The sequence below is a fragment of the Onychostoma macrolepis genome, chromosome 21, assembly GCF_012432095.1.
Source record: "Onychostoma macrolepis isolate SWU-2019 chromosome 21, ASM1243209v1, whole genome shotgun sequence".
NCBI lineage: Eukaryota > Metazoa > Chordata > Actinopteri > Cypriniformes > Cyprinidae > Onychostoma > Onychostoma macrolepis.
Window position 1 is genome coordinate 11,704,702 of NC_081175.1, and position 118,445 is coordinate 11,823,146.

The 118,445-nt window shown below is 36.2% G+C and overlaps 12 protein-coding genes and 1 pseudogene across 20 annotated transcripts; 5 read left to right on the plus strand and 8 right to left on the minus strand.

Annotated features, from left to right (window-relative positions):
• Positions 1 to 411: 411 nt before the first annotated feature.
• Positions 412 to 7,310, minus strand: snx12 (sorting nexin 12). Its single transcript, XM_058758701.1, is given in 6 exon segments — positions 412 to 1,855; positions 3,610 to 5,221; positions 5,343 to 5,467; positions 6,332 to 6,427; positions 6,917 to 7,002; positions 7,005 to 7,310. Coding segments are annotated over 5 exon segments (486 nt in total). The 5' UTR covers positions 7,081 to 7,310; the 3' UTR covers positions 412 to 1,855; positions 3,610 to 5,118.
• Positions 7,311 to 8,391: 1,081 nt separating this feature from the next.
• afap1l1b (actin filament associated protein 1-like 1b) lies at positions 8,392 to 35,126 on the plus strand. The gene is made up of 19 exons (XM_058759232.1): positions 8,392 to 8,837; positions 21,009 to 21,134; positions 21,438 to 21,521; positions 21,751 to 21,839; positions 23,525 to 23,636; positions 23,717 to 23,815; positions 23,896 to 24,107; positions 24,197 to 24,376; positions 25,382 to 25,474; positions 25,613 to 25,691; positions 29,230 to 29,385; positions 29,482 to 29,693; positions 30,822 to 30,967; positions 31,075 to 31,147; positions 32,424 to 32,523; positions 32,674 to 32,841; positions 32,992 to 33,167; positions 33,255 to 33,383; positions 34,313 to 35,126. Exons 1-19 carry the CDS (start codon positions 8,816 to 8,818, stop codon positions 34,337 to 34,339), a joined length of 2,283 nt encoding a protein of 760 aa, XP_058615215.1. The 5' UTR covers positions 8,392 to 8,815; the 3' UTR covers positions 34,340 to 35,126.
• Positions 35,127 to 35,759: 633 nt separating this feature from the next.
• On the plus strand, positions 35,760 to 40,047 carry grpel2 (GrpE-like 2, mitochondrial). The gene is made up of 4 exons (XM_058759017.1): positions 35,760 to 35,917; positions 37,753 to 37,912; positions 38,805 to 38,886; positions 38,976 to 40,047. The coding sequence occupies exons 1-4, from the start codon at positions 35,841 to 35,843 to the stop codon at positions 39,287 to 39,289; spliced, it is 633 nt and encodes a 210-aa protein (XP_058615000.1). The 5' UTR covers positions 35,760 to 35,840; the 3' UTR covers positions 39,290 to 40,047.
• Positions 40,048 to 40,285: 238 nt separating this feature from the next.
• Positions 40,286 to 41,686, plus strand: nhp2 (NHP2 ribonucleoprotein homolog (yeast)). Its single transcript, XM_058759018.1, has 4 exons — positions 40,286 to 40,565; positions 40,706 to 40,775; positions 40,859 to 40,964; positions 41,054 to 41,686. Exons 1-4 carry the CDS (start codon positions 40,415 to 40,417, stop codon positions 41,177 to 41,179), a joined length of 453 nt encoding a protein of 150 aa, XP_058615001.1. The 5' UTR covers positions 40,286 to 40,414; the 3' UTR covers positions 41,180 to 41,686.
• A 19,433-nt stretch (positions 41,687 to 61,119) lies between these two features.
• foxi3a (forkhead box I3a) lies at positions 61,120 to 62,832 on the minus strand. The gene is made up of 2 exons (XM_058758544.1): positions 62,196 to 62,832; positions 61,120 to 62,091 (listed from the first exon to the last, which is right to left on the minus strand). The coding sequence occupies exons 1-2, from the start codon at positions 62,746 to 62,748 to the stop codon at positions 61,565 to 61,567; spliced, it is 1,080 nt and encodes a 359-aa protein (XP_058614527.1). The 5' UTR covers positions 62,749 to 62,832; the 3' UTR covers positions 61,120 to 61,564.
• A 1,725-nt stretch (positions 62,833 to 64,557) lies between these two features.
• On the minus strand, positions 64,558 to 73,870 carry lcp2a (lymphocyte cytosolic protein 2a). Its single transcript, XM_058757174.1, is given in 21 exon segments — positions 64,558 to 65,094; positions 65,178 to 65,327; positions 65,456 to 65,530; positions 66,523 to 66,584; positions 66,672 to 66,712; positions 66,798 to 66,891; positions 67,018 to 67,030; positions 67,166 to 67,187; positions 67,278 to 67,391; positions 67,625 to 67,644; positions 68,343 to 68,371; positions 68,553 to 68,618; positions 68,698 to 68,749; positions 68,849 to 68,946; positions 69,024 to 69,207; positions 69,283 to 69,323; positions 69,410 to 69,444; positions 70,309 to 70,383; positions 71,105 to 71,151; positions 73,112 to 73,174; positions 73,463 to 73,870. Coding segments are annotated over 21 exon segments (1,542 nt in total). The 5' UTR covers positions 73,598 to 73,870; the 3' UTR covers positions 64,558 to 64,968.
• A 3,637-nt stretch (positions 73,871 to 77,507) lies between these two features.
• On the minus strand, positions 77,508 to 81,536 carry zmat2 (zinc finger, matrin-type 2). Its single transcript, XM_058758347.1, is given in 7 exon segments — positions 77,508 to 78,187; positions 79,288 to 79,433; positions 80,133 to 80,206; positions 80,638 to 80,761; positions 80,992 to 81,027; positions 81,030 to 81,081; positions 81,504 to 81,536. Coding segments are annotated over 7 exon segments (594 nt in total). The 5' UTR covers positions 81,522 to 81,536; the 3' UTR covers positions 77,508 to 78,043.
• Positions 81,537 to 82,102: 566 nt separating this feature from the next.
• Positions 82,103 to 84,496, plus strand: slbp2 (stem-loop binding protein 2). Its single transcript, XM_058758346.1, has 8 exons — positions 82,103 to 82,236; positions 82,315 to 82,443; positions 82,522 to 82,590; positions 82,726 to 82,809; positions 83,131 to 83,277; positions 83,408 to 83,575; positions 83,644 to 83,800; positions 83,932 to 84,496. Exons 1-8 carry the CDS (start codon positions 82,160 to 82,162, stop codon positions 84,106 to 84,108), a joined length of 1,008 nt encoding a protein of 335 aa, XP_058614329.1. The 5' UTR covers positions 82,103 to 82,159; the 3' UTR covers positions 84,109 to 84,496.
• A 344-nt stretch (positions 84,497 to 84,840) lies between these two features.
• On the plus strand, positions 84,841 to 95,234 carry fam53c (family with sequence similarity 53 member C). The gene is made up of 5 exons (XM_058758345.1): positions 84,841 to 85,328; positions 88,725 to 88,938; positions 89,032 to 89,089; positions 90,592 to 91,436; positions 94,048 to 95,234. The coding sequence occupies exons 3-5, from the start codon at positions 89,083 to 89,085 to the stop codon at positions 94,318 to 94,320; spliced, it is 1,125 nt and encodes a 374-aa protein (XP_058614328.1). The 5' UTR covers positions 84,841 to 85,328; positions 88,725 to 88,938; positions 89,032 to 89,082; the 3' UTR covers positions 94,321 to 95,234.
• Positions 95,235 to 97,046: 1,812 nt separating this feature from the next.
• LOC131529046 (serine/threonine-protein kinase pim-2-like) lies at positions 97,047 to 99,645 on the minus strand (annotated as a pseudogene).
• A 2,232-nt stretch (positions 99,646 to 101,877) lies between these two features.
• On the minus strand, positions 101,878 to 105,506 carry timd4 (T cell immunoglobulin and mucin domain containing 4). The gene is given in 8 exon segments (XM_058758626.1): positions 101,878 to 102,271; positions 102,368 to 102,401; positions 102,518 to 102,629; positions 103,466 to 103,557; positions 104,216 to 104,281; positions 104,367 to 104,411; positions 104,414 to 104,704; positions 105,346 to 105,506. Coding segments are annotated over 8 exon segments (780 nt in total). The 5' UTR covers positions 105,404 to 105,506; the 3' UTR covers positions 101,878 to 102,189.
• Positions 105,507 to 106,517: 1,011 nt separating this feature from the next.
• On the minus strand, positions 106,518 to 110,567 carry havcr1 (hepatitis A virus cellular receptor 1). 8 transcript variants are annotated; one of them, XM_058758356.1, is made up of 9 exons: positions 110,392 to 110,566; positions 109,779 to 110,120; positions 109,326 to 109,418; positions 108,970 to 109,056; positions 108,645 to 108,740; positions 108,493 to 108,542; positions 108,322 to 108,397; positions 108,185 to 108,221; positions 106,518 to 107,444 (listed from the first exon to the last, which is right to left on the minus strand). In XM_058758356.1, exons 1-9 carry the CDS (start codon positions 110,444 to 110,446, stop codon positions 107,315 to 107,317), a joined length of 966 nt encoding a protein of 321 aa, XP_058614339.1. In that variant the 5' UTR covers positions 110,447 to 110,566; the 3' UTR covers positions 106,518 to 107,314. The 8 variants fall into 8 exon arrangements, with proteins under 8 accessions (XP_058614339.1, XP_058614338.1, XP_058614344.1 ...); XM_058758355.1 differs by having other exon boundaries at positions 108,645 to 108,743; positions 110,392 to 110,565; XM_058758361.1 differs by lacking the exon at positions 109,326 to 109,418 and having other exon boundaries at positions 110,392 to 110,567.
• A 145-nt stretch (positions 110,568 to 110,712) lies between these two features.
• On the minus strand, positions 110,713 to 114,610 carry havcr2 (hepatitis A virus cellular receptor 2). 2 transcript variants are annotated; one of them, XM_058758823.1, is made up of 7 exons: positions 114,561 to 114,610; positions 113,336 to 113,674; positions 113,186 to 113,254; positions 112,251 to 112,319; positions 112,098 to 112,147; positions 111,841 to 111,925; positions 110,713 to 111,239 (listed from the first exon to the last, which is right to left on the minus strand). In XM_058758823.1, the coding sequence occupies exons 1-7, from the start codon at positions 114,604 to 114,606 to the stop codon at positions 111,196 to 111,198; spliced, it is 702 nt and encodes a 233-aa protein (XP_058614806.1). In that variant the 5' UTR covers positions 114,607 to 114,610; the 3' UTR covers positions 110,713 to 111,195. The 2 variants fall into 2 exon arrangements, with proteins under 2 accessions (XP_058614806.1, XP_058614807.1); XM_058758824.1 differs by lacking the exon at positions 112,251 to 112,319.
• Positions 114,611 to 118,445: the final 3,835 nt, after the last annotated feature.

A 118,445-nucleotide genomic window follows, 5' to 3' on the forward strand; every position in this document is an offset into this window, starting at 1 on the left:
TAACTTGCAAGTTTCTTTGCATGAAATGAAGAACAGTTTCTGCAGCGCTGCCACCTCGTGGCTACATTCAAGAATTAAACAGCCTTCTTTGTCAGAGATACTCAAATCTGGCTCGCGAGATCCACTTTCCTGCAGAGTTTAGATCGAACCTAAATCAAACACACCTGAGCATGCCAATCAGTGTCTTCAGGATCATTAGAAAATCACAGGTAGGTGAGTTTGATCAGGGTTGGAGCTAAACTCTGCAGGAAAGTGGATCTCGCGAGCCAGATTTGAGTATCACTGAATTACATAGATTAATAAAATGGAAAATTGTTGACGTGTGGACACGTTATTCCAAACAATATGATTCGCTGTTTGAACTATGAATTATGTAATGTATGGTCTCATATAACAAAATGAGAAAATACATCGAAGGAGACAGAGAGGGTTTATTCATGGGTAGAAAGGATGGCTATCTGTTTAAAAATCAACGAGTGCCCTTTTCTTTACACACAGTCCTGAAAATAACCAGAATAGAAAGAGCCAGAAAAGAACATAACTCAGTTTAAGAGATGGCATATGGAAACATAACAGCAAATGTGACACATTTTGTCATAATGGAATTCAGTTTTTCACAGTGATTGAATATGTACATTCCCGAAGCTTTACTTACACACGGACACTAAACAAACGAAAATACATTTAAACATGGTTGCAAAAGCCTTGTTTTAACATGTTTAGTCAAATAGATACAAATGAAATATGGAATGTAAAGGAAGACGTTGTCGAGAGGCAATCCTAGTTTTAGCTTCTGAAGTGCTACATTTGGTGAGTCGGTGTCATCTTGATAAAAACTGTTCTCTGGTTTTGGATTGTGACTTCATTCATTTTTGAGACGATATCGCTTTTCTTGACCCAAGTAAAATGTATTTACTTCATACTAAGTATAGTTCAAATCTATGAACATATTTACTGACACGCCGTTTAAGACTTACCGATATAAAAATTGTAATTAAACTTTATTTTACTGCTAGTGCACAACACACATTTCATAATGTTAAGCCGAAAATGTGTTTTGTTGTCACTATTGATGTGGATTGTATGATCTTTGAATAATATCCTTCTTTAAATCCGAGATATAGTGTAGCCTATATTTATATAGGCTACACTATATTGTATACTTTAGCCTACCTAAAGTATACTTGCTATAGTTCTACTTGAGCACAATCAAATATAGGCCTACTTCAGTATATCTTCAGAACTACTTCCACACAGTTAAAGTGCATTAGCACAAAATTAGTTGTTCCAATTTAGCAGACTTTATTATACTAAAGGTGCAAATGCAGGGTATTTTTATTACCTTTATAAATATGTAAATGTATTTGTAGTATACTTGGCATGAAATAAATGTATTTCAAATACATTAAATTATATTTATTTTTTCACTAGGGGAAGCATGTTGCTTTAAATCTAATTAAAGACTTAAACTTTAAATCAAGAATACACTGAGGAATGTCATGTGGCCTGATCAAATTCTCTTTATAATATACATATTGGAGGAAAATCTGTGTGTCGCTTGAAAGGTTTTATGCCAGGAGTTTTAATCAGAATAAACACAAAAAGCACTGTTTTTAGAGAAATGAATATTCGCTTAAAGAAAAGAATGTGTCTTTCCACAAAAAGAGTGCATGAGGTATAAATACAGCATTAAGATGAGTTCATCCTCAGGGTGAAATAGGTGTTGTAGTTCTATTAGAGAATAGAAATATATACAGAATATCATGGACAGCAGCTGTGAAAGGCTTTGACTGATGTGCAGAAAAGAGCTGGTAGAGCAGATGGGTCCAGGACAAGGAGGGGGTTTTACCAAAACCTTTGGATCACAGGCCAGGAGACATGAAACAAAACGGTTAAAGATCTTGACAGTACTAATGCACTCAGGGCAAACTATGCTGCCACCATTATTACATTTTAGTTTAGGGGGGAAAAACTTGATTGGATATTGATAATAACAATCTGAGTATCATGTGAAATTAACTATTCCATTAATCGAGTTCACCCAAAAAAAAAAAAACAAGTGCTGAAATGTACTCACCCACAGGCCACCCAAGATGTAGATGAGTTTATTTCTTAATTGTAACAGATTTGAAGAAATTTAGCATCACTTGCTCACCAATGGATCCTCTGCAGTGAATGGGTGCCGTCAGAATGAGAGTCCGAACAGCTGATAAAAACATCACAATGATCCACAAGTAATCCGCATGACTCCAGTCCATCAATGAACATCTTGCGAAGTGAAAAGCAGTGTGTGTGAATAATCCATCATTAAGGTGGTTTAGCTTAAAATCATTGCTTCTGGCCAATACAAGTCCATAATCGCACTTAAAAGGTTACTCCACCTCAAAATGAAAATGTTGTCATTAATCATGTCGTTCCAAACTTGTAAAAGCTTTGTTCGTCTTCGGAACAAAATTTAAGATATTTTGGATGAAAACCGGGAGGCTTGCGACGGTCCCATTGACTGCATAGTAAATAACACTGTCAAGGTACAGAAAAGTATTAAAGACATCGTCAAAATATTCCGTCTGCCATCAGTGGTTCAATCTGAATTTTATGAAGCGACGAGAATACGTTTTGTATGCAAAGAAAAAAAATGTAACGACTTTATTCTACAATTCATCTCCTCAGCGTCACCGTAGCACCATTTTGGAGAATATCCTCTGGACACAAACGGTGTACGCATGTGGTTTTCATCCAAAATATCTTAATTTGTGTTCCAAAGACAAATGAAACGACATGGGGGTAAGTGATTAATGACAAAAGTGTCACTTTTGGGGTGGAGTAACCCTTTAATCCAGTGAAAAAGTCCATCCTCTGTTGTCCTCGCACATCAAAACCCACCGACGTATTTGTTTAGGGCTATTTTGCCTTGTGAACAGTGCTTGATATGTGCATTTCTCTCTAATGGTTCAGACAAGATGACTTTTTCACTGGAGCAAGCAATATTATGCATAAAGAACTTCAGCCGGAAGCAATGGTTTGAAGTTAAAAACGTCTTCATGCTAGATTTGTTTCTTACAAACATGCAACTTTTTGCTTCTCAAGACATTAACCGATGGACTGGAGTCATGTTGATTACTTGTGGAGTATTATGATGTTTTTAAACAGCTGTTTGGACTCTGATTCTGACGGCACCCATTCACTGCAGAGGATCCGTTGGTGAGCTAGTGATGTAATGCTAAGTTTCTCCAAATCTTTTCAGATGAAGAAACAAACTCATCTACATTTTAGATGGCCGGAGGGAGAGTGCATTTTCAGCAAAATTTTCATTTTTGGGTGAACTATTCCTTTAAAAAAAATAGAAGATACAACATGAAGCATGCAAATCAAGACATGCAGCCGGCAGTAATCTTACAAGTACACGTTGACTGTAAGGGACATGACAAGCAGATGCAAAATAAAAATTAGCAAAGCAACAGGATGTAAGACATTATTAAAATGAGTTTTGTAAGTATGACCATGAGACGGCATTTCCCCCCATATAATTGATTTGAATTATTAGCATTCATGCAGACATTGTTTCCCCACATCAGTTACAACATACTGAGAGTAAAAAACAAAACTTACTTCATTCACACCTAAAATGGAAGAGAGAATAAACAGAATAAGAAAAAAAGTTCTGATATTATAAAATCTCCAGCCGGTGCTCTATTTTGTTTTACTTTATTTACAGACAAACGTCACAGGCACAAATCGATGAACACAGGAGATAACATAAATATAGAGTCATTCTGAGGAAAATGACTGAACTTTGGCAGGACAACCTTTACACAGTTGGCACATATTTTGTCCTCCTAGGGAGCGGTTTTTTTTTTTTTTTCATCTTTCGCACGGTCGACTCGAGTTTAACTTGGACTCACATACAACACAGGTCTTGCGCACTTATTTCATATCAAAAATAGGTATATTTGTTTATTAATTACTTTGGAAAACTCCATAGCGGTTGACAAAAGGGCATTACAGCACTTCAACCCTAATATCAGTTTTTAGAACATACCTTCCAACTACTCAATGCCTATTATTGGGTTATACATACTAAACAGGCCTGATATATACTTTATTTTTGAAAGCTGTTTGTTTGCTAACACAGATTAGCATGAATCTTCAAACATAATCTCAGAACCATATCTCTTCGCATAAAATTGGAACTAAAAGGCTCTAATCTCTTCATAATCCAATATATGCGTTTATCAGATTGAAATGCAATATTCATATTTTTGTAAGATGATACTTTTAAATTTTATTCAAACGATGTTTTGGACAGTTGAGTATGGGAAGCTTGTTTCTACCAGGAAAAAATAAAATAAAAAAAAATACAGGTAACAAAATCTTGCAATTTCAACTTTGAGAGTTTACAAAAAAAAGAAAGAAAAAAAAAAAAAGGTAATTGGGACCCCCCAATATTTTGAAGGAAACAAGCTTCAGTAGTTAACGGCGCAAAAGGCAACATTACATACAAGTTGAGTTTGTGATTATGAATACTGGCTAGAATTTTACGGTCTTGCCGATGGTCACATGAAAACCGAGTACATTTTCCAAATATATATGCCTGAAACACAGCCCAGAACATTCTTCAGCTTGCTTCTTTGTTAAACAGTGTAATGCTTAACATTTAGGAGCATTTTTATAATCTGCTGAAAATCCAGCTCTTCATTGCTCACCAAGTGTTTTGTTAAGCATTTGCACTGTTTGGAATGACATGCAATACACCTCAACTCTTGAACTCGTAAAGCACATGTTCTTTCAACAGACGCCAGAGAGGACAAAGATATGAGCCAACCCTCTTTGCTTTACAGTGCTACAGCTTAATGTATAGTTATAATACACACACACGCACACTAACAAGTACATTGTATCGATAATAAAGAAATACAATGTGTGTGTAAAGAGTAACTCTCAGACACATGTACAAAACATGATCTGTTAAATAAAACCAAGTCCTGCGCGGTTCATCAAGTATCTAGATTTTGCTCGGTGTAAAAATAAATGTTACTCTGCACTTTGTGTGCAGATGAATGGGAATAGAAGCTGACAACCGAAGAAAGAAGACCCTCCCTTGTCCCAGTTTGGAAAACCCTACTGCCGTACTTTTCCGGGAATGTAGTTCCGGTCAATACTTTCATCCTGCAGGAACATGTGAAGACAGCGTTCATTCTGGGCCAAAGGATGACCTGCAATTCTGTAAAGGAATATGAAAAACATATGTATGAAATCTGGACAAACTCAGGTATTTTTGATAGTAAATGTTGAAAGTTCACAATATATTTGTGTAATCATCAGGTATCAATTCGATGGCTAACCTGTTGATGAACTGTTCAAGCCCAGCTCGTCTCTCCTCAATGAAGGACTCCTCAAAAATGCCCTCATCTCCACGGAAGGGAAGCTGTCTCTTCAATGCCTTTCCAGGCAATGGAGGCACAACAATCTAGGAAATATTTTCACACATTTTAAAAACTTTTTTAACCCTATAAAGCATACTGCATCATATTTGATAGATGCATTTCTAAGGCTTCTAAATGATCAACATGATAACTAGAAAAACCTGTTGAGCACAATCTACTACATGCCTGCTGTCATCTGACTGATAGATTATACTTTCTCAGTACGTTTATTAGTACATTTCTAAAGATGAAAATAATAAAAAAAATAAAGCATCAGGCTTTTGAGAAGTTTATTTGTCAATCTCTCAATCATCTTTCCATTGCATTTGATTATAATCCCCCCACCCCACGATAAAAACTACAAAACTTATCTCTTAAAACTAAGCATTTAAAGTCACATTACTGGGATATATAGACTGACAACTGATATTTATATGCATTTCATGTACATCTGCTATAATATTGCTATAAAAATCTCAATGATTTACATAAAAATACATTACTATAGAATCTTAAACTTATTTTGTTCCATATAAATACTAATAGCTGCACTAAATTACATATTTTTCTGGTGTTTTTTCTTCTCTTTTAGTCTGAGCACCATATTCTCACTATATCAGACCATATAGACCAAAAAAAAAGCCTGATGCATCAAATATGATACAAAAGATAAAACATGCATTTTAATATTTTTAAAAATATATTTTAGATAAAGGTTCAACAAGCGGTCCCGTTGCTAAAAAAACAACAACTATTAGTTCATATGTCAGGCTTCGCTGAGTTTCGTACAACCGTTTTAAACAAGTAAACATTTTTCTGCAAGGACATGTAAAGACAACCATATATATGTTCAATACAAGTGTTTTATGACACAAGATGTTTCCTGCAAGGTCTCCAGGATGTGATACCTTGCTGTCTCTTTCCAGCTCATTCTTCAGCCACTCGAAGTCGCTGTATCTTCGTCTAACACACGACTCCTTCAGTTTAAAAATGGGAAGATTTGTCTAGATTTCAACGGAGAAAGCAGAATAAGTCACGTGATTATTAAATAATGTCTACATATCTTAGCTATGTGCAGGATGCAGAATGTTCTCGAATTCATCAAACACAAATTGACAAATATTATTAAACCTACAAAATGATACATTTGGAACAGTAACGCATCCAAATGTTTATCTTAATAGTTTAGGTGCAACTCGCTAGAGGTTGTTGATGGTTGACAGAGTAACAACAACAGCTGAATTAGCTCAATCTCTCTCCGCCAAAACTGCTTAAATCCAACTTGCTCACATAGAAAACCGATTTTAGACTAAAACCTAGCAGTTCGTGCTATAAAGTCTCGTTTTTAGAAGTCTTACGAAGGATGAGATTCTTTCTCGTCGAGTGAGGTGTTAGTTAGCATTAGCGCGCAGGCTAACGTTAGCTAGGCCGAACCGAGCCGCAGCCTCTCTGACACAAACACACAATCACATTCATTCACTGGGCCAGCCTACCCTCATCCGGACTTCGTAAGTGGTGAAGCGATTGCGGCCGACTCCTATAGTCTGCGGGTCGTACACATCGATTTCCAGAAAGTTGCTGGAGGGCCGTAGGCGTCCGTCAGGTCCTGCGGTTTAGAGTTTAACCGGCGAGTATCGGCCACTGTGGCTTCGGACATCTTTGATGACTTACTTCAGACTAACTACGGCGAGGTGTAGTCTAGGGCACGTACAGATGAGAAGGTTTTGATTAAGACATTAAATCGACGGAGGTTAAAATGAGCTAGGTACTTCTGCGAATCTAAAACTCGGATGTGTCCAGTTCAGCAACACCACAGGAAATCCTGCGCTTCCCGCACCCCCGATGCAATGATATGTGTGCAGCAGTTTGGAGACGTATTTTATGAACCACCTATTTTTTTTTCTTTTTTACCTAGGTAGCCAATAGGCGTTCTGTTTTATGATGACTGACAGGTAATTTGACCTATAAGATTTTAGAAGACCGCGAAGGGGGTGGGCTCTTCAGGGTTCCATTAAATTTCTTAACTGGAGGAGAGATTGGAAGGACCAGAAATGTCTTTTTTTATTTTTTATTTTAAATATATTTTCTCAGATTGTCATTTTATAAAAAATGTTTAGTAATTATATGGCTATTAAACCAAAGTCCCTTTGATTAAACGACCTGCTTTAAAACATGCAAACTTACCAAAATAATGCACAGAAGGACATAAACCAGTGTTATTTTATAGTTTACTATAGCTTGTATTAGCCTACTCTTTTGAATTAGTTTTATTTTTACTTTTTGTTTCTGTATTGTTTTTATTTTAGTTAACGTTTTAGTCATTGTGTTGTATGTTTTGACATTTTAATAGCTCATTTATTTGTATTACTTTTATTTATTTTTATTAGTTGTATTTGTTGTCTATATAGTTTTAGTTTTAGCTTTGCTTTAGTTATAAATGTTATAAATATAAATGTTTCCTTGAAAACTAGCTGAAATAAAATATGTTTAAGGTTTGGTTTATTTTATTTGATTATTTTATGTAAGTAACAAACATGTTTTGTGGTTGTAATTTTAGTTTTAATTGACTATTAAAACCATGCCATAAACTTGTTATGTGGCACATTTTGGGTTATGATCAATCACACAAAAAAAGAATTAAAGCCAAAAGCATTTTTTTTTTTTTTACAAAACTTTCCATTATAAATGAGATAGGCCTAATATTAGATAGATAGATAGATTGATAGATTGATAGATAGATAGATAGATAGATAGATAGATAGATAGATAGATAGATAGATAGATAGATCTGTGCTGCATTTTTCTTTTTATGAAAAGATAATTCAAATATTTTTTTTCTCGTGTATATTTAGTGGCAATTACATGACTTGATATTTCATAACTGTATAAAGACCTTGCCATTCCTCTGCCTCTGGAGGGTGCCAAACTTTAGCATCAAACCATCTTGAATGATTACCTTTGACCCCGACCCATAAGTGTGACTGCCTCACTGATTTGTGGACTATATATATTCTTTATGCCTGTGTTTTTTTTGGGTTTTTTTAATGACCCAGGATAAATTCAAATGCAAATGCTAATACGCCATGTAGGCCTATTTACTGCAGCCTTGCAGTGGACAGATGAGTAACTCTACCCAAATACACTGTTTTGGAATAAATGATAATTCACGCATCAGAAGGTTAAACAGACGAGATATTGGAACAGCTCTAGGAACTTCTACTACCTGACGAGCACTAGGACCCGGATGAGCAGAGAAGTGGAGTGGTCTGCACGCGCCCCTGTCAAAAGTGTAGTGTTGGCCACACGCGCGCTGCACAAGATGCTGGTGTACATTACAGTGAGGGACTGCTGAAGTCTGTTACGGAGTACTCAAGAAAACTACTCTCTTCGACATGGAGATCACCGATTCCACTTGTAAGTATGATTTGTGTTTTATACGAAACCTTACAGTTATCGTCTTCGAAATAAGTCAAATGCGTTATTTTAGCTTTTTATCATTACTATAGTAAGCCAGTCGCACCTTTACTGTGTACCTGTGCTAAAAGGTGAATCTGCTGTTATTACACAATAATGTTTCTGGGATAAAAAGGAAACCTTATCAATACACAGTTGCACAGTTCTGTTAGTGATGCAATAGATGGTTAATATCTTAATGGATGAATGAAAACATGTCATCTGTGTCGTCAGACTAGGGTAATTTCACGAAAAGGATGTCTTTTTGTTTCCCTTATGAACATAAGTGTAAATAATTATTTCATTAATTACTATGCCTTATAAGCATTTACAATTATAACCATTTTTATATAGTTTAGTATATATATATATATATGTGTGTGTGTATGTATGTATGTATGTGTGTGTATGTATATATATATATATATATATGCCAATTTTGTTAGCATCATAACACTCCTTATGGAAAAGATGTACAATAAAAAATGTACTTAAAAAAACATAATGACATCATAATGACATCATCACCCTTTCAGCACCCTTCAAGTAGGGGACAGTCTTGAATAGTCAACCCTGTTGTCACGATTTTCTACAGTAAATAAAATCTAATATTTATGAATTCTAAAATGTATTTGATCTAAAATGCATACTTTAAATCTATCATGTATAAAAGCTTTAATAAATAGACTTAAAATTCACCTTTTTTAAAATCAAAAGGCTGAATATTGATTACATATTGTTCTTCTCATTTCTTTTGTTTACCTCAAAATTTGTTAAAGGCCCAAATGAATATGTCTAATGTAAGGATAGCAGGGAAACTGTTTATCAAAAATAATAACAGTAAACTCCTGTTATATTAATACACCTCCTCATTATATTGAAAAAAGCAAGACCTTTCTCAACCATGCTGGCAAATTGTGCGTTACTGCTATAAAATATACTAAAATATATCTCATCCTCTCATCCTGTATTCTCCATGTCCCTCACTTTCCACTGAGCCAGCTATCAGCTCCTTCATCCTGCTATTCTGAGCTGGTTGAAGGCCAGTTCAGCATTATGGCTATTCATGATCTGAAAGAAGACTTCCTTGCCCCTCATGCAGGAAATCCGCTTAAGAATGTGTTCAACTCTGAGTTTGTTTGCATGGATGCCAGGAAAAAACAGCCCATCAGCTACTTGTTGCTGTTTTTAGTTATGGGGGGATTTTGGAAATGCCTGTTTAAGTTAGTTTTAGCATTAGTGGTGAACCTTACACCTTTAAACTTTATGAAAACTGTAGGGTCTGTGTGCTCTAACCCTATGAATTATTATAGGTCATTTGTTATATGCCACTGTTCAAAAGTTTGGGCTTGGTAATTTTTACGTTTTAAATAACATTTTTTTATTTGTTTAAATTTTATTAATATTATTATTATTTTTTATTGAAGTGTCGTGTACTACAAGGCTGCATTTAATTGATCAGAAATACAGTAAAAACTGTAGTATTGTGAATTATTATTATTACAATTTACAAAAGCTTTTGTATTTTAATATAATTCAATGTGTAATTTATTCCTGTGATGCAAAGCTGAAATTTCAGAATCGTCTTCAGGGTCACATGATCCTTCAGAAATCATTCTAATAGGCTCATTTGCTTCTCAAGAAACATTTGTTGAAAGTGGTTGTGTTGATTGATGTTTTTATGGAAACATTACTTTTGAATGGTCTTGTGAGATCATGCCATTTTCATTAAATTAATGCCCCCCCCCCAATTGATATTTAATTCACTGATTAATTGATTAACAGCAACTCTAGACATGACAATATGCTTAATCCCTTTGATGCAAGACTTCATGCAGCCATGATTTCATGAAAGGTGGGAGTGGGGGGGTCTGAATTGCACTGATTCCTCCAGCTCCTTATGCACATGGCTTACATCTATAAATACCCATGGCCAAAGAGACAAAGACTTCTCTCTTCTGCAGCTTGTGAGCCTGATGGGTCCGCACAGGCCTGACACTGTCTCTCACTCCAGCATTCCTGGGCCCAAGCGCAGCCGTCAGGGTTTTGCTCTTGTCTGTAGAGAAATCACAGAGATTTATTACGATACACAGGGGCCGGAAAGGTCCTTGTGTGCGACCCTGTAGGCCCTTCCACACTCATGTCCTCAAAGAGTGGAAATCAAAGGCAGTCATCACAGGGGCTTGCTGTGGATGACCAAAGTATTAACCCCTTAATGAAAGAAGGTCAGATGGAAGATGGAAGAACTTTTCCTAATCAACCTTCCTCAATCCCATTAGTCATGCAAAGTAGCAGCCAAGATATGGGCAGGAGCAGCAATTATAACTGAATGATTCGAATTTCAAGAAAGATTTGCATATATGTTTTAGCTTTTAACAACTGTTTTTGTTTATACATTGAAAGTCCAAAACAACATCAGACTCCACTGACTTTGATTGTGTGGACATAAAAACACTTTTTCAGAATGACTTCTTGTGTGTTCCACAGCATAAAGAAAGTCATACAGATTTGGAGCAACATAATGGACAGAAATGATGACAGTATATACATATTTGGGTGAACTGTCCCTTTAAGAAAAAAAGTCATCATCAGTGATTGAAGGATACTTTCAAACTGTCCAATCTTCCACCTGCTAGATCACTAAAACTATTCAAATTTGAAATAAAGCTGAAAAATAAAAATTAGATGGAAAAACCTTAACTGAGAAAATTACATTATTACATTAAATTATTTTGCACAGGCAATATTTAAATAAATAAGTTTATATGTAATAAATAAATATGTTAAATAACTATTATATTTAACATAAAATATATGTTAAATAAATAAATATTTATTTATATGTAATTAGTAAATAAGTTACTAGACCTAAAACTGAATTAAAAATAACTTAAAGCTAAATAGAAAAATGCCAAAAGCACATAACAAAATTACTAACACTGAAATGAAAATAAAAGATTTTACAATGTTATTGTGTATAATGTACAAATGCAACTCTCATGACTGCGTGCCTGAAGTCTTATGACTGCAAACAGATGGGAAAAGATATAGTAAAAAGCTCTGCTCCTTCACTATAAATCCCACTTGATGATTAGCTGACACTTCTCTGGTTTTGGCATTGTCGTATTAGTTTTGATGTACTTTGTGCTGATGAGCAGGTTAGTGTTAGGTGTCTCTTAACTGCCGTTTATTTTCTGATTGGTTACAAACTATCATAGTGCAACTGCATAATACTTGGTTGCAAATCTCGAAGAGACTCTCAATGTTTTATGTGAGAAAAAGTGTGAGTGTGAATGTCAATGAATAAAACTGTCATCCCTGTGGTTTACAGAATCTGAAATGTTAGCATTATCCTCCAACCAGAAAACATCTCTTGGGGTGGAAAGACATTTAGGACTTTAAATGAAACATATCAAATTTCAGTGGTTGCACAGTGCATGAAGTAAACAATCATAAAACTTATCTATCTATCTATCTATCTATCTATCTATCTATCTATCTATCTATCTATCTATCTATCTATCTATCTATCTATCTATCTATCTATCTATCTATCTATCTATCTATCTATCTATCTATCTATCTATCTATCTATCTATCTCTCTCTGTCTGTCTGTCTATCTATCTGTCTGTCTACCTACCTACCTACCTACCTACCTGTCTGTCTGTCTGTCTGTTGGTCGGTCGGTCTGTCTGTCTTTTTCTATCTATCTCTCTGTCTGTCTGTCTGTCTATCTGTCTATCTATCTCTGTCTGTCTGTCTGTCTGTCTGTTTGTCCGTCTGTCTATCTGTCTCTCTGTCTGTCTGTCTGTCTGTCTGTCTATCTATCTATCTATCTATCTATCTATCTATCTATCTATCTATCTATCTATCTATCTATCTATCTATCTATCTATCTATCTATCTATCTATCTATATTTGTCTGTCTGTCTGTCTGTCTGTCTGTCTATCTGTCTATCTGTCTATCTATCTATCTCTGTCTGTCTGTCTGTCTGTCTGTCTGTCTGTCTGTCTGTCTGTCTGTCTGTCTATCTATCTACCTATCTATCTATCTATATTTGTCTGTCTGTCTGTCTGTCTGTTGGTCGGTCGGTCTGTCTGTCTTTTCTGACTGTCTGTCTGTCTGTCTGTCTGTCTGTCTGTCTGTCTGTCTGTCTATCTATCTATCTATCTATCTATCTATCTATCTATCTATCTATCTATCTATCTATCTATCTATCTATCTATCTATCTATCTATATCGGTCTGTCTGTCTGTCTTATCTTTCTGTCTCTCTGTCTGTCTGTCTATCTAAATTCAAATTCAAATGAGCTTTATTGGCATGACTTGCACAGTATTGCCTAAGCACTGTCCATTACATGAATAAGGAACAAACAATTATATAATACATAGAACAAGAATAGATCTGTAAAATAATTAAGTAAATATGTACATGTATACTTTTTTTTCCCCCACAAACAAGAAAAATATTTAAGACATTATTATTATTATTATTTTTTTTTTTTTAACAAAGTATTATTTAAAATATTCTACTTGATCTGTCAATTCAGCATACTGATGTTTGTCTTGTTTTTGAAATAACGAAGGTGATTAATGGGCTCATATTCCTTAAAAATCTCATGTTGGAATATTCAAGGACTTAGGTCCTCCATTTTTGGTGTTAAGAGCCAACATTCAGATTTCAAAGAAACTGTATCTATCTATCTATCTATCTATCTATCTATCTATCTATCTATCTATCTATCTATCTATCTATCTATCTATCTATCTATCTATCTATCTATCTATCTATCTATCTATCTATCTATCTATCTATCTATCTATCTATCTATCTATCTATCTATCATCTAGATGTATGTCTGTCTCTCTGTCTGTTTGTCTCTCTCTCTCTGTCTTTTTAACATTACGTGATTCTCTCTCTTCATAACATAACAACACTTCTCAACAAACATTGTTTTCTGGTTAAAAACTGCAGTTGATAAATTTCTTTGAATTGGAATTTAATTCTAAATGGTACACGACCTCATTCAGCATGTGTTCAGACAACCGCAATGTACTGCAACTTGTTGCAGAAGGATTTTTTCCCAAGCTCATTAAGCCATCAATAACCATGTTGTCATCCTCAAAGCCTTCATCCCTTTCCTTTCAATTATGTGGCCTGTTGTTCCTCTGTAATTGACCCCACCCAGCGAGCTGTCATCCACTAAAATACTGAGCATTAAATTATAGCCATCTCGCACTTATGTGGCCTCCATGTGACCTTGACTGGTGCTCATCAAAGCTGCTTTTATGTATCAGCTCTGATGGTGTGTCCTGTATAGCGATGGCACGTGACATCCACCCACCCTGAATCAGACAGCTGATAAGCTTTTTTAAGGATCGTGTGGTCGCGGTATTCTGCATATGAAGCTTGTAGGATCTGAACCCTCATTCCTCACTGATACAGGAGAAACCCAGCATGGTCTGTGGATATGACCACTAAACAGGCACAGATGGTGTGTGTTGTAGATATGATGTGTTCTATGATTTTTGTAGTGTTTTGTTGGAAGCGGTCCAGATGGGAGGGTCTGGAGCTGAGAGAGAGCGTGCTAGTTAACGGAGGACTGATGGTATGTCATTTTTGGGGGTGTGTGGAGGAGAGGAATAGGAAGCAGAAGGTTAGGGATGATAGAAACTGCTGTCGTCAGCCCAGACAGGAAGCTACAGCTGCAGGACATATCCCCTTACCCACAATGCCCTTGCCTCAAGACCGCACAGCTGCTTTCCCTAGAATTTGTTTTGTAAGTGTTAGTGTATTTGCGATTGTGTTCAGTGATGTATTTCGGTGAATGAATGTTTGCACTGCATTTCTGAATGCTATGTGCTGCATTGTCCTCTTTTCCTCAAAGGTGATGTCATCGTGTAATTTTGGACCTCACAATGCCACATTGTCTAGCTACTTTGCCGAGCCACTCAATGAAAGTTCAGTTGGAATGTGCCCAGTCTATACAAAGCAAGTTTTTTTTCAAATTTTTGTTTGAATGTAAATTGCTGTATTGTGGATTCCCAAGATAAAAAAGCCACTTGGTTGTTTGATCTGTAGGTTGACAGATACTGTTTTTTTTGAGGATTCTGATTATAATATTACAATTATAATTGAATTGAAACCGTAACACAAATTATTAAAACATTTAAATTTACTACCATAAATGAAATAAGAGTATATTTAAATAATCATATGTGTATGCATTTGTTTCATCTATTTTAATCATTTTACATTTTTCAATTAAAATTTTTTCATATTAATAGTAATTATATAACATGAATTACAAAAGATGATAAATAAAAATGTAATAATAATAATTAGTAATATTATTAATATATATATATATATGGGTCATATTTATGTATGTATATATGCACACACACACACGTTTATATATAGCCTAACTGTTTATGTATAATTAATAGTTATATAGTTAATAGTTCGTTCTAGTTCATTCTAAATAATCTAATAATTAATAATAAGCTTAACGTTTCTTACCTGATAAAGTAAAAAGTTATTTATACATAATTATTATGAATTTATGTGAAAGACATTTGTATATGAATCTGAATGCGTAGTTGTGTAATGGCAGTGTTGGGTTTTATAACAAATTACTGATTAGAAAAGTTTTTATCTGTAGAAACTGCTCAAGCTAATTATCTCTAGTTGGATCACTTAATCTTCTTCATTACATGCGTATATGACTTATAAAAGTGTTGATGAGAGAAATCTTTATTTTCAGCTCGTCTGTCTTTTGTCACTTTTAACTTAAAATACAATGTGTCTTTGGTTTGTGAGAGCCTGCAGACAGCACAGACGCATTAAAAGAGCCACTGAAGCAGTTAGATGGGGTTCAACAAGCTCACATTCCCACACATTACACACGAGATGCACGGCAGCAAAAACAGGCGAGCCTTCAGAATAGCTGTAACCGAGCTGACTGTGCTTAGTTCCACAAACTTGACCCAGTTTCCAGAGAGAAATGTGGCCAGCAGAAGACACAGAGGCACAGAGGGTGTTGTGTGGGAACTTGAGTTGCTCGGAAAAGGGACGGGTCGCTCCCTCGCCCATGTCAGCGAGTGCACACCCAGACAATGGCCCTCTGGAGAGCTGCGGCCCTGGAGTTGTGATTGCGCCGCTCTCAGTAATAACAGAGTCATCCTACTCTCTGCTCTCTGAGTTTCCGCCTCCTACTCTTCTTCCGCCCCTCTCTTTTTCTTGTTTCCCCTACCGGACACACACATTCACGTTTCCTGCTCTCTGAGAGAGAGGAAAACTCTTAAGAGGAGTTTACTGGCCATTAAGCAAACTCAGTGAAAGACAACTGAAAGATAGCTTATCATTGGCTGTGTGAGTGATGCCTTTTGGAGATCTTGCACTCTTTAAAAGTGATTTGAAAGTGAACTTTAGTTTGTTTTGGATTTGAGGAAGAAGGATCACAAATTTACAACTGTTTAATAGGGGTGGGCGATATGACCAAAATCTTAAATCATGATACTGCTGTCACTTAAAGAGCTGCCTGGATCCAATATACTGTTAAAAGTTTTCTTTCTCAGCTGTTTGCTTTCACTTAAGACCTAAATTACTGTGTTTACAAGGATACTTGCAAAGACAGGCATTTTGACACATATGAGTGTGTGTGTATTTAACCGTTTAAGGCCTAATGAGTGGCAAATATATCTTGCTCTTCACATGCGTGCACCTCTTTGACAACACCCGAAACAGTCTCTCAGACAACGTGTGCATATAGTGAAATAAGCTTTCTTTTGCTCCTGATTGTGCTTCAATGACTTAAAATCACTTGTTTTTAAACAGCAATGCTTACAAAAGTGTGCAATACGTTTTCGTGACCACGTAGCACAGCAACATCATGTGAGCATGTAACCGCAATAGAGACAATAGTCCTAAATCTCTATCATTTGACAAATTTCTACCAGTTAATCATGTCTACCGGTATATAGCCCACCCCTACGTTTAATATGGAAGTTAATTACTCCGAAAAAGTTCCCATTGTAGCTTAAACTGTAAAAAAAACAAAAATAATTTGTGAATTGTAAAAAGTATTTAAATTATTTCTATTTTTAAAATGTACATTTTTAATACATTTTTCTTAGCTATAGAGAGAGTAATGTGGTGGACGGAGAAGAGAGAAAATGAGAGTGAGTAGGAGAGGGTTGATCCAGTGCAGACGTCCCCACAGGAATCACACCAATCAGGATGAACTGAGAGAGTAAAGAGCTCACAAAAATCCTCCTCAGCACATCTCAGCTCAGTTTGGTTTTGTCTGAAAATGGTGGGGTTCTCATCTCGTTCAGCCGTTGAGACCGGTGAGCACTTAATTGGTTTGCTTTCTTTACCTCTGTCAGCTCTGTGTTTGTGTTATGCTGACAGAACTGCAAAGGCTTTGGAAATCTGCATTGTGAATTATATGGTTTCTCCTTTGTTAACAAACAACCAGGAAGGTTCCAGTCCTAGAGTAATATTATATTTCACTGATTGAGCCACTTAATCTTTTGGAAGGCATGTTTTAAATAATATACACTTAGATGTTTATTTGGCAATATATATTTTAATTTATTCTAGAATTATCAGATTTGTGGACTTTCCTTGTTGTTGTTGTTTTAAAAGTGATTAGACTTACTATGATTAGAATATGTATAGACGCACTATACACTATGCACTTATTCTATGTACTTATTATATAAGATTATTTTATCATCAGAGTCTTCCACACTTTTTTCAGGTACTTAGTTGATCTGGGCATTTGAAATGCACTTTTTCTTGCTGAAATTTTCAGTGCAAATACATTATTCACACTAAAAACGGCATAGAATTGTGCATAAGTATGCAAATTGGGATGCAACTTTTGTTTCTTCATCAGAACAGATTTGGAGAATTTTAGCATTACATCACTTGCTCACCAGTGGATCCTCTGCAGTGAATGGGTGCCGTCAGAATGAGAGTCCAAACAGCTGATAAAAACATCACAATAATCCACAATCAATTAAATAAATTAAAGTAAAAAATAAATCCATCATTTAATTCAGAGGATCCATTGGTGTACTCCAGATGAAGAAACAAACTCATCTACATCTTGGATGAGTGAGAGTCAGTTTTCAGCAAATTGTCATTTTTGGGTGAAATATAGTATTCCTTAAAAATGGCACAACACAATGTCACCTAGTAATAGAAATCAGTGGTGTTGTTTTCAGTTTTATTTCAGCTACTGAAGTGTTTACATTTGTGGCCTCATTCCACTGTTTATCTTGCATCATCTTACACAGGATAGTTTTTTTTGTTAAAGAGCACATTTTTACAGCCCTCTAAGTAAATAAGCTGACACAAGTTCTCTTACATTCTTCACTGTTTCATTGATCCTCACTGTACAATTTATAAGTAACGAGTAATGCTAAATTGTAATATTTAATGTAGACCATATAGTTTAATATTTAGCCTAATTATAACTAAGCAGCTTTTATTTTCAGTTACTATTTATATTATCATTAATATGTTTGACATGGTTACATGTACTGTAGGTCGCACATTGGCATACCAAGAAATATTAAATGAACAGGATGATCCTCAAAATAGAAGCGCAAGCTCAGAAAAGATCCTTTATTTTGAATTCCCCCTGTTTGCTTAGCGGTTTGCGACCTCTGCTTCAAAACAGTGTTTGTTTTCGGAGCGGTGTGGGTCCAGAAAAGAAACATCATGAGCTATGCAACAGGTTTTTGATCTGGTCCAGACAGACAGAAAAAAACGCTGTCAGGGCAAATGCAAAAGGAAGGTCACATATTGCAGTAATTACTTGTGGCCAAGAATAATAATTCCTAGATCAGTGAAGCTAAATGTGTGGCAGGTAGCCTTGAAAAGGGGCTTTTCCTTTCCCATCCCTCTCTCTTGAGCAGAGTCCGGGTGTGGTGTGAAGTGCTTACATGTGTTTCTGTATGAAAGAAACGAGTTGTCAGGTACTTACCCCTGCTTTTTATTCCCTAGCATGAAAGATGTGTGACTCTGATCTCTTTAATCTGTTTCCCAGCTTACAGGGAACGTTCTTAGAACTTTGGCTAATGTTCTGACAAAGTTTTCTTAAAGTTATGAACAAATTTCTTCCAGTTATGTTAATAGAACCTTTGTTCAAAGTTATCTGGTCTTTAATAACGTTCTCAGAACGTTAACTCAAAAAAAAAAACTTTTTTTGAACATTCTAGTTGGATGATAATCTAATGTTTTTTTTTAAATATTACTACTTATTCGTTTCAGAAGGTTCAGTGAACATTCAAAAAGTAACATTAGGACGATTAAAAAGATGCATTCATCATTCTCAAAGTGCAATTAAATAGAATCAGTGTCATATGATTATAATAGAGTGAGTCTCGTGTATATCACAGTTTACTGAAATTGCTTCAGGTGACTTCGATTGAACTGGGTTTCCCAGAATGCAACTGGCAAGAGAAGACTGAGAATGAGCAGATGTATCATGAGTATAAAAACTGAAATTGACTGCCAACAAGCAGTGAACGATTATTTACTCACTTTGAAAATAAAAATGTATTGTAAATTTAGTAAAGTCATAAATAAATAAAGTCATTTTAAAATGAGCACAGAAATAGCAAATCTTAGAAAAATACAGGTTATATCTGGCTAAGATAACTGCCAAGAGTAAACTTATAATGTAACTATTTAAAATAGTTTAATTATTTCAATATTTTATTTTTTAAAACAGTATATAAGTTTACTCTTGGCAATAAGTTTACACTAAAATCAACCTTAGTGCTTTGAGTGTTTTTTTTTTTTTTTTTTGGAATTGTTATTGCATATTATCAAGCTGAAATTTTATTTATAATCAGTTCTCATAACATTATAAGCCCTGAATGTCAGCGGAGACCAGGACAGCTAGATGAGCCCCAGTGACAGATCCCCAGTGAAGACCTCATCACCTAGACGGCCATCGGGACAAGACCACGGGAACCAGATGAGTCCTCTGCACAATCTGACTTTGCTGCAGCATGGAACACACTGCTGGTTTCATCTGGCCAGAGGAGAACTGGCCCCCTGACTGAGCCTGGTTTCTCCCAAGGTTTTTTTCTCCATTCTGTCACTGATGGAGTTTTGGTTCCTTGCCGCTGTCGCCTCTGGCTTGCATAGTTGGGGACACCTAATTTCCAGCGATATTGTCAACTTGATTGCACAGATACTATTTAAACTGAACTGAGCTGGATGTCGACATCACTGAATTCAATGATGAACTGCCTTTATATGAAAATTGAGTGTTTACTATTGTCCTTTTGAATAATTGACACACTATTTTCCTGTTTGATACTGTAAAGCTGCTTTGACACAATCTGTATTGTTAAAAGTGCAATATAAATAAAGGTGACTTGACTTGACTATAAAAATTATGTTTTTCAGAGTTTCTTAGACCCCAAAGAGAACATAAGTATTAAATCACCAGTAAATGTCAATCAGCATTTTAAAACCAGCATCTAACTATGTTTTTCAGGGTCAGAAACTCAAGCTACTTTTCCTCGGGTTTCCTTCCTAAAATGAATAATGAGATATGTCCGCACCTACAGACAGCCATTATAAATGTTGGTGCATTGTTGACTAGCTCTATATACGTGAATGCTTATTCCAGGACTTTCTAAAAATGTTGTTTCTCTTTTGGGGGTTTCTTGTTTCCTGTGTTTGTTAGGCCATTCATAACAGTGCAGCTATTGTTCACCATGCACAGATTTGGAAGAGCACTACCATAAGAAATCAATTCAGGTCATACCCCTATCTTTGCTTGTTTATTGCATTAAACCTTCGGGATATCATGTTTGGCATTTTGGCAAGGTTTCCTCAACAAACAGCCAAATAAATCAGATGTCCAACAGCTGAGGCTTGCCTCATGACGGATTTTAAAAAGGTCAAATGCGCTGAATGGAAATGCCCAGTCACTAGTTACACGATTAAAAAATAAATAAAAGTTAATATAAAAGTTGCTTAAGTATTTAGATCATCTGATGTGTATAAATGCAATAGTCTAGTGATTTTCTCATGCAATCTTCTGCAAACATGTTTCTGATCACTGATCCTATCCTTGTCTTGAATCTCTGTGCAGGTATGGAGCATCTGGTGAAGGAGCTGAGTTTGCTTCTCAAGCTGCTGGAGAACGAGAGTGTGAGTTCAGCCACGGCAGAGAAGATGAGCGTGGTCAGAAACTTGGTCAAACAGCTGCAGCCATCCGGTGAGATTGAGCAGCAAATACATAACAGCTGAGCAGAAACGCTTGGCCAAGGCCCCGCTAAAGAGATGCACACATTAATAATTATAGCAACGTCAAAGTATTTCAGACAGCACAGTTACTCTGAGCAAAAGGACTAATAAAAAAAATGAGTGCCTAAAAATGTTACTCCAAAAAAATTATAGGAATAAAGTGTATGTTACGATTGACATTCTGTGTTGTATTTCATGTAAAAATGTATGTATGAAGGGTGAATCACACTTTTAATATTGCAAATTAATTAAATTATGTTTATTTATTTCGTAGTGAATGGATCTGACTTTATATACATGAACACATCTCTCTATGGAAATGGTACCAGCTTTGTTGAATCATTGTTTGAAGAATTTGGTGAGTTTATTGCTGTGTTTACTCAAAGTTCGTTAGTGCAAATAATTCTCTTTTTTCTGAATTTAGTTTTGCAAAACAGTGCCTACAACTTTGTAATACATAAATACTTGCAGTAGGTGCTGCTAAAAATAGGAGAAAGAATGGTAGCTTTGTTTGTTATAATCATATTTCCAGGATGTCATATGAATTGCATGTGTTGTAATTGTTCAGGTTTGATGTTTGTTCTCAGACTGTGACCTGCAGGATCTCAGGGACTCGCCTGAAGAGATGAAAGATGTGGAGCAAGAGGAGGCATCCAAGCACCAACCCACAAATTCGGTACAAGAATATATATGAAATACATTACATAAAAACAAGAAATAGTAATTTTATTCAGCGAGGATGCATTCAATTGATCAAAAGTGACAGTAAAGACATTTGTAATTTTACAAAAGATTTCTATTTCAAATAAATGCTGTTTTTTTAATTGTTCTGATCATCAAAGAATCCTGAAAAAATATATCACTGTTGCCACAAAGATATTAAGCAGTGATCAGAAATGTTTCTTGAGCATCAAATGATGATTTCTGAAGGCTCATGTGACACTGAAGACTATAGTCATGGCTTGCTGGGATAAATGACATTTTAAAATATATATTTAAAAAAAAGTATATATTTCACAACTCTTGTTACTGTATTTTTGATCAAACAAATGCAATCTTTAAAATGCAAATGTTAAAAAATCTTACTGACCAAAACTTTTGAGCAGTAGTCTACATTGCTTCTTTTACGGCAGCTAAAATAAATATAAAAATAAATTCACTTTTCACAGTCAGTGTATGCAAATGGGAATAATTAAAATTATAATAGTCTTTTAGACAGAAAAATCATTTTATTTTATTTTAAAGCATGCAAATTTGAATTTAATAATAATTGTTTTTGTTTAGAGTCCCACAGACACCTCCTCCCTTCCTACCACACCTCCTCCTGATGATTACTATGAAGAAGCCGTCCCGCTCGGACCGGGCACAGCGCCCCAGTATATAACTACTCGCAGTAAGTGCAAACACATTCAAGCCTAAGAAGGCACAATAACAGCCATTTATGAAACCTAACACAGTGTGCTTATTTATCAGGTAACTCCAGCCCTCCAAACTCAATAGAGGATGCTTATTATGAAGATGCTGACAACAATTACCCAATAACTCGTCTGAACGGGCCAGCAAAACTCGTGTAAGGAACCTGTGCTGTTTGTTATAATCATATTTCCAGGATGTCATATGAATTGCATGTGTTGTAATTGTTCAGGTTTGATGTTTGTTCTCAGACTGTGACCTGCAGGATCTCAGGGACTCGCCTGAAGAGATGAAAGATGTGGAGCAAGAGGAGGCATCCAAGCACCAACCCACAAATTCGGTACAAGAATATATATGAAATACATTACATAAAAACAAGAAATAGTAATTTTATTCAGCGAGGATGCATTCAATTGATCAAAAGTGACAGTAAAGACATTTGTAATTTTACAAAAGATTTCTATTTCAAATAAATGCTGTTTTTTTAATTGTTCTGATCATCAAAGAATCCTGAAAAAATATATCACTGTTGCCACAAAGATATTAAGCAGTGATCAGAAATGTTTCTTGAGCATCAAATGATGATTTCTGAAGGCTCATGTGACACTGAAGACTATAGTCATGGCTTGCTGGGATAAATTACATTTTAAAATATATATTTAAAAAAAAGTATATATTTCACAACTCTTGTTACTGTATTTTTGATCAAACAAATGCAATCTTTAAAATGCAAATGTTAAAAAATCTTACTGACCAAAACTTTTGAGCAGTAGTCTACATTGCTTCTTTTACGGCAGCTAAAATAAATATAAAAATAAATTCACTTTTCACAGTCAGTGTATGCAAATGAGAATAATTAAAATTATAATAGTCTTTTAGACAGAAAAATCATTTTATTTTATTTTAAAGCATGCAAATTTGAATTTAATAATAATTGTTTTTGTTTAGAGTCCCACAGACACACCTCCTCCCCTTCCTACCACACCTCCTCCTGATGATTACTATGAAGAAGCCGTCCCGCTCGGACCGGGCACAGCGCCCCAGTATATAACTACTCGCAGTAAGTGCAAACACATTCAAGCCTAAGAAGGCACAATAACAGCCATTTATGAAACCTAACACAGTGTGCTTATTTATCAGGTAACTCCAGCCCTCCAAACTCAATAGAGGATGCTTATTATGAAGATGCTGACAACAATTACCCAATAACTCGTCTGAACGGGGCCAGCAAAAACTCGTGTAAGGAACCTGTGCTGTTTGTTATGCTTGTGCCTATCAAAATGTACTACATTAGTTTTAATATCAGTTGATGTCAACAGACAATGATTCAGATGCACTCAGCAGTTCTTATGAGTCCTACGATGAAGAGGATGAGGAAGCTAAAGGCAGAGAGAGGACGCACCAGTGGCCTTCAGAGGAGAGTCCAGATGGTCAAATGAAAGACTGCCGCAAATGCGCTTTCCTGCTTCGCAAGAAACGCTTCGGTCAATGGGCTAAGCAGCTAACAATCATTCGCGAGAACAGACTTCAGGTGAAATGCACTGGAACTGTTAAAAAAGGGAGACAATCTAACATCTGATCCATTCGGCAAGCTCTAAACATAGAATTTGTTCTCCACAGTGCTTCAAGAATCCCAAAGATCGTTCTCCACACGTTGATCTCCCCCTGAATCTCTGCAATGTCATCTATGTGCCTAAAGATGGACGCCGCAAGAAGCACGAGCTTCGTTTCTCCATGCCGGGAGGAGAGGCGCTAGTGCTGGCTGTACAGAGCAAAGAACAGGCCGAGAGCTGGCTCAAGGTGCTTCATCGCAATACATGACATAATATAATTCCTATTTGCAAACTAAATTAATGAGTTTAAATTGTTTTATGTGAGAAGAAAGAGTTGAAAGTCATGTACAGTTATGTATGAAATCAAGGGTTCCCATGGTTGTGGAAAACTTGGAAATATCAGAAATTTAAAAATAGTGATTTCCAATGCCTAAAAAAGTCATTGAAATTAATACAATCTTAAAAGCCATGGAAATTTTATAGTGAATTTTATAGCTCAACAGTGTTATTTTAGTATTGTTTATATACTGTTATAGTATTTATTAATATTTTATTTTAGCTTTAATTATATATTTTCAACTTTCATTTTAAGTTTAGTTTACATTTTAGTAATTTTGTTGATTTGTCATTTTTATTTGTTTATATATATACTATATATATATATATATATATATATATATATATATATATATAAATTTACCTTTAATTTATTTATATTTTAGCTTTAATTTTTAGTTATTTTAATACTTAAATTTCAGTTAGTTGTCAACTTCTAGCCACCCATTTTTCAGTTAGTTGGCCACATTTCTAAGTTTAATATTTAAATTTTATTTTATTTTAGCTTTATGTCAATTAATGAAAAATATTTTATTAGGTTTAGTTTTGGTTAGCAATTACAACTCTGAAATATTTATTTGTCTAAAAATTTATCTTTGACAGTATATTATCTATGAAATGATTAAAAAACAACTTTTTATTAGTAAGTTGACTATCAAAAATGACAGAAAAGTGGAAATTGATTAGTGGAAAACTGTAGGAACTCTAGAAGTAAGTTTCCTCTGACAATTATACAGCGTTTAGGGCTCGTTATGCAAAACCAATCAGGATCAAGGATTAATCACACTAAAACTGATCACAGTCATTCTTGTAAAATTCAGATTTACTAGTGTCATGGTATCAGAATAATTCTGGTTCTGACAGATTTTCTTTTCTTTTATTAGCTGTATGACTCTCCTCTGTTAACACTATGTAGGTCATTCAGGAAGTAAGCAACCTGGCAAACAGCATTAATGGAAAAGAGAGTTCATCCTCTCCGATGATACTGCGAAAACTAGAGCTGGATAAGGTAAGGCTGAACAGATTTCTAGCATGCTGTAGCCCAGAGTACACTAAATGGCTAACCTATACTGATTACAATGTTGACATGAACATAACCAGTGTGGTGATCCCTATATTTGCTCTGTCTGTTTCTTGGTCATTGCAGATGATGTCAGCAGATAAACATACTTCTGATTCTGACAGTGCAGCCAATGGAGACGTCACCCGTGAGATCTGTGAGAACGGTATGGACACAATCGATCAGCTTCTTTGCTTAGCGAATGCTTTTGGGGTCAGAGTCGGTTTTCCAGGTGTAGAGCGTTTCCTCTTGTTAGTTCTGTGATGTCACGCTGAAACAATGGCATTAGGAACTCAGGAAGGATGTAGCTGCTCTGTGCAGTACTTCCTGTGTCTTTGATGAGGTTAAAGTTTGTCCCTTTTGTAATGTCACATCCTTCTTTTCTTTTTTTTTAGGTTTTGTATTGGCATACACATTATATTGGTAATTTTATGTAATATCAGCCAATGTTAGAAATTATTTTTATTTATCATAATTAGACAAATATTGAAAATGTATCTGTGCATGTTCTGTCATCGAAAACTCACTTAAAGGGATACTCCACCCCAAAATGAAAATTTTGTCATTAATCACTTACCCCATGTTGTTCCAAACCCGTAAAAGCTTTGTTCGTCTTCCATAAAAGTATGAAAGATGTCGTCAAAGCAGTCCATCTGCCATCAGATATGCAATCTGAATTTTATGATGCGACGAGAACACTTTTTGCGCCAAAAAATCGAAATATCGACTTTATTCAACTTTTTCTGCTCCTCCGTGACACTTCCTGTAAGCGCGTTCATGAGTTCACTAGCAGAGCATGACGCAAGCACGCTGTTTACGGTATACGTTTACGTTTATGTGCTGCATCATCTGAGGCGTGCTTGCATCGTACTTTTATACTTTTACAGCGCAATTTACTATGCAGTCAATGGGACAGTCACAAGCCTCCCGGTTTTCTTCTAAAATATCCTGAACGAACGAAGCTTTTACGGGTTTGGGACGACATGGGGGTAAGTGATTTAATGACAAAATTTTCATTTTGGGGTGGAGTATCCCTTTAAAGTTAATAACATTAGTAAATCATTAAAAATGTTAAATGTAATTTTTTTTTAGCAAATCTAAAAATGATTATACATTTTTTATACTGTACATTATAATGTTGTGATGCCTAAATTCAGTTGCATTTAAATAAATTGATTTTAGTTTTTTATATTTTATTTTTATTTCTACAAAATAGTATAAAACAAAAATTAGTATCAGCCATTTACTAGTTTTCGCCTAAAACATGAAAATAGTTATCAGTTTATTGATATCATCTAGATTTTTAATAATATGCACCCCTAGTTTTGTCCAGTTTAAAAAATGAAATGAATAAAAAACATTTTTATTAGTAACTTAGTATTTGTAAATAATAGAAAAAGTCATGGAAACTAAGTGCAAATAGCAATGGATTTTATTTACACTAAGTGAAAATAGCAGTATTTTTTAACGATATGCTATTTACACTAAGTGAAAATAGCTATAGATTCTATTTACACTGTTAAAATAGCAAGATTTTCTGCTATTTATACTACTTATTGCAAATAGTGGCAATTATCTGCACCTCAGTATTGTAGTACATTATAAAACAGAACGCAATAATAACGTATTGAGTGTAAATTATAGTTTTAATTCAAATTAGACTATTAAATGGATGCCACCTTATTGGGACAACAAAGCCCTCCCTACACCTACCCTAACCCTACCCGATACTTTATTTTCAACTTTTTGATTATTTCCTTCATTTTTATTGAAAATAAATGCTTTTCCAATGCGATATGAGATTTGAAAAGGGTGAAAAAAAAGTTCGGCAAAAGGTAGGTTCGAACTCGGGTCGATTGTGTCAAAAAGCACGTGCCTTATCATCTACGCCACTGAAACTGATGAACAGCAAGCGTCTTTTTGCAGTGTTGACTACTGATTGGTGGGCGGACCCTGCTAAAAAAAACAATAGAAGCCCAATAGAAACCATCACAGAAATTCTAATGGTTTCCATTAAAATACCATTATAAACTATTAGCTTTTTCCAGTAAAACCATTACAAAATTCCTTTTTGTAGTGTGTTTTGGGCATTTTTCCAATAGGATTTAACATCCCACCAATAGAATCCATCACATACCAGTAGACACCATTATAGTTTCCATTAAAACCAATACAATTCCCATTATAACCATTAAAACCATTACATTTTCTATTGTGTTTTAGGGTTCTATTGGTTTTTTCAGCAAGGGTTAGTTGTTGTAGAATGTTTTAACGTTTAATAATGACGTATTTGGACAAATAGTATAGAATTAACCATTCAGCCATTTATCGGTTATCAGCCAACACATTCAAATAATTATTGGCTTATTGGTATCATCCAAAGGTTTTTAAATTATTTAATTTTAAAACTAAGGATGGGCGATTTTACAATTCTGGATTTCAATAGCGCACATCCACAGTAGCGTGTTTAGGCACCACGCACTCCACGCAATTGCGTGGGGCCCCTGCGGAACGTGATTTCTTCCGATGGGAATCGAGAACCGGTATTTTTTTGGACTGGTGCGTAATTGGGTCAAATGGCTTTAAATCACCACATCGCATCTGTACTATAAGCGAACTGCACACTGCACGGTTGACACAGGAATTATCACAATTTACATGCATTGTCACTAAAGTTTACAATTTGCATTTCTTTTTACGTTTGGCCAGTATTTAAACCATTAAGCACTCGTGCACTCTCCAGAGACGGTGTGCTCATGCACACTAAACAACTGTCCCATTGTAAAGACGAAAATACACAGCATGATCAAACATTTAATTAGGCCTACATATTTAAAAAAAATACAAATAAATTCACCCCATTTTCAAAAATGAAATTCAGGCCCTGAAAGAATGTCTGTAAAAATTCAGATTTGAGTATCACAATAAATAATTCTACATGTTGAAAAGAAGCCTTTTTTTAATCATATAGATAAAAACAGAGATTAAAAAGTCCCTCTATAACAGAGAGGGACACTCTCTATTAGGAGAAATCATGCCTGCTCCCTGAGAAAGTCAATATGTTAATTTTCTGAAATAAAAATCGCTAGAGATGCCAGAATTCTCTTACATTCTGTTGTGTTCCTATGCACATGATGTTCAAATATGTTGTGCTATGGTATGCTATGGTTATGCTATGGTAAATCTCTCTCTCTCTTTGAAGACCCTTATTATTTAAAAAATGTGCTTTATGTGCCGTTTTCTGTTTGCTTAGAGGCAGTTGTAAGCTGTTTTTACATTTATTTTTACATTAAATTATAGAGAGTAGTTTAACGGTATCGATAAGCCGTATCGTATCGGTATCAATAATGTAAATGATACCCATCCCTACCCCGGAATCGATAGTAAAATCCACCGAAGGGGGCACCCCGGGGACCACTTGCTGAGGGCCCCCAAAACACTAAACACGCCCCTGCACATCCATAGTTTCGTCAAGTTCACTTTTCAAGTGTTACAGATGGATCTTGATTTAAACTATGCATAAAAACACTTGAAAACTCATTGCCGCAAGAATCAGCTAGACTTAAGTATGCTGTTTTTTCCTCAACGTTGCAAACAAAGGAAGTCAAAGGCATCCTTGTTAATAGAATCCAAACATTTGTTTCGTGTCTTGTCCTTGCACTTTATGCATCCTCTTATGATGCTTCCTGTGCTTCTTCCTGTAGGGAAGGGCAAAAAAGGGACATTCTCTGAGCTGACTGGATCTATGAGTCGAGCCGCTGGCAAAAAAATCAACCGCATCATCAGTTTCTCCAAGAAGAAGCCGCCTCTGCCGGGCGAAACCAACACGCTTTCCCACCTGGATGACAATCCCCGTTGTGGTGAGGGGACATAAATCCACTTTCCCTTCGTGATCAGCTGTTGATCTTTTTCATCTTTTGAGACGTTCCATCAAGTCTCTGATTGTTTCTTGCCAGGTTACTTGAATGTCCTGGTCAACCAGTGTTGGAAGGAGCGCTGGTGTTGTGTGAGAAATGGGACTCTGTATCTCCATAAGGACAGAGGGGACATTCACACCCACGTTAGTGCGTTAGCCCTCAATGGTGTAGACGTCTTACCTGGTCTTGGACCCAAACATCCTTTTGCCTTCCGCATCATGCGAGCGAGCACAGAAATAGCCGCCCTGGAGGTAATAAAATGGATCTTTGTTACATTGTAAGATCTTTCATTTCATTTCATTAAAGGGTGTATTTGGTGTAATGCAATGTGTTTACACGGTTTGAGGTTCAAAAAACACATTATTTTCCACATGCTGTACATTATTGTTGCTCCTCTATGCTCCGCCTTTCTGAAACGCGGCGATTTTACAAAGCTCATCGTTCTGAGAAGCGAGGTGTGCTCTGATTGGCCAGCTGTCCAGTGCGTTGTGATTGGCCGAATACCTCAAGTGTGTGACGGAAATGTTACGCCCCTTACAATGTTGTGATGCCGTGTCCCGGCGCGAAGAGACTAAAACAATAAAACCCATTACAATCGAGGCATTTGTTGCATCCAGTGAGGACATAATTACTGATTATAATGTCTCATACGGTCTTTTTACGTGTTGCGTTGCACTGCGCCGAGTAAACATAACACCATGTCTGCATTTGTGATCGTAGAAACGCCAAACAAGCACTACTCTACACTGCTCAAAACTCATGTTACTTACAGGCTGTGAGTCAGAAGCACCAGACTGTCCTAGCGGCGTTGGAATTGCCCCACTTTATAGTGTTCACAGCCATTCATAGTGTTCACATTGTAGGCTACTCTCCCAGGTTCAGGAAACAGACCTCTCCGTAAAATGCGTTGCACACACTCGAATATTTGCATTGTACTGTTCTGGAACAGTGTTGTAAATATAACTTAACCACTGATTTCTAGTTGTGTACTCATTTGGAAGGCCAAATAAAGTAGTTTCGCTTTCACAACGAAACACACAGTGTCTCCACGACATGGCGGCGGCAACAACAATACTACAGCGAGAAAAAAAGTTGCCCCTTCTTTCACTGCGTACACGTTTGGGCGGTGTTATGCAAATCTTCCCACACTGTGACGTAGACATGTGGGGGCGTGTTTGAATGGGTCGTTTTAGGAAGGCGTGGCAGTCTTAACTTTTATAAAGAATATCTATTTGGGTTTGAGACTTTAATCTTTGCAACTTTACAGATCTTATATATACACAAACAGCTTGTAACACTCCAAAGAGAAAGGAAAACATGAAATCGCATCATATGACCCCTTTAAAAAAAGTGTAATGTTGTAATATCATCAACCTCAGGCGAGCTGTTCTGTGGAGATGGGCCGCTGGCTGGGGGTCTTGTTGGCTGAAGCGGGAAGCGCTACCACCCCTGAGGCATTGCATTATGACTATGTGGATGTGGACACCATCAGCAGCATCCAGAACGCAGCACGACACTCTTTTCTGTGAGTAGGGATGAGGATATTTAGCTTGTTCCAGTTGGGATGTGTAAAGAAGTTCACTCAGATTTGTAGTATTTTCATACTAATTCTTGTTTTATTAAATTCCATAGGTGGGCGACCTCCTCTAGCAGCGCCTCCACAGATCCACGGACTTATGACGAAGTTCCTTATGAAAGTGTGTTGGTAAGGTGTTAACTTAAAAATACATCAAATGAATTAAAATTTGTTAACACTTTAGTATAGGGACCAATTCTCACTATTAACTATGTTAATGCTTATTAGCATGCCTATTATTAACATATTAGCTGTTTATTAATATTTATAAAGCACATATTCTGCATGACCATATTCTACATCCCTAATCCTACCCAATACCTAAATTTAACAACCACCTTAGTAACTACTAATAAACAGCAAATTATTGAGGCAAAAGTCATAGTTAATGTTTTGTTAATAGCGAGAACTGGACCTACAAATAAAGTGTGACCATAAAATAAATTTTATTTTATTTTTTTTTTGTAAAAATGATTTTGTGGTGTTTTGTAAAATCATACCCCTCAGCAAAAGTAAAGACTATTCTATTTCAAATAGATGCTGTATATTTGAGATTTTTCTTAATATAAAAATCCTGAAAAAAATATAACTTTTTACAAAATTAAGCTGCAGCATTGATAATAATAAGAATTGTTTTTGAGCACCAAATCAGCATATTAGAATGATTTTTGAAGGATCATATTATACTGAAGACGAGTAAAATGTCTGCTGAAAATTCAGCGTTGCCATTACAACAAATTACATTTTAAAATATATTCAGATAGATAAGTTATTTGCAATAAGATTTCACAATATTGTTGTTTTAACTGTATTTTTTCAAATAAATGCCTTGATGAGCATAAGAGACTTCATTTAAAAATATTTTAAAATTTTATTAACCCCAAACATTTGAACGGTGGTGTACATTCTTGGCATTCATGATCTAAGAGTATAATAAAAACATTATATGACATTATATGACATTTGAAAAGAATGAAATTTCAGCCCATTTGGCTGTTGTTTCTAGACTTCAGCATGATTAACCACAGTCCTCTCAGAGTTTTAGTTCATTTTTGAATTATCCTGAAAGTTAGAAACAAACATGTCTTGCCGTTTTATTCTCTGCTTTACTTCCTAAAATATTTTTGTAGCACCATTACTTTCTTTGTTGGGAGGTTAAGTTGTGCAACTGTCTTATATGTCTAGTCAGCTACAAATGTTCTGTCATTGCAAGCATATTCCTTTATAAAAAAGGAACTTTTCAGGAAATCCTTAAATAAGCACATTGTGTAATGCTGAAGTAAATACTATCATGCTGGAAGGCAAGAATTTTGGATGTTTACAGAAAGCATTGTGTTTGTGTTTCCACACAAACTGTAATTACTCCTCATTTTTTCCCTCTACTCTGTCTCTCTTCCACCTGCAGGTAGATGAAAATCAGTCTAAACTGAAGCGTTATTCCTCTATGTCCAGTGTGGACACAGCCAAGGGTGACACACAGATCACAGTGAAGCGACACGGTTCCTGTAAGTTGTTTCCACTGGAAAGTCAATCTATATTTATATATATATATATATATATGTGTGTGTTTGTGTGTGTGTGTCATAGCTTTACTGATTAAATTCTTATAAGTTGCCATGATTTATGACCAATTCTATCTTATTTTTGTGTTGTAGCTGTGAATCACTACGGTAAATATGGAAAGACGAGGGCAGAAGAAGACGCACGACGGTATCTCAATGAAAAAGAGCAGCTTGAGAATGAAAAAGAAGTAATCAGGAAGAGTCTGCTGTCACTGCGCTCAGAAAAGAGGGTGGTGAAAGAAGAGCTGAAAAAGGCGACTGGTGAGAGAATTGACTTGTTTAAGCGCTAATTAATAACAGGCAAGGTGGTTTGTCACAATTTTTGCAGTATTTGGCGCCACCTGCTGACAATATCCTCAGTTATGGGAGCTCTTCATTTAATGTGATATGTTTTTTACATGTGTGCATCAGATAAACAGCAGAAAGCCATGGAGCAGCATCTGGCTCAGCTGGAGGAAAGCTGCCGTCAGAAGGAAGCCGAGCGAGTGGACCTGGAGCTGCGACTCACAGAGGTGAAGGAGAAACTGAAGAAGTCTCTGACTGGAGGAATACTGGGGGCGCCTGTGGAGAGCAAACCCACCATTAAGGTACCTGCATTCTTGACTCTTAATATGCTTTTCCCTCAGATGAACCTGATTTTACAATGAAATTCATTCATATCTTTATACCTGTAGGTTCCACGCAAAAAAAAGGAAGATATTTACAGTGGTGCCACTGTGCCGGTCAATTGTGCATCTGAAATGAAGAAACGCCCCCCGTCGATATATGCATCCTCCAAAGGAAATGTCATGCAGAAAGCCAAGGTATACGGTTGCATAAATATTCAATTTAAAATTCAAAACCAGTGTTTGGTGTAACGCGAGTTATGTAATCAGATTACTTTTTTCAAGTAACTAGTGAAGTAATGCATTTACAAAAAGATAGCCGAGTTACTTTTTCAAATAAGTAACACCGTTTACTTTGTTTTCCCATTTATTGACTGACAGCTCTCATGTCCCCATGTTTTGAGAAATCAGGAGTAAGTGCAGAGCCGTGTTTAAAATGTGAACATGCATTTTCTCATCTCACTTGCGCAAAAACAGATTTGGTATTTCTAAAAATGAATAAAATCAGTGAAATGCAATCTCAGAATATGATGTGAACCTACACTAATTAAATAAGTTAAATGACAAATATGTATTTAATCCCATTTTATTAACCAGTATATTTGCTACTGACCTTATATGATGTAAATCAACCATACTAATAAGCAAAAATGACTTTAGAAAATCATTGTTTCATTGTTTCCATTTTTTTAATTGCTGAAGAGTGTTGCACTTTCTTCTCCTGCATCCTGTTCTTCATGCAATTCAGAATAGCAGCCCTCTACTTACAGATGTGAATTTACATTTCGTTCAGCCTGAGGCCTATTCATTTCACTTTTAGTGTGAAAGGGATTTTGCATTTGCCAAAAATATAACCCTTTTTATTAAAAACAAACTAGTAGGCCCAGCCCAGATGAGAAAATGTTAGTAACGTAGTGCATTACTTTCCATAAAAAGTAACTAAGTTTCACAGTTCGTTTTAGGAAGTAATGCATTACTTTTAAAAGTAACTTTCCCCAACAAACACTGTTCAAAATGTATGGTGATGATTGAGATTTATAAATGTGATAATATCTGTTGTATTCTGTTCTTATGTGTTATTTTAATCTTTTTTTTATTCTGTTCTTTCTGTTTTATTTTTTTATTAGGAATGGGAGTCAAAGAAAGTGAAGTAATTATAAGATTGTCATCAGAAGAGTCTGAGGATCTGTGGCTTTGGCTGGAGTGTTAAAGGAATAGTTCACCCAAAAATAAGAATATGCTAAACTTTACTCTCAGACCATCCAAGATGTAGATGAGTTTGTTTCTTGATCATAACAAATTTGAGGAAATTTAGCTTTACATCACTTGCTCACCAATGGATCCTTTGCTGTGAATGGGTGCCGTCAGATTGAGAGTTTAAACAGCTGATAAAAACATCACGATAATCCACAAGTAATCTTCTTCTAAAAGAAGAGATTGCATCTGTGATCATCCTGTCTGTCCACTACACTGCACTTATGCACGGGACAGCTGACCGTATTTGAAGGTAGTCTGTAAATAAAAATTCATGTTAAATAAGAAATTGCATGAAGATGGCAAGGATAAGGGAATGTTCAGGAAACAAAAGTGTTTTATAAACATCTATTTGTTTAATACAAGAGTTAAAATAGGTGCCTGAATTATATAAAAATTGTGTTATGTTATGTCTTTTCACATCTTACTGTATAATGCCACAGGATACTTACGTGGCCTTCCTGCTGATTTCTTTGTGCTGTTTTGAGATACAGTGTTAATGTCTCTCTCTTTTACATGTTTTGTGAAACTGAACTGAATTCAAAGGATTTTCCCTTTTGTTAACACTAGGGCACTTATTTTACCAGATTTATTTATTTCTATTTTGTACATAAAACCAGTCTAAAGAAAATAATCATTGTTTTTTCCTTTGCAACATTAGGTAATTGTTCGTAATAAAAAGTGTGTTCAGAATGACTTTGTTGGAGTTCTGTTTATTTAAGCAAATGTTTTTTTCAATTTAATTGAGGATTACACTGTAATAATGTCAACTAAAATTCTAAAAACTGTGAACTGGGAAAAAAGACATTGAGTATTAATTAACCAGCATTAATTAATATATAATCATCAATAATATACCAAGCGTATCTAGGGTATTCAACAGGGGGTCCATAGACCCCTGTGGGTTCATGCATGGGGGAGTTTTCATTAAAAATATAAAAATAATTCACATACTTATTTCTCAACATGAATAATGTTAAGTATTGTTTTCTTTCTTTTTTGTTAATGTTAGTAATTCTTTTTATACAAATAAAATTAACCTTTATATTAGGGGGTCTTTAAGCAGGCTGGGAGTCTAGGTGGGTGGTCCTTGCCTAAGGCACAAATGGTTTACAGCCCCCTGAAGCAGATTCCTGTTTTATAAAACAATCAAATACAGTACAGAAGAACAAAAAACCCCGTCTGAACTTACGGTTTTATAATGAAAAATATATTCTTCTTCTTTCGTTTATTGGCGAAAAATACATTTGCAGTATATGCAGGATTTTAATTCTTTGCAGAAACAGGAAGTCAAGATTCAGAGTCGTTTTAGTGAATCGACTCAGTGATTCTAAACAGTGGCTCATAGAGCAGGTCACGCGCACCCGACCACACACACGCATACAACAAGCTACTGAGGAGATGGCTCTGCGTTTTCTGTCCGTAACGAGAAGATATCCCGTCGATTTGTGCAGGTTAAAACCAAGTGCAGTCAACAGGTAAAGCCTGATTTATGGCGTTATGGGGAAAATAAGGGGTTATGTTAACTTTATCGCCATTTTAACCGTTTGAAGTGTTGTGGGGTTAGCGTCGCTGCTAACTGCCTAACGTTAACGAGTGCGTTAACGGTTTAGCGGGACTCAAACCTTAATCTAAACTATAAATGCAACCCAGACGAGTTTAAATTTGTTCAGAAACGACGAACACGTCGACCGTGGGTCGTTTGGTAGGTTACATTGTGTTTTAAAGTTGTTCAGCAAGATTGTCCATCAATCACATCTGTCAGCTTTAATATCACATCCGTGTCTAGCTTTAACGTTTCGTCTTTTCTTAGCTACGGGCTATTAAATGTAACAATACCAATACACCCTGTATTAAAACAGTATCAGATATCGTAGTAAGAACATTGGCAAGCCCTCTGGTGGATTTTCTTCTACTTGAGGGGTTGTTTAGTGTTTTCAAAACTTTACTTTCCGTTGTGTACTCTTCAATCGTACGGCTCATTTACTTTCACAACTATGTTACATGTTAAACGGACCAAACGTGTAATAATTCGTGATGATGAATGGTTTTTATTGCATTCTTGTGGATTCTCTTTGTTCGCGGCACATACCGATGTAAACGGGTTAAATGAACCCTCCTATTGTCCCAAGAAACTGTAGCCATCTGTGACCATTTGGGTCAAATTTATCCCACATTGAAAATCAAATTTAAGAGTTCTTGTTTAGGATATTGTGGGTAACCCAAATAGTTTTTATTACTTATCAAATTATTTATCTATTTAATCATAACCACAACTTGCATAAAACAAGGGAATTAATTAGCACAAAATGGTCACAATTTATCTAAAACAAGCAAACCAATGACTAAATCATTGGATTGATTAATTTGTGGCCATATCTTGTCATGTGCGACCAGACACACATTTAATTTTACACGAAAGTGTTAAAATATTGAACTAAACTGAGGCTGCAAATTATTACATGCTGAACAATTTGTGGTGGCATTACAAGTACTGTTTTAAGGGGGGAAAAATGATCCAAGTGGCTTTTTGGCTTGATCAGCCTTTATATCTATTGAATCCTACCATAAAGAACAGCAAATGTGAAGGACTAAAGCTCTGAAAATATATTTTGGGATCAAATCAGGTTTTTTTTTTTTGTACTGGTTTCATGTAGTATTAATTTGTCAATCAGATCTTTTTATGCAGAAAATGTTATAAAGAAACGTGTTACATGAGCATTGTAGCATTATGCTCAGCACAAAGCTAAATACCACAATCCTGTAAATAGTTAATCTAAATAATTAAATAAAAGTTGCTCACCTTCAGGCCATCTAGATCTAGATGAGTTTGTTTCTTCATTAGAATAGATTTGGATTTTAGTTTACCACTAGCTCACCAATAGATCCTGTGGAGTGAATGGGTGCCGTCAGAATGAGGGTCCAGACAGCTGATAAAACATAATTAAAAAACATAATAATCCACATGACTCCTGTTCATCAGGTGTGAAGCAAAAAGCTACACACAAAAAAACAATTAATCTAGAATCCACCTTTTTAACTCAACCCTTGGTTCTGGCAAAGAATCAGTCAAATATCCATAATATTGCTTTCTCCAATGTCGTCTCCTCTGAATCAGGAGTGAAATATGCACAGATTAAGCACTGTTTACATGTAAAAACAGTTTATTGGTGGATTTTGATGTGAGAGGACAAAAGGGGGTGAACTTTCATTGGAGAATGCATTTATTATGGATTATAGACTTGCATTTTGGCCAGAAGGTTTAAAGGTAAAATTAGAATTTGACAGTAGTTTTTGTTTTTCTTTCCTCCAGGTCCGTCGCAGGCCTCTTCAGCACTGCAGCAGAACATCGTAGTTCTGGTGATGACTGCCATGGTGACGATGGAGATGACAACCAAAGTCAATCTGTGACAAATGTCAGGTCCTTAAAGACGAGAGCTAGAAAACTGGAAGAGCAGGTTCACGACCTCACAGTAAGTTCACATTTGGTATCGTTTTACCCCTTGTCCGTTACCAACATGGTTCCACTGTGGGTTTCCAGCCTGTATCTGTTCTCAAACCACTTCCACTTTGCATTTCCACTGCAAAAAGGGGGGTTCTGGGCTAGAAAGATCAGTTCAACTCAAGACCTAAAAATTTGCTGGTGGGTGGAGAAATGCTGATACTGCCCATGGCATTCTTGTTGAGCAATGCAATAATGATGCACTATTTCACTCAGAGCAAATGAATGAATACCTTTTGGATTCAAATTATCTTCAAAAAGAACAGATAAGAGTACCAGCAGTTTATGCAATCTGCCAGTATGCTAGAATCACTGTGAACACCAAGTGCTGAACTGCCTGCACAAACAGCAGGACAAGTTTGTTTTTTGACTGGTTGTAGTCAGGTAAACAACACGTACCAGCATTGCATCATCATTCATTCCTCAAGCTAAGAACAGACTCTGGCTTCAGATCGTGAACCGTTCTGGTGGAAAACGGGTATTTGTAAGCTATTGTAGCTTTGTAAGAAACAAAACATTCATTGAAAACAATACAACTACACTCATTTAGAGTTTAAATATATATTTAAATGGTGTTCTGGAGTAAATGCAACATTAATAAGGGATAATTATCAACTGCTACATTGACCCGGTCAATATTTGGTCATTTTGAGAGCATTTTCAATGATCAGCTTCATTGATTTGTTGATAATGCACCATTTTTAGTGATCAAGTATACATCGTGTACACACACTTTGTAATTACAGTTTTAATTACTTTAATTGCTAAAATTAAATTATAATGGCCATTAGTTTTAATCAGTGTTTTATTTGTAACTTGGTTGTTTTTTCGTTTTTCTTATGGTAATTATTAACTTTTCGCAGGAGAGATACAAACGAGCCATAGCTGACTCGGACAATGTCAGAAAAAGAACACAGAAATTTGTTGAGGACGCCAAACTATTCGGTAACCTACTTTAATTTAGCTACACATTATAGCTGTTCACATTGCATTATTAAAGCAGCATTACATTAAACATTACGCTCCTCCTATAGGGATTCAGAGTTTCTGCCGTGACATTGTAGAGGTGGCAGACCTGTTGGAGAAGGTTGAGGAGGGAGATGGAGTGCAGCAGCTGACACGCATACAGGGACGGCTGCAGAACATCTTCACCAAGCATGGACTGAAGAAGATGAGCCCTGTGGGATCCACCTACGACCCATATCAGCATGAAATAGTCTGTCATACTCCAGCAAAGGGAGTGGAGCCCGGCACCATAGCTGTGGTGAAGCAAGATGGTTACATGCTGCATGGACGGACCATTCGCCATGCACATGTGGGTATAGCTGTGAAGATGCAGGAGCAGTGACGGTCCTCTCCTGCTTAGGTTTTTTTTTACACTCTCTCTGTTAGCATGTACGATACCATTGTTCTTACATCTCTAGACAACTACATGTTTGACTTACTCTTTGAAGTAATGTTTATTTATATGTATTTATAAATGTTTTTTTTTTCCTAACGTGTAATCTACAGATTAATCAGGCTTTTTTTGTTTTGTTTTGTTTTGAACCCCTGCTTTACAGAATGTTCAATGCCCATTTAATGTTTGGAAAGATACATTATTGTCTATTGTGTGTTAGAGACATGACATTTGTAGTGTAATAAGATTCTGCACTTTACACCCTTGTCATGGTGGTTTATGTAAGTGATTAGTAGTTTTGGAGCTTAAGGGATAAAGCAGTAATGACTTATATAAGAAAGTAACACTTTATAATAAGATTCTATATGTTTAACACTAGTTAATGAAGTAGGTATCATGAATTAACAATGAATAGCCATGTTTTCAGCATTCATCTTGATTAATGTTAATTTAAGAATATACTGTTCATTTTACTTCATATTATTTTTAACGTTAAACTAATGTTAATGCATATAATGTTATTTTAACGTTACCAGAAAGTCTGTCTGTTGTGAAATGTGCCAAGTAAGTGTTATAGGCCACCAGCACCCAAAATAAATGCTAAAAGATGTCTCTTTTTGAGGGGAGAAATGCACATAAGATATACATGTATCCAAAGTGGAATTGAACAATGTTATTTGGGAGATAAAATGAACATACAAAAAGTATTTTTGTTTGTAATAGTTTGCCTTGATTTTTTTTTTTTTTTGTAGCTGAGAAGAAAAACTGTAAGCTATTTTCCTTTAAACTAAGGTTTTTGCAGATGTATTCTTTGTAAATGTTGCAGACGATTAGTTTTGAGTGTATGTGTGCGAATCAGATGTTTTGACAATAAAATCTCATCATTTGTTCATTCTGTGCACTAGGGGTCAGTGTTTACAAATGTTACTCTCAGTACGTGCCGCGAAATACTGCAGTGTGTGTGAAAAAAAACACCGGAAGAACGCTCAGAGTCGCTGCACGTGTGTTGTCCAGCAACAGAAAAATCACCCTTAAGTTAAACTCTCAAGTTTGTTTCACATATTGCAGCGAAACATGACAAAGGTAAAGAAGGAGAAGACCGTCGAAGAGGAGACCGGGGGAACAGAGAAATCCTATCAGGAATTAATAGCTAATGTAAACCCAATCGCAAACCCGCTTGCGTCGCGTAAACTTAGCAAAAAGCTCTACAAGTGCGTCAAAAAAGGTACAAATGTTAAACTTTTTTCTTTACGCTATAGCACTTTTGAATCTGAATAAACTGTATTAAATATGGCTGTGTATAGTTTATCGTTAAAGAGACAGCCACGTGGTAACGTTATTCATGTCCTTCATTATTTTCCATAGCGGCTAAAATCAAACAAATCCGACGAGGAGTGAAAGAGGTACAAAAGTTTATCAACAAAGGAGAGAAGGGGTAAGGCGAGGTTTCTTTTCCTCGTGTTTCAGTATCATTCACTCCACAGTTATCTTTATTTTAACAAATTTTCTATCATGTAGTATTGTGGTGTTTGCTGGAGACACTCTTCCCATCGAAGTGTATTGCCACTTACCAATCATGTGTGAAGACAGAAACCTGCCCTATGCTTATGTGCCATCTAAAGTTGTAAGTTCATCAGAACGCTGTACGATATTTCTAAATCAAATACAGTACAGAGTTACAATACTCATGTGTTTGTTTTCCTCTCTTTGCAGGATTTGGGCTCATCAGCTGGATCGAAGCGTCCCACCTGTGTTATCATGGTCAAACCACATGATGAATATAAAGAAGCCTATGATGAGTGTCTGGAGGAAGTCACTTCTCTGCCCAAACCAATTTGAGGACACTTGAATGTTTTTATTTTTTAATTATCAGATCAAAATAGAATGGAGTGACTTTGCTTGGTGTTCATGTTCACCAGTGCATCCGTCATTTAGAGACTGAAACCAGTTCTGGATTCTTTGCGGACTTCATTTGCAGAAAGAAGTACAAATGTATGATAGCAGTTAATGTGATTTGTGTAAAGTTCATGTCACTGGACAGTGGATGGAGCTGTTGTTTAGTCTGTTGTGTTTCTCAATGCTTGACACTCTTGGTCTCTGTTATGCTTGGTGTATTGATTGGTTTGCTTTTTTTGTTTTTCGTAACTGCTTTGGAGCAGTAGACCCCAGAGAGCTCCAAGAGATGTCAAAATAAACTTTTTCTCTTTTTTGTGCTATCTCACATTATCTGGTTTCTTTGGTCTTGATTTAACTGGTTTTGCCATTTCTGTTTATAAAATCTGGCATGTTTAATTTGAAAAAGCAGTGCTATGAATTTGGAAAAATAAAAAAATCATCAAAATAGAATGCCATGCATATGCGTTCTGAGAGTTACTGGCCTTATACGTACATTAAAAGTCACATTAAAATGTGTATGTGTGCATATATTTATAGAGAGAGACAGATTTGATATGAAAAAATATAGAAAATAAAACAAGATATGGAAACATTAAGATGCATTAAAAAATTGCAAACTGGTAGACTAATGTGTAACAGTAATGCTTTGTTTTGGATGACATGGCACTAATGCATATTTCATCTATTTATCCTAAATGTACATATTATGGCTACTTTGTATTGTAGAGGCATTGTTTTCCTCTTATAAAAACTAGAATAATCTGCCCATAAAGTAGTACATAAAGTTGGCTGTATGATGGATTGAAACAAAGTTTGGCAAACAAATGTAAAAGAAGCTCTACATAACAGTGGTTTTACCAACAGTCCACATGGTGGCAGTATTGTCCTTCCAGAAACTCCTTCCATTCGAGGTTACTTCTAGTAACCCCCAACCCCTTTACACACTCATCACTGAAGTTCATTGTTTGTATGCTCTATATTGTATCGAGACATGATAGATATCCCTCATCATGCTCATACAGGTGCATCTCAATAAATTAGAATGTCATGGAAAAGTTCATTTATTTCAGTAATTCAACTCAAATTGTGAAACTCGTGTATTAAATAAATTCAATGCATACAGACTGAAGTAGTTTAAGTCTTTGGTTCTTTTAATTGTGATGATTTTGGCTCACATTTAACAAAAACCCACCAATTCACTATCTCAACAAATTAGAATACTTCATAAAACCAATAAAAAAAAATTGTTGGCCTTCTAGAAAGTATGTTCATTTACTGTATATGTACTCAATACTTGGTAGGGGCTCCTTTTGCTTTAATTACTGCCTCAATTCGGCGTGGCATGGAGGTGATCAGTTTGTGGCACTGCTGAGGTGGAATGGAAGCCCAGGTTTCTTTGACAGTGGCCTTCAGCTCATCTGCATTTTTTGGTCTCTTGTTTCTCATTTTCCTCTTGACAATACCCCATAGATTCTCTATGGGGTTCAGGTCTGGTGAGTTTGCTGGCCAATCAAGCACACCAACACCATGGTCATTTAACCAACTATTGGTGCTTTTGGCAGTGTGGGCAGGTGCCAAATCCTGCTGGAAAATGAAATCAGCATCATCAGCAGAAGGAAGCATGAAGTGCTCCAAAATTTCTTGGTAAACGGGTGCAGTGACTGGTTTTCAAAAAACACAATGGACCAACACCAGCAGATGACATTGCACCCCAAATCATCACAGACTGTGGAAACTTAACACTGGACTTCAAGCATCTTGGGCTATGAGCTTCTCCACCCTTCCTCCAGACTCTAGGACCTTGGTTTCTAAATGAAATACAAAACTTGCTCTCATCTGAAAAGAGGACTTTGGACCACTGGGCAACAGTCCAGTTCTTCTTCTCCTTAGCCCAGGTAAGACGCCTCTGACGTTGTCTGTGGTTCAGGAGTGGCTTAACAAGAGGAATACGACAACTGTAGCCAAATTCCTTGACACGTCTGTGTGTGGTGGTTCTTGATGCCTTGACCCCAGCCTCAGTCCATTCCTTGTGAAGTTCACCCAAATTCTTGAATCGATTTTGCTTGACAATCCTCATAAGGCTGCGGTTCTCTCGGTTGGTTGTGCATCTTTTTCTTCCACACTTTTTCCTTCCACTCAACTTTCTGTTAACATGCTTGGATACAGCACTCTGTGAACAGCCAGATTCTTTGGCAATGAATGTTTATGGCTTACCCTCCTTGTGAAGGGTGTCAATGATTGTCTTCTGGACAACTGTCAGATCAGCAGTCTTCCCCATGATTGTGTAGCCTAGTGAACCAAACTGAGAGACCATTTTGAAGGCTCAGGAAACCTTTGCAGGTGTTTTGAGTTGATTAGCTGATTGGCATGTCACCATATTCTAATTTGTTGAGATAGTGAATTGGTGGGTTTTTGTTAAATGTGAGCCAAAATCAACACAATTAAAAGAACCAAAGACTTAAACTACTTCAGTCTGTGTGCATTGAATTTATTTAATACACGAGTTGAATTACTGAAATAAATGAACTTTTCCACGACATTCTAATTTATTGAGATGCACCTGTATATTTACTTAAAGCTCCTGACTGTAATAGAATATGAACATAAGTAGAGTAGGGCGTCTTTGTTTGGTGAAGCAACACAGTGTGTGTTAGGTGTTGAAACTGATAAACAGACTTGTCTCTCGTCTCTCTAGGCCCAGATTCCTGGTGCTCGTTCAGGTTGTGTTGACATCTTAAATATTTAATACTGAAATGCTCTTAGTCCCATGATGTTTGTTGTTTTTTGGCACATATTACTCCCAAATCATGTATAAAAGCACAAGAGAGGGGTTTTAGTCCCTCAGTTTGTCAAAACCTGAGAACTGGATGGTGCTTCAGACTACTGCCACTGCTTCCATGATAAAGACATATAAAAACACCAAGCATGGAAGACATGGATAATACAGCTTCTTCTGCTTCACATTTCGTCATTGTATTGGATTATACATGTTTTTCTTGTCTTTTGAGCGACCAGGAGCACAGTTAGTCCACCAGGTCTGAGGAGGTACTTGGAGGAACGTATGTGCTGGAAGAACAACAATGATGAACAATTCAGATTTTTGTCTTTCAAAGCCATTGTAGAAAATGCAAATGAATTCTGATTGGATTTTTAGAAATGTTTGGTGTTTTGGTGCCTGAGATACACACTGATGTTTATCAAAATTGTGTAATCGGACACAGGCATTGGCTACTGAACTGCATATTCGTTCTTAATGGATAAAGATCTTGGCGGCAAAGAAACTGCATTAATGCATAGAGAAAAAATATGACAAGGACATGCATATGTCCTTCCTGTGTGCCACATTCCAGGCCACGTGTTTGCCTATTTACTCCCAACAGCGGGACTGGGTCTGACGTAAGTCACCTGTGTCCAGGGGGATGGTGACACAGCCAGTGCCATGAGTTTACCAAACAAGCTTTAAAGTTCAGCCATGTTTTAGTATACACACTTCAAAGTGTGGCCAGTGTTTAATATGGGCGCTGGAGGATAAACAACCCAAAGGAATGGAAAAATAAATTTGAGTAATTAATTCTTTTAGTTACAGAGATGTGATATTGTTTGCCTGCATTGTAACACCACCAGTTAGGGGTTCTTGCTAAGGTAAGCATCACTATTGCTGTCTGAACAAACCCTAAGGCATAAGTATTCAACTTCAGCACAAAACTCATTGTATAACGGGCACAAATGATTCCTCAAGTCATGTGAGGAGAGGTGAGCTGTTTCATTTCTATGTGATCATATTTACAATTTTCATGCAGTGGACAGTTTTTTTTTTTTTGAATTTGAGCCATATCTAAGCAGAATATCATTGAGACTTTAGATTTATAACACATAGCTGAAAAACAAAACAAAACAAAAAACTGAATGCCACTGAAACTTTAAAACAAACAAAAATGTCATTGAGATTATAGATTTGTAGCACAATCAGAATCAGGTTAAATCAGGGTATCTTCCGTTCATTCGTTTTTTAATTTAATATTAAAAACAGAAAAATAAGAAAACGGTTCCTTTTTTTTTGTTTTTCAATTTTTCAAAAAAACTAAAAAACATGAATTATGCTTGATTTTCTGTTTTTCTGTTCAGGACTAGAAAATGAATAAACAGCTTGAATTGTTTATCTCTCGGAATAAAACGGCCCTTTCCGATGATTGGTCAACTAAACATTAAACCGTGCTGTCATTAGTTCTTCCGCAGTTCTGCGCAGCAGAAAACAGTCCTGCTGCTACAGTTGTATAATTTGTAACACGTTTAATGCAACTTTCATCACTTTCTCATCAAACAACCAGACTAACAAATGGCTAACGGCTAACATTACTCCTAAAATATAACAATGAAAACCAATTAAAATAAAAATAGAATAATAAACCGTATACTACACTGATATGAAATAATGTCATATCTTTACATATCTATATCATTTCAACTTCATCTCTTGTCCAAGGCCGCACCAGCTCCAGAGTCCAGCCCAAATACGACGGCCACTCCGCAGTCTAGCCCGCCGGCCTCTCCAAAGTCAAGTTCGCTGGCCACCGCTCGCTCAAGCCTGCCGGCCTCTTTGATGTCAAGCCCGCCGGCTGCTCCTGAGTCAAGTTCACCGGCCGCCCCGAAGTCAAGCCTGGCAGTCATTTCCCTTCTCCTCAGCCCAAAAGAGGAGATTGCGGAGGAAGAGACTGTCGGCTCCAGCCCCAGAGCCCACTCCTCCCGAGCGCCCTCAAGCGCCCTGGAGGCCTCCCGTGTCTCCGTCTTGGACCAGACTCCAGGGTGCCCACCGGGGGGAGGTAATGTCAGGGAGTCTATGTCACCAGTCACCAGCTCTGCACTCCATGTCCCAGAATCCTCCCCGGCCCACACCTGTTCTCAGTCACAATCACCATCAACTTCTAATCACCCGCACCTGCTGTCTTCAATCAAGTCACCTATTTGAGCACGTTCCTTTCAGTCACTGTCACCGTTCACATCCCTGAACTCTAACCAGACTCTCTACGTGTACTTGCCTGTGTTTACTCACCTCAGATGCTCCTGTTCTCCACCGATCCCGTTCCTCCACGATCCTCCTACGGCGAAACAAGGATCAAGTTACCGCAAGCTAAGCCGTTCAGAAACTGTCTCAGTGTCATACTCTCCTCTCGACTGCTCCTGCTTCTTCCCGGCTCATCAGTCAACAAATACCCCTGTTTGATCACTTACTGTATCTCTGTGTCCCTTGTCTGTGTCTTGACAAAAACAAACAAACAAAGAACAGAATATCATTGAGACTTTAAAAGTGGAACACCCCGCTGGAAGAACGAAACAAGACTAAACAAAAAACAAAACATCATTAAGATTTTAGATTTGGAGCACTCTGCTGGAAAACAAAACAAAACAAAAATAAAAACTGTTTTAATTGATCTTCATTAACTGGTTTTAGAGGAATTTTAGGCACTCGTCAGCTGGACAGGTTGAAAGACCAGCTTAAACCACATAGCAACCAAACAAAACACCCTAGCAACCACATGGTAATGTGCTAAAACCCACTACGAACAACTTAGCAAGCCATAGCAGCAGCCTTGCAACTTCCCACAACACAACAGCATTGTATAGGTACATTTTGCACAATGGAAATTCAGTTATACATAAAGATGTTCGCACCATTATGTATTTAGTTCTAGATTTTTAGGTTAATTTAACACTTGTTCTAATGTCAAGCTATTACACAGCACAGAAAAAAGGCACTGTGATTTTAGGCCTCGTATGAGACAGCAATAACTGAAAGACGGAGAAAACCAAAGTACAGTTGGTTTTCTTCCATACCCTTGTCTATCATTTCTTTTTGTCTTTATCTCCCAAATCTCCTCACATATTCTTTTTCTTTTTTTTTTCTTCTATCCTTTCTCTGTTGACATGTTTAACGTACGAAGTTGGCTGTTTGAGATGGAAATGCAGGAGGATGCAGGTCCCGGCTCATCTACTTTTCTCAGTATCTTAGAAATGTCTTTTCCAGGGCTTGGCACTGTCCTTGCACATGTTTAGGGTATCAACAATGCACCTGCCGCCTGCCGTCCCCTCTCGAACACCAGCACGCGCCGCCATGACACCCCCCCACCTCTCACCCAGTTCACCCTGCTTCACCCTGCCAGCTATAACCGGTTCACATCTTATATCATTTTTATAAATCAACACATCGGACTCATGCTGTGTGTACAACTGTAGCATTACTGGAAATCTAGTTCAGCGCATGTTCTTGTGTGGCCCATCTTTCCTTCCCCTCTCTCTAAAGTCTGGGACAGTTTCTATTCCAGACAGGTGCTGGTGATAAAGCAGGTGTAGCAGGAGATTTACTGATTTCATCGTATTCTGTTGAGCAATAATTCTGAGCCTGGGGCATGAGGCAGGTAAACCCTCCGACTGTCTGCACCCGCTGACTCCTTCCACCGAGGAGAGACAGACAAGAGTAATGCCCCACCGCAGAGAGAGAGGAGAAACTTCATACATTTTCCTGTCTTGGGATAGAAATTCCATTTCCAATTCCATTTCCTTTCAATTATGTTGAATATTTAGTTTCCAAATGAAATTCTATTTACACTACCTTTCAAAATTTTGGGATTGTTAAGATTTGTCTCTGACACTGCTTAAAGTTGCATTCATTTATTAAAAATAAAGTACAATCAGCAATATTATGAAATATTTTCTATTGTAATATTTTGTGATGGCAAAGCCTATTTTGCATCAGGAATTCAGAAATCTAACATGCTGATTTGAATGCTATAGAATCATTTCTTCATTGAGAACATTTTTTGTGGAAACCATGTCTTTACTGTTACTTTTGATCAGTTTGTAGAATATTAATGAAAGCATTAATTTCTTTAAAAAAATGTAAATGTAACTTTTGAACAGTAGTGTATAAGTTTTAACTTATACATTTTAATATACAGTATTAATTATATAAAAGAAATATTTTAAAAATACAATACAAACATTATATTATATTATAAATTAAAACATACATTTCCAACATATTTAATATACATTGTATTAATATGTTATGTTACATATATGTAGAATTTGAAACGGAGTTTTCATTATTATTAACTTTTATTTATATATTATGTAACAAAATTATATGTAATTAATTTACATAATACTGTAAAATATTAACATTTATTTCTCTAGAAACCATGTCTCTGTCACTAAGTTGAATATTAATGAAAGTATTCTATTTAAAATTATTAAAAAAAAGAAAAGATTCAAATTTTACTAAGCCCAATCATTTGAACAGTGTATAATCAGTATACATTTTAATATGCAGAAATTGTATTATATTATATTTACATAATAAATACAGATTTAATAGAAATTATATTATGTATGTTATGTAGAATTTGATATGGAGTTTTAATTTAAATTTAAATTTATATATTATGTAACAAAAGTATATATAATTAATATACATAATATGTAAACTATTAAAATGTATTTAAAAATCATAATGTGTGTTTTAGTTTTATATTTAATAGATTTTATATATCATTTTAATATGTTTAGTAGTATTAAAAGAAAAAGAAAAAGAAAAAATATATAAAAAATAATATTTTGCGATACTAAAGTGACTTTATTATGTTTATTCAAAAGTTAACATCAAATATCTCAGAGACCTTTCAAGTAAAAAAGATTGGTCATATGGGTTTTGTGAAAAAGGTCTAACTGCTCAGTTTAAGACATAGTGGTTTTGTAGAACACTATTAAAGGGTTATCTGTCACGCTTAATTGCTCATTGTAGAGGCCAAAATATGTAGATGAAAATAGAAGAGAGATGGACATATAATAGAAAGATCAGAGGGCAGTGAATTATAATGCTTGAGCGATCCGAAGCGTATCGTTTTGAGCACCAAGATGTCACGTCAGGCTTAAGACCACCAACTCTTTAAGATCTTCATAAAAAGCAGCAGCTTGACCTCCATTTGCATAACAGTGACATTTTTGCTCGTGTTCCAAAGCCTTTGTTTGCGTGAGTGTGTGTGTGTGTGAGTGTGTGTGTGCATATATCGGGTTATTGGGGTGTCAGTGTGCCATCAGGACAGCCTTGGGGCGACCGGGGGCTTGTTAGGGCATGTTCTCCACCTCTGACAGCTTTGCAGTTCATAAACTCCTGTCAGCCCTGTCATCCAATTCACACTTGAGTGCACCATCCACGCCCATTTGGAGATCAGCACTCAAATCTAACGGGTCGAACAAGAGAAAGCCACCAGTGACAAACGAGAAATCACAAGTGACAAGCATCTATGTGACACGTGCAGAAGCTCCCTGTACGATACAGAATGTCCCAAGAGCGATGGAAAACAAATTCATGTCATTCTATTTCAATATTCTTTATAAAACTTTCAAGCCACTCCTCTCATAAATGAGTGGAGTTTTATGGAAATACTTCACACAGACATGCAAAGCGCAGCTCCCCTCTTTTAAATATTAAACGGCATGACTTTCATAGAGTTTTATGGTTTTGGAAGTTAGGCAAATGGCGCACGGCCAGCCGTGTTGGTGGTGCCTGCCAATGACAGATGGGTAGAGAAAGTGATGCTCTGATTTATCACACTCTTACGTCTGTAGCCACAGGCTTTAACAGAAGACCCCAGTCCTCCATTAGGAGGGAAAAACAGCATTAACGGATGTAGATGCATGCCTGAGATCCAGTTTAGCTGTAACTCCAGGTTCTTGATGTACTTTATGACTTGAAGATCTGAAAATATGGAAATGAGATGTTTGCATGTCCACCTGCACAGACTTGCAAAGACCCCAGTTAGGAATCATTTGGACTGGTGTTTGAAAATAATAAGTTTCTCTGGCCTTCCCCAACACATATTCCAGTGTGACAGTTGGCAGATCTGAATAATAATCCTTGCGCTTCAACAGAGTGATTTTGCATAATTCTTCCTGCCTGATTTTTCTGATTGCGATGTTTGGGTGTGAATATTTATTGATAGTGAGACAAATCTGTTGACACTCGGTAAACCTAATCCTCTGGCCAGACGATGACAAGCCGGGATTCTGTCGCCAAAAGCGTCTGAAGGTGTGAGAGTTTGTGTTGTTTTCATACCCGGCCTCTCTCAGGCGTCCTGAAGGAAACCCGTGGGACTGGTGCTTGTCTATAGGGGTAGAGAGCTGAGTTATAGGGGTCCGACAAGCAATCAACGAAAATGAGGCATGCTGGGGCAGGACATGTGCCACAGTCAGAAAGGTTTGTTCATATCTAATGTAATCTAGGACTGATGTTCAATTCACTGCCTACACAATGATCTGAGCTAAGAAAGAGCTCTCTGGATAGTTTTGCTTGCACTTTTCCTTCCTTGAATGTTCTTGGGACTGACCACAGCTTTCGAAGATGTATTTTAGTTTTACGTTAAATTCGCATGTAATGATGGCTTGTTCCTCATTTTAGAAACCTTTATACTGCTAAATGGTTCTTGCATTTAAGAAAACAGTGTAAAAAATTTACTTAGAGGCACTGCTCAGGTTTTGCTCTGAAATAATATTATTTGCAAAGAATAAAAAATAATATTCATATTATTTTATGAATGTTTATGGTATAAATCCGATGAAAATTAACAATATAAATGAAAATTATTGTGTCTTGATAAATAGTTATTGTTCGTTTGATTGATTAATTAACGTATAAAATGCGAAAATAAAAAAGCTACCATGAAACTTGATTTATTACATATCTTCTCTGCAAAAATAAGACAACAACAAGACAACATGAAGGAAATTCTTCAAAAGCGAGAATGGTGATTGCATTTGTGCCATAAGGCTACAGTTATGAAATAAATGAATGAATGCAGTTAACTATTTATTTTTAATATGTACATGTTATTTGAATATTTAACTTATTTAAGATTTAATTTTGTTTTTGTGCTTTTTCATTTTTTATTGAACTTTTAAAAAATATTTGTATTATTTAATATAATCTTGCACAAATGCCATGTGTATTGTCTCTTTTAAAAGAATTTCCTTCGGGTTGTCTTCTTAGGCAGGAGTTCAGTAAAGCCAGACAGACAATTAAGATCATAATTCCCCATTCCTGATTTCATTCCAGCACCAATTTTCCTTCCATATTTACATGCAAATTGCCACTGTAATTATTGTATAGGAGAATCTGGAATACTAGCCATGTCAGACAAAGTTTATATCTGTGAGAACTGCCAATCTTTATACTAAATCAAGCACACACACACACACACACACACACACACACACACACACACACTGCACAGTGTCCTTAGGCAACGCATGCATTGGTTTGCAGTGACACGTGAAAACTGTCAGGGTGAATGTAACAGTTTTGCTCAGACATGAGCTGTAACTGAATTTTGAAGTGTGCTCATCAATAAACATGACATTTACCAAGAATTACTGGGGGGTTTCTGCGATTTTGCTCAGAATAAAAAAACAACAAACAACCGTGTAGATGTTACAGAAACCATTTCAGATAATGAACGAGCAATAGAAACCAGAAAAGCTCACTGAATATGTACAGCCCTACCCCACATTCATTCACAAATAGCCCAGTTAAAACACTGAATACCATAATGTGACTTAGATGTACTCAGAAATATGAATAATGTAAAATAATGAAATTATATAATCTTAATCATGTTTTTTTTGTTTTAAAGTGATTTAATTCTTATTATTTTATTTAATTATGTATACTGTTCAAATATTTTTTGGGGGTCAGTAATTTTTTTTGAAAGACATTTATACTTTTATTCAGCAAGGATGCACTACACTGATCAAAAGTGACAGTAAAAACATTTTATAATTTTACAAAACAGTCTATTTGATTTAATGAAATTCTATCCATTTCTATTAATCAAAGAATTCACAGTTCCCGCAAAGATATTTAGCAGCACAACCTTTTTATCTTTTTTTTTAACATTGATAATAAAATAAAATGTTTCTTGAAAAAAAATCAGCATATTAAAATGATTTCTGAAGGGTCATGTAACACTGAAATTCAGCTTTAGATTTTAAAATATATTAAAATAACTACAAGTAAAATAAATACAGCCTTGGTGAGCCCAGAAACATTAAAAATCTCAAAGCATTAAATATCTTTTTTTTAATTGTTATTTTTAAATGATTAAATCTTGATTACATGCATTTTTTGTATGTGTGTGTGCGTGTGTGTATATATATATATATATATATATATATATCTGCAGAACGTGCAGAATGTTCACTTTCACTTTTCACTGTTGTCGTATTTTACATTGACCATAAGCATCTCCTCAGAAACATCTGCTCAGATGCAACAGGTTTTCTCCACACCTGCACTTGACGGGGCCATGGGGCGTCTTTACAGTTTTTTTCAACTGCTTACACACAAAATCTTTACTTGTCACACAATTTCTGAAACCTGACACTCAAACAGCAGAACCACACACCAAATCTGCAAAACCATACGCTAATTTTTGGCCTTTGACTCAGTTTTCAATTTCATAAAACACTTTTTGCAAAACACAACACACAGTTCTCTATGTAACACACAAATATCTAACAGGAAGTATCTTGATTTCCTTTGTCAAACACAACCAATCAAAATGCCACACTAATTAATCAGTGCCTCACACTAACTCCTCACATTGCTTTACTTAACACCAACCAATCATGGCTTTAAAATAGGCCTATAAATAGGCCAAAGGTCAAGTTATAGGTTTTGAACAATGGATGCAAACAGAGTAAGGGGAGTTGGAGGGAAAGCCAGAGGACGAGGCAGAGTTCGAGTTAGAGGAGGAGGAGTTCAAAGAGGACACGTCGGACAGGGAAGAGGAGGAGGACAAAGACCAGGAACAAGAAGAGTGGTCTCTGATGAGATTAGAGCTACTATCATTGATCATGTGATCAACCATGGTCTAACAATGAGAGAGGCTGGACAGAGAGTCCAGCCTAATTTGAGTCGATTTACAGTGGCGGGTATAATTCGAACCTTTAGAAATGATAGCAGGTATGTAACTGTATTGTATGTGTTCTAATGTACACATAATAGCTATTTCAGCATAACATACGGTATATTTTAGCACCCATGCATCCATTTACTGTAGTGCACTGCATAATTGGTCACAGTCTGGTGGGTTATCATACTGTACAACAGCACAGCTCAATGTAAGAAGACATTCTGACTATATTGTAGAAAATAGTATGCATTATGTTACAGTTTATGGCACACACTCACACTATTCTTGAATCTTCTACAGAGTAGCAAGGTGAAGGGTTCATGGTGGCTATTGTGATTTTGGTTTTGGCCAATAATGCTATAAGAATTTGTGAAATATGCAATCATATCCTTAAAGATGCCACAATTTTTGCTAACGTAAATGCTGTGAGTCCCTCAACAATACATCGTGTCCTCCAGAGAAATCAGCTGAGAACGAAACAGCTGTATAAGGTCCCATTTGAAAGGAACTGTGACAGAGTCAAGAAGTCAAGCTATTGGGTTGTGCATATACTGATCTACATGTTATTTTGTCTTTTACAGAGAATTTTGGAGATGGATGCCCATGCTATCATCCATGAATACATTTATGTGGATGAGGTGGGCTTCAATCTCAGCAAAACCAGAAGAAGGGGGAGAAATGTCATTGTCAATGTCCCTGGACAACGTGTGCTGCAATTACACAGAATGGTGTCCTGCACCATCATGCCAGACTTGGCCCCTATAACACTGATCACATTATACGTTTTCTGGATGCTGTTCATGATATGCTTGTTCAAGGTCTGCAGAATGAAGACCAGGCAAGATATGTCAACATCTGGCATAATGCCAGCTTTCATCGTGCCTATCAGGTCCAAAACTGGTTTGTTACTCATCCCCATTTTTCTGTTGTCTATCTGCCTTCATATTCACCATTTCTAAACCCTATAGAGGAATTTTTCTCCACATGGCGCTGGAAAGTGTATGATCGTCATTCCTATGTCAACATGACACTTCTCCAGGCAATGGAGGAGGCATGTGGAGACATTGATGCTGCCGCCGTCCAAGGTTGGATACGCCATACAAGGAGGTTCTTTCCATGGTGTCTGGCAAGAGAGAATATAGCATGTGACGTGGATGAAGTATTGTGGCTGGACCCAGCCCGGAGGAGGGATTGAGCATGTTTGTTTTTGTGAAAAGTGGGGACATCCCATAGGCGTAATGGTTTTTATACTGTACAAACTGTATGTGCTATTGCCCTACACCAACCCTACACCTAAACCTACACCTTACAGGAAACTTTGTGCTATTTCAGATTTTCAATACAGTCCATTCTGTGTGATTTATAAGAGTTTTGAAAAGTGGGGACATGGGGTAATGTCCTGAAAAGTCACCTTATCCTTGTAATACCTATGTCATACCCTTGTCATTATACAAATTTATGTCCTCATTTGTCACAAAAACGCACACACACACACACACACAAAATTATGTTTGGATTCTGTCCAACTACACACTGTTGTATTTCTTTTCTTTTCTCTAGTACTGTATTCACAACCACAAATGCTTACAGTAAAAAAAAAATTGTTTGGTTTCAATCTTGCTTTCGTGTTTACTGTGAATTTTTCAAAGTCTCTCTGACAATTAATTTCGATCTTGTACAGAAATGTCCATAGGAGCTCATGAAAGAAGAGCTTTAGGTTTTGAATTGCTGTGTATATATGACATATCCAAAAATATATTATGATGGCAAAAGTGTTTGCAACGTAAGACAGATCATGTTTGCTTTTGATATGTGTTTATGATGTTTTGAATGCAGTGTGTCATTTTGCAAGAGATGTGAGGCATTTTGTGTGTGCAATTCTTGGATTTGTGTGCTAAGTTTTGAAAAAAAGAGGTAAAGTTTAGAAAATGTGTGTAAGCAGTTGAAAAAAACTGTAATCAAGTCCCCATCTATCTCCCCATCTGGCCTTGTGTTTACAAACAACACTGGCCCATTGATGTGGCATGTGTCAGTAAACAGAAGGCACACTTACAGCATCGTTGGACAAGAGACAGCTCATCGGATCTCAAAAGCCACCTCAACAAAGCCAGACAGCACTGGAGCTATTGTGTGTGTGAATGGAGATGAAGGAACGTGTGTATGAAGGGAGGGCGAGGTCTCTAAGGTCTAGAGAAGTGTGTGAGTGTGTGTGTCTGTGTGTGTATGAACGGCACATGCCAGGTTTATCAGCCAATCTGTGATGACCTGGTGATCATGAGGTCTCTGTTGTCATGCACAGACGCCAGGACTGAGATCTTAACATTACTTTAAGTGGATTTAAATGAGTGAGGCGGCACAGTTTCACTAACAGACTGCAATCATTAGCATAATATTTGCAAGAAATCTAATTCCATCAAACACTTCAAAAAGTTTCAGTTGAATGATGAAAAGCTCACAGTGTTTATTATTGACTTACTAAAAATATAAAGCATTTCAAATGGCCCAGCAAACAAAATTTAGCATATGGTTCCCATTTGGTTTTTTATTTATTTATTTTACCAAATCAGCATTTTAAAATGACTCATGTGAAGGATCATGTGACACTGAAGACTGATTTTATTTATACATTTTAATAATTAATAAATAATTTTAATAATAAATCAATTTTATTGATTTATTATTTCATTTATTTATTTTTAAATTAATTTATTTATTTAGTTTGTTTGTTTACCAAATCAGCATATTAAAATGACTCATGTGACACTGAAAACTGAAGTAATGGCTGCTAAAAATTCAGCTTTGCCATCACAGGAATAAATATCAACCACAAAATAAATGAATGAATGAATAAATAAATAAATAAATAAATAAATAAATAAATAAATAAAATACATTTTATTTATTTATTTATTTATTTATTTAGTTAGTTAGTTAATAAATTTGTTAGTTAATTAGTGGTTGATTTTTTTGGGGTACTAAACAGTGTTCCAGAAACTTTCTCTGTAGGTTTTGTAACAGAAGCTAAATTTTCCAGAACATTTCAGGAACAACCTAAAGTGATCGTATATAGAATGTTCTTTAATGGTTATTTTTAGGTTTTATTTAATACCCAAACATTTACAACATTCTTTGAACCAAAGAACCCTTTAAACCCTCATAACCCTCACAAAATGTTAAACAAACATCAGTGAAATTTGTATTGGTTTACTGAGCTCTAAGCAACATAAACAGAGCATTTTTTTACAGTATCACATATACATTAGGCCACAGGCATGAATCCAATTTAGATGAGAGCAGGAGACAGCAGCTGAGGCACCTGGCTATAAACACTCGGCACACTCTCTGTGTTGTGAGATTCAATCGATTAGATCAAAGTGACACATCTAAATGTAGAGTCAATTTGTTGTGAGGAGACAGTGAATCGTGTGTTTTGACAATAAACACTTGAGGAATCGAGAGCTGGAGGGAGGGAGGGACTCTGGATGTTACAGGCAGAGATGATTGTCATATCAGTATATCAGCTCTGACTGGGCTGACTGTCTTACTGTTGTCATGCACTGCTGCTGGGCCGTAAATCTTCACCATTCACCCTGGTAAAACAGGGCATTTACTCCAGCAGGCAGCATCATTAGGGTTCATTATTAGACATACACATAACGTAAAATGTCATTTAAATAGAAATACATTTCAAACTCCTAATGTTATAGACTTGTGTCCTGCTGCATGCAGAAACTCATTCATTCTTCAAAATGATTGTTTTCCACCTTACATTGAATCTGAACTGGTTTAGACTAGCTGAATAAATGTAACGAAAAGTAGAAAAAAGTTTTTCCCCCATTTTAATAAAAGCAAAGTTGAGGTTTCATAATCTGTATATGTATTCATTCCTTCATTCATTCACATTTTTATACAAATAGTAAAAACTGCTTCAGTTTTGCATTTTTCTAACTTATTTTCATTACAAACTATATGATTAGCATAACAAATTGATTCAAAAGTTAATTAGAAAAATAAACAGTATTAACATGGATTTCAGAATGAGTTCAATGGAAGCAAGAATTTCTGATCTTGTTGTACCAATGTGGCCTAACTATTTATGTAGGCTTTTATTTTATTTTATTTAGCAGTGCATTAATTTTATTTTATTTTATTTTATTTTATTTTATTTTATTTTATTTTATTTTATTTTATTTTATTTTATTTTATTTTATTTTATTTTATTTTATTTTATTTTATTTTATTTTATTTTATTTTATTTTATTTTATTTTATTTTATTAGTAAAATGCTTTATTGAGCATTTTTAACTTAATGTGTTTTTTTAAATTACAAATTGTATTATCAGCACATCAATTTAAGTGAATAGTTAATTACAAAAATAAGCCAAAACATTAACATGGATATTTAGAATGAACTAAATGGAAACAAGAATATCTGAACTTTTGTACAAATGTAAGAAGGCATTTTATCTTTACATATACAGTAAAGCTTTACAATTTAAGCAGTTATTTATTCATTTTATTTTATTTAGTTATATATATATATATATATATATATATTTATTTTATTTTATTTTCTATACTAGCTTTATACTAGTAACAATCTATTCGGCATTTTATAAACTTAATGTGTTTTTCCATTACACATTGTATTATCAGCTCAAGTTAATTAGAAAAATAACTACAAATTGATATATGAACATGAATTTTAGAATCTGTTGCAAAGGAAGCAAGAACATCTGATTTGTTTGCACAAACAACCCTTTTCAAACACCACAAATGAACTTCTTTGATTAGTGACCAAGAAGTAGAGCAGAATCTTCAGTAGAACTTACATTTGTCAAACACTTTTACATTTTTCATCAAATTTGATTAAGTCCCAGATTTTTTAAGACATTTAACCCCTCTGTATTGTGTAGAGCAAGGTGGGAGGAGGGATCCGGTTTAGGGAACTGAAAGGTGAAACCCTGTTGAAACCAGTGAATAGCAGCTGACTCACTCCTTCTCTAATCTGAAGGAATGATCTTCCTATTTTACATCAGTGCTTTATTTTCCACCTTACCTACAGATTCCTTATCCAAATGAGATGGTGGAAGCCGTACACGAGGCAGTTTGCCTGCGTTCGTTCGGTCAGAGGGAGAGGGGCTGAGAGACGATTCCCACAGGAGGAATTAGCATTTCTCTGCTTATTTGACTTCTTTCATGCCCACCAAGGACAGAATACTTATGTAAACCAACTGGTCCAAATGATCAGCTTGCTGAATCGGCCTTTTTAATTTACTATTCAAATTTCCTTTCTTTTTACAGTATCTGCACTCCCAAGTTTTGACACGCAATCATAAAAGAACCACCAAGCAGCATGTCACATATTCTATTAGGATCTGTATCCTACTATTCAGTGAATGCCAATCAGCAGATTCACTCCCTGAGGGAACAAACGAGTTAGGTATATTGCACGATATAATGTACAGTAAACTATAGGCTATGTCACAATACACCGCTACAGTCCCATTCAAATCAGTCCTGCTGGCAGTACAAATTCAGCTCAATTTTAACATTGGCGCTTATGCCATAATGTTGGCTACCACAAAAATGAATTTCCACTTGTCACTCATTTATGTAAAAAAAGACACTGTAATGGAAGTGGAAGTGAATGAGGCCAACCTTTAAATGTTAAAATGCTCAATGTTTCAATAATACAGCCACAAGGCATAATTAATATGCATGATAACGTGATTTAACAACATTTAAAAATCGCAAAACTCTAAAACGACTCTAAAAATGGCAATAGTTTTGCAGCTCAAATAAACTGTAGCAAGTTGTAAATAAAGTTTGAGTATGTTGTACAAGAAAAAACAACATTTTAGTCAGTTCTACAAGATGTCATGTTTAATTCAGTGTTACTTGCCATATCTTTGTAACTGTGAAATTTACTTGCAATTTCTGAATGAAGATGACAATTCATTTTTTCTGTTATACAGTGCTTTTATAAAATTATAAGCTTCACGTTTCTCCTTTTAAATTCTCCATAGGCCCCCATTTCTTTCAATGGAAAAATAAATAAATACAAATAAAATAAATACTATGGAAGTCATTGGCTATCCTCAACTGTTTGCTTATCAAAATCCTTCAGAATATCTTATCATACAGGTTTGGAAAAAGTGGAGGGTGAGTAAATGATGACAGAATTTTCATTTTTGGGAGAACTATCCCTTTAACTTTTATTGAGCCCGGAATATTTTATTGAGGTCTTTTCGCATGTTACCAGATATGTGTAGAATGTTAATAATAGAATGTTACATTACAGCTCGGCTGATTCCAAAGAAAGATCTGTAGTCTTGCGAGGAATATCGTCTTTCATCTGAGTAGCTGTTTGCAACCAAAGACTTTGAGACCCTGAGGAACAAGTTTTTGTTTCATATATCTTTTTTTTTTTTTTGTCCCTCTGGCTGTCAAACCAGTCTTTTCCTCTCGATTAGGGTTTGTTGTTTAACGGTTCCTTCAGCTGTGTTCCCTCCCACCTTTCTTTTACTGTGGGTCAGTGGCTGTAATGACAGACTGCAGGTAGTGTTGACAACTGAAGTGACAATTACATATTGGTCTCATTAGGCTTGAAGTGTTCTTGGCGTTTCACACATTAGGCATTTGAGTTTATTGTCCCTTTCGCAGTCTTTTCTCCTGCCTGACCTCCTCTTTAGTGTGACGGGGCTTAAGTCAGCCAAAAGCGCTGATAATTACGACTTCTAATGATGGCTGTTTCTTCTCGTGTTTAAGGCATGTTGTTTAACGGTTTCTTTGGTATCTTCCTTCGCACGTCTCCTTTCGTGTGGGATGGATCACTGACTCTATTGGCAGAGAGCAGGTATTCTGTCACTTTAACTGAGGCACAAGTGTTGACGTTCATATGTTGATAAGCACTGAATGATAAATCTGATTGAAATATGGGTGAAAGTTTTGTGATGCACTCTTAATAATAAAGGTTCCAAAAGGGGGTTTTCACAGCGATGCCATAGAAAAAAAAAACAGGTTTGGTTCCGCAAAGAACCTTTCAGTGAACAGTTCTTAAAATAACAATTTTTTTTCTCAGTGTGAAGAACATTTGAATAATCTAAAGAACCTTTTTTTCGCTGTAAATAACCTTTTGTGGAATGAAAAAGTTCAATGGATGGTAAAGGTTCTTTGTTGGACCATTGATGCCATTTTTAAGAGTGGGTTGCATCTCCGCGAACATTCATCAAATGCATTTGGTTTTAATTGTGCTTTCAAGTTGTTTTAAATGAGTACATATGACTTGTACAGTGCTTCAGTCTTTCATTCATAGTGGACAATTACTTTTCAGTATAAAGTTTAATCCAGAATTAACACAATAGAGACCACAATAGTACTAAATAAAGAGACAATTCATCCAAAAATTAAATTAATTTATCATTTACTCATCTTTGTGTTGTTTTTAAGCCTGTATGCAATAACAACAATAGAAAATAATTAAAATCTTTCTAAATATTTTTTGAGTTCAACAGAAGAAAATCATACAGATTTAGATTTGGAATAACATGTGAATAAATGACAGAATTTTAACGGCACAGTGTTATTTTAATTTATTTAATTATACACAGTGATATATTCATTAATATTTTAAATTAGCTTTTATTTTTAGTTCACATATGTTTCATTTTAAGTTTATGTTTTAGTTTTTTTTTTTTTTCTATTTAGCTTTATTTTTATTTCAGGTTTAGTCATTTTAGTAGGCAACATTTCTATTTTTCAAGTTGAAGGTTTTCATCTTATATTTATTTCTTGCTTTACTTAAGCTTAATTTCAATGAACAAAAACCCTTTGTTTGTTAATTAACCAAACAACACTGTTTGTTGAACAATCCCTTTAACCATAAATATATAACAGCACAGTAGAATTTGTGAATATGCATGTTTATTTTGGCAAATACAGTATATATTACAATCACAAAATATATAAAGTGAACAATACAAATACAAAATATAAAAAAATGGACAAATTCATATTTATGTCAAAAGTCAGTGCATTTACGTATGTTCCAGGCTTCAATTTAACAGAATTGCAAAAACATAACAAAAACCACAACATAAAACAACGGGACTGGGAGCAGTAGCCCGAGGCGATTACGGTTGTCTTTCAGCTTCAACATGAATTAGATGATGTCAGCAGGTGAGTCTGAGAAGAGCGTGTGAGGGCATTCACACAACTGTCTGATAGAGGGAATCTACTCTGCATCCACTCGGACCTGCTGACTCAGGCACTGCGGTGGGAACTTGGCTCACGATGCAGGCCGACCGCTCCCTCAAGTGCCTGCGGCCACAGTTTATACCTGACGGCGCTATATCCCATGCTACACCTCTGTTCCCTCCCGCGAATACAGCAAGTCAGAGGAGCCCAGCACTGGATAGAGCTGGCTGGTGTACTGGTTGAGCATAGAGTTACTATAGCTGTCTGTGTACGAAGTGGGCGAAGTGGAGACGTTGGATGGGACGGGATGAGGGATGTGGGTTTCCCATTGCGACGCGGTAGCGCTCGGCGAGTACGAGTCATATGCCCCAGGCGGAGAAGATCTTTGGCTCAAAGGCAAAGCTAGAGGAGATGGGAGAAGAGCCTCTCTCGAGCCTGAAGCCACATCACCCATTTGACTTAGAAAGCCATTGAGACACGGAGTCGGATCTGTAGAGACTGGAGAGTTTCCTCTCTCTGAGGTGTCGCTGCTGGGCTCTTTAGGACTCGATAAAGGAGAGTCCGATCCAGAATAGCCTTTTCCTTCCTCTTCAGCTAGAGAGTCACACTTTCTCTTCCTCTTTCGACGGAAGTTGCCATTATCGAACATCTTCTCACAGTTTGGGTCAAGGGTCCAGTAGTTTCCTTTACCTGTTAAATAAAGAAACTTGGTTATTTGTCCCAGTTGAAAAATGATCTAGAACTACACTAAAACCCAAGCAGTTACAGAAGAAGAAGTTTAAACATGTTCTGACCTGGATCGCTGTCATCTCTGGGTACTTTCATGAAGCAGTCGTTGAGCGAGAGATTATGCCGGATTGAGTTCTGCCAGCTGGCTTTGCTCTTGTTGTAGAAAGGGAAGTTGTCAGCTACGTACTGGTAGATCTGGCTGAGGGTGAGCCGACGGTTTGGGGCTCCGTGTATTGCCATCGCAATAAGTGCTGAGTAAGAGTAAGGAGGCCTCACGAGTTTCATCAGATCTTCTTGAGAAGGCAGGGAGAACCAGCTGAAACCGCCGTCCGAGCCCCCGATTCCGCCTGCGGCCACGTAAGGCTTCGTCATCCCGTAGTGCTGAGGCCCTCCGCTGAGACACGGAGCCGGATTGAGCCCGGGTCCGTTGAACCACAGGTAAGGGTTGGAGGTCTGGCCAGCGTATTCTCCGAAATCGTAAGCGGATGGCAGGGTTTGCTGTGGACTAGGCACAGGCTGACTGCTGTAGAAGTTGTCACCGTACAGGCTGAACTCTTGGGGCTCCTGCCCCATGCTGTGGAACTGGGGTGAAAGGGCTTGAGGAACAAATGACGTCATGCTTTCCTCCTATTTTTGTTCTGTTGTTCTGAGAGAAAACACCTCCTTCTGCTCTGCTGCCTCTTGTCTAACACAGGTGGATTGGTCAGGTGCATCGCAGCCTGACACCTGTCTCACCTGAACTATTTATACAAGTTTTGTAACACCCTCTCTGCTCTGATTGGCTGTTACGGTCACACCTCAGCCCTCATTTGTTTTAGGGGTGGTGTGTGTGTGTGTGTGGGGGTTGATATATCAGTAGAATATCTTAAGTTTCATGAGTGATTTGGGTGGATTAACTTGTTAAATTCCTGAGTTAAAATGGTGAAAATATAAATAGTTCTTAACATTCATATCATTACACAACAGAACATTTTGTTGGCCTATGTCACATATGTTGAATGTAGGTAAAATGGAACAGTTTTGGCAGTTAAAAGTAGCACAATTTACCTGAATATTTCACAATATAAAAGTATTATTGTGTTTAACCGGAACTATTAGGCCTACAGTGAAATGAGTGATAGATAGATAGATAGATTTATTGATTGATAAGGAAATAAATTAGATGTTGAAATTCGACTGTGAAACAAGTAATGTTCAATGTGCTGGCAAATTTAAGTAATTTTAAGTTGATACCCACGTGCAGGTTTCAGTGAAATGAACATATTAAAGATGCACTATGCAGTTGGCTTAGTTAATTGTTTACTTTTTAAGATCACTTGAAGCATTTGGGGGGTTAAATGTGCCCCTCGTTTCACCCCCCGCTCTTTCACTTGAGATAACGCGAATTCAATTTGAGCCATTCGCGTCTCGATCGTAATTTACATTCTAAAACAGAGCGCGCGCACCACCCATTCCTCCGCGCGCCGATCAAGCGATTCCTCTTCTGTCTCGGAGGCGTTGCCTGTTTTGATTTAACGTTAGCCATCTGTTGCTTGGTGCCAATTAAAAGCTATTTTTAAACAAATCCAAACCACCTTTAAGGTGCGCTCACATTTAGCGTTGTTCAGCGAATTTTAGTCGAATCATTCAATTCACCACAGATTTCGCTCATTTTCAAATTGGTCACGTGAATAGCTGCGTTAACTGTACCCAAAGCTGCTTGGTGAAAGTGACTTTGTGTGAACAGTGTTATATCGCTACCCTATGGATTTAGTTTGCCACCGAAATTTATATTAAAATTTATATCAATATTCCCATCACATCTAGATCGTAAAATATGTAGGCTACCACTACCTTCAACTGCAGCAATGGACAGGTGTGTATCTTAAATCTCTCAAAGCCCATGATTTTGGAGGGAAAATGGAGATTTAAGTATTTTTCATTTATGAGTTAACTAATTCTTGTATCATGGAGGAGTGTTGCCATGTCCGTTTACTAGGTTATTGTTTTTTTTTTTGTTTGTTTGTTTTCCTGATCAGATTCGTGTTATTAAGAATGATAAATTAAATTACCCAGTTCTCATATACAGTTTTTTTATTTATTTATTTTTAAAAATAAACAATTAGTCGTTTTCGGTTTGTTTTACGAGATTTGGCAACACCGACCACAATCAATTCTGACAACTGGGTACGATACAGTAAATCGGTTTTAATGTTAGCCGAAGTGTAGTTAAATATTTAGAAACCATATAACAAAGAAAAGCACAAATATATCAGACACAATATTAGCATGACAAATTTTCAGGAACGAACACGTTTTTCCTCTAGAAATGGAGTCCTCAAATTATTAATGGCACACAGAATGATTTCACAGAAATAAGCAACAAAACACAAATCCTTGTTGATAGTTAACGCGACGTAATCATCAATCAGTCCATCACGCCACACGTTCTTGTAGAATTATATAATCTTTATTGCCATGTCAATATAGGCTACAGTTCATATTTCATAATCACACAAATATAACATAACAAATAAATGTAAAATCGTGGAACAATTGAAATAATAGACAAAAATGTTTCAGAAATAACGAAAACGGTCCTAATATTGATAAAGTACTGATTTATCATTTTGTTTTTAAAAGGAACATTTAATATGAACACCTATTCAGTAGCCTACTATGGAATGTGCAGCTATGCATTCAAAAACGTAGGCCTATTATAATGTTGCACAGACTACCAGAGTCATATTTTTACAGAGCTTTTTGACAGTTATGAATGGTGTGATTTGAGAACAAAAAAACGAAATGAAATGTAATAACTGAAACTAACTGTAAGTTAGTCTCATGTAGAATAAAGGTTTAATATCCAGCTGGATAGATCAGAGCACACTGGTTCTGTTGGCTTGCTTCTCGGTTCTTAGCATCAATAAGAAGGAGTGGCGTGTGTTTGTGCTGGTTGATAATGTCGCTGACCCGCTCAAAAGTCTGCCAAAAACAATAGTGTTACAAACATTAGTCATTATGCATGTAGCTATGATTAAGGACATAAAAAAAGCAAGTTTTAATACCTCTGAGGATTTCAGACCAGTGCCTAGCATATAGCCACCATGATTTCTGCGGATCTGAATGTTGAAAACTTTGTCCTGGTACAGGACCACGAGCGTGTAGGGCTGGTTTGAAGATCGATTTGAACTGTCTCGCACAAGGAACGCCCCATCCTGAAAGAGGGCACATTTCAACAGATTAACTTTCTTAACCTGATAACAAGAGTGACATTTTTATTTCCTAAAGTTAAGAAGAATGTAAGAACGCAAACTTTTAAGTGCCATATACACAAAGGTCTCACCCTGTTAACTCTTCTCAGGCAGTTATCTGCTTCACCGCGGGTGACCTGACCCACATACCAAGCTGGATCCATGTCCTATCAATGGAGAAATAATAGTATTAGGGCTGACAATGACTAATGAGCAATGCTTGTCTGCTTTTTTCTTATCTGAGAAAATAATGATTTATTAAATCCACATATTTTACAAAGACATAATAGTGATATAAACCAAATTCGTCTTAGAACATGGTATTTCTTTATCGGAACAGATTTGGAGAAATTTAGCATTGCATCACTCACCGGATCCTTTGCAGTGAATGGGTGCCGTCAAAATAAGAGACTAATAAACAGACTAATAGAAACATAATAATTCACACAACACCAATCCATCAATTAATGTCGACTGAAGTGCAAAGCTGTGTTTGAAATAAACAAATCCATCAAGACATTATTAACTTTAAACCACATCTTAAATCTCCATAATATTGCTGTCTCCAGTTAAAAAGACATCTTGTCTAAATCAGGAGCGAAATATGCACATATCAAGCACTAGTTGTAAGCAAAAAACAGTCCAAACCAGTTTTAAACAAATATGTTGGATTGTGATGCAATTTTTTTTTACTGGAGGAAGCATTATTATGGATTATGGACTCATATTTTTTATCAAAAGTGATGGTTTAAAGTTAAAAAGCCTTATTAATGATGGATTTGTGTCTTACCAACACGCAGCCTCACAGCTTCACAAGATGTTAATTGATGGACTAGAGTCATGTCGATCACTGTGATGTTTTCATCAGCTGTTTGGACTCTCATTCTGACGGCACCCATTCAGTCCAGAGGATCCACTGGTGAGCAAGTGATGCAATGTTAAATTTCTCCAAATCTTTTCTGATGAAGAAACAAACTCATCTACATCATGGATGGCCTGAGGGAGAGTAAATTTTCACCAAATAGTTTTTTTGGGTGAACTGTTTTTTAGCTGATACTAGAAAGTAGACTCCTGTAGCATCTCGAAGGAAATGAAATGCAATACAAAGGCGCCATCTGCTGGTTGATATGTCGAGCTCAAGCAGTTGAGCCTACTGTACCTGCTGTACCATGTCTGTTTGAGGAGGTGGTGCTCTTGCGCTTCTCTGGTGATTGCTCATTGCTTTCATTCAACAAAATAAAGGATTTAATTAGTTATTTTCATTAAATGTATAGTAAGATTAATCTAACTAATGCAATGCATGCTCACCCTCCTTCAGATTTGCCGGTAGTGATCGACTGGGGTGAGCACTGTGAAATGTGACAGAAAACTAATATTCAGCAATAGCTTCTTGAATAGTGTGAAATCTGATCTGAAATGAATTTGAATGCATACTTGTCTGTTTGATAGGACTGTCCGTGGGTTCCTGGCGGTCTTGGTGAAGGGTTCCTGGTGTGCAGTGGGAATGTGTTGGAGCTGTGCCTGGCAGCTGTAAGAATTGAAACTTAAACTTAATTAGGGTTTTTTAAGATTTTTTTTCTTTACTGATGATAATAAAGCTTATAACCATCTCATCAAAATATGAAAACACACAAAACATGATAAAGTTACTTACTGTCGTCACGAAACTGTTGAAGAAAAAACATTAAAATTAAGTGTGAGTGACTGAATATTATGTAAATTGCACAAACATATCTATATCTATCTGCTCTCTTGCTATATATGTGATTATATTTGTGTGTGTGTGTGCTTAATGTGATTACCTCATTTCTGTGGTCAGGTTGTCTGTTGGAAAAGCAAAGTTCAGGTTACAGTCTTTTTCTTTGTGAAAAGAACGGTGTAGTGTAAAGTTAATTTATTTTTTATGAATCTGACCTGTTTTGAGAGTAGCCTGTTGTAACAGAGGAGGCGCTTCTGCGCACCCCTGATGGAGGAAGTGAGGGTTTGGGAATTCTCATTGAGTCTCCTGGTGGCTCCAGTGCAGGGAGTCTGAAGCAAATGAAATAAAAGCAAAAGAAAACATCCCGAAAAATGGATAACAAATTAGTTTTTTTTTTTTTTGCAGCTGCAATAAATAGTGGATTCTATGTACACAGGTGTACAAGAGAATGTCAACTGTTTTAAATAGTAAATTATACTACTAAATATTATAATACTAAAGCGGCATGTGCAGTTATTTCTGTTTTATCTATAAGAGAGGAAATTAAAGGAAACCACTGTACCTTCTTGGTGGTTGGCCAGCCTACAGAAAAAAGTAAATTATTAAAGAAATAGCATTTTACAGAACCATTGAAATGTAACGTTATTATGGTATACTATATATATATATATATATATATATATATATATATATATATATAAAATGAAACTTTGAAATGGAAAGACAAAATATTAGGAAAGTATGCATGCATGCACGCACACACACACACACACACACACACACACACAAGAGGTTAATGGAAGTTATTTATAAACACACACACACTATGATTTATACTTATATATACTATATTTAATAATATATATAATTATTTAATTAATTAATGTACTATAAACTCAACTTGGTGATGTGAAAAAAAATGTGAGAAATCTCACACACACACACACACACACACACATGTTGGTATTTGTGGTTTACAGGGACTCTCTAGGCGTAATGGTTTTTATACTGTACAAACTGTATGTGCTATTGCCCTACACCAACCCTACACCTAAACCTACCCCTTACAGGAAACTATGTGCATTTTTAGATTTTCCAAAAAAAAAAAAAAAACACCTTTTGAATTACGGGGACACAGGAAGTGTCCTCATAAACCACCTTCAAATCGTAATACCTCTGTCATACCCATGTCATTAAACAAATTTGTGTCCCCGTAAATCACAAAAACCAGTACACACACACAAATTCTATTTTAAGGTAGGACAACTTAACAAACTTACTCTGTCAAGCGAGCATGTGCCTCTTCCACCTGTGAAGACACAAAGTTTTAGGGTTGTTAAAACACACAACCTGTATTTACAATACAGTTTAGGATCAAAGCCTTCCCTTCAGACGCTGCCTACATTATCTTTAATGATGGCTTTGACACGAGGTCTTATCAAGGTAATCTGAATTGCATTATTTCTCAGTTATTATTTGCTAAAATTGACCTGCTACAGCTGGAGGTTGGCCTCTGTCCAGAGCTCCTGGCTTTGTACTGCGGTCCACAGCAGGTGCTATAAGAGCACATATAGAAACGGTGGATAAGTTCAACAACATCACACCCAGTTTATCTTTCACTGAAAATAAGAATACTTCCCTACCTGGGGGTTTTTAGGGGCCGCTCTTCTCTCATAGGTAGTCCAACCTATGGATCATAATATTGAGTTTATAGCAAAAGAGTCTCAAAAAATGAAAGCCAGAGATGAAGAGCGACACATACTGTTTGGAAATATAAAGGACTCACACTTGGCCGCTCCATAGGAGGGAGAGCGGGTCCAGGGCCCGGGCGCTCTGGAGGGACAGGAGGTTGACTTCTGCCCACTCCACGTGTGCGGTTATTATCTGATAACACAAGGAATCATGAATTTTCCAAAAGACTGAGACAACATTAGGATGGAAAAGTGTCCAGTTCTGCATACCAATATAATCAGTGTTTTCCATGGGTTTTGCGGGGCAGATCTGGGCCGTGTCTTCATTAGGCTCGGATGGTGGCGGCTCATAGCTGTTATCACTATCTGACCCTCCCTCTGGGGACTCATAGTCTCCACCGCTAGCTTCACCTTCATCATTCGAATCAGGATTCTCATAGTCATCATCACTCTCCTTAAGGACGAAAGAATACATGTGTTCTGATGCTGACCACTTTAAAACCGTTTTAAACACAAATACGAGACTTACAAACTCCTCAGAGTCCCACGCTTGATCTTCATGGTGCTCAACTGAAAATAGTCAGAGCAGACTTCTTCTAGACACTATCTTAAAAGTGTAATTTGTAGCATTGAATATATTGCACTTTATATCATACCTGGCGGTTGTGGGTAGCTGGGAACAGGTGATGGCCTGTTATAAAACACTAAGGATAATTAGTTGTCTGCTGACGGTAGATGTACTATATGGTGGTTATATTATGAATCATTAAATTTACTCGCCCTCATGTCATTTCGAACCTGTGTGAAGTTTCTTCTTCTGTGGAACTAAAAAGATAATCCTATTTTGTTTTTGTTTTTTTGGTCAATGCAATGAAAGTAAGTTGGGTCCAATATTGATGGACAGTTGGGTCCAAAGATTTTCATTAGACAAAAAAAGTTCCTCAAAAGACATTTTTCAAAATATCTTCTTGCATGTTTCCGCTGAAGAAAGTAAGTTTTACACACTTGAATCAAAATGAGGGCGAGTAAATGATGACAGGATGTTAATATCTGGGACAACAAAACTTTAAAGATGTGATGTCTGGGTAACCACACACTTATAGAGTCATATAGTACACACTAACCTTTACAAGTCTGGGGTCAGTAGTTTAACACTTTTAATATGCAATTGATCCAAAGTGACAGTAGCGACATTTATAATGACGCAAAAGGTTTCTGTTTCGAATAAATGAATAAATCATTAAGAAAAGTTCCCACAAAAATAGTAAGCAGCACAACCATTTCCAACATTAATAATAATAAGCAATGTTTCCCAAGCAGCAAAATTAGCAAATTAGAATGATTTCTGAAGGATCATGTGACACTGAAGTTGTCAAATTTAGCTTTGCTTCACAGGGATAAATTACATTTTGAAATATATTTGAATAGAAAATTTGAATCCAATAAATGCAGCACTGGTGAGCATAAGATGCTTCTTTCAAAAACATTAAAAAAGCTTACTGACCCCAAACGTTCATATATAACACAAGATTTGTGATGGTAGAGATATACTGGCCTTATTGTTGGAATTGGTGGAAATAACCCCTTCTTTTTCTGTTTGTTGATTTCCTGACAAATCTTGGAGATCAGCCTAAAAGTATTAGAGAACACCAGTTTCACATCCTCAAAGTGTAACTTCCATTACTGGCACATTATTGATTAGTAGGCATTTTAAGAGAAATAACCGAATGTAATTATTGCTTTAAGTACTGGTTGAGGGTTCAGCTCAAGCAGGATGTGGTAATATTCTGTCCTCATTTCTGTGCACCTGACAATGCTTAATAAACGAACAAAAATCACTTTACCGTGAAGTCACTGTCTTACGCCTAAATCCAAATACGCTTTTGGGGGAAAATCAATAACATCTGCTTGTTTAAGTGTCATTGAGGTGTGGGTGTTTTCAACAATTTCACACCAAACGTGCTCTGCAAAACAGTTTCTGCATCAATGCAATGGTTCCTGCCACATCTGCTTCTCTGGTTTATCTTTCCTGTGCAGTATTTCCTCTTAATGTCACTATGTCATCGATGGTGTTCTTGCACATTTCTACCTGTTTGTACACTTTTATACTGTGAAATAATATGGCAACATAATGATCTACAGTTGCTTTAAAAATACTTTAAAGCACAGTGACTGTATTTTTAAAAGAATTAAATAAAAAGTATGTATTTTAATACTCTGGATATGATATATGACTCTACAATTTATGGCAAATAAATTCACAATGTCTAAAGTACTCATGCGATTTACCCAGTATAGATTAAAAATGCCAAACACATAAAATAAGCATAAAAAATACAACCAGTACTTACGGCGCATGAAGCTTAGGGAACTTTTGAAGGTCATTGTCAGACATACTCTGTAAAAATATATACAGACCGATATTCAGTTTATCAAACTGGCTGTGTGTGTGTGTGTGTGTGTGTGTGTAGGTACACTACCAGTCAAACGTTTTTGAACAGTTAGATTTTTAATGCTTTTTAAAGAATTCTCTTCTCACCAAGCCTGCATTTATTTGATCCAAAATACAGCAAAAGCAGTAATATTGTGAAATATTTTTAATATTTAAAATAACTGCTTTCTATCTGAATATATTTTAAAATGTAATTTATTCCTGTGATCAAAGCTAAAATTTCAGCATCATTACTCCAGTCTTCAGGGATCCTTCAGAAATCATTCTAATATGCTGATTTGCTGTTCAAGAAACATTTATTATTATTATTATTATTATCATCAATATTAAAAACAGTTGAGTACATTTTCAGGATTCTTTGATGAATAGAAAGATCCAAAGATCAGCATTTATCTGAAATAAAAAGCTTTTGTAACATTATACCATTCAAAAGCTTGGAATCAGTACAATTTATGTATTTATTTTCGGCTAAATAAAATACTTTTATTTAGCAAGGATTCTTTAAATTGACGATAAAGTGATGATAAAGACATTTATAATGTTACAAACGATTTCTAAATCAGATAAACGTTGTTCTTCTGAACTTTCTATTCATCAAAGAAAATTCTACTCAGCTGTTTTCAACGTAATAATAATAATAATAAATATTTTTTGAGCAGCAAATCAGAATATTAGAATGATTTCTGAAGGATCATGTGACTGGAGTAATGATGCTAAAAATTCAGCTTTGAATTTACAAGAAATAGAAAAAATATTTCAAAATGTTACTGTTTTTGCTGTACTTTGGATCAAATAAATAGGCTACGGTTGGATTGTTACTGCACTGATTAATATGTTTCTGCCATGTTTTGAAACAATTCTTTTAACTCTAAGTGATGCAGTGTGTAGCTTTTAATTTCTTTAACAGCCATGTTGGAAGAAGTACAGGTCCATATTCCAGGATGACAATGTCATAGGGCCCAAACCGTGAAATAATGGTTTAATTAGCATGAGGAACAATTTTTATGTATATATTTCATTGTCCCGACCTGGAGTTGACTTTACAGAGTGGCTACAGAGACTCTCCCATTGTCAATACAACATCTGAGCCAAAAATTTATGTGACATTACATAACATCATCGAAACAATTCACGAACGCACAATGTTATCAAAGCTAAAGGCTGTCCAATGGAATATCAGGGTGCTGACTCTAGTGATTTTAAGGTCATGACTCTGTGGTGGCCAATCTTTCACAATTTGAGCCACAATCTTGGCACTTTCATCCTGGATTAGGTACATGGGTGCATCTTCCGACATGGTTGTTTAAGCAATAAATGCTATGCACTGCATCAGTTCGGGTTAAAAACATATTAATCACTGCAATAATGATTCGATCCTTCAAAATTATTTGAAGGATCATTTGAACATAGATATAAACAAACACAACCAAATTTAGAACTTATTTCTAACCGATTAGGAGTTGGTTGTTTGAAAATAGAAGTTCTTGAGAAAGAATTCTTGAAAATGTTTAGAGGTTAGCAGTTTACTTGGTAGTCAGTTTCTAATAACAGCACTTCCTGAATTGCTGAATCAAGGGAAACAATGATACCACATTGAGTCAGACCACAGACATCTGTTTTATAAAGGGAAATTTTTTTTGCAAAATGCAAACAAAAACATCCTTAAAATCAAACAAATTTAATTCACATTACCACAAAATGCATAGGGCCAAAATTAAGCCTATACTAAATTATCATGACATACAAAATGATGATGATATATGCTGAAAATAGCCAATTCTGGTTTCTAAATACCTCTTGAATTCCATTAATATCCCCTTGCTGTCTGCGATCAGAATAGACCTGTGACACAGTTTTGGGTTGCATACCAAAAATGCTAGACTGAATTTTTTATAGAAATACATACCAGGAACCTTTGTCCATTGATGTTACACCGTGTCACGACCTTATCACACCCGGTTAGATTCCGCTAGAGATAGTGAAAAAGAAAGTATGTCAGCTGAATATACATAACCATATCTCCAACACAATGCAATATTAAATATCATTTTAATATCAAATATAGGTCTGTAGAAGCACATTCAACTCTATTTAAGATTCACTGGTGCATAACAAATGTCTCTGAGTTTTAAACAGTATCAAAATTATAGTATATGTGCTGAACGTCTAAAAAAGAAACGTTTTAATAATACATTAATTACAGCAACCGACAGGTTTTCAATTTCACTTTGAAACATAGAAAGAGAAAGCAACTTACTTTCTTGAGAAAGTCTGCTAACCGTTGTGAATCCCAGCTCAGAACCTCCGATTTGGATGGAATACTATCAGAACTCATTATTCCAAACGCGCTACACTTACTTATGAATATCAAATCCCAGATACCAACAAGCATTGAAAAAAAAAGAAAAGTTGCCACTCTCACTGTGTGTTCACACTGCGCCTGACACTATGTCTACTGAGAACATGAGGAGACTGGTGCCAAATCAAAAAAGAAAATCAATGAAGAAAAGAAATCGAGAGATAATACTGCAGTGACAGAATCACCCAGTTTCAAACGTAGAAGCGGGAGAATCACTCAAAATTCGACCAACATTTTCAAAAATAACTAAAAAGCCCAACACCCCGGATTTGCCTGAGCACGGGTATGAAAAGAAAGAATGACATCCACTTCCCCTTAGACTTCCTGTTAATGATTGTTGTGACAAATAGGGGAAGTACAGCCCCTTCATGAAAAAATAAGCTATTTCTTAATTTATTGCAATTCATCTTCGACCCCTCAGACAGATGTAGACTATAAGCACTGGACAACTCAATCTACACTCTCAGAAATAAAGGTACAAAAGCTGTCACTGGGGCGGTACCATTTCAAAAGGTACACTTTTGTACCTATTAGGTTCAAATATGTACACTTTAAGTACTAATATGTACCTTTAAGGTACCAAAATGGACCTTTTAGGTACAAACATGTACCTTTTGAAAAGGTACCGCCCCAGTGACAGCTTTTGTACCTTAATTTCTGAGAGTGTGATGTTCATTTTAGTCTTCGGTGAGATCCTAGACACACAATGCAAGTTTAAAACTACATTATTATGTTTTGATTATCTGCCTCATTATCTATATCTTGCCAGTTCCACATGTCATGTGATTCTTAAATTTGGGTTTTGAATGTTGATAAATGGCTTAAGAGCTGTTTAGTGCAAATGAACCTTCGCTAGTTACATAAGACAACACAAGCAAATTCAATGTGTGAGCAGTACTTCACGACAGATTTCTAAATTGATAAAGTTTAGAAGTTTACAAAAATATTTTTTTTAATTTTTTTTATTATAGTCACTTTATTTTCATCTTTTATGCTTTATTCGCCATTAGATGCTTCTAGGGTTAAATATTTAACTAATAATTTAAATATATATTTAACATTTCAATTTGAATTTAACATTCAGACTGATAGTTAACAACTATTTTATCATTTTCATTGAGCTTTTTTAAAAAAAAGAAAAAAAAGAAAAAACAAACCTGGTTAAACTGTGGAATTTTTGTATAGCTTTATTTTTAAAACTAGCACCCAAATTATTGTATTATGGGAATTATGCTGCTTTTTTTTACCACCTAAGAACCACATTTGCAAAAGAAACTAACAAAAATTCAGATGGTGTGAATGATTATGTGGATTGTGACCTGCAACATGGACGGCTGGTTCAGTCCCTGAACCGTTCACATTTAACACCCACAACTGGAAACTATGAGCTTCAAGTTTTCAGTTGCTCCTGTTCTAGAGGTTAGTTACTGGAAATATTTCAGTAAATGTGCTTCCATCACTGAATATCCACTTTGATGTAGCTGTAAAGTGTATTTTCTTCACAAACCTGTAAACGGATGTTCAGATATCATATTATATGTACTTGATGTCATGCATCAAAACACATACAATGCCCCTGCCTTGTCACACAGTTATTTCCATTTCCTGGCTGCTTACGAAATAGGAGGTGGTTAAGTGGGTGTATTAAAATCTGTTTTGAGGGCAAAGTCAGCGGTCTGGATTCAAAGTAATGTCATCCTGTTGTTTATATATGTCAATAATGTTTTAAGGAGCACCCACACTGAATTCTGTTACGACACTTCTTTTTTTTTTTTAGTGGAAACTATTGTTACATGGTACATTTTTGAAGTGGCTCTTTAAAACACTCTTTTCCTTTTTTATTACTAATTTTAAATTCAATTACTTAAGATTGTTAAAAACTCATTCTACAGTCTCAATGGCTACACGTTTGTTTTTGGAGATCATTGATGCTCAGTTTTTCCTCATATTTGCTACAGCAGACACATTATATTTCCTCTTTATCTATGCACAATGGCAATGGTATTGTAGGCTAATGAAAGGACAGAACCGTTTGGCACGTCACCATGTGTGTCTGTGCAGTGTGAAGAGCTGAGCTGCTTCCCTTTAGAAATGAACTTTTGTTGGAATATTTATGTTGTGAATCGGCATTTATTTATTCAAAATGTATTCTGAATTTTGATTTATTCTTTGTTATTATTTTGCCAGATATACATTTTCATTTGCCAGTAAATTTATGGGAGCCAATAGCAGCACCTGGTGGTGATGTACTATATAAATCAATAGCAGCTAAAACTTTTCCTTTACTTTAGTTTTGGTAATTAGTGAAGTTAGAAATGCTTATTTATTGAATTAACTTTAAAAGGTTTTATTACATTTGTTATTATATGTGTTGTATGTGCTTTAGTAAAGTAAATAATACTAAAAATTGTAACTAATAAAGTGAACTATCTATGGTATGTACCTCTTTAAAGTATCTTTTTACATTATATATATATATATATATATATATACACACACACACATACATACATACACATATTGCCTTACAAAAGTTTTCAAACCTCTTTTTTCACGTTGCTGCCTTATGTTAAACTGCTTTAAATTAATCTACACTCCATACACCATAATGGTAAAGCAAAAAACAGGTTTTTAACATCTTTGCAAATTTATTAAAATAAAAAACTTAAATGATTCCATTGCATAAGTATTCATACCCTTATCTGGGACAGCTGAAATTTAGCTCAGGAGCATCCATATTGCTTGTAGATGTTACTACACTTTGAGTGAAGTTAACCTGTGGCAAATTCAATTGAATGGGTATGATTTGGAAAGGGCAAGGCACGTTTTAATAAAAGATCTAACAGCTGATAACGCATATCAGAGCAAAAACCAAGCCCTGAGGTCAAAAGAACTGCCTGTAGAGCTCAGAAACAGGTTTGCGTCAAGCCATGGAGAAGGGTCTTGGTTAGAGTGGTGACCAAGAACCTGAAGGTCACTCTAGTTGAGCTCCATGATCATAGATGCAGATGGGAGAAATCTACAGAAGGACAAACATCACTGCAACACTCCACCAATCTGGGCTTTACGGCGGTGCAAGACTCAATCCTCTCCTCAGTGAAGACACATGAAAACACACTTGGAATTTGCAAAAAAAGCAACTAAAGGACCTTCAGACTCTGAGAAACAAGATTCTCTGGTCTGATGAACCTCAATTCTGAGAATCGTGTTTGAAGGAAACCAGCTCTGCTCATCACCTGCAGAGCACCATCCCAAAAGTAAAGTGCGCTGGTAGCAGCCTCATGTTGTAGGGCTGTTTTTCAGCGTAAGGGACTGAGGGACTCGTCAGAGTAGAAAAGCTCAGTGCACCAAAATATAGAGAGAGCCTGAATGAAAATCCAGTCCAGAGCATTCAGAACCTCAGACTGGGCAGAAGGTTCACCTTCCAACAGGACAATGACCCTAAGCACACAGTAAGAGTGGCTTATAGACAACTCTGTGAATGTCCTTGAATTGAACCCAATCAAATATTTCTGGAGAAACCTGCCCCCATCCAACCTGACAAGAGCTTAATTGCCAAATGATGATGATCAAAGCTTGTTGCATCAAACAAAAAAGACTTGAGACTGTAATGGTGCTTCAGCTAAATATTTAGTTAAGGGTACGAATACTTATGCAATGTACTTTCAGTTTTTTTTTTATTTTTAATACATTTACAAAGTTGTGACAATTGTGTTTTTGCTTTGTCAATATGGTGCATGGAGTGTAGATTGATGTGGGGAAAAATTAATTTAAAGCAGTTTAACATAAGGCAGCAACATAAAATCTGGAAAAATGGAGGAGTATGAATACTTTTGCAATAGGCACTGTGTGTATAAGATGTTCTATCACACACACACACACACTTTATTACGGCCGTAGTTAATATTGTTTTGTACTTTAATACAGTAGAAAACTCTGAAAGGATGTTAGATAATGTTTTTAATGTAAAATAACCACAAACTACAATCTATCAGTCTCCTTATAATAAAAAACCCCCTCTATAATTACACAATTAACAGGTTATTATTCCCTTGTCTGCCCCACATCTACAGAGACGTTAGTGAACAGATGCATCAAGTTTTGTCTTCAAAAGAGGTCATATTGTTTTAATTTGAACCTTTTCTGTTTCATTGTGTGGAAAGTATAAGAGGGTAACTTCAGACACAACTCATAAAACATTTATGCATATGCAGCCCTATTTACACCACGACCTTATAACAAAAACTTCATTATAACAAGGAGTTTAATTTAGATTGACGAAGTTATGCTGATGTTCTATGATCAAGGGCCAAAAACAGGTTAACCACCACATGTGTTGAATCAGAAGTATTTAACAGAATGTACAATAAAAAGCTGCGTGGTCCTGTGAAACAATAATGCAGTTCTTGCCAATTTTCATACAGTTCAGGGATACCTATTCAAAGAAGGCCTTGGTGAGCAAATGTTTAAAATGAGTGATCAGTGGCCTTTTTTGGAGGATCCAAAACCTGAGAATCCCATCACAGCAGCCATTTCATCATCATCTTCAAAGTTGAGATCTTCTTCTGCCTTTCTTTTCTTTTCCTTTTGCTTTTCTTTTCTGTAGGCTTTTGCTTTCTCCTCCTTAACAACAGCATGAAAAAAATAATAAAATAAAGGATAAGTTATGAACTCCGAGTACTGATATGCTGTTGGCAGAAAACAAACAAACAAACAAAAAAACAAAACCAATTAAATTCTTAAAGGGATAGTTCACCCAAAAATTATAGTATGCTGTATGACAGTATGTAATATGTATTAATTTACACACCCTCAGGACATACAAAATGCAGGTGACTTTTTTTTCCCCTCAGTAGAATAATAAAAACATTTTTGAGCTCAAACCGTGGTCTTTGGTGATTCATAAATGCAAGTCAGAGGGTACTGGCACTTAAGAGTTATAAAAAAAAAACATTCAAAATGAATAACGACAGCTCCTGATTAGCTATATTTTGACTTTACATATTTTCACACATTGAAGCAAAGTGACTGGTCTGTGCAAGAAACTGAACATTTTGTACAGCATTGTTACCTTATATCCATAACCTCAGGCAACAGGGGAAATCTGATGCTTTTCCGCAAACTGGTTCTTTCGGACATTTCACGTCAAAGAACTGGTTCAAGTTACCGATTCGCCAGTTTGTTTACACAATTAAGCAGTGACAGTTCAGGCCAATTTAGTGAACTGGTTTATCCAGTTCACTAAAAAAGAACCAGTTCAAAAGAATGATTCATTCACTGACCGGAAATCACTCCACACTGCTTGCCTGAGGCTATGAATTACAGATAATAATGTTCTAATTAATGTTTCCTGCACAGAGTGATTGTTAACATCATGAGACCTCAATATATATATTTTTTGATTCTCAAGTGCCAATAGCTGCTGACTTTCATTTTAGAAATCACCAATAAAATTCTATACTGTTCCACTAAAGAAAAGTCACCTACATCTTGGAGGACCTGATGGTGAGTAAATTAACAGCAGATCTTCATATTTGGGCTAATCATCACTTTAAGATTTAGATTTTTTTTCAGATAAGTAGCTACCATGTTACAGAAAGCATGCACTGGATGTCCCAAAAATGATATTTTTTATTCACAATTGGGAGTTAAGATGCACTGGTTTTTAAGACATTTATCTGCTCATCACCTGTCTGTAAATGAACCTCAATTTCAACACTGACCTCCTCTCGCAACTCCTTCATTCTTTCCTCAAAATCGTACTCCTTCTGCTTTTCCTCCAGCTTTTTCTTGTTTACTTCAAAACGTTTTTTAACTTGGTCCAATGAAGAGCGCTCTACTCGCATGGACATTCCCAGGTTTCTCTGATCTGTGTAATGGCAAAATAAATGTATCGAGTTTTGAAAATGCAACTGGCCAAGTGCTACAGAAATACAACAGCTAGACACTAAATTATAAAAGTAACAAGTTCAGAATAATAACATTAGTACTAAAAAAGAAGAAAAGTAAATATGTGACCCTGGACCATTCATAAGGGTCACCTGACAGCTGAATAAATAAGCTTTCCATTGATGTATGGTTTGTTATGATAGGACAATATTTGGCTGAGATACAACTATTTGAAAATCTGGAATCTGAGGGTGCAAAAAAAATCTAAATATTGAGAAAATCGCCTTTAAAGTTGTCAAAATTAAGTTCTTAGCAATGCATATTACTAATCAAAAATGAAGTTGATATATTTACGTAGGAAATTTACAAAAATCCTAATGATTTTTGCCATTAAAGAAAAATGGATCATTTTGACCCATACAATGTATTTTTGGCTATTGCTACAAATATACCAGTGCTACTTATGACTGGTTTTGTGGTCCAGGGTCACATATATACAAAGAGTTGTTATGTACAGATAGTATAACATGAACTTAAACATCACATAAAAGGATTTGTACATATGGTGTGTAAAATATTAATATATGCTACATGCGTTACACATATATAATGTGTTATAATATGTAAAATGAATATTTTGCATTAAATACAAGAAAAGTACAAAGACTGCGATACTTACGTTTTTTACCATTGATATGATCCAAGAAATTTATGGAATCTTTTACTACACAATCACAGACATTGCAGTAGTACCTGAGAGGAAGGAAATGCATGATCATATCAACAGAAATAGCACAAAACCCTGAAATATTGTCAGCCAATGAAAAAACTCTTTCAATACATGAAAAAACAAAAACACTAATCACTATTTTTTTAATCAATATTGCGATTTCATTTTGACTTTTAAAATCACCATTTTGACATAATATTTCTTGACAATTTACATTCATAAATGCATTTTGGTTTTATGAATTTAAATTTGAAACATTTTTCAAAAAGAAACTACTGCTGAAGTAGTAGTTGCAGCTTTATTGACAATATTTGCAGGCAACATATCTTTGCATAAATATTGCTCTCTGCAGTTTAGAAACCACGCATGTTCACATCGTAATTTGATTAATCGCACAACTCATAAACTCATACTGATGTAGTATTAGAATAGTTATCGTATAGCAGATACCCACCCTCCCATTTCAGCCTGCGGTGTGGTCTTTGTGATGACGATTGTCTTCCCCAGTTTTGACTCCAGATCCACCTTATAATCTCTGTGGCGGAGAAGCTCCCGCTTGACGGGGGGCACAGGTTTGCCTGGAGAACGGAAAAGATGGATAACATAAGAAATATTGCTAGAAATCTTTTACTTGGATGAACTATTGGCAGCTGAGCTTTTTTTTTTCAATTTTATTTGACCCTATACGTGACAATCTAACATAAAAAGTAATAAATGCGTTCTTTCACTAAAGCTTATACACTTAAAAAAAAAAAAATAAATATAAAATATATATGAATATATTAAAGGTTACAATAGTTTTGCTTACCATCTTTTTTCTCTCTCTCTTCTGTGAGTCGTTTTGGGCCAGCTGTTCATATTCACCTTTGTCCCATTTACGACGAAAATCATTCTTGGACTACAAAATCAAACAGATGCTATTATAAACATCTTAAACAAATGAATCACATTAGCTGTATTCAGTAACCGGCTGAAAATGCATAGAAAAGCATGTGCACAAGATCGAACATTAAATAAAACCCATCTGATCATATTAATAGTTTAACAAGGCTGTCGGCCAGCAATACTAGAGACACCAGATTGCAAAACGTCTCATAATTCAATATATCCGTGTTCTTGTTTTTGTATACAACAAAACAAAACCATCTAGCGTCAAAACCCTCAAACAGCTTTCATTTTCCCCAGCTACCGCGAAATCAACACTTTTTAAAAGACGAAATTAAGAACAGATTTAGTTTATAAACAATGGCCAAAGAAAGCGGAAAGATTTTAATTCTAAACAAAGAAGGAAATCTAAACAAGTCTTAACAAAATTCTTACCCCACTGCCAGACGCCATTTTGCTATCGTGATGCCGTAAAAAGCGTGTGTTACTGTCGTAAACAAGTGCCGTTCTATTTCAAAGGTGATCCAACCAAAGCCGGTATCTGATAAAATTGCTGTCGCTGACCGTGGAAAACAACAACAACTTTAAACACAATATTAACTGGACAAAACACGTTTTATATTGTTACATTTAACGTGATTTACACGAATAATTTTGTGTTTCATAGCTGTTTTATTGTTTACATTTTGCTGAATAAATAAAATAGGCTGTTTAGTGACATAACGTAGCCTGTATAGTTCTATATATTATCAGCCAGTTATTTTGTTGCCAAGACTAAGGTATGTGTCTAAACAGTGAAATATTTACTGTAAACTCTGACAGCTAACTTACATCCTTTTTTTTTTTTGACAGCTAAAGTTACATCTTTTTTTCCGTGGCAACGATCAAACACTGTAGGCTACACTAGACATATTCAAAATAAAAGCGCAATTATTTCCTTCCACATGAAATCGTTATGACGATATTTATTATTTAATTTTATAAATTGTTTTGATTTTTTTTTTTAATGATTAGTAGTGGCCTTACCTGTCTCATTTGTAGAGCCCCGCCCCCGTTACACCTGCCGCTGATAAAAAGCTTTGTCAAACGCAATGTGTTGTGTGGCTGTAGCCAAAATCATGACAACACGCATAGAGAGCCTTCTTCAAAGCCCCTTTGACTCGCGGTTGTATGTTTTTAAAATTCAGTTTGCACATTTAAAATATCGTTACGTGTTGCTGTAGCTTGTCTTTTGTTTGTATTTTAGAGGTCTGCCTCTTCATTTGTGGCCAACAGACGTTGCCCAAGACTTCAAGACTAAAACGCACTCTCTCCCATGTAGCCCAGAACCTTGGCTTCTACCAGGCTGCAGTTCAGTGTATGATAGTCTTGTCAGGTAGATATCTGTTTTTTGTTTTTTTTGTCAGAGTACAAACTTAATACTGATTTGTGAACTGTGGAATCCCCCTCCTAGCTGCTCTAAAACCCCACAGTCAGCTTCACATAATGGAGAAAAGACTTCTGCTGTTCAGAAGCCTCGCAGGTCTGTTTTTATTTAATGATCTTTTTGTTGCGTATATCTGACGTTTTGGTGTGAGTTTTGTATGAGACACTTTAGAAGTTAAGACATCTAATTTAAAAAGGTTTTAACCATTTAAACTGCTGATTCTCTGTTCAGGTCATCCATTCTTGAGCGGTGCATCCTGAAGATGTCTACAGCTAATGTTGCTGTTGGAACCGAAGACATCGATGGGATCAACAGGTCTCTTAATATGGTTATTGAAGAGAAAAGAAATAGTACTTATGAATTAATACAATTTGTATACATTCATACAAAATTCTAAATGTAATATTTAGTATTTTCAGACAAATACTTCTATTAAAAGTAACATTTTTAATAAACGGTGTGCACACGCATGAAATTCTATTAAGTATAAAGTTTTTTTTTTTTTGTGATAAATTTTAAATAGAATTTTGTGTGTGCATAGGTGTGTGTATGTATATGTGTGTGTATGTTTATTGCTTTTATTAAAATAAATGTTTGTATTTATTTAACCAGCTGATTAAATAACTTGTTTTGTAGGTCACCATCAGGGCGACAGTGGTGCCCCAACAATGCTGACCCGGCACAATTCGAGACCAATGAGGCAGTTTTGAAGCGTAGACAAAAACAGATTCAGTATGGAAAGAACACCTGTGGCTACCAGAGCTATGCTCAGCAGGTTCCAAAGTGAGAATTGGTGAAGCTGTATTGAGTTGTGAACAACACAACTTTTCTCTTCACTTTTTTTTTTCTTCTTGCTGAACGTTCTCCTGATTGTATTGAAAGGCTCCTGGTCTTATATTTCCTAACTGTTCAGGCGTCTGCGTGTGCCTGGGATTCACCCTTCCACTCCAAACAAATATCGCAAATATAGCCGCAGATCTTGGGATATGCAAGTCCGTCTCTGGCGGAGAGCGCTTCATACATGGGACCCACCATCTGCTTCCCAGAAAGACATGGAGGGACAAGACCCTGTTGATCAATTGTAAGTCTTCAAACACCGTTTTTACCTTTGTAGTAATTCTATTAATTTGTGAAATTAAACTATCTTAGGCAGAGCTTGCTTGAGAAGATGAATACAGAGCTGTGCGACAGTGGTGAGAAGGAGGGCACAAAGTGGGAAATGGCACCGGATACCATGTTTTCCATTGTTTCACAACCTTCTGAATTATCATCCGATGGTGCTTGGCTGTATTCTAATGCTACTCAGGTCAGACATAAATATTGAGTCAATGGAGTTGTTTGAAGTAGTATGTTGTGGTAGTGGTACATCAAACCAATGTCCTTCTCTTGTAAAGTACAGTGCATGGTTTCAGTGCCAATTGTGATTCTTCTGTCCAGGTTGGAGTCCCATGCCACCAGAGCCAAACCTCTCAGCCCGGATTGGGCTACGCCTTTAGCAGTCACCTAACAGCACAGGAGAACGTCCTAGGATGGTTGCGATTTCTCCTCGAGACTGACCACAACCGAAACCAGGCGCCTTTGCTGCATGATGAGCCTTTCTGGAGATTTACGTAGTGTCTCGTCAAATCATACTAATGGTCTGCACAGATCAGGCGCAAAGCTTGTTCTCCAGCCATGTTTGAATTACACTTGGATCACTGTCTCTTAGTTCAGTATGCTGTGCACTTTATGCACTTTGTAATCAAGGCATCCTATCCAGATGAATGTTTCAACATTGTACACGTTCAACCTATTATTGCTACTTTGTTCCTCACGTTCTGGTTTCCTTTTAAGATTCTTTCCCTTCTAACGCACTGGTTCTATTTCTTTTGTTCCGTGTTCCTAACACTCTTTTCCTCCTGTTTGTCACGTCACTGTTTTTCTAAAAACAGGAAGTTCAGAAGTTTTTATTTTGTGTGTGTGGACCTAATGAATGGAAAAACTAATAAAGATGTGGACTGGCTTGCTGACTCTGCATAAGTCATTAAATTGTGCTACAATTTCTTTGTATGCTTTTATCCATTAAATTTCACCTTCTGCGTTATTAAACGAATAACACCGCATCTTTCTCATTATTAGGTCAAAGAACTGAAGTTCACTGACTAGGTATGTTAAGTTGTTTGCCATGTTAAGAATATTTTGGTCTTAAATGTGTATATAATCCTGAAAACAAACTCATAAATTAGACTTATTCACAAAAATACGGAGAAATCCCTACAGTTCCCATGATTCTGAGTATAGTATTATCTCTGGATCCGCTCAGTCCAAAGAAAGTCAAGTTCTTCTCTCACTGAACTATTGTTTGATTCCTCACAGCTTAATATCGTTCATTTATTCACCTCATATTTGCTCTCCTCTACCCATTCCCGTACACCTTTCACGCGTTTGTATGAGGACAGTTGTAAGATGAACCTGAGTCCGTATATGCCCTGAATGTTATTTACAAATTCCTCCATAGAAGGGGCGCACTTATTTTTCCCTAGTGGGCGACGTTGAGAAGACGGTCTGTATCGACCAAGCGTGCAATTGCAGACCAATCCTCAATTTTACACGATCCTTTAAATCGTCTGTTTCGGTCTTCGCTTATGATCCAGCGTGTTATTTCAACGGTATGTTTTTTGTTAAGCAGAGCAGTCGGGGATTGTATACAGATCTATTTCCAGGCCGAGGCGAGGACAGTGTATTAGACAGCAAGCCGACCTGCTTTAGCTTGTTGTACCGAATCGGCTGAATCTCTCAGTTGAGAGCCACATCCAAGGCCTGGGGTTTTATCGACCACTCTCGGTTGATTCAAGGTAAGCCATTATCGTCGAAAATCATCAGTGCATCTTCGTTTAAATGCGGTGTTATTCATATAATATCTAGTTTCGCTGCAGTCAGGCTCATTGTGCATGGCAAGAAATCGGTTCGTGGGGCAGAATTGCATTTCATAAACGCGTGTAAACAAATCTGCAGCACATGGCAGGGATGCAGTAATTTGCTTTTGCAGACTGGCGAACGGAACGCACTGTATGTGACGGAAAGACATATTAAATCTTTATTTCTTTAATAGGCCTGTTTACAGCACCGCGTTAGCTATAGCCCGGGTCGGCTGTTCCTGATTGGCTTGTCATATAGTCTGTTATTTTTAATTATCATGAAATGAATCGCGATTTATTAAATGCTAAATACAGAATTAGAGTTTTTGGTTTTGGTATGTTATATCCTAGCTTAATCTGCAAAATCGAGCAAAATGTAAATAGTGTACAACCACCGGTGCACGCGATATGAAACCGCTTTCTGCTTCCTAATGTCGACCAATGCTTATTTATAGTCTCAATTCATTCGCTTGCCTTCGGCGTGCAAAAATCAATATACTCTTAATGTGTATGCATGCTCAGAATGGCTAAACTTGGCTAATGCCCCGTGCAAACCGTACGCGCACGCTTCAGAAATGTAACCCAGTGGCCTACACCGACCTTCAGCGCGATTTGATTTGATTTATAGGCGTCGATGCGATCGGGAAATTCATATATTTTTATCTCAGCAAATGATTTGAATTGTAGACGAAGGGTATGTTGTGCTACATGTCACGCTTAATGTGCTTATAATGGAGATGACAGGCAGCAGGCTCCCCTCCCCCCGCCGTCGCCTCCATCAGCCGCGACCGCTCAGCGCGTTACCAAGGCAACGGCGGAACCGAACCCGAATCTGCTTGTGACCGCCACGATACGTCATTACTACCGACGGTTCTTAACTTCAATCAGTGAGTTGGCGTTGACTTGGACTAAATCGTAGGTTTTCAATCTTTTGGATACAATGGACCTTAATATTTGTTCATGCGCCTCGTTCAAGGGACCCCCAAATCCTAGGTAGAACTATTTTAGTTACTATTATTTAGTTGCATTTCTACTCATTTTCTTGTTTTATTCTTTTTAATTTATTTAATCTTTTATTGTTTTTCTCTAAAATTTTCACGGACCCCAAGCCCCTGATTTAAATGAAGTGCACTAGCATATATACATTAAAGGGATAGTTCACCCAAAAATGAAAATTCTGTCATTAATTACTCACCCTCATGTCGTTCCAAACCCGTAAGACCTTCGTTCATCTTCAGAACACAAATTAAGATATTTGTGAAGGAATCTGAGAGCTCTCTGACCCTCCCATAGAAAGCAAGGATATTACCACAATCAACACACAGAAACGTAAAAAGGACATTGGTAAAATAGTCCATGTGACATCAGGAGTTCAACCGTAATTTTACAAAGCTATGAGAATACTCTTTGTGCGCAAAGAAAACAATAATAACATAATTTATACAGCATTTCTTCTCCCAGAGTTACCGACTTCTGCCATTTTGGAGCGTACGCCAGAACGTAATCAACGTAATGAGCGTTGTTTACGTTCAGCATGCACGCGCTGTCTACTGAACGTAAACAACGCTGATTAATTAATGACAGAATTTACTAACCCTTTAATACGTTCACATTGGACGATGTGGTTTTAAAGCTTTTTCATAACTTAAATCAATGAGTTGGCATGTACTTATTGACAGAATAGTAGATTTTCAATCTTTGAGATACCAAGGACCTCTAACATCTTGTTCGAGGGACCCTCAAATTCCCCCCAAATGTCATTTAGTTACTATTATTTAGATGGTTTTCTACTTATTTTAATCTATTTTATTTATTTATTTAATCTTTTTATTTTATTGTTTTTCTCTACATTTTCCACTGACCCCAGCACTCTTTTACGGCCCCTTGGAAACCCCTGATTTAAATAACGTGCACCCAGGACAGTCATGTCGGATGATTTTGTGGATTTAATGCTCTGTGTGTCCGTTAACACAGACAGGGAAGGATGTGTTCGTAGGAGTTCCCACAGTGGCATCAGGCCAGCGGAACAGCCGGTTCCTTGACTGTGCAGCTTTCCCAGACACCTGTCACCAAGCAGTCCCTATTCATGTGTGCTGTAATGGGAGACCGCTAGCAGACTGGGCCTGTGCCCTGCAGGGTTACAGTCCTTAGCGGGGTTTGGAAAGCGAGAACTTCAGTCGCCTTCTCTGATTAAACCATAATCTGAGGATACTTCAAAAGAGAAAGAAAGAATTACTGAGTTTAAAACACAAGAATATTCAAATATTAATTAGAATCGGTCACATTCTGTTCATGTAAGATCACAAACACATTAACCTGATTATAATAAATGAATTGCCAGATTTAGCCTGTTTCTTGAAATCTGGGAAGAAAAATCCTGTTTTTTTTGTTGTGTATTTGGTTGGTTTGCTAGCCTATTTTTCTGTGTTGTTTTGAAGGTACTTTGAATACATGCAAGTCAGTCACCTGAAATTCCTGGTTTGTTTCCGTGTGAAAGTGTGATGTCAGCAGTTCAGGAGTATAGCACTCATTAATCAAAGGGAATTTTATATGTTTGCTGTAGGCAGTGCGTAGTTAATAAAGACTGCTCTCGTGCCTGCTTTATAGAGAGTATTGTTTGTAGTATGAAAGTAATGAAGGAGAAATTATAGTTTTTTTCCTGCTTCATGCTGGACTCATGGTGTGTTTAATGATTTTTCAGAATGGAGATGGCGAGTGCTGTTTGATTCTTCCTTTTAGTATCTTTTGCATTTGGTATAGTCTTTTAAATGTATCTAGCTGGGCAAAAATTCATAAATAAAACCTAAAAGAATTAAGCAAAACATTTTTTCTGTGCATCTTCTTGCAAAGTTTAGTTACACAGGAAGGACTCTTATCAAGGATTTATACTCTTCCTTGTAAACATGACAAGTCTTATATGTGAGTGGCTGCACCTTTTTGAATCGGACAGGCAATTAAAAAGCATTTTATGTTGAGAGTAGATCAGGAATACTTTGCAGTTTTTGGTAATTGTATTATTTATTTATTTTACAATTTCAGCAGCTAAGCAACTCCAGAGATTTGCATGAGAAACTGCTATTGTTAAACATTTACCATTGACTTTTGTTTTGTTCCACCATTTTGTATTGTCCTGAATTTAGAACAAGTCATTTAGTGTTCACATACATTTATTTAAAGGGGTCTCATTGTGAGAAATCAAATTGAGCATTCATGATAACATACTGTGACTCAAAAACAAGTCGATGAAAAACTAAAAAATGGATGTTTTTATCTTAAGAAATAATCAAACCTATTTTATATCTAATACTTTATTTGGCTTCTTCTGTGTCCCAGGTGAGGACGTCATCATGGTTCCTGAGTGAGATCAAGCGAGCAGCGTGTCCTGGATGTTTGGTGGACAGTGCTTCAGTTTTATCTAGTGCACATCAGCCTCTTTCCTTCCTTTCCTACCTTTCCTTTCTCCTCTAATTTGCCATGCCATGGTTTCGTTAAATCTTAAACAACAACGTTGTCCCAGCATCAACAACTACCACTGGACAGCAAACTGGTAAAGCTTGTGTTTTAGATCTCAGCATAGATATGTTTCACTTTACCATTGATCTGTCTCTTAAAGCAATAATTTTTTTTAAACTTCTTTCAGTCTCTACTTCATCGCCAGAGCCCTGAAACCAGCCGGCCCACAGATGGATTGATGCCTGGTATGTAACCTATCTTTTGAGTATCTGGAAGTCTTTAGCTCCTTAGTTTGGAGTGCAGAGTTTTTCTGAGTTTCAGTTGAGTGTAAAATAATTAAGTATGGAGCATAATGCCACTAATCTTTTTAGAACAAATGTTATAAACTCCCATAAGCCCTACAACCTCATTGGTTTTCTAAATAATAGCTGCTAGTTAAAACAAAATCAAGGTTTTAAAAATTGTTCTGTTTCTCAATATTACAGTATTTTTTTTATCAAATACCTGCAGACCAAACTTTTAAACAGTAGTGAATACAGAAAGTCAACATTATACAAATATGCATATTGTATGTATTCCATGTATGTTATATAATATGCATGAACATAATATACCATGCTGCAGTAGAAATGCCAAATGGTATAGATTTTGCTTACAAATATGCTGTGAGATATATTTGAGCAACTATCAGTGGGCAGGACTGCTTTATGTTAATTACACATGAAAGTGAAGAAAATGAGTAATGTGTAATGTGAACATACAGATTAAAACGTGCCCCAAACAAGTCGAGACTTGTTATTAAGGCGTGTAATGTGAAATGTACTTGTTTACAGTTGCTGAATAATGCCACTTGGACCAGTTGCAGCTCATCCGATCATAATTTATAGACAGAACTATCTGTTATATCATTTCTTGCAATTTATCATTTGTAAGAAGTAATATTTTTGGTTTTGTGCAAATTCTAAATTGAGTGCTGCAGTACTGACATGTTTTTGTATGCCAACCCAGAAATTAGCATCACCCTGGTACCCTCAACAAAAACCCCAAAGGACTTTACCATTGACTTTTGGATTATTGGGGAAAATAAGCTCTGTCATCAAAAAAAGTATGATTCTTGTGCATTTTATCATGATAATCTAAACAAATGAACACAACATTTATGAATATTGAAGCTTAAATATAATCTCCAGAAATAAAAAGCTAAAGCTAGGCCATAAACAAACTACACCAATGTCAAATGACTTCAACATCACCACCATTAATCTTCTGACAGCTGTCTTTATTTTAAAAAAAAAATCCCTAATAGAATAGCTCGTAAGAGTTTTACCTCTTTGTTGTGATGACATTTAATGTCCCGACAACCTCTGTAGTCCCATTTAGCCACTTGTTAGCAGGTAAACCCTAGTAAAAAATAAATATAACAAAATGCATTTGAAATACATTAATTTTATGCTAAGTCTTCTACAAATACATTTACATATTTATGTACTTAATAAAAATACCCTGCAATTGTACTTTTGGTATACTAAACTGGTATACTTAAAGTCTGCTAAATCAACTAATTTTGTACTTAATGCACTTTAATTGTGCGGAAGTAGCACTGAAGATTATGAAACCGAAGTGCTAGAATGCTTGTTTCTGGGTTTGGGCCTACAAAAATCCGTAATACGCTCACCTCTAATGTCTTCTGATGTCTTAATGAATCGATGAATGATTAACTCCTAAAACTCAGTCCGTCCTCTTTCAGAGAGCAGTTACTGGCAGCTCTGCCCTCCTTCGAAGGCCAGCCTGCAGGGGGTGCTCAGCTCCAGCTTCCCCCCCGGCCCCGTGCCCCTGGGTCCTCCAGAAAGCCACCTGCCGGAGGGGGATGCCCTGAACCGTCCGCTCGCCCCTAGCACCTCTGTGACGGACCTGTCTTTTCCCGGGCCTCCCCCTCCCCCCCCGCCACCCCCCAAACGCCACTGTCGTTCGCTGTCTGTACCAGAGGACCTTTCACGCTGCCGTTACACCTGGCGGCCGAGCGCCTCCAAGGTCTGGACACCAGTGAACCGCCGATGCCACAGTGGAGGGGGCGCGGGGGGGCCGTGTCCACTGCGTGCCCCCAGCTCCTCGCTCAACTCCTCGCTGCATTCTTCTTCCAGCCCCACCTTTTTCAGTCTGGCCCTTTCCCCAGATTCCCCGCTGCCGTGGACGTTCCCCTGGGACCCGAGTGACGGTGCCGGAGGCGGCGCCTGCTGCTGCTTCTTCCCCTCGCCGTCCTCATGCTCCTCCTCTCCCTCGCCGCTCCACCCGCCGCCTCCCCCGCAGAGGCGCTTCTCCCTCTCTCCCGTGCTCATCCGCGAAGCTGCCGCCCAGTTCTTGCCGCCACCTCCGGTGCCCCCGCAGATCACGTCTCACCCTCCGGCGGTGCCCGCCTCGCCCTCGTCCGCCTGCAGCACTCCGTCTTCGGTGCGCCGTGCTCTTCCTCCTCAACTTCCACGGTGCCATTCTCAGCCCTGCGACCTGCTCCTGCTCAAACCTGGCCTGAAGCGCCGCAGGGACCCGGACAGACCATGTGCACGGCCTGTGCTAGATTTCGCCAAAATGACACAGGTATCCTGTTCCTTACCATTCTGAAGATACAGCTGCTACAGCTGGTGTTATAAAAATAGGTTATTTTGAAAGCAGGAGCCTTTGGCACATCTGATAGGATTGTTTTTTCTGTTAGAAAAAAAGGAGGCAGCTGACAGTACAAAAAAGAAAGGAAAAATTATAAAATATGGCATCGTTTAAAGTAGGGCTGAGTATTGATACAAATTCCCTGATTCTATTTGATTTGATTCGATTCAGTTTAAACTTTTATCCAACTTTAGCTGCATACACTCACATAAAGCAATTTATATTGTATAATTCCGGAAAAAAAACATGGCAGTGGCTATTTGCACTAAGTGTAAATAACAATAGAGGCTATTTACACTAAGTGCAAATAGCAATGGATTCTATTTACACTCAGTGAAAATAGCAGTATTTTTTAGCGATATGCTTTTTACACTAAGCACATATAGCTATAGATTCTATTTACACTGTTAAAATAGCAGGATTTTCTGCTATTTATACTACTTTATGCAAATAGTGGCAATTATCTGCACCTCAGTATTGTAGTACATGATAAAATAGTATGCAATAACAAAAAATAAAATAAAATTTAATTTGAATTCAAATTATTGAATGGATGCCACCTTATTGGGACAATAAAGCCCTTCCTACACCTACCCTAACCCTACCCAATACTTTATTTGACACTTTTTGATTATTTCCTTTATTTTTATTGAAAATAAATGCCTTTCCGATGTGATATGAGATTTAAAAGAGAGGAAAAAAGGTGTGGCAAAAGGCAGGTATGCGCTTTACAGCTATGCCACTAGAGCTGATGATTGAAAGCCGTCTTTTGTAATGTTGACTATCCAAATCACACGTTGGTGGGCAGAGTTACTGTAAATAGCCTCTGCCAACAAGGTAAATAGACACTCCATTTTTTCTTTTTTGAACATTGAAACAACACATTTTGTGGGAAAGATCATAAAAGTAGTTTGTTGTTTAAAGTGAATCATATAACTGTATGAGGTGGTGAAGAGGGTCTTTTACATGAGAGCAAAATTGTATACCTGTATCAAAATTTGTACCAGATTCTGTTTTGACCAAACAATTTACTTTTATTATAACACTTTAATTAAAACGTTCATTTAAATATTTATATTTAAATATTTCATATATTTGTAAGATTCTGAAAGCATCATACACTGTTTAAAGGTGACCTGTTAATAATTTATAATTATTGGCTTTTAATGTAGCTTTAGTAGTAACAATAAATTATATCTGATGATATGATTATATTTTTAAGTGTAATTGTTTTGTTATAAATATGGTGATTATCTAAGGTGGACACCCAACTTTTAAGTTATATTGAACATTTGAATCTAACATGTCATGTCAGCCCGTGTTATAAAAGTTATAAAACTGAAAATCATTAATGAGACCTCAAAACATATTTGGTCATTTTAACGGTTTATTGTTTGATACATAAACCTACAACATTTAAAAAAAAAAAAGAAATATTAGAATTTCAAAGTTAGGCTAAATTTCCTTATGGATGCTGCATTGAATTTTTGTTATCTAGCGGTTTAGAGGAAAATTAAAATGAGCCTTTTTAGTCTGGTGAGCTGTTTCGCCTCATTGTACCCTAATATAGATGATCATTTAAATAGTCATTGGCCAGTAATCAGCCAGTTCTAAAGTGCTCAGTGTGGACTATTAGGCATTTAGATATTATAAACTTTAACATGAATTTGTCTGTTCAGTGTTAAACATGTTATTGTGAAAAGTGCTGTAGCCTACATATATTTCAGTACGAATGTTAGTTCTGTTTTTGCTATTCTTTTGTTTGAACAAATCAGTGTTTCAGACTGATTGCAACTGGTAGCTCATATTTTTTGGACTTCTGATTAGAAGAATCAATTTGTTGGGTAATTCATTTAAATTAGACAAGAAACACTCATTTTCCAATAGGAAATGTTTGTATTTCAAAAGTCAACCACATGCCACTTTTGTCTGAAGAGTATATTGGTAAAATTAGAATTTTCTGGTGTAACTTTAAATGTTTATTACTTTTTAGGTTCGAGAGTAGTATTGTAAAATGCATGTGTATGTACAATTTGGTTTGAAAATGGCTCATTTCAGAAGTGTAACATTGGAGGCCCTCTAAAAAATCGAATGAAACGAATACTTTTACAGTGTTTTGCTTTATCACAAACTGATGAAAATTCTAATCACTGAAGTTTAGTTCCCTATAATTTGCAACTCTGTGTGGTGTTGGTGTAGCACCTGTACAGTTGTAATGCTTTGTGTTTTTGTTACGTTTATCTTGCCAACTCTACTTTGAAAACTTTGTCATGGGGCATAAAAATGATTATTTAGGTGCTCTGGCATATGCCCAGTATTCTTTGTTAAAAAGGCAGGTAAGTGGGTGCTAGCTATAGTAGCTTAACGCTAACATGTTCGTTCAGTCCACAGCAGAAACAGCCCTTTGACTCAGAGGCTTCTGCTTGCTTTCAAAGTTTTTATGTGGCCAAAACTCTTCAAATATATGATTGCGTCCCAAAAAGTAGCTTAGAAGTCTCTTAAATTGTTGCTTAGCCACTGAAGTTATTTCTCTCTTTGTTTTCAGACTCGAAGCACAGACCCTCTCAGTTACATGGAACGTGGCAGACTGGCCTGCGGCGGGGATGTCTGTATGGGCCTTGAGCCTTTTTTTGGAGACTTCAGAGGCTCATGTTCACCAGCTGAAGGCCTGGGTAGGACGAGTATTGGGCCGTTAAGTGAAAGTGATGAGGAGGAGGAGAGAGAGGAGGAGGACCCTGAAGAGCGTGACGGAGGACAAACTAGCGTGTTTGAAAGGGATTGTACTGAACTAGATATCACCCTCATTGAGGAGAACTGAAAGTTATCCGGGGAAGATCTTCTTTCCCCCCTCACCTCCACCGCCAGCATTCAGCTCTCTCTGCACCACCTGCTACCTTACACTGGCAGGCCTCTCAGGAACCCTGCTGCCCTCACACGAGGCGCACAGGCGTAGACGCCCATTAATGAAGACATGCCAACTACTATCATATGCAGGCAGTCACAGACGCTGACCCATCAACATTGTACATTCCAGAATGAGTTGCTGAGACATTCTGAAGGATGCAAATATTTCAAAAAGGAGTTTTATGTGTATCGGACGTCCTCTTAGAATTCATGTTCAGACTGACAGAACGGAACTGGAGGCCAACAGCTTCCTGCTTCTTTCTTTTCTCGTCTTTCCTCTCGACTTGTTTTGATAGTAAGAATAGACTTTCTTGGATGACGGTTATAAATATCAGTGTTTTGTTCAGTTGAAATATAAAAGGGCAGTATGACATAGCAGTATTTACTCTGCAGACCTTTATACTTCCTGACGAAGGTCCATCTAATTCAACATAAGCCTTAAGATGCCTGTTTTTTTCTTCCTCTTAATCAAAAGATTCCTCAAGGAAATGAATTGTGTACTGTAGCTGTTGTTCTGTTTTTTTTCTGCAGTCTCTCTCTCTCTCTTTTTTTATCTGTACAATGCATTCCTCTAAAATTGAAATGTGTATACATTTATTAATGCACTGTATTTGGGACATTTAGAAAGAAACAATGAACGCAACCACTGTATTCTGAAGGCACATTGTTATACTGTATTGTACAGCGAGTATTTGTTCAAATAAGTTGTGTAAAGATGGTAGCTTGAAGGTTGGAGACAGGCTATTTCTGTCATTTAGAGATTTTTTTTATTGTATGTGTGATAAATTCAGACTCAGTTTATGTAAAAATAAAGTTTATTTGAAATTACAGCGAGTTGAAATATGAACTCGATGAGTTGTCTAAAACTGGAATAATGAAATATGGCAAATGAGTGACTTGATCCTGTTGTTTCTAATTTCCTTTTTCAAAATCATTTTATTGCCATCTGCTGTTTATTTTCATAGTACCAATATTACAGGCAACATAGTTAAAATAATTTATTTTTACATTATGACTATCTGCGATCTCATAAGCATTATAAAATGAAGTGTCACAAGTCTTTTGATGGTAAATGTCCCACCGAGGTAAGTTTTACGCCATGTGAGTTGACACGTTTTGTATGCTTCATTTGAATTGCTCATGTCACAAGTTATTCTTACAGTCTGATTTAAATCACATACCTGGAACTTGTATGCGGTCTAATAATATTCCGATACTTTCAAATTCAAATAGTAAATGGAGGGCCACATAGTGTAAACTCCTCTTTATAAAATGGATAGTTCCAGTCCTTGATTCCGATTGGTTGAGCCGCATTTGAAGCCGTTGTAAATTACTCTACAAACATACACCTTTGTTTTTGCATCTGTGTGTTTCTCAGTAATCACTTTGTTGCAACCACAACTGTTTCTGTTTTCGTGCCTAACAACGCCCCTTAGCTGTTATAAATTCACTGTAAACCACGGCTTCTTGGGGATTATTGCTTTATTGAGATATTACTTACCGGGCATTACTTACCTGGTGAGTTTATCAAACATTCACCATGATAAATAAACAACAGGTCAAATGAGAGGCTTAACTTCTCTAGAATTTAAGCGTAATCGGAATTGTTAATATTCCCAGATTATCATGTTTTCCTAATAAAATAACACATTTTTGTTTATTTTCACAAATGTGTTTTAATGTGGCACAGAGGTGTGCTATATTTATGGAGGAATCACACCAGTGACAGGAAACACTGGGGACGTGAGAGGATCTTCTGATGCGGTCGAGACAGAAGCCACTAGGGCCAGAGCAGCTTTAGCAGGAACCTCTGGGACCAGGGAGGTTGAGAGAGGAGCTCTGGGACTGGAGCAGCTTTAGCTCTGGCTGAGGCTATGACAAGAAAGATTGAGGCTGTTTGGCTGGAGGTTTTTTGGCAGCTGTGGCATGAATCTCAACACCATCATGGGAGCAACCTTCATGGCACACATGATGGGAAGCTTTCCAACTTCAGCTGTTATGAGACAAAGCTCTGAAACCATTGCAGGTTCTGGAGTTGCAGCAGCAGAAACCTTCAGGCCTGGACAAGAAGCTGTGGGACCTGGGCAGCTCTACCATGTCGAGAAACCTCTGCAGTGCCTTTGATTCGGTTCTCTCTGACCTCAGCAGGTTTTGGAGAGGCAGTGACAGTGGCCTTCACAAGGATTTCTGAAGCAGCCCTGACAGTATCTTTGGGCCCAAGGTGGCTGAGAAACTGAGCTCCGTCTCCATGTGAGTGGCAGGAACCTCTATGGCGGCGGCTGTGACAAGAACTTGTGGGACAGGCTTGACAGGAAGCTCTGGGAAGCTCTAGGTGACTCCATTTTTAGAAATATGATTGGATGGTGAAGTACTTAACTAACTCAACTAACTATAACTAAATGAACTATTTACAAGACACATCCCTAGGCGAGTAGTTCCGCAAGACGCTAAAACTGCTGCCTCAGGCCAAGGCGCCAGACGCTACCATGGCCTGCCAGCCCCGCAAGACGCTAAGGCTGGAGGGATGGAGAACTAGCTTAACTAACTAAAACTACACTAACTATTTACAATAATTACACATCCCAAGGCAAGTAGTTCCGCAAGACGCTAAAACTGCTGCCTCAGGCCAAGGCGCCAGACGCTACCAAGGCCTGCCAGCCCCGCAAGACGCTAAGGATGGAGGGGTCACCCATGTCAGCCCGCCAGACGCAAGGCTGACCCTGTCCTCCATAACTTACAGGGGGACCTGAAACACAATTAACAATTATACAATTACAACTTGTACAAATTAGACAAACCTTTTTCATAAGGTTTAAAAATACAGCTTATTATGCAGCGTATGAAGATTGACTAGGCCTATATGAGTTACTGCAGGAATTGAAAGTTAGCTGATGTCCATATTAAAATAATCAAACTAGACCATCAAAAAGCCAAAATCTAAACAAACACTATATCTTTAAAATGATTTTAGCTTCTCTTTGATGCAGTACCTTAAACCAGTCATGGAAGAGCATCTCATCCAAATGAAGCCTCTTCTCCGGGTCGCTCTTCAGACATCCTCGGATAAAACGGCAGCATTCTGTGCAGAAAAATAGAGAGATGTCTGATTATTACCTTTAATTTTGCACTTTCTAAACTGTAAAATGAGAAAGATTCCTGGATTATCCATGAGGACTTCTTTTATAAAGCCATTTTGTCTAAATACAAATTGTTGAAATGAAGATCTCACCATCGGAGAAGCCTGGCTGGGACCAGATATCAGTGTCCATCGGACTGCTATCGCTGCTCTTGGGGAAAAAGCCGGTGATCATGCGGAACAGGAGTACTCCCAGTGACCACACTGTTGCCTGTTTCCCATGGTACTCGCCCTCTCAAAATATTCAGGAGGGCAGTACCTTGCTGTTCCTGGAGGAAAGAGTTTGTCATTATGACTGGCTTTTCTTCTGAGAATGTTGTTTAATAATTAAGACATGGAGTTACTGGTCACTAGAGTTCAAGTCCCAAACTACATGTTTGAAAAATAATACATACCACTGTAGGTTTTGTACAATGTGCTTTTCAGGAGGTCCCCACAGCCAAAATCAATCAACTTCACCTCCAGGGTCTCTATGTTAACCAGGAGGTTCGGCATCTTGATATCACGATGGAGGACCCCCCGGTAACAGCACACGGCAGCAGCATCGATAACCTGCTGCATGAAGTGACGGGCCATCCCCTCACTGAAGAGCCCGTCATAATGCAGCCAAAAATCGTACATGTCCATGCAGGGTGAGGGCCGCTCAAGGACCATGATGTACTGGTCGAGATGTTCCTGCCAGTCCAGTAACTCTATAATGTGGCGACAGCTGGGGCCTTGATTGGCCAAGACTGTCAGGGCCACCTCCAGAGGCACTGGTCTAGGATGGTTAGGCTAGAAGAAAGACAGTTTTTATGACGGTTAGATGGAAGTAATTTCTCAAATAAGGATTTTGCCCAGTCTGTTTGATATATTAATTACTAGTACACTGTGATTCACATTAATCCAAAATATTATAAACAGCAAACAATGACTGACAGGAGAAAGAGAGCACAGTTCACTTACAAGTCTGATGTACAGCTCGTTCTCCAACTTTGCTGTGATTTTCACAGCCACCTGAAGGCCGTCCTCACAGCGGGTCCCTTCATATACAGAGCCATATGTTCCTACCCCCATCTTCTTGCCGATGGTGTATTTCCAGCAAATGTGGTCTATTGAAATATAATTATATTTATAATCAAGCCATACTTATTCAAAACCTATTTTAACATTGTTTGTATCACTATACTTGTACTTGTATATTCACTAATACAATTTATTTAATACACATGCACCTAAAATAATATATTGTATAAGAATAACATGTGTTTGAGTTATATTTTGGATTATGACAGTAAACTCACCCTCAACCGTCACGATCTTATCACAGTCCAGCTGTCTCAGCAGATGTGGTGCACTCTCGTCTGCTGACGGACTGACTGGACTGTCCTGATCTGGAGGTTGGTCCTTCATTTGCTGGTCCTCGGCAGCGGGAAGGACTTCAGGAGCACTGGCAGGAGGCTCCTGATGATCACTGTCCTCTAAAGAACAGATGACGTCCTGTAAAGAAGTCTGATCTAAAGAGGGGAATATCAACCAAATGCTTGTTTTAATTAAATGGTATCAATAAAATATTGCATACTCAGAATCATTTTTCATTTAGAGGAACATTTGACTACTTGAAATCTTAAACTTCTTCAAAATATTGCTTTCTATATTTAAACTTATCACATGTTGTGGAATAAGGTAATTGGTATGCATTTATATAATGTGTGATTGTGATTTTTAAAATGTGTGTAAATGATTAAGAGACTTTTTGATGTTCAGAGCTTGTCATTTACCATCAGTACACCTCCTGGATGGAGCCTCGTCAGTGTCCTGCACCTCACCCTGCTCCACCTGCTCCACCTGCTCCTGAGCTCTGGTGGATTTGGGACGAGACATACAACAGAAGAAAGAGGCAAACCTCCGAAACCTCTTTTTCTTCCTCTTCTTCTTCGTCTCGTCTCTCCCTTTCTCCTGTCTCTCCTGGCCGCCTCCCTCATCGACACACACAGGCGTCTCGTCGGAACGAGGATGGACCTCCGCCTTGTGGTCGGTGAGTGTAAGTGATGTACCGGGATTGACCCCGTGCACACACTCACCACCCTTCGCTTTCTCTCTGCGACATTGTCGCTGTCCCATACTCGACAAAATAAAACGCTATCAACAACTGAATACACACTGTAAACACCGCTGATAACAATACTCCTTACTCGCTACAAAGTGAGCAGGAGAGTCTCGCGCTTTATATAGTCCCGCGCAACGTTCTAAAACTCCTCTATGATATCATAAACGCTCATCAGCTGAGAGCAGAAGATTCTCACAAGCACTAAAACAATGTAAAAATTAAAACAAAACAAAACCAATGGACAATTTTTTTAATTAATTTAATATCCCTAAATACTGGGGGATTCTGGCAATTCATTTTACACCATAATAAAGCAATATTAGACAATTACTGCACTGAACCAAGCAAGTTTCTACTTTAGCAGTTTTAATTTAGAACACTCTAAGAATAGATTAATCACTGATCTTCAGGGCTGTTTGAAGATATCCGCAGTGATCCACTGAACATTGATGCAGGTGGGAGCTTAATTTTATGTTTTTTGTTTGTTTTAAGTAGCCTATCTGAATTACCATTATTGTTTGGTTGAAATATTGTGTGTCACTGTGCTGGATAGTTTTCATCATTATAGCTTATTTTGCTTATTGTCTCTGCAGCTTAAATTTTGTCCAAACTTATCCTGTGTGTGTCTTACAAATGTTATGATATAGTGAAACCACTTCCACGTGAAAAACCCCCAAAACAGTAAGATTAGAGATGTCAAACATGCGCTACTGTATACTGTAGATTGTTTCATTATTTTTACATCTAAAAAATTAAATAAATGTTAACAATCTCAACAATAGGTACAAAATAGGTGCCTATAGTATATAAGGTACTAATGTGTAATATAATTTTAGCTTTTGCATATAGGGTACCGCTCAGTGACAGCTTTGTACCTTTTTGTCTGAGAGTGAAGAAAAAAGGTTATATTATTGATTGTGTGTTTTTGTATAACTTGTCTTTCCTGTCTTAATGAATCCTGTTGAATCACTGCAAAGCTATACTGCACCATTACCAAATAAATTACCTATGAAACTAAATAAACAAATGTTCTATTAACATCACTGGAAGAAGCAAAAGGCAGGAGTTTGATTTGATGACAGACTTGGTCACAAATTACTCACTTGACAAAACAGCAGATCTCAGGATGACACTGACACAGATACAAAACACATCAACGTTTTACAAAATGACAAAAATAAAGACAATATTTAAAATATAGTCATTTGATTAAAACCTAATAAGCACACAGACACAAGTTCCTGGTGGAAATATTAAGTGTCTGAAGAAAATTCTATAAAGTAATAAATCATATTTTCAGCTGTGTGCAGCTGCAGGGGCGGCACAGGTCAGAAACACATGTCAAGGACGTTACTGGATCCAGAGCAGCTGCCATGAGTCTTATTAACATTACCACAGAGCTATCTGTCCCTATTGGATATTGTCTGTGGCTAAGTGATATATTTCAGAGACAGGCCTATGTGTTTAAATTCAGTGTTCATTTCAGAAGTTTTATGTGTTTTTTGATAAATCCATTTCACATTTGTTTCCTATATTTTATGACATCCCCTAGATGGCACCAGCTGCTCTCTCCATTTCCTCTGGATCTTGATGTTTACACTTGACACTTCCAGCAACTATAGTTCTTCACATGGTACCATCTGTGTTTTCTTGCTATCATCTGGTGACCACTCTAACTCAACTCAGGAACCCTGATTGCTAAAATTGAAGATCAGATACTTAAAGTGTTCTGTTGACCAATACATTAATGGATCAAACAGCCAGTCTGATGGACATGGTGGTGAGAAGTGCTCAGATTTGTGACCCTGGACCACAAACCCAGTCTTAAGTGTACATTTTTCATCTGAAAGCTGAACAAATACGCTTTCCATTGATGTATGGTTTGTTAGGATCGGACAATCTGGAATCTGAGGGTGCAAAAAAAAATCTAAATATTGAGAAAATCGCCTTTAAAGTTGTCAAAATGAAGTTCTTAGCAATGCATATTACTAATTAAAAATGAAGTTTTGATATATTTACGGTACGAAGTGTACAAAATATCTTCATGGAACATGATCTTTACTTTATCCTAATGATTTTTGGCATAAAAGAAAAATCGATAATTTTAACCCATACAATGTATTTTTGGCTATTGCTACAAATATACCCCAGCGACTTAAGATTGGTTTCGTGGTCCAGGGTCACATTTGTGCATTATTTGTGTGTTTGGCTGGACAAATGAACAAAATCATTAGCAAATATTCCGGATTTATTATTTTTAAATAAAATGTTTAATGTAAAGAAGAAAGAAAAAAAAAAAAAAAAAAGACAAAATGTGTAGGACATATATTTACAATTATACAGAAGTTTTCACACTTAAAGGGATACTTCACACAAAAATGAAAAGTCTGTCTTTGTCTACATATAAAATAAACCTTTTTGGAATATGTTAGCCCTAGTTCCATCCGTTTTTGGGTGAACTATCCCCTTCTCAAATCAGAAATTAGCAAAATGAAAGACTTGCAAGATGTGTACATGTCTGTGTATGTATTAAGAAAAAAAACAGGTGGTTTTTGTGTCTATTCCAGGGTGTAGATGTTCTCCTCCACTGGTCTTCTTGTGCGTATTTCATAAATAATGTGTCGGGGCTCCTTTGAGAAACTGAGGGTTCAAAACACAGCAGTCATTGTGATTATACTGGTTATACAAAGGGCACTGTGGTATTCTCAAAGTGAATCACGTGTCAATCACACTTACCACCCACTGTCAAAGGCCTTCCCATAAAAGCCACCTGAATAAGAATATACACTAATTTCAGTAAAGATACATGTATGATCGTAACTTACTTATAATAGCATTTTCATTAAACAAACGTCCAGTAGATTCATAACTGGGTGCTATACGTACGCTTGAAGGTCAAAAGGGCCAGTGCTCCCAAGAGTAGCAGTAGCAGACTGAGAGACAGAGACAGAACTGGGATGTTTATCTGTAGTGAGATCCTAGAGATCGGCTCCTCCATCTTTAAATCACAAATTTACAAGAGTTTCATCATTTTAAGTGGCATTTTCAGCTTTCAGTTCAGTTTAAAAACAATGTTATATAAACAGATGTCATAAAAAGTCTCAGTTCCTCAGCAAAATGATTTAAACGTTACTTCCACCCTGCTATTTATACATATGCCCTTTAATTTGACTGCATTTATTTGATAAAAAAAACAGTAAATTGTGAAATATTATTACTATTTAAAATAGCCAATTTCTAAGTGTAATTCTAAAATCTGAATTTACAGCAGTCATTACCCCAGTCTTCAGTGACACATGATCCTTCAGAAATCATTGATAATAACAATTTATTATTATTATTGGTGTTAAAAATCAATGTTTTGCTGCTTAACATTTTTCTCAGGGTTGTTCAAAAGTTCAAAAGAACAGCATTTATTTGAAAGAAATTGTCTGTACCATTGTCTTTACTGCAAATTTTGGTCAATTTAATGCATCCTGAATAAAAGTACTACATTCTTTAAAAAAAAAATCTTACTGATCCCAAACTTTTAAAATAGTTTGTATATAAGTAATAGATAGGTGAGATGTAACCAACTTTATACAGCATGCTGGCAGTTATATGTTGCAAGATACAATAATGACTCATAATATTGCTCACAATATTCTTAATTATGTATAATAATACATAATCAATATTTTTTAACATGGAGAGCAGTGATTTTTAAACAGCAGTATTTATTATTGAATTGGTTATTGTAATTGATAATTACATTGACTAAAATGATAATTGTGTATAGAGGAAGTTCCATTGGAATCATTTTCTATATACTGTGCACAAGCACCAGTTACTCACCATAGCCCCAGAATGCACATGGGTGACGTTCTGCCAGGAAATGTCAGAGAATGATGAGTCTGCTCCTCTGGACTGATCTGACAGTGAAGACACTAGGAAATTCAGAGTGAAACTCAAGAAATCGCTTTTGCTTCTCATGCTGGTCGATGTGTGAGAACCATTATCTCTACCCACAAGGGTCTCTGACATTTGAGTTATTGCTCTGTGTGGTCTCTCGTGACACGGTAACACTTTGTACAAGTGCAACTGAAATGCAACTGGTGATTCATCATATATTGTGGTTTGACTGAATGGTAAAACCAAGGGTCTAGGAAAAAAAACTTGCATGACACTGATGCAAATCACATATAACGGAATGAACTGTTAAAGCAGTCAGCAGAAGGCATGACACTGTAGGCAAAACCATAATTTTTCAATTCTGAGATATGGGATATTTTGCTCACATAATTTCTGTTCTTTCAGACTGCACTCAATACACACTGAAGTGTTTATTTTATTATACTTTATCTATTTGTGTCTTTGGAATTCAATTGCAATGCATTTTTAAATGTGCTGTTCTTAAATTTAGCTTTTCTCCTGCTCTAAATCAAGAAGTCTTCACTTACACACACCAAACTCTATATTCTGGACCATCTGTATTGAACCTAGATTCATCAATGTTTAGATTTCTGTTCTGGAAATGCATATGCATACGCATATTTCAACAACTTTTGAAATAACTTCTAAAACAATTGCTTTAATGCACCTCACCTGTCTGTGTCTCCAGTGGTTCTGTAATAATCGGGGTCGTGGTTGTTGGAGGCACAGTTGTTGGAGCTTAAAAAATGAAAATACATGAAGATTTATTCAAATACGGAGCTCTTCAAATCTTATCCAGCTTTAAAGCATCTGCATTACTTGCCTTTCATGACCCTCAATGTGTAGGACACCTTCTTATCATTGAAAACCCTTCTATGTCCACTCTACAGCAGTACGGCCCGCTGTCTGTCTTCTGTATTTTTTGGATCCCCAGGTCCATTTGTCCTGACAGGACGTCTCCGATGAGCTTGTACCTGTCGGAGACTTTGGAGATGACGCCATACTCATCTGTTTGTACGATAATGTCGTTACACCAGAACGTTCCACAATCCCGTCCCCAGCAGACGTGGCTCAAGCCATGGTGCTTCACTGAGTAATGACACGACAGAATCACTGTGCTGCCCTCTGTCACGAGAAACGCCAACACGGAGGACCCATGAGCTGCATGGAAAAATGTTAACAACATTTCAGAGGTTCCTTTGGACATGAATGTGGATACATTGTATAAGTTCATGTAATGAATATATAAAAAAAGCAGTTGGGTGAATTCAGGTTAATTAGGACAATTTTTCCAAGTCATCTCAGTGGAAAAAAAATTCCCAATTTACCTGATTTCACCTAAGGTTTCTTTAGATATGAATGTGAATACATTGCATTAGTTTATATGTGAATTTTAACCATCTTGGCAAATCTTTCTGTTTTGTTTATAATTTTTCTTTTATTTTCTAATGTTTTTTTTTTACTTATTATTTTATAAGCATGAAAAAGAAAAAAAAAAAAAAAGAATGATTTTTTAATAAATATAGCCTATCCTAAATTAAGTTTATTTTCAGATTACACTTAAAATAAGAACTCTGTTATACACTGGGGTTATAAAAATAAATGTAATTTATGTATATGTATATATATATATATATATATATTATACAATTTCTGAAAACAATCACATCTTATACTGTTTTATACGTTTGTTTACAGTATATTTGTACTGGAAAACAAGCTATGAAAATTATTATTTTTGCAGTGTATTTTGTATTTCTGTTATGAGGTAAATATTATAAGGTTTATAGTGCATTTCTTGCCTGTAATGGTGAGGAGGAGGATCCAGCGTAGTACTGATAACCAGGGAGGAGCAGCCATTCCGCGCAGCCAGTGTGGAGTTCAGGCGACACTGCCTCGTGCTGGGAGGCACCAGGGTTATGCAGAGGAGTGCATGTGAAAGAGCGGCTGTGTTCTCCAGCTCTGCGCCTGTGACATCTCCAAGAAGGACAGGGCCACTGACCCATCTGCAGTCCTCGTCTGGAGGTGGAGTTGTGCGGCGAAGAACAGGGCCATTGTGTGATGGAGTTTTATCTGGATATCTTAGCTATGTGGCTGTAAACAGGCTCCATGAATGATTCAGTGGGCCTGCACACAGCACACGCCATGTCCATGGTGGCACGTGTGTTTGCTATTGTTGATAAACAAAGTGCCACAAATGTTCATGCAGTCACAGCTGGATCTTAGGATAAACCAGCTAATTCTTCATCAGACTCAAGGAATGGACTAAATATTGAACAAACATTGACAGAGTGAGACAGCTAAAGACTGTTCAGGTGTTTTGAGCCTGAATTGTGACAATGATTGTGTGGCAATGCAGACACAGCTAATTATTCATGAGGTTAAGTGATCTAGGAAGCTTAAATAGTATTAAATTGTTTCCCAAATGAGTTACAATACCTCTATTGAATCAATGTAAATTCCCTGAATACAGCAAGAAAGAATCGTATCTGATTTAGACCAGAGTTGTGAACTTTGACCAGAACTGAATAAGGTGAGATAGAAATAACATGAAGTTGAAGCCGACAAAAAATATACACGACTTCAGTTTGAAAAGATTCATGATTCACGAATCAGTCTGACGAATCCTTTAGCAAATGCTGAAATGTATATTGGCCGATTTAAAACAAGCAAACTACTCATACTATATATTCTATATGAAAAAAAAGGAATTAATAATTTTTTATTATGGCATGACACATTAAAATTGATCACAAGTGAAAGTAAAGACATCTGTAATGTTACAAGAGATTTCAAATTATTTTGTAATTTCAAAGTATTGTGAAAAAATCTAATGTGAAATAAAAAACAAAACAAAAATCCACTAAAATTCTAAGCAGCATAACTCTTTACAGCGCTGATAACAATAATTGTTTCTTGAGCAGCAAATCAGCAGAATGATTACTGAAGGATCATGTGACACTGTAGACTGGAGTAATGGCTGCTGAAAATAAATGACATTTTATTATTATTTTAAATCGGAATAATATTTAACAATATTACTGCATTTTTGATCAAATAAATGCAGTCTTGTGAGCATAAGAGATTTCTTTCAAAAAACGTTACAAAATCTGACTAACCCCAAATTTTTAAACAGTATGTATGCTCAGATCTGTTAAAATGTATTGAGTTTACTGATTTGCACAAATCGTTTCCTCTGTTATGTATTCACATTGCAGAACATACTTCTGAAAAATTGCATGGTAGTTAATCAAATGTTTTTGGTCTGTGATGGTGGAAGGAAGTTTTCTGGGTGTGAACTATGAGTGTAATAAGAGGTTGTGAACCAGCGTAAAGATGGTCGGCAAATATGAATCACAAATATGATTTTTATTTTTTTACCAAGAACATTTTTATCTGTCATTATCAATGGAAAATGTGATATCAACACTGTTCAACCTATTGAATTGTACCATTTAGCTTCTATTGTATTCGGTTTTATCACTTCTCTGAACCCATGTCAGCACTTCCGCAGCCCTGAATTGGTGTAAACTGTGAAACGCAGTGAAAGGTTAAGATAAAGTAAAGCATTCAAACTTAGATTAGTTAACTTAGTTTTAATAATAATATAGTGTTGCAGTATGTTAGCCGCTAGACATCAGAGTAAGGTTAGTCCAGAGCAATAATTTCTCTGATCAGCAATAGCTGTCACATTGTTATAAACACAGTGTAAATACAACAGAAGACAAGAAGTCCACACTGATCAACTTAAAGGTAAATAGTACATGTGAATTAATTCCACTGTTCATATTCATTTTCAGGTTGTATTTGATAGATGTTTTCCACAGCCATCTCTCTGTTGTACAGGCCCACGCTGCTGCCAGAGTTACTGTAGATGACAGAGTTCTCCGAGTTCTGGGTTCTGAGGGACAAAAATTATGAGAAATATTTAGTTTAATGTCCAGCAATGCCCATAACATATAAGGTCACATAAGGTGACCTAATGGAAGAATCATACTGTACTTGCTTTGATTCTGTTATGCATTTCACCCATCACTTAATTTAGTTTTTAATGATAATATGCACAACATTATTGCCTAAATAATTTCAAGATTATAAGACAACTACTGTTTAAAAGATTTTTTTATATATTTTGAAAGTCCTTATTTGATAACAAATACAGTAAAAGCAGCAATATTGTGAAATATTATTAGAATTTAAAATAACTGTAATATCATTTAAATTGTAATTTATTCCAGTCATGCCAAAGCTGCATTTTTAGAAGGTCTTAAGTGTCACATCCTTTAGAAAAATATGCTGATTTACTGCTCATGAAACATTCCCAGGATTCTTGATAAACAGAAAGTTAAAAAGAACAGCATTTATTTGAAACAGAACTTTTTTGTTACAACGTTAAGGTCTTTACTATCACTTTTGATCAATTTAACGCATCCTTGCTGAATAATAATAATAATAACAACAATAAAATCTTACTGACCCCTAACATTTGGACAGTAGTATGTCTAAAGTGACGAGTGGTTGTATTTTAGCAGTATCATGCAAGCAGTAAATTCCCATTTGTTTTTAATCAAAATAACTTTAGAGGTAATGTTTTGAATCATTCTAAATTCAGTATAATTAGCACTTCCAGGATTGACTTACATGTCTACCGTAGCTCTGGTTTTCTTCTTTTGCTTCACTGAAAATAGAAACACAGTTTCATTTTCTAATGAACAAACTCAACGAATATTGCTGTGAAATTTAAAAATGTGAATTGACCGAATGCACTTTGGACTCACATATCAGAATGACAACAATGACTATCAACACCAGCAGTGACAGGATGACAGGCACAATCACCGCAGATGTATTTACCTTAAAACACAAATCAGTATAAAGATATCAAATGATCATTCTTTCAAATATGTTTCAAAAACATCTGAGGCTTTCTATTGTGGTGAAATACTCACACTATCTTTTTTTTCCATGGAGGATGATTCATGATGATCAAATGAGGTTTCTTTTTTATAATGAAAACACAACGGTCAATCAGCATATTCACAAATACACACAATTGCTACACACAGTTATACATATCATAAAATGATTTGCTCTCTTATACCATATGTTGTGTCGGAGGGCCGCAGTCCAAAAGTGCTGCTCTCTGGAGGATTTGTTGAAAACGCGAATGAAGAACTCTCTTGTGTTGTGTTCGTTTCTACTACAAAAAAAGCATAATGTCACATAATGTTCTTTAAACTTCCAATTTAAATGTCTTTTAAAAAGCAGAGATCTTTAATGACTAAATATTTGTACAACATGCAAGTGCATACTTCTGACTCGTCAAAATCGATCATTATTAATAATGAGAACTGAATCAGTTATTCAGAAATGAAACCTTTTCTTCAGTCATTATAGATCCACTGCCAGGGTTAAAATCATAATACCTCCTGAAGTTTCAGTGGTCTTTGATTCAGAGGATATAAGCCCAGAAATAGTGGTTACCAAAGGCTCTGGTGTGGTTGGACCAGGTGCTTTGAAACAGGACGTACAATGTTCCTTTTTAAAAATTCATACTCTCACACGAGCAACAAAACTGCTGACAGGACTGACTTTACACAGCACTGATCTAATCTGTGATGACGGAATGATGGCAGATAACGTCTTTATTGATCTATTCATTATCATCCCCAAAAATACCTTCTTTTTAGTTTTTAGTGTGGTATGTTTTCATCATTCAGCCATGACAGATTCACAAAGACAGTATAAAATCACATATATTCACATATAAACACACAAGTACCCTCTGTCATGGCAGTGCTGAAAACTCCCGTAGTTTCATGCTCAGATGTGGTGCTCGACAGGGATGTAGTTTCCCATGTTGTTGGAATAAGTGCTTTAAAGAAAGTGTATTTCAATATAAAACCGTAGGCTACTACTTTTTTTTCTTAAATCTTGGCTTTTAAGGTTTTCTACATCTACACTGTAAGAGAATTTATTTTATTTGATCAAAAATACAATAAAAACATTCCCCCTATTTTAATGAAATTCAGTTTTAAATGTAATTTATTCCAGCTGGTTGTTTTAGCAGCAGTCATCACATAAATTTGTCAAGTTTGATTAATTTAATTTATCCTTGCTAAAAAATACAATAGGAGTAGTCCACTAGCAGAATGATTGTTTTAAACAATTAAATCACTGGGATTGAGTCATTTCAAGTGTTTTGGCATTGGAAAGCTATGCTTTCAACACTTACCTTCATTAACAATCAAGTGGACGTAATACAACTCATCATTAAACAGTCCAGGCACATGTATGCGGCATCCATATTTTCCAGAGTCTGTTTTTTCAATGTTTAGGATGGTCAGAGACACGTCTCCATGTGGTATTTCTCCCGCCAGCTGGTATCTGGATGATATTTTCCTCACCACTTTATCTCCATCACTTCCAATAATTTCATTACCACAACCCATATTGGGAATGTCTCCTATCATCCAGCATATATGACATTTTCCATGATATTTGCTGTCATATTTGCATGGCAAAATGACACTCTCACCCTCGAAACTCTGTACAATGACGTCGCTGCATTTTGAAACTGAGAGAGAGAGAGATTGTTTTTTTTTACTAACCATGAATTTTATATTTAGATTTGATCTATATCAAACATTTATGAAGTTAACATACAAAATTCTAGATAATGTGCCTTGTTCGCATTAAAATGATTTTAGTTGTTACTTCATAATTAAATTCTAGGTAAATAAATAAAATATATTTTAAAATATTAATTTTAATTATATATTAAACTTTTTCCTCACTGTCACAAATTACTGAATGTAACCACATTTCAATATAAATCTGAAACTCACTTGTGAGGTAACAGAGAACCCAGGATGCAAAGAACCAGCTGTGAAGATCAGTCATGATGAAAAGGTTTCTCCCTCTCTGCAAGTAATGCTCAAGACAACCTCATTTCTCTTCCTACATGATAACCCTTTATGCGGAAGTTAACATGCACATGACACCTTCTCAGTTTTTCTTAAATGTGCAGTCAGACTTCTTTTTTAGAGTTTCACTTCCATATGTGACCTACTACTCTGTGGTCAACTTCAAATAACGAAAGAGAGACTTGTAAAAACATATTAACATTAAAACACACGCCACTAAACATGACACGCGAGTTTTTTTGGCTTTTGTTTATTAAGATTTAAGTTTTTGTACATTATTAAAACTTTTAGGTTGACATTTTTTTTATGCAACTGCATTGAACACAAGAGGCCGCTATTGTGTGATAAATCAAATTGCGTTTCCAAACAAACTGAAAACTTTAATCCCACATGGAGTTTGGACATTTAGTAATTGATTTCTGAGAAAGAGATGCATGACATTAGATTAGAGTTTGGAAGCTTTTTACAAAAAGACGTTACATATGAAGATACAAGTAACAAACATTTCATAGGCTAGCCTATTACAGTGAAAAAATAAAAAACAACAACACAGTGTAAATAAGTTATCTAAGATTTAGAATAATCTGATCAATTGCTTTATAAATATTAGGTACTGAGACCAACAACAAAAAAATCCATGTTACCATGCATGTGGTTTTTTACACAGTCATAGTGACCTCAGAACCATATCCTGTGTGGTTGATGGGCCGGGAAGGCTGTTAGATTTTATATTCTCATGCAGCTGGTGTGTCCTCTGGAGCGCCGCAGTCCTGAGGGCAAAGCGTTCAGATAGACGTGTTAATGCACAGTAAGCAAAACGGGCCGTGAGTCACCTCTTTCACTTCCACTCAGCCATGGAGGCACATTCTGAGAGCCAAATTTAACGCTGTATGCAACACGAGGGTCTGCAGAAGTTTCCACACAGCCATATGGAATGAGCAAGTGTTTGTTCATGCATTAAATAAAATGTTCAATACACTTTTCAAACTATATATAGTTGGGTACAGAGGTTTATTTGGGTGAACATGACAACCTAATAAGGTCACATATTTCATCCCCTATATTGCATAACAATACATTGATGTTTAACTTGACAATGAGAATGACCGTTACAACATATTATTCAACAATACAAAAAGTAATTTTCAAAATTATGCTTCATTAAAAATAACGTCAAAAAAAAAAAAAAGAAAAATTCTTTTTCATTATCATTATCATTTATTATATACTCTCTTTTGAGTTTAGAATGAAATGTGATCTGTACATGTTCTTGAGAGATTTAATGAGCTTTTTATGTTTTTTTTTTTTTTTACAAGTATTTAATACTTCTCCAGAGCTTTAGCTCATTAAATTTAATTACTTGCTACTTACTGAACAGAAGTGCGATGATTAAACCTGGGATGAAGACAATGGCCCCCACTCTTACTGTATTTATGACAAATTTTTCCATTGTATCCTAGAGTGAGACACAAAATACACCTTCTTCAGGTCCAAAACATATCAAATCAATTTGTATGTAAATCATTTACATACATACATAAATTACCTACAACATATTCAAGACAAAATACAAACTGTCAGCAAATGCAGAACTGTAGGTAAGAACATGCAAAGTGCCTTTGCAATACCTCGGTATGGACCACTGCAACGGCTTCCTCAATGTAGATGTCAGTAGCTTCTGAAATATATCATTACGTTTATATTTACTCTTTTCATGTATTGTTTTATATTGCTGAATCACTTTCAGTGTTGATTAAATGTGGTCATGATTATATTCATACCTGCAGTTGTCTTTTCTGATATGATATAAAGCTCAGTAATGAATGTGGTTGGGTCTGATACATAGTAGACTGTATTAAAACAAAAAAGGGTTAGTTAGGGTTATTTGAACTTATATGATCCTAGCGCTTTTTGACCACTAGTGAAATGTTTTCCGACCATTGTGTTCCAATGTTAGTATTGGTAATTCATGTTATAAATTATGGTTAATAATATGGTCAATAAATGCATTGGTTAATGAATTATTAATTAATCAGTGAAATGAATGAATGGAAATGCAGGCAAAATAGTGTGTTGGTTATTGATTTTTATGTTTTTGAAAACAAAGCTGCATTTATTCAATCACAAATACAGTAGAAACATTATAAAATTTAAAATAACTGTTTTCAATTTTAAAGTTTTAAATTGTAATTTATTCAGCAGTCATTACTCCAGTGTCACATGATTCTTAAGAAATTATTTTAATATGCTGATCTGGTGCTCAAGAAACATTATTATCAATGTTGAAAACAGCTGCTTAAAATTTTTGTGGGTTATTTGAAGAACAGAATGTTCAAAAGAAGAGCATTCAATTAAAACAGAACATTATAAATGTCTTTAATGTCACTTTTGATCAATTTAAAGGGACAGTTCGCAAATAACGAACTGTCATCATCATGTCGTTCCAAAGCTGTATGCATTTCTTTCTTCTGTTGTACACAAAAGAAAGAATGTGCGTAACCAAACAGTTGATAGTAGCCATTGACATTCAGTATTTTTTTTTGCTTTTCCATAATATGGAAGTCAATGGCTACCAGCAACTGTTTGGTTACACACATTCTTCAAAATCATTTCTTTAATTTTCAACAGAAGAAAGAAACTCATACAGGTTTGGGTGAGTAAATGACAGAATTTGACCCCTTGAGAAGCACTTCTGCAAAAGTAAGGATTTTCATACCTTGCTTTTCCTGATTTGCTGTTGCAGGAATCAGTTGTGTCTCTGAGATGACTCTCATTGGATCCAGTCCTTTTATGGAAGAACAGGAGTATTGTACATCATCACAGTGTCAGCACAACAACACTGATATCAAACCGAGCGGTTACTTACCATTGCTAATAAACAGATAGATATTGTAACTAATGTCATTGAAAAGTCCAGGGATCTCGATACGGCACACGTACATCCCAGCATCCCTCTTTTGAGCAGCCTTTATGGTAAGTGAAACATCCCCTCGGTCCAGTCCACTGGCAAAGCTGAATCTGCGTGACTCTCTGTAGGTCACTTGCAAGCCATCGGAGGAGATAACAGTGTTCTCACAGTTGAACCATGACTGATGTCTCCCCCAGCAAACGTTCAATAGGCCATTAGTGATAATGTCGTATTTGCATGGAAGAGTAACTGTATCCCCAACCTGTCCAACCACCAGTTTTGATGATTCGCTGCAGGCTACAGCACATAAACAGAGAGAAGTTTCAACATTTGTTAGTTTTATCAGTCATAAGGCACCAAATTATTAGATTTCTCATTCGTTTTCACATTTTTCCTGATTCTTTCATATACAGAATGCTTTCACAATGGACCATTTAACTAATCAAATAATATTAAGTGAATGATGACAGAGAAAGAAAAGGTGTATTTTTTTCCATTGGCTTTAGAGGAGCAATACAGCACAAGAAACACAACAATACCAGTATTCATTATAGCATTTAAAAAAATAATAATAATCTGGTCACACTTTATATTAGGCGGCCTTAACTACTATGTACTTACATCAAAAAATAAGTACAGTGTACTTATTGTGTTCATATTGTATTACAAAACACTTGCTGCTATTGAGGTGGGATAGGGGTAAGGTTAGGGACAGGTTTAGTGGTATGGGTAGGTTTAAGGGTGGGTTAAGGTGTAAGGGATGGGTCAACAGTGTAATCATAAATTTAATTACAGATGTAATTACATAATGTATTTTTAAATATATAAGTACGATGTAAAAACATGTATGTACACAAAAATGCATTGTATCAAATGATTAATTCAAATGTAAGTACAAAGCAGATAAGGCCACCTAATATAAAGCGGGATCTTATTTTCCAGTCAAAAATTTGAACATCCTTAAAATGAGATACATTTAAAGGACTTTGTAAAGTACCTTCATAGACAATAAATCTCTACATTTTGCTAGAGTTATGCATAAAATAAGAAAAGAATTGGAAGAAGACAAGTAAAGCACAACAAAAAAATACTTAACACTATTTTTTCAACTGCACAGGTTTGAAATATAGTACACAATATTTTATAATATTGCACTGCTGAATGAAAACGTATTTGTACTTACTTGTTACATGTATATTTGATGAGATAACAAAGAGAAAAACAATCATTTTCTTGGCTGTTGTACACTTACTAAGTCACTAATTCATGTGTAAATGTCTCATATGCTAAAAATATGACTTCTCTTTTTCGTGAAGGCTGTTCGCCAATAGGAATAACTTAAACATGCTATTGGTTCCACAGCCAGACAGAGAATTTGTATCCCTGTACTTATTTTTTATTTCATGTATTTTATACAAATTTGGTGTCTGGCTGTTTTCTTATTCTTTTATTCTACAGACATTTATGCTGTTCTATTTATCAGGTAATCCTGAAAAATCACATGTTATCATGTCACACGTATCACAGTTGTCAAAAAAAACCTATGAATATGATTAATAAAATCAGTTACTTTAAATGGTAAAAATATTTCACAATATTTTTCTTGAGTAACTGATCAAATAAAGAAGCATAAAAAAGTTAAATCTTACTGACCTTAATCTTTGAATAGTATGAGAGAAAAACTGGGGAATGATAATAATAAATTCTAGGTTTAATAATATAATATAATATAATATAATATAATATAATATAATATAATATAATATAATATAATATAATATAATATAATATAATATAATATAATATAATATAATATAATATAATATAATATAATATAATATAAAAATCTTTACCACTAAAATATGTAATTTAAGTATTATTCAAAATTTGTTGACAGCTTTTCCCATGTGTCATACAGTAGTTTGTGTACATGCATGAAAATCATGTATAACATGATTAATAAAAGATGGTTTGAAGATTAGTGGTTATAGCTGCCAATAGGCTACTCGTGTAATACGCAAAATTGTTAGATTTCCATGAAAGCAGCATTGTTCTGTAAAAAATGGTCCCAGAATTTCCCTGTGGCAGTCAATATCTAATTCAACAAAATTAAAAAGAAATGCCACACATGGCCACAAAAGCATCCTCCTCAACTTCCTTCCTTGTAGGGGATTTTTTTATTTATTTTTTCCCCATTTACCATTGCTGACACTACAGATCCCGAGAGGGCGTTTCAAGTCTAGACAGTCATATTTCCTTGAAACTGGAGGCTCGGTTTGAACAAGGTGACGTACTGTTCTGGTAAAGATAACCTCTATTGCAATCAATCAGGTTTTCTTCTTTCAGTATCAGTGTGACTCCATGCCACATCCATATACAGTCCAGATACATCTCCATAAGAAACAATTCTGTTACAAATACAATAGCAAATGGGGAGCAGCTGTCCTATTCTCTTGAAATATTTCGACGCTTATCTTTTCGTATTTCTCCCTGGTACTGTATATACTAAGCCAAATGCAGTGACCTAAAGAATAACATATTGTGAATCGGATTCAAACATGTAACTGCAAAGTAACATGTTTTTACAGAAACTGGATATCCGAGTTTATTAGCTGTTTAGTCTAATTACATTTGCTAGGCTTTATTTCAAGTGTTGCTGATAAAATTTGAAGGATATTTGATTTATGTGTGTGATTATTGGTTATGTCACAATAAATGAAGTTGAATTGCTTTGGATTTATACAGCATGAATCTGGTGAAGTTGGTGAAGTTTGTCATTTTTGTGGCTTTAGCATCATTAAACAGAACTGCAAACACTACAATAATGAAAATGTGAGTCATTAGTATATTAAGTATTACACACTTTACCATTATTGTTTTTGGTTGGTTCTTAAAAGGGGCTTTAGAGATTTTCCTAATTTGCTAATCTCGCTTTTTACATATTAAAAATATAAAGCGTTGTCTATACACGTGACAACCAATGAGATTTTGTCACTTGCCAGCACTTACATAAAAAATAGACATTCTCCTGTTTTTGCATGAATAACGATTTGAATTTCAGTCAGTCTTTCACACAAAGCGTTTTGTGAACCCCGTGCAGAATCTGTGAAAATGTGAGTAATTTTAACAAAATAAGAGAGATCATACAAAATTCATGTTATTTTTTATTTAGTACTGTCCTGAGTAAGATATTTTACATGAAAGAGGTAACACTCTGCGGACAATTGAGGGACTCAAACACAACTATTAAAAAAGGTTCAAACACTCACTGATGCTCCAGAAGGAAACACGATGCATTAAGAGCCGGGGGGTGAAAACTTTTGAACAGGATGAAGATGTCCAAATTGTTCTTATTTTGTAGAAATAGATATATATTTTTTTCCATTTAGTACTGCCCTTAGGAAGCAACAGAAGATACTTGCATGTTTCCCGGGAAGACAAATTAAGTACAATTTACCTTCATCTTCAAATTCAAAAAGTTTTCACCCCCCGGCTCTTAATGCATCGTGTTTCCTTCTGGAGCATCAGTGAATGTTTGAACCTTTTTTAATAGTTGTGTTTGAGTCTCTCAACTGTCCTCAGTGAGAAAAGATGGATCTCAAAATCATACAGTCAATGCTGGAAAGGGTTCAAATATGCAGAAGATGCTGGAAAACTGAAGAATCTGCAGGACATGGAGGATTTTTCTGAAGAACAGTGCTCAGTTTAACTGTTCAGAACAAACAGGTTCATGGATCATCCAGGTAACCACACACAGTATTAAGAACCAAGGGTTCCCAAACTTTTAAATGGGGTTATTTTAATAATTTCAGCTATTTTTTATTTTTTTGTCTTGTGGACTATATGCAAACATCTTTTATGTAAAATATCTTACTCAGGACAGTACTAAATAAAAAATAACATGCATTTTGTATTTTTGTTAAAATTACTCACATTTTCACAGATTCTGCAAGGGGTTCACAAACTTTCAGGCAGCACTGTATATATAATTATTTATATTTACACACACTGCATGGCCAAAAAGAAGGAAAAAAAGGGGGATCTAAATAAGCAAAATACTTTAGATTTTACGACTGAATCAAGTTTTTGGCATGTTTCACTGATTCAATACTAAAATTTTAAGTATTTTTTTTTTAACTACATACTAACACAAAAGTTAATTGACTTTTATTTTATTTATTTATTTTTAATTTTATTATATATTTTATTTATTTCCTAAATTTTATTCAATTTTTATTCAATTATTTTTTTCTTATTCATCGGCTGAATGAAAAAAACAAAACAGTTTTGTATCTGTAAAGTATCAGCTAAATAATCAAGTACAATTTTTCATTATTTAATATTGTTAAGACAAATTATGACTTTTGCTCTTTTGAAGTAGAAATGAGTCTGGGGTAACAATTACTTACATCATGATGTGCTAGACTCCCTTTCTTCGTCTTCTTGTCTGTTTTTTGTCCTGTTTTATCACAAGGTTGCTAGTATTCAAAGATTTCCATACTGCTGGCTCTCTGACAGAAAAAAAGTTCCTCTTTAACTCTACAAATCAAATCCAATTTTCAAAAAAAGACAAATACTGAAACTCCCCTTTGAACAGAGACATCATCTATGCTCATTCACAAAATCTAATTACTTGCTGTCCTGCTTATGGTTTAGTTGGCAGTCGCATTCAGTTGGCTGTCTCAGAGTTTAAAGAGTGTCTCTTTTGGAGCATTATCGTAATGGCACTACTTACTCTTTTTATTTCACTTTGGAGACAGTTCACCTAAATGATACTGCCAGTTTGGCCATTCACCTGGCTTGAGGGTCAAAACTATCTAAAATCCTAGATAATAGGAAATCAAAAAGGCACTTAAACAGCTGTTTAACTGTAGAACAACTGGAAGGGCAAACACATAGCGGTCCAAGCATAATCATTTTTCATGCTCCTAGGAATTATTTTGCATAACCCCCAGTCATTTAAGAGCTCTCTTTTAATTTTCTGTAATTGCCAGCAGATCTGAAGAGTGCTCCACAAAACAATGAAGGGACTATATTTAAAATTTTAATCATTAATCTTGTTTTAATG

Excerpts from the sequence above, each read along its gene's own strand:
- nhp2 (XM_058759018.1), top strand. The coding sequence starts at position 40,415 with ATGACAAAGGTAAAGAAGGAGAAGACCGTCGAAGAGGAGACCGGGGGA. Across the intron at positions 40,566-40,705 it reads CTACAAGTGCGTCAAAAAAG|CGGCTAAAATCAAACAAATC; the intron begins GTACAAATGTTA and ends TATTTTCCATAG. Across the intron at positions 40,965-41,053 it reads CTTATGTGCCATCTAAAGTT|GATTTGGGCTCATCAGCTGG; the intron begins GTAAGTTCATCA and ends CTCTCTTTGCAG.
- havcr1 (XM_058758355.1), bottom strand. The coding sequence starts at position 110,446 with ATGACTGATCTTCACAGCTGGTTCTTTGCATCCTGGGTTCTCTGTTAC. Across the intron at positions 108,744-108,969 it reads GACCACTGAAACTTCAGGAG|TAGAAACGAACACAACACAA; the intron begins GTATTATGATTT and ends CTTTTTTTGTAG. Across the intron at positions 107,445-108,184 it reads ACCAGAGCTACGGTAGACAT|AACCCAGAACTCGGAGAACT; the intron begins GTAAGTCAATCC and ends TTTGTCCCTCAG.
- foxi3a (XM_058758544.1), bottom strand. The coding sequence starts at position 62,748 with ATGACGTCATTTGTTCCTCAAGCCCTTTCACCCCAGTTCCACAGCATG. Across the intron at positions 62,092-62,195 it reads CAGAGATGACAGCGATCCAG|GTAAAGGAAACTACTGGACC; the intron begins GTCAGAACATGT and ends TTTATTTAACAG.
- fam53c (XM_058758345.1), top strand. Across the intron at positions 91,437-94,047 it reads ATTTCGCCAAAATGACACAG|ACTCGAAGCACAGACCCTCT; the intron begins GTATCCTGTTCC and ends CTTTGTTTTCAG.
- havcr2 (XM_058758823.1), bottom strand. The coding sequence starts at position 114,606 with ATGATTGTTTTTCTCTTTGTTATCTCATCAAATATACATGTAACAA. Across the intron at positions 112,320-113,185 it reads AGCAAATCAGGAAAAGCAAG|TCTACTATGTATCAGACCCA; the intron begins GTATGAAAATCC and ends GTTTTAATACAG. Across the intron at positions 112,148-112,250 it reads ATCAGAAAAGACAACTGCAG|AAGCTACTGACATCTACATT; the intron begins GTATGAATATAA and ends GATATATTTCAG.
- slbp2 (XM_058758346.1), top strand. The coding sequence starts at position 82,160 with ATGTGTTGTGTGGCTGTAGCCAAAATCATGACAACACGCATAGAGAGC. Across the intron at positions 82,591-82,725 it reads GCTGTTCAGAAGCCTCGCAG|GTCATCCATTCTTGAGCGGT; the intron begins GTCTGTTTTTAT and ends TTCTCTGTTCAG. Across the intron at positions 82,810-83,130 it reads GACATCGATGGGATCAACAG|GTCACCATCAGGGCGACAGT; the intron begins GTCTCTTAATAT and ends CTTGTTTTGTAG.
- grpel2 (XM_058759017.1), top strand. The coding sequence starts at position 35,841 with ATGGCTCTGCGTTTTCTGTCCGTAACGAGAAGATATCCCGTCGATTTG. Across the intron at positions 35,918-37,752 it reads AAACCAAGTGCAGTCAACAG|GTCCGTCGCAGGCCTCTTCA; the intron begins GTAAAGCCTGAT and ends TCTTTCCTCCAG. Across the intron at positions 38,887-38,975 it reads TGAGGACGCCAAACTATTCG|GGATTCAGAGTTTCTGCCGT; the intron begins GTAACCTACTTT and ends CTCCTCCTATAG.
- afap1l1b (XM_058759232.1), top strand. The coding sequence starts at position 8,816 with ATGGAGATCACCGATTCCACTT. Across the intron at positions 8,838-21,008 it reads GGAGATCACCGATTCCACTT|GTATGGAGCATCTGGTGAAG; the intron begins GTAAGTATGATT and ends ATCTCTGTGCAG. Across the intron at positions 21,840-23,524 it reads AGCACCAACCCACAAATTCG|AGTCCCACAGACACACCTCC; the intron begins GTACAAGAATAT and ends GTTTTTGTTTAG.